This window comes from Oncorhynchus clarkii, chromosome 15 (assembly GCF_045791955.1).
Source record: "Oncorhynchus clarkii lewisi isolate Uvic-CL-2024 chromosome 15, UVic_Ocla_1.0, whole genome shotgun sequence".
Taxonomy (NCBI): domain Eukaryota; kingdom Metazoa; phylum Chordata; class Actinopteri; order Salmoniformes; family Salmonidae; genus Oncorhynchus; species Oncorhynchus clarkii.
Window position 1 is genome coordinate 1,123,651 of NC_092161.1, and position 120,740 is coordinate 1,244,390.

The 120,740-nt window shown below is 44.3% G+C and overlaps 2 protein-coding genes across 3 annotated transcripts in view; both read right to left on the bottom strand.

Moving 5' to 3' along the window:
• The window catches only part of LOC139366860 (kelch-like family member 40b), a 16,889-nt gene extending 5,700 nt beyond the window's left edge, over positions 1 to 11,189 (bottom strand). The window contains exons 1-6 of the mRNA XM_071104552.1: positions 10,212 to 11,189; positions 8,925 to 9,377; positions 6,371 to 6,534; positions 4,671 to 4,778; positions 4,136 to 4,321; positions 3,643 to 3,792 (exon numbers count right to left, since the gene is read on the bottom strand). Of these exons, the coding sequence (XP_070960653.1) occupies positions 3,643 to 3,792; positions 4,136 to 4,321; positions 4,671 to 4,778; positions 6,371 to 6,534; positions 8,925 to 9,377; positions 10,212 to 10,916 (1,766 nt within the window). The 5' untranslated portion in view covers positions 10,917 to 11,189. The remainder of the gene's footprint in view (positions 1 to 3,642; positions 3,793 to 4,135; positions 4,322 to 4,670; positions 4,779 to 6,370; positions 6,535 to 8,924; positions 9,378 to 10,211) is intronic.
• Positions 11,190 to 51,461: 40,272 nt separating this feature from the next.
• On the bottom strand, positions 51,462 to 107,636 carry LOC139366861 (hedgehog acyltransferase like, b). 2 transcript variants are annotated; one of them, XM_071104555.1, is made up of 12 exons: positions 107,406 to 107,636; positions 97,059 to 97,202; positions 96,771 to 96,838; positions 96,538 to 96,651; positions 95,371 to 95,565; positions 87,852 to 88,061; positions 64,702 to 64,873; positions 57,182 to 57,326; positions 57,060 to 57,095; positions 55,885 to 56,086; positions 55,004 to 55,145; positions 51,462 to 52,084 (listed from the first exon to the last, which is right to left on the bottom strand). In XM_071104555.1, the coding sequence occupies exons 2-12, from the start codon at positions 97,162 to 97,164 to the stop codon at positions 51,879 to 51,881; spliced, it is 1,596 nt and encodes a 531-aa protein (XP_070960656.1). In that variant the 5' UTR covers positions 97,165 to 97,202; positions 107,406 to 107,636; the 3' UTR covers positions 51,462 to 51,878. The 2 variants fall into 2 exon arrangements, with proteins under 2 accessions (XP_070960656.1, XP_070960654.1); XM_071104553.1 differs by having other exon boundaries at positions 97,059 to 97,241; positions 107,406 to 107,603.
• Between the last annotated feature and the right edge of the window lie 13,104 nt (positions 107,637 to 120,740).

Below are 120,740 nucleotides of genomic sequence, written 5' to 3' on the forward strand. Positions count from 1 at the left end.
AAGAGGACAGAACAGGAGGGCAGGTAAGGGTAAAGAACAGTGTGTCAGGTAAGAGGACAGAACAGGGTGTCAGGTAAGAGGACAGAACAGGGTGTCAGGTAAGAGGACAGAACAGGAGGTTGGGTAAGAGGACAGAAGTGGGCCTCAGGTATCCAATCATAGCCCTGACTCTCCCTGCCTCCAACCATAGCCCTGACCTTCCCTGCCTCCAACCATAGCCCTCACTTTCCCTGACTTCAACTATAGCCGTGACTCTCCCTGCCTCCAACCATAGCCCTGACTTCCCCTGCCTCCTACAATAGCCCTGGCCTTCCCTGCCTCCAACCATAGCCCTCACTCTCCCTGCCTCCAACCATATTCCTGACATTCCCTGCCTCAAATCATAGCCCTGCCTCTCTCAGCCTCCAACCACAGCCCTGACTCTCCCTGCCTCCAAACATAGCCCTGACCTTCCCTGCCTCCAAACATAGCCCTGACACTCGCTGCCTCCAACCATAGCCCTGACTCTCCCTGCCTCCAACCACAGTCCTGACTCTCCCTGCCTCCAACCATAGCCCTGACCTTCCCTGCCTCCAACCACAGCCCTGACTCTCCCTGCCTCTAAACACAGCCCTGACTCTCCCTGCCTCCAACCACAGCCCTGACTCTCCCTGCCTCCAACCATAGCCCTGACTCTCTCTGCCTCCAACCATAGCCCTGACTCTCCCTGCCTCCAACCATAGCCCTGACTCTCTCTGCCTCCAACCATAGCCCTGACTCTCCCTGCCTCCAACCATAGCCCTGACTCTCCCTGCCTCCAACCACAGCCCTGACTCTCCCTGCCTCCAACCATAGCCCTGACTCTCTCTGCTCCTACCCTAGCCCTGACTCTTCCTGCCTCCAACCATAGCCCTGACTCTCTCTGCCTCCAACCTTAGCCCTGACTCTCCATGCCTCCAACCATAGCCCTGACTCTCCCTGCCTCCAACCATAGCCCTGACTCTCCCTGCCTCCAAACATAGCCCTGACTCTCTCTGCCTCCAACCATAGCCCTGACTCTCCCTGTCTCCCACCATAGCCCTGACCTTCCCTGCCTCCAACCATAGCCCTCACTATCCCTGCCTCCAAATATAGCCCTGACACTGCCTGCCTCCAACCATATTCCTGATCTTCCCTGCCTCCAACCATAGCCATCACTCTCCCTGCCTCCAACTATAGCCCTGACTCTCCCTGCCTCCAACCATAGCCCTGATCTTCCCTGACTCCAACCATAGCCCTGACCTTCCATGCCTCCAGCCACAGCACTGACTCTCCCTGCCTCCAACCATACCCCTGACCTTCTCTGCCTCCAACCATATATCTGACTCTCTCTGCATCCAACCATAGCCCCGACTTTCCCTGCCTCCAAAATAGCCCTGACTCTCCCTGCCTCCAACCATAGCCCTGACTCTCCCTGCCTCCAACCAAAGCCCTGACTCTCCCTGCCTCCAACCATAGCCCTGACTCTCCCTGCCTCCAACCATAGCCCTGACTCTCCCTGCCTCCAACGATAGCCCTGACTCTCCCTGCCTCCAACCATAGCCCTGACTCTCTCTGCTCAAACCCTAGTCCTGACTCTTCCTGCCTCCAACCATAGCCCTGACTCTCTCTGCCTCCACCCTTAGCCCTGACCTTCCCTGCCTCCAACCACAGCCCTGACTCTCCCTGCCTTCAACCATAGCCCTGACTCTCCCTGCCTCCAACCACAGCCCTGACTCTCCCTGCCTCCAACCATAGCCCTGACTCTCCCTGCCTCCAACCATGGCCCTGACTCTCTCTGCTCCAACCCTAGCCCTGACTCTCCCTGCCTCCAACCATAGCCCTGACTCTCCCAGCCTCCAACCATAGCCCTGACTCCCCCTGCCTCCAACCATAGCCCTGACTCTCCCTGCCTCCAACCATAGCCCTGACTCTCGCTGCCTCCAACCACAGCCCTGACTCTCCCTGCCTCCAACCATAGCCCTGACTCTCCCTGCCTCCAACCATAGCCCTGACTCTCTCTGCCTCCAACCACAGCCCTGACTCTCCCTGTCTCCAAGTATAGCCCTGACTCTCCCTGCCTCCAATCATAGCCCTGACCTTCCCTGCCTCCAATCATAGCCCTGACCTTCCCTGCCTCCAACCATAGCCCTGCCTCTCCCTGCCTCCAACCATAGCCCTGACCTTCTCTGTCTCCAACCATATCACTGACTCTCTCTGCCTCCAACCATAGCCCTGACCTTCCCTGCCTCCAATCATAGCCCTGACCTTCCCTGCCTCCAACGATAGCCCTGACTCTCCCTCTCCCCAAACATAGCCCTGCCTCTCCCTGCCTCCAACCATAGCCCTGACCTTCTCTGTCTCCAACCATATCACTGACTCTCCCTGCCTCCAACCATAGCCATCACTCTCCCTGCCTCCAACTATAGCCCTGACTCTCCCTGCCTCCAACTATAGCCCTGATCTTCCCTAACTCCATCCATAGCCCTGATCTTCCCTGCCTCCAACCATAGCCCTGACCTTCCCTGCCTCCAATCATAGCCCTGACCTTCCATGCCTCCAGCCACAGCACTGACTCTCCCTGCCTCCAACCATACCCCTGATCTTCTCTGCCTCCAACCATATCACTGACTCTCTCTGCATCCAACCATAGCCCCGACTTTCCCTGCCTCCAAAATAGCCCTGACTCTCCCTGCCTCCAACCATAGCCCTGACTCTCCCTGCCTCCAACCATAGCCCTGACTCTCCCTGCCTCCAACCAAAGCCCTGACTCTCCCTGCCTCCAACCATAGCCCTGACTCTCCCTGCCTCCAACCACAGCCCTGACTCTCCCTGCCTCCAACCATAGCCCTGACTCTCTCTGCTCCAACCCTAGTCCTGACTCTTCCTGCCTCCAACCATAGCCCTGACTCTCTCTGCCTCCACCCTTAGCCCTGACCTTCCCTGCCTCCAACCATAGCCCTCACTCTCCCTGCCTCCAACCATAGCCCTGACTCTCCCTGCCTCCAACCATAGCCCTGACTCTCTCTGCTCCAACCCTAGCCCTGACTCTTCCTGCCTCAACCATAGCCCTGACTCTCTCTGCCTCCAACCTTAGCCCTGACTCTCCCTGCCTCCAACCACAGCCCTGACTCTCCCTGCCTCCAACCATAGCCCTGACCTTCCCTGCCTCCAACCACAGCCCTGACTCTCCCTGCCTCCAACCATAGCCTTGACTCTCCCTGCCTCCAACCATAGCCCTGACTCTCCCTGCCTCCAACCATGGCCCTGACTCTCTCTGCTCCAACCCTAGCCCTGACTCTCCCTGCCTCCAACCATAGCCCTGACTCTCCCAGCCTCCAACAATAGCCCTGACTCCCCCTGCCTCCAACCATAGCCCTGACTCTCCCTGCCTCCAACCATAGCCCTGACTCTCCCTGCCTCCAACCATAGCCCTGACTCTCTCTGCCTCCAATCCCAGCCCTGACTCTCCCTGCCTCCAACCATAGCCCTGACTCTCCCTGCCTCCAACCATAGCCCTGACTCTCTCTGCCTCCAATCACATCCCTGACTCCTCCTGCCTCCAACCACAGCCCTGACTCTCCCTGCCTCCAACCATAGCCCTGACTCTCCCTGCCTCCAACCCAACGTCAGTTTGTTCCTCACCTCCAGATGTCATTCATCTCCTTGGGGAGGAGTTCCTCCTTGTCCTCGCTGGGCATCATGGCGAAGCCTCCAACAGCGTAGAGACCCCCGGCCACCGACGCCAGACTGAGTGAGCTACGACCCTGAGGGAACTCCACAAAGTCTGACCACCTGGAGACATGGAATATGGGTTTAACAGCCATATGAGTAAAGGTAAATCAGGCACTGCTCATTGTTGTCTTGAATCATCATCAACTCCCAGAGAGAATATGTTGGCAGCACAGTGAACTCAGACTTCCGAACACTTTCAGTAATGTGAAACCTAACTTGTTGGTGTTACTATCGTAGACCTCCATGAAGTCTGTCACACACACACACACACACACACACACACACACACACACACACACACACACACACACACACACACACACACACACACACACACACACACACACACACACACACACACACACACACACACACACTTTGAGGCTGCAGGCCTGCTACTGACTTGTTGGTGTTGATGTCGTAGACCTCCATGGTGTCTGTCAGGCCGGTGTCTGTGACGCCTGCTGCTACGTAGATCTTGTCTTTATGGATGGTGGCTCCAAACAGAGAGCGGGCCAGCTGCATCGGAGCCAGCTCCTTCCACTCAAACCGCTGTGCATAGTACACACACATCCTCTTCGTCACCTTCCTACAGGACAGACACACATCCTCGTAGTAGCAGCAGCAGTAGTAATAGTTGTTGTTGTTAGTGATCATACTGTCCTAACTGAGCTCTACACCGTGACTGAGCTGTACACTGTGACTGAGCTCTACACCGTGACTGAGCTGTACACCGTGACTGAGCTCTACACCGTGACTGAGCTGTACGCGGTGACTGAGCTGTACACGGTGACTGAGCTGTACACTGTGACTGAGCTGTACACGGTGACTGAGCTCTACACCGTGACTGAGCTCTACACCGTGACTGAGCTCCACACCGTGACTGAGCTGTACACCAACAGTGTGGAAGAGAATGCAGTATCACGTTAATAACTCACTTGCTATCCAATTTTCCTCCGATCACATAGATAAGTCCGTCGTGAGACACAGTAGCGTGGCCGTAGACGGGGTACGGTATGGGGTCAGACTCACCCCATTTAAAAGACCTGAGGAGGACAAACACAGAGAGGTACACATCAGATTGCTAGCTCAGACTACATTCTAACAATTTGACAACATCCTGATTACATCACTCCTCTGAGGCAGCAGGTTAAATGACTCTTCCATTGTGTTGTGATTCATATCTCTATTGTTTATTTATTTAATTTTTTTCACCTTTATTTAACCAGGTAGGCCAGTTGAGAACAAGTTCTCATTTACAACTGCGACCTGGCCAAGATAAAGCAAAGCAGTTTGACACAAACAACAACACAGAGTTACACATGGAGTAAACAAACGTACAGTCAATAACACAATAGAGAAATCTATATATAGTGTGTGCAAGTGGAGTAAGATTATGGAGGTAAGGCAATAAATAGGCCGTAGTGGCGAAATAATTACAATTTGATGATGTGCAAGTAGAGATACTGGGGTGCAAAAGAGCAAAAATAAATAACAATATGGGGATGAGGTTATTTACAGATGGGCTATTTACAGATGGGCTATTTACAGATGGGCTATTTACAGATGGGCTATTTACAGATGGGCTATTTACAGATGGGCTATTTACAGATGGGCTATTTACAGATGGGCTATTTACAGATGGGCTATTTACAGATGGGCTATGTACAGGTGGGCTATTTACAGATGGGCTATTTACAGATGGGCTATTTACAGATGGGCTATTTACAGATGGGCTATGTACAGGTGCAGTGATCGGTAAGTGTCACGACTTCCGCCGAAGTCGGCTCCTCTCCTTGTTCGTGCGGCGTCGTTTGACGTCACCGGCTTTCTAGCCATCGCATCTCCATTTCTCATTTATCCATTTGTTTTGTCTTGTTCCCTGCTTGTTTTCATTCCCCAATCACACTGCATTCCTCTGTTCCCCCTCATGTCTTTGTGTGAGTTTGTTTTGTGTTACGTGTCTATGTTGACGCTCTTTACTGGTATGCGTTTATTCCGTGTTTTATTTCACGAGGTATGTTATAGATGTTTATATAGTATTATTGTGACTGTTTTCACGTTTGCACTTTTGCCTGTGGGCTGGAGGTTATGACGCAGTGGCGTCAGTCTGTTGGTTTCTCCTGCCTAAATAAAGTGTGAGCCTGTTCACAACTCTCTGCTCTCCTGCACCTGACTCTGCTCCCAGTACGCACACACCTGACAGTAAGCTGCTCTGACAACTGATGCTTAAAGTTAGTGAGGGAGATATGAGTCTCCAACTTTCAGTGATTTTTGCAGTTCGTTCCAGTCATTGGCAGCAGAGAACTGGAAGGACAGGCGGCCAAAGGAGGAATTGGCTTTGGGGGTGACTAGTGAGATATACCTGCTGGAGCACGTGCTACGGGTGGGTGTTGGCTTTGGGAATGACCAGTGAGATATACCTGCTAGAGCGCGTGCTACGGGTGGGTGTTGCTGTGGTGACCAGTGAGCAGAGATAAGGCAGGGCTTTACCTAGCAAAGACTTATAGATGACCCGGAACCAGTGGGTTTGGCGACGAATATGAAACGAGGGCCAGCCAACAAGAGCATTCAGGTCACATAGACAGGACAGTTACTGGGTGCTTTTACTGGTGCTGTCACATAGACTATAACTTACTGTCTGTCATAGACCAGCACTGAGTCCAGTGTACTGGACTCCTGCTCCTTCAGCTCCTTCCCTCCCACCATGAAGATGCTGTTCTCCGCCTCAGCCAGGCCGAACAGGAAACGGGGCGAGGGGATGGGGGGCATGCCCAGCCAATCAGCACTCACTGGGTCGTACTGGGAGGTCACAGATGTCAGAGGTCAGAGACAGGGCAGCTGTCTACATGCTGAGATATTGACAGGACAGACAGATCTATGGACAGCCAGACAGCCAGCCAGCCAGCCAGCCAGCCAGCCAGCCAGCATCTCTGTAATGGAAACAGCCACATTATAACGTCTATAATGTGGAGGAGGGAGGTCTCCCCTGCTCTATGGCATCTTCAATAGGATCCCAGAGAGCGAGAGAGAATGGTGTAACTAGGCCTACTGGTGTGTTGACTTGGTGACCATGCAGAAGATACCTCTACTCAATGACTTGGTGACCATGCAGAAGATACATCTACTCAATGACTTGGTGACCATGCAGAAGATACCTGTACTCAATGACTTGGTGACCATGCAGAAGATACCTGTACTCAATGACTTGGTGACCATGCAGAAGATACATCTACTCAATGACTTGGTGACCATGCAGAAGATACATCTACTCAATGACTTAGTGACCATGCAGAAGATACCTAGATCTCAATGCAGTTCCAATGGAATTATGGAGAAAATTTGATAATAACATGATAATAACATCATACCTGTATTAATAACATGTGTATAATAATTATAACATCCTACCTGTATTAATAACAGGTGTATAATAATTATAACACCCTACCTGTATTAATAACAGGCGTATAATAATTATAACACCCTACCTGTATTAATAACAGGTGTATAATAATTATAACATCCTACCTGTATTAATAACAGGTGTATAATAATTATAACATCCTACCTGTATTAATAACAGGTGTATAATAATTATAACATCCTACCTGTATTAATAACAGGTGTATAATAATTATAACATCATACCTGTATTAATAACAGGTGTATAATAATTATAACATCCTACCTGTATTAATAACAGGTGTATAATAATTATAACATCCTACCTGTATTAATAACAGGTGTATAATAATTATAACATCCTACCTGTATTAATAACAGGTGTATAATAATTATAACATCATACCTGTATTAATAACAGGTGTATAATAATTATAACACCCTACCTGTATTAATAACAGGTGTATAATAATTATAACATCATACCTGTATTAATAATTAATAACAGGTGCATAATAATTATAACATCATACCTGTATTAATAACAGGTGTATAATAATTATAACAGCATACCTGTATTAATAACAGGTGTATAATAATTATAACACCCTACCTGTATTAATAACAGGTGTATAATAATTATAACATCCTACCTGTATTAATAACAGGTGTATAATAATTATAACATCATACCTGTATTAATAACAGGTGTATAATAATTATAACATCCTACCTGTATTAATAACAGGTGTATAATAATTATAACATCCTACCTGTATTAATAACAGGTGTATAATAATTATAACATCCTACCTGTATTAATAACAGGTGTATAATAATTATAACATCATACCTGTATTAATAACAGGTGTATAATAATTATAACACCCTACCTGTATTAATAACAGGTGTATAATAATTATAACATCATACCTGTATTAATAATTAATAACAGGTGCATAATAATTATAACATCATACCTGTATTAATAACAGGTGTATAATAATTATAACAGCATACCTGTATTAATAACAGGTGTATAATAATTATAACACCCTACCTGTATTAATAACAGGTGTATAATAATTATAACATCCTACCTGTATTAATAACAGGTGTATAATAATTATAACATCCTACCTGTATTAATAACAGGTGTATAATAATTATAACATCCTACCTGTATTAATAACAGGTGTATAATAATTATAACATCATACCTGTATTAATAACAGGTGTATAATAATTATAACATCCTACCTGTATTAATAACAGGTGTATAATAATTATAACATCCTACCTGTATTAATAACAGGTGTATAATAATTATAACATCCTACCTGTATTAATAACAGGTGTATAATAATTATAACATCCTACCTGTATTAATAACAGGTGTATAATAATTATAACATCATACCTGTATTAATAATTAATAACAGGTGCATAATAATTATAACATCCTACCTGTATTAATAACAGGTGTATAATAATTATAACATCATACCTGTATTAATAACAGGTGTATAATAATTATAACATCCTACCTGTATTAATAACAGGTGTATAATAATTATAACATCATACCTGTATTAATAACAGGTGTATAATAATTATAACATCCTACCTGTATTAGTAACAGGTGTATAATAACTATAACATCCTACCTGTATTAATAACAGGTTTATAATAATTGTAACGTCCTACCTGTATTAGTAACAGGTTTATAATAATTATAACAGCCTACCTGTATTAATAACAGGTGTATAATAATTACAACATCCTACCTGTAAGAAGTAGGAGCTGAGAGGATCCTCCTTGTTCAGCTCATTGTAGAACAGCCCCCCAGCAACAAAGATCTGGTTCTCTTTGGTGACAAGGGAGGCATGGTTCTTGGGGATCTGAGTGGAGAGCGAGGCGACGTAACAGTCGTTCCCTGTGGGGTCGTACGCCACCGCCCCCGTGTCACTCACCATGAACACCAGGTCTCTCAGGAACATCCCAAAACGCAGTTGATCATTCAAGATCCCCGGGAGTAGAGCCTCCTCCTCCTCCTCCTCCTCCTCTTCCTCTCCCTCCTTCTCCTCTCCTCCTTTCTGCTCTGTCTTATCTTCTTCCGTCTTCTTCTTTGTTTTCTTCTGAGGCGGGAGGTCAGGCAGTTTTCCATCACGAGCGTCTCTGACCATTTGAAGCCTCTTCTCCATTTCAGGGTTGGAGCAGATCCACTCATGCTTCTCCACCTGGTGGGACAGGGAGATTTATCAGAATCACCTTCTTCTCCACCTGGTGGGACAGGGAGATTTATCAGAATCACCTGCTTCTCCACCCGGTGGGACAGGGTAATGTATCAGAATCACCTGCTCCTCCACCTGGTGGGACAGGGAGATGTATCAGAATCACCTACTTCTCCACCTGGTGGGACAGGGAGAATTATCAGAATCACCTGCTTCTCCACCCGGTGGGACAGGGTAATGTATCAGAATCACCTGCTCCTCCACCTGGTGGGACAGGGAGATGTATCAGAATCACCTACTTCTCCACCTGGTGGGACAGGGAGATTTATCAGAATCACCTGCTTCTCCACCTGGTGGGACAGGGAGATTTATCAGAATCACCTGCTTCTCCACCTGGTGGGACAGGGAGATGTATCAGTATCACCTGCTTCTCCACCTGGTGGGACAGGGAGATTTATCAGAATCGCCTGCTTCTCCACCTGGTGGGACAGGGAGATTTATCAGAATAGCCTGCTTTTCCACCTGGTGGGACAGGGAGATTTAATACAACAATCACATGCTTCTCCACCTGGTGGGACAGGGGGATTTAATACAAGAATCACATGCTTCTCCACCTGGTGGGACAGGGAGATTTAATACAACAATCACATGCTTCTCCACCTGGTGGGACAGGGAGATTTAATACAACAATCACTTGTTTCTTCACCTGGCGGGACAGGGATATTTAATACAACAATCACCGGTTTCTCCACCTGGTGGGACAGGGAGATTTAATACAACAATCACCTGCTTCTCCACCTGGTGGGACAGGGCGATTTAACACTAGACCATACTGCTCACCATCTCAGTAAAGTAGTCCTTGTGGACCAGTCTGAGTCTGACACAGTCCATCAGTCCGGGTAGTTCCTTCATCCTGTTCTCCAAATCTTGACCGACCCACTTCTCCACGGCCTCAAACACCTCTTCCTCCGTTTCTACATTCAGTGTGTCCGCTGTCAAGATAGCTGCCAGCTCGCTGGGCCCCAGCGTCAGGAACTCATCGTCACGGGAGATGAGCTGGAAGCGTTCGCAGGCGTAGTTGCGAGCGGAGACAGCGAGGCGAGGACAGTCCAGCATCAGGCCCAGTCGGAATATAGCCAGACAGTTACTGAGACTGAGTTTCTTCTGGAGGAAGGAGACACACACTGTGAAGATTGAGGGGATCTGGAACATGTTGGCTACAGAGAAGATGTCCTGGACATTCTGCTCTGTCACGTTAATGGTGGAGGTATAGAGGTACTTCAGAATCAGACCCATGACCCCCGGCTCTACATCCTCCAACACCACCTCTCTCTTCTTCTCCTCTTCCAGATCTGACAGGAACAGGGCCCTAAAGAAAGACGAGCAGGCACACAGCACCAGACGGTGGCAGGGGAACTCCTTGCCCTTGATCTTCAGGACACAGTCCACCAGCTTGTCATTCTCCAGTAGATCATAGAGTCCGTCCTGCAACAGGGTCTGCTGGTACATCCTGGGCTCCTCCGTTGGGTCGATGGACAGAGCCATGGTACCTCGGTCCAGGGGGACAACTCCCAGTCGATAAGCAGGGAACAAGAGACCTAGGGCGTCTTGGTCCTTGGTGTCTGTCCTGTCTGTCTCCTGTCCACACGGCAGAGCTCCGAGCTTAGGCTCTCTTCACTGCCCAGCCTGGAAAGAGGAGTTAAGGGTTCGGCCTTTGTGGTATAAGGAGGCTCGGTCTTTGTGATTTGAACCATAAGTAGTGTACTCTGGGGCGGCTGGTCTCTCTCCCTCAGCTGTCCCGACCCTTTAACTCCTGCTGCAACTGGTAGGTTATATATAGCCTTGTTCTCAGTGTGGGGCACTCTGTGGAATCCATTCTGGAACATGTGAAATGTAATAGACCCCGCATCACCACCCGCCGTCCCCCTTCCCGCTCGGACAGCTGACACTGCCTCATGCGAGATCAGTTCTTCCTGAGTCATGTGGGGTTAATTTAAAGTGGCTTCCTCCTCTCTGCTCCTTCCCTTCCCCCTTCCTCCTCTCTACTCCTTTTCCTCCTCCTTCCTTCTCTCCACTCCTTCCCTTTCACCTTCCTCCTCTCCACTCCTTCCCTTCCTCCTCTTTACCTTCCCATTCTCCTCTCCATTCCATCCAACTTCCTCCTCTCCACTCTTTCACTTTCACCTTCCTCTTCTCCACTCCTTCCCTTCCTCCTTCCTCCTCTCCACTCCTTCCCTTTCTCCATTCTCCTCTCCACTCCTTCCCTTCCCCCTTCCTCCTCTTCACTCCATCCCTTTCCCCTTCCTCCTCTCTACTCCTTTTCCTCCTCCTTCCTTCTCTCCACTCCTTCCCTTTCACCTTCCTCCTCTCCACTCCTTCCCTTCCTCCTCTTTACCTTCCCATTCTCCTCTCCATTCCATCCAACTTCCTCCTCTCCACTCCTTCCCTTCCTCCATTCTCCTCTCCACTCCTTCCCTTCCTCCTTCCTCCTCTCCACTCCTTCCCTTTCTCCATTCTCCTCTCCACTCCTTCCCTTCCTCCTTACTCCTCTCCACTCCTTCCCTTCCCCCTTCCTCCTCTTCACTCCATCCCTTTCACCTTCCTCATCTCCACTCCTTCCTTTTCCCCTCTCCACTCCTTCCCTTCCACTTTCCTCCTCTCCACTCCTTCACTTCCTCCTTCCTCCTTTCCACTCCTTCCCTTCCTCCATTCTCCTCTCCACTCCTTCCCTTCCACCTTCCTCCTCTCCAATCCTTCCACCTTCCTTGTGTCACGCCCTGACCATAGAGAGCCTTTTTATGTCTCTATGTCACGTTCTGACCTTTATTTCCTTTGTTGTGTATTTATTTAGTATGGTCAGGGCGTGAGTTGGGTGGGCAGTCTATGTTTGTTTTTCTATGATTTGGGAATTTCTATGTTTCGGCCTAGTATGGTTCTCAATCAGAAGCAGGTGTCATTAGTTGTCTCTGATTGAGAATCATACTTAGGTAGCCTGGGTTGTTTGTTTGTGGGTGATTGTCTATGTTAGTGGCTTATGTCAGCACAGTCCTTATGATAGCTTCACGGTCTTTATTTGTTTATTGTTTTGTATCCAGTGTTCAGTTCTTTCTTTAATTAAACATTCAACATGAACACATACCACGCCGCATTTTGGTCCTCTGATCCTTCTCGCCTCTCCTCTTCAGATGAAGAGGAGGAAGACCGTGACAGAATCACCCACCAACCAAGGACCAAGCGGCGTGGTAAACAGCGACGACAGCAGCAGCAGCAACAACAGCGGCCGGTATCACAGGACTCCTGGACATGGGAGGAGATACTGAACGGAGAGGGACCCTGGGCACAGGCTGGGGAATATCGCCGCCCCAAAGCAGAGCTGGAGGCAGCGAAAGCTGAGCGGCGGTGATATGAGGAGGCAGCACGGCAGTGCAACAGGTACGAGAGACAGCCCACAATTTTTTTTTGGGGGGGGGCACACGAGGGGTGGAGCTAAGCCAGGTAGCAGACCTGCGCTCACTCCTCGTGCTTATTATAAGCAGCGCGTTACTGGTCAGGCACCGTGTTATGCGGTTAAGCGCACGGTGTCGCCAGTACGTGTCCATAGCCCGGTGCGCTATAGGACAGCCCCCCGAGAGTGTAATGCGAGTGCGGGCATCGAGCCAGGGCGTATGGTGCCTGCTCAGCGGGTCTGGTCGCCGGTACGCAGTTTTGGTCCAGGGTATCCTGCGCCGGCTCTGCGTGCTGTGTCTCCGGGGCGCTGGGAGGGTGCAGTGCATCCTCTGCCTGCGCTCCGCTCGTGCCGGGCGAATGTGGGAATGGAGCCTAAGGGAGAGGTGCGTGTAGTAAGCACTAGATCTCCCGTACTTACCCACAGCCCGGTTCAACCTGTGCCTGCACTCTGGAGGGTCCGGGCTAGAGTGGTTGTCCAGCCTGGGGAAGTGGTGCCAAGGTTGTGCACCAGAGCTCCAGTGCTCCCCCACAGCCCGGTCCTTCAGGTGCCTCCTAACACCAAGCCTCCTGAAGGTCTCCCCAGCCTGGTGGTTCCTGTGGCAGCCCCACGCACCAGGCTGTCTCTGTGTCTCCTCCCTGCAGGTGGTCCCGCCTGTCCGGCGCCGCTGCCGGAGCCTCCCGCCTGTCCGGCGCCGCTGCCGGAGCCTCCCGCCTGTCCGGCGCCGCTGCCGGAGCCTCCCGCCTGTCCGGCGCCTCTGCCGGAGCCTCCCGCCTGTCCGGCGCCGCTGCCGGAGCCTCCCGCCTGTCCGGCGCCTCTGCCGGAGCCTCCCGCCTGTCAGGCGCCGCTGCCGGAGCCCCTCTGCCCAGAGCTGCCCCTCTGTCCCGAGCAGCTGCCCCACCGTCCCGAGCAGCTGCCCCACCGTCCCGAGCAGCTGCCCCACCGTCCCGAGCAGCTGCCCCTCTGTCCCGAGCAGCTGCCCCTCTGTCCCGAGCAGCTGCCCCACCTCTGTCCCGAGCTGCCCCTCTGTCCCGAGCAGCCCCTCTGTCCAGTGGGGTCATTGAGAGGGGTGGCCAGGGTGAGAAAGCCACGGAGGCGGACAATAAGGCGGACTAAGACAATGGTGAAGTGGGGTCCGCGTCCCGCGCCAGAGCCGCCACCGCGGACAGACGCCCACCCAGACCCTCCCCTATAGGTCAAGGTTTTGCGGCCGGAGTCCGCACCTTTGGGGGGGGGGGGGTACTGTCACGTTCTGACCTTTATTTCCTTTGTTGTGTATTTATTTATTATGGTCAGGGCGTGAGTTGGGTGGGCAGTCAATGTTTGTTTTTCTATGATTTGGGTAATTCTATGTTTCGGCCTAGTATGGTTCTCAATCAGGGACAGCTGTCTATCGTTGTCTCTGATTGGGAACCATACTTAGGTAGCCCTTTCCCTCCTTTCGTTGTGGGAAGTTGACTTTGTTTAGGGCACATAGCAAGCTTCACGGTTTGTTTTTGTAGTGTTATTTGTTTGTTCGGCGTCACTTTGATTAATAAAAGAAAATGTACGCTCACCACACTGAACCTTGGTTCTCCTCCTTCAATAGCTGTGACAAGTTGTTTCTGAGCTGATCATACTTTTAGGTTTAACTTAGTGGGTAATGTCAGAGTCAGAGACCATAATAATGTAGCTTAGATAGGCTTTTCTTGCCATATAATGAAGCAACTGAGTGTCCAGCTTGAAACTCGGTAATACTGCTTGCAGATTTAATCTTGTTTTATACATTTTGGTTTTGAAATAGGTGTACTACCGGTCAAATTTTTTAGAACACCTACTCATTCAAGGGTTTTTCTTTATTTTTACTATTTTCTACATTGTGGAATAATAGCGAAGACATCAAATAGCCACCCTTTGCCTTGATGGCAGTTTTGCCAACTCTTGGCACTCTCTCAACCAGTTTCATGAGGTAGTCACCTGGAATGCATTTCAATTAACAGGGGAGCCTTCTTAAAAGTTAATTTGTGGAATTTCTTTCCTTCTTAATGCATTTGAGCCAATCAGTTGTGTTGTGACAAGGTAACGTGGTATACAGAAGATAGCCCTGTTTGGGAAAGACTAAGTCCATTTTATGGCAAGAACAAGCAAAGAGAAGAAGGAAGACGTTTTTATGTGTCCCCAACTGATTGTGTTTTTTTGTTTGTTTATTTGTGTTTCTTGGCACAAAGACAGCATTCAATGAGCTGTATTCTGCCATAAGCAAACAAGAAAACACTCACCCAGAGGCGAGTGCTCCTAGTAGCCGGGGACTTTAATGCAGGGAAACTTCAATCCATTTCACCAAATTTCTATCAGCATGTTAAATGTGCAACCAGAGGGAAAATAACTCTGGGCCACCTGTACTCCACACACAGAGACACATACAAAGCTCTCCCTCGCCCTCCATTTGGCAAATCTGACCTTAATTCTATCCTCCTGATTCCTGCAAAAATTTAATTATTCCACGATGTAGAAAATAGTACAAATAAAGAAAAACCCTTGAATGAGTAAGTGGTCTAAAACTTTTGACCGGTAGTGTAGACTAAGTCAGGGTTACATCGAATTTTGTTGCATTTTGTTTTCCTGTTTTTACGGACTCCTGACCCATGAGGAGGACTTCAATGGATTGTGAGCTGGCAGTGATTAATTAATCGCTCAGTCTGAGGATTCCTATGAAGTTTTGTGCTCATCATTGAGTGGGACCTTAACAACGAACTTAATCTCGTACAAGACTTAGTCAACGGCTACGGAGAACTTGCTGTCAGACGGGGGTATTGGGGCTCGTGGGTCCCCCGCCTTGCGGAGTCTGTGGGGGGTGTGGGCCACGCCAGTGAGAGTATTGAGATTGAGGTCATTCTCCATATTAGAGGGTGTAAGCGTGGACTCTGTGTCAGACGCAGGATCTACTACAGTGACTCAGTCATATTTATAGTGCTTATTAAGCCTCTTTCTCTCTGTCTCTCTGTTTCTCACGGTCTCTCTCACTGTCTCTCTGACTCTCTCACGGTCTCTCTCACTGTCTCTCTGACTCTCTGTCTCTCTGTCTCTCTGTTTCTCATGGTCTCTCTCATTGTCTCTCTTTCTCCCTCACATTCTCTCTCTGTCTCTCTGTTTCTCATGGTCTCTCTCATTGTCTCTCTTTCTCCCTCACACTCTCTCTCTCTGTCTCTCTGTTTCTCATGGTCTCTCTCATTGTCCCTCAAACTGTCTCTCTGTTTCTCACCGTCTCTCTCATTGTCTCTCTTTCTCCCTCACACTGTCTCTCTGTTTCTCACGGTCTCTCTCATTGTCTCTCTTTCTCCCTCACACTGTCTCTCTGACTCTCACGGTCTCTCTCATTGTCTCTCTTTCTCCCTCATACTGTCTCTCTGTTTCTCACGGTCTCTCTCATTGTCTCTCTTTCTCCCTCACACTGTCTCTCTGACTCTCACGGTCTCTCTCATTGTTTCTCTTTCTCCCTCACACTGTCTCTCTGACTCTCACGGTCTCTCTCATTGTCTCTCTTTCTCCCTCACACTGTCTCTCTGACTCTCACGGTCTCTCTCATTGTCTCTCTTTCTCCCTCACACTGTCTCTCTGACTCTCACGGTCTCTCTCATTGTCTCTCTTTCTCCCTCACACTGTCTCTCTGACTCTCACGGTCTCTCTCATTGTCTCTCATTGTCTCCCTCACACTGTCTCTCTGACTCTCATTGTCTCTCTTTCTCCTTCACACTGTCTCTCTGACTCTCACGGTCTCTCTCATTGTCTCTCTTTCTCCCTCACACTGTCTCTCTGACTCTCACGGTCTCTCTCATTGTCTCTCTTTCTCCCTCACACTGTCTCTCTGTTTCTCACGGTCTCTCTCATTGTCTCTCTTTCTCCCTCACACTGTCTCTCTGACTCTCACGGTCTCTCTCATTGTCTCTCTTTCTCCCTCACACTGTCTCTCTGACTCTCACGGTCTCTCTCATTGTCTCTCTTTCTCCCTCACACTGTCTCTCTGACTCTCACGGTCTCTCTCATTGTCTCTCTTTCTCCCTCACACTGTCTCTCTGACTCTCACGGTCTCTCTCATTGTCTCTCTTTCTCCCTCACACTGTCTCTCTGACTCTCACGGTCTCTCTCATTGTCTCTCTTTCTCCCTCACACTGTCTCTCTGACTCTCACGGTCTCTCTCATTGTCTCTCTTTCTCCCTCACACTGTCTCTCTGACTCTCACGGTCTCTCTCATTGTCTCTCTTTCTCCCTCACACTGTCTCTCTGACTCTCACGGTCTCTCTCATTGTCTCTCTTTCTCCCTCACACTGTCCCTCTTACTCTCACGGTCTCTCTCATTGTCTCTATTTCTCCCTCACACTGTCTCTCTGACTCTCACGGTCTCTCTCATTGTCTCTCTTTCTCCCTCACACTGTCTCTCTGTTTCTCATGGTCTCTCTCATTGTCTCTCTTTCTCCCTCACACTGTATCTCTGTTTCTCACGGTCTCTCTCATTGTCTCTCTTTCTCCCTCACACTGTCTCTCTGACTCTCACGGTCTCTCTCATTGTCTCTCTTTCTCCCTCACACTGTCTCTCTGACTCTCACGGTCTCTCTCATTGTCTCTCTTTCTCCCTCACACTGTCTCTCTGACTCTCACGGTCTCTCTCATTGTCTCTCTTTCTCCCTCACACTCTCTCTCTGACTCTCATGGTCTCTCTCTTTCTCCCTCACACTGTCTCTCTGACTCTCAAGGTCTCTCTCATTGTCTCTCTTTCTCCCTCACACTGTCTCTCTGACTCTCACGGTCTCTCTCATTGTCTTTCTTTCTCCCTCACACTGTCTCTCTGACTCTCAAGGTCTCTCTCATTGTCTCTCTTTCTCCCTCACACTGTCTCTCTGTTTCTCATGGTCTCTCTCATTGTCTCTCTTTCTCCCTCACAATGTCTCTCTGTTTCTCACGGTTTCTCTCATTGTCTCTCTTTCTCCCTCACACTGTCTCTCTGACTCTCACGGTCTCTCTCATTGTCTCTCTTTCTCCCTCACACTGTCTCTCTGACTCTCACGGTCTCTCTCATTGTCTCTCTTTCTCCCTCACACTGTCTCTCTGACTCTCACGGTCTCTCTCATTGTCTCTCTTTCTCCCTCACACTGTCTCTCTGACTCTCACGGTCTCTCTCATTGTCTCTCTTTCTCCCTCACACTGTCTCTCTGACTCTCACGGTCTCTCTCATTGTCTCTCTTTCTCCCTCACACTGTCTCTCTGACTCTCACGGTCTCTCTCATTGTCTCTCTTTCTCCCTCACACTGTCTCTCTGTTTCTCACGGTCTCTCTCATTGTCTCTCTTTCTCCCTCACACAGTCTCTCTGTTTATCATGGTCTCTCTCATTGTCTCTCTCATTGTCTCCCTCACACTGTCTCTCTGTTTCTCACGGTCTCTCTCATTGTCTCACTTTCTCCCTCACACTGTCTCTCTGACTCTCACGGTCTCTCTCATTATCTCTCTTTCTCCCTCACACTGTCTCTCTGACTCTCACGGTCTCTCGCATTGTCTCTCTTTCTCCCTCACACTGTCTCTCTAACTCTCACGGTCTCTCTCATTGTCTCTCTTTCTCCCTCACACTGTCTCTCTGACTCTCACGGTCTCTCTCATTGTCTCTCTTTCTCCCTCACACTGTCTCTCTGACTCTCACGGTCTCTCTCATTGTCTCTCTTCTCCCTCACACTGTCTCTCTAACTCTCACGGTCTCTCTCATTGTCTCTCTTTCTCCCTCACACTGTCTCTCTGTTTCTCATGGTCTCTCTCATTGTCTCTCTTTCTCCCTCACACTGTCTCTCTGTTTCTCATGGTCACTCTCATTGTATCTCTCATTGTCTCCCTCACACTGTCTCTCTGTTTCTCACGGTCTCTCTCATTGTCTCTCTTTCTCCCTCACACTGTCTCTCTGACTCTCACGGTCTCTCTCATTGTCTCTCTTTCTCCCTCACACTGTCTCTCTGACTCTCACGGTCTCTCTCATTGTCTCTCTTTCTCCCTCACACTGTCTCTCTGACTCTCACGGTCTCTCTCATTGTCTCTCTTTCTCCCTCACACTGTCTCTCTGACTCTCACGGTCTCTCTCATTGTCTCTCTTTCTCCCTCACACTGTCTCTCTGACTCTCACGGTCTCTCTCATTGTCTCTCTTTCTCCCTCACACTGTCTCTCTGACTCTCACGGTCTCTCTCATTGTCTCTCTTTCTCCCTCACACTGTCTCTCTGACTCTCACGGTCTCTCTCATTGTCTCTCTTTCTCCCTCACACTGTCTCTCTGACTCTCACGGTCTCTCTCATTGTCTCTCTTTCTCCCTCACACTGTCTCTCTGACTCTCACGGTCTCTCTCATTGTCTCTCTTTCTCCCTCACACTGTCCCTCTTACTCTCACGGTCTCTCTCATTGTCTCTCTTTCTCCCTCACACTGTCTCTCTTTCTCCCTCACACTGTCTCTCTGACTCTCACGGTCTCTCTCATTGTCTCTCTTTCTCCCTCACACTGTCTCTCTGACTCTCACGGTCTCTCTCATTGTCTCTCTTTCTCCCTCACACTCTCTCTCTGACTCTCATGGTCTCTCTCTTTCTCCCTCACACTGTCTCTCTGACTCTCAAGGTCTCTCTCATTGTCTCTCTTTCTCCCTCACACTGTCTCTCTGACTCTCACGGTCTCTCTCATTGTCTTTCTTTCTCCCTCACACTGTCTCTCTGACTCTCAAGGTCTCTCTCATTGTCTCTCTTTCTCCCTCACACTGTCTCTCTGTTTCTCATGGTCTCTCTCATTGTCTCTCTTTCTCCCTCACACTGTCTCTCTGTTTCTCACGGTTTCTCTCATTGTCTCTCTTTCTCCCTCACACTGTCTCTCTGACTCTCACGGTCTCTCTCATTGTCTCTCTTTCTCTCTCACACTGTCTCTCTGACTCTCACGGTCTCTCTCATTGTCTCTCTTTCTCCCTCACACTGTCTCTCTGACTCTCACGGTCTCTCTCATTGTCTCTCTTTCTCCCTCACACTGTCTCTCTGACTCTCACGGTCTCTCTCATTGTCTCTCTTTCTCCCTCACACTGTCTCTCTGACTCTCACGGTCTCTCTCATTGTCTCTCTTTCTCCCTCACACTGTATCTCTGACTCTCACGGTCTCTCTCATTGTCTCTCTTTCTCCCTCACACTGTCTCTCTGTTTCTCATGGTCTCTCTCATTGTCTCTCTTTCTCCCTCACACAGTCTCTCTGTTTATCATGGTCTCTCTCATTGTCTCTCTCATTGTCTCCCTCACACTGTCTCTCTGTTTCTCACGGTCTCTCTCATTGTCTCTCTTTCTCCCTCACACTGTCTCTCTGACTCTCACGGTCTCTCTCATTATCTCTCTTTCTCCCTCACACTGTCTCTCTGACTCTCACGGTCTCTCGCATTGTCTCTCTTTCTCCCTCACACTGTCTCTCTAACTCTCACGGTCTCTCTCATTGTCTCTCTTTCTCCCTCACACTGTCTCTCTGACTCTCACGGTCTCTCTCATTGTCTCTCTTTCTCCCTCACACTGTCTCTCTGACTCTCACGGTCTCTCTCATTGTCTCTCTTCTCCCTCACACTGTCTCTCTAACTCTCACGGTCTCTCTCATTGTCTCTCTTTCTCCCTCACACTGTCTCTCTGTTTCTCATGGTCTCTCTCATTGTCTCTCTTTCTCCCTCACACTGTCTCTCTGTTTCTCATGGTCACTCTCATTGTCTCTCTCATTGTCTCCCTCACACTGTCTCTCTGTTTCTCACGGTCTCTCTCATTGTCTCTCTTTCTCCCTCACACTGTCTCTCTGACTCTCACGGTCTCTCTCATTGTCTCTCTTTCTCCCTCACACTGTCTCTCTGACTCTCACGGTCTCTCTCATTGTCTCTCTTTCTCCCTCACACTGTCTCTCTAACTCTCACGGTCTCTCTCATTGTCTCTCTTTCTCCCTCACACTGTCTCTCTGACTCTCACGGTCTCTCTCATTGTCTCTCTTTCTCCCTCACACTGTCTCTCTGACTCTCACGGTCTCTCTCATTGTCTCTCTTTCTCCCTCACACTGTCTCTCTGACTCTCACGGTCTCTCTCATTGTCTCTCTTTCTCCCTCACACTGTCCCTCTTACTCTCACGGTCTCTCTCATTGTCTCTCTTTCTCCCTCACACTGTCTCTCTGACTCTCACGGTCTCTCTCATTGTCTCTCTTTCTCCCTCACACTGTCTCTCTGTTTCTCATGGTCTCTCTCATTGTCTCTCTTTTTCCCTCACACTGTCTCTCTGACTCTCACGGTCTCTCTCATTGTCTCTCTTTCTCCCTCACACTGTCTCTCTGACTCTCACGGTCTCTCGCATTGTCTCTCTTTCTCCCTCACACTGTCTCTCTAACTCTCACGGTCTCTCTCATTGTCTCTCTTTCTCCCTCACACTGTCTCTCTGACTCTCACGGTCTCTCTCATTGTCTCTCTTTCTCCCTCACACTGTCTCTCTGACTCTCACGGTCTCTCTCATTGTCTCTCTTCTCCCTCACACTGTCTCTCTAACTCTCACGGTCTCTCTCATTGTCTCTCTTTCTCCCTCACACTGTCTCTCTGTTTCTCATGGTCTCTCTCATTGTCTCTCTTTCTCCCTCACACTGTCTCTCTGTTTCTCATGGTCACTCTCATTGTCTCTCTCATTGTCTCCCTCACACTGTCTCTCTGTTTCTCACGGTCTCTCTCATTGTCTCTCTTTCTCCCTCACACTGTCTCTCTGACTCTCACGGTCTCTCTCATTGTCTCTCTTTCTCCCTCACACTGTCTCTCTGACTCTCACGGTCTCTCTCATTGTCTCTCTTTCTCCCTCACACTGTCTCTCTAACTCTCACGGTCTCTCTCATTGTCTCTCTTTCTCCCTCACACTGTCTCTCTGACTCTCACGGTCTCTCTCATTGTCTCTCTTTCTCCCTCACACTGTCTCTCTGACTCTCACGGTCTCTCTCATTGTCTCTCTTTCTCCCTCACACTGTCTCTCTGACTCTCACGGTCTCTCTCATTGTCTCTCTTTCTCCCTCACACTGTCCCTCTTACTCTCACGGTCTCTCTCATTGTCTCTCTTTCTCCCTCACACTGTCTCTCTGACTCTCACGGTCTCTCTCATTGTCTCTCTTTCTCCCTCACACTGTCTCTCTGTTTCTCATGGTCTCTCTCATTGTCTCTCTTTCTCCCTCACACTGTCTCTCTGACTCTCACGGTCTCTCTCATTGTCTCTCTTTCTCCCTCACACTGTCTCTCTGACTCTCACGGTCTCTCTCATTGTCTCTCTTTCTCCCTCACACTGTCTCTCTAACTCTCACGGTCTCTCTCATTGTCTCTCTTTCTCCCTCACACTGTCTCTCTGACTCTCACGGTCTCTCTCATTGTCTCTCTTTCTCCCTCACACTGTCTCTCTGACTCTCACGGTCTCTCTCATTGTCTCTCTTTCTCCCTCACACTGTCTCTCTGACTCTCACGGTCTCTCTCATTGTCTCTCTTGCTCCCTCACACTGTCCCTCTTACTCTCACGGTCTCTCTCATTGTCTCTCTTTCTCCCTCACACTGTCTCTCTGACTCTCACGGTCTCTCTCATTGTCTCTCTTTCTCCCTCACACTGTCTCTCTGTTTCTCATGGTCTCTCTCATTGTCTCTCTTTCTCCCTCACACTGTCTCTCTGTTTCTCACGGTCTCTCTCATTGTCTCTCTTTCTCCCTCACACTGTCTCTCTGACTCTCACGGTCTCTCTCATTGTCTCTCTTTCTCCCTCACACTGTCTCTCTGACTCTCACGGTCTCTCTCATTGTCTCTCTTTCTCCCTCACACTGTCTCTCTGACTCTCACGGTCTCTCTCATTGTCTCTCTTTCTCCCTCACACTCTCTCTCTGACTCTCATGGTCTCTCTCTTTCTCCCTCACACTGTCTCTCTGACTCTCAAGGTCTCTCTCATTGTCTCTCTTTCTCCCTCACACTGTCTCTCTGACTCTCACGGTCTCTCTCATTGTCTTTCTTTCTCCCTCACACTGTCTCTCTGACTCTCATTGTCTCTCTCATTGTCTCTCTTTCTCCCTCACACTGTCTCTCTGTTTCTCATGGTCTCTCTCATTGTCTCTCTTTCTCCCTCACAATGTCTCTCTGTTTCTCACGGTTTCTCTCATTGTCTCTCTTTCTCCCTCACACTGTCTCTCTGACTCTCACGGTCTCTCTCATTGTCTCTCTTTCTCCCTCACACTGTCTCTCTGACTCTCACGGTCTCTCTCATTGTCTCTCTTTCTCCCTCACACTGTCTCTCTGACTCTCACGGTCTCTCTCATTGTCTCTCTTTCTCCCTCACACTGTCTCTCTGACTCTCACGGTCTCTCTCATTGTCTCTCTTTCTCCCTCACACTGTCTCTCTGACTCTCACGGTCTCTCTCATTGTCTCTCTTTCTCCCTCACACTGTCTCTCTGACTCTCACGGTCTCTCTCATTGTCTCTCTTTCTCCCTCACACGGTCTCTCTGTTTCTCATGGTCTCTCTCATTGTCTCTCTTTCTCCCTCACACAGTCTCTCTGTTTATCATGGTCTCTCTCATTGTCTCTCTCATTGTCTCCCTCACACTGTCTCTCTGTTTCTCACGGTCTCTCTCATTGTCTCTCTTTCTCCCTCACACTGTCTCTCTGACTCTCACGGTCTCTCTCATTATCTCTCTTTCTCCCTCACACTGTCTCTCTGACTCTCACGGTCTCTCTCATTGTCTCTCTTTCTCCCTCACACTGTCTCTCTAACTCTCACGGTCTCTCTCATTGTCTCTCTTTCTCCCTCACACTGTCTCTCTGTTTCTCATGGTCTCTCTCATTGTCTCTCTTTCTCCCTCACACTGTCTCTCTGTTTCTCATGGTCTCTCTCATTGTCTCTCTCATTGTCTCCCTCACACTGTCTCTCTGTTTCTCACGGTCTCTCTCATTGTCTCTCTTTCTCCCTCACACTGTCTCTCTGACTCTCACAGTCTCTCTCATTGTCTCTCTTTCTCCCTCACACTGTCTCTCTGACTCTCACGGTCTCTCTCATTGTCTCTCATTCTCCCTCACACTGTCTCTCTAACTCTCACGGTCTCTCTCATTGTCTCTCTTTCTCCCTCACACTGTCTCTCTGACTCTCACGGTCTCTCTCATTGTCTCTCTTTCTCCCTCACACTGTCTCTCTGACTCTCACGGTCTCTCTCATTGTCTCTCTTTCTCCCTCACACTGTCTCTCTGACTCTCACGGTCTCTCTCATTGTCTCTCTTTCTCCCTCACACTGTCTCTCTGTTTCTCACGGTCTCTCTCATTGTCTCTCTTTCTCCCTCACACTGTCTCTCTGTTTCTCACGGCCTCTCTCATTTTCTCTCTTTCTCCCTCACACTATCTCTCTGACTCTCACGGTCTCTCTCATTGTCTCTCTTTCTCCCTCACACTGTCTCTCTGACTCTCACGGTCTCTCTCATTGTCTCTCTTTCTCCCTCACACTGTCTCTCTGACTCTCACGGTCTCTCTCATTGTGTCTCTCATTGTCTCCCTCACACTGTCTCTCTGACTCTCACGGTCTCTCTCATTGTCTCTCTTTCTCCCTCACACTCTCTCTCTGACTCTCATGGTCTCTCTCTTTCTCCCTCACACTGTCTCTCTGACTCTCACGGTCTCTCTCATTGTCTCTCTTTCTCCCTCACACTGTCTCTCTGACTCTCACGGTCTCTCTCATTGTCTCTCTTTCTCCCTCATACTGTCTCTCTGTTTCTCACGGTCTCTCTCAATGTCTCTCTTTCTCCCTCACACTGTCTCTCTGACACTCACGGTCTCTCTCATTGTCTCTCTTTCTCCCTCACACTGTCTCTCTGACTCTCACGGTCTCTCTCATTGTCTCTCTTTCTCCCTCACACTGTCTCTCTGACTCTCACGGTCTCTCTCATTGTCTCTCTTTCTCCCTCACACTGTCTCTCTGACTCTCACGGTCTCTCTCATTGTCTCTCTTTCTCCCTCACACTGTCTCTCTGACTCTCACGGTCTCTCTCATTGTCTCTCTTTCTCCCTCACACTGTCTCTCTGACTCTCACGGTCTCTCTCATTGTCTCTCTTTCTCCCTCACACTGTCTCTCTGACTCTCACGGTCTCTCTCATTGTCTCTCTTTCTCCCTCACACGGTCTCTCTGTTTCTCATGGTCTCTCTCATTGTCTCTCTTTCTCCCTCACACAGTCTCTCTGTTTATCATGGTCTCTCTCATTGTCTCTCTCATTGTCTCCCTCACACTGTCTCTCTGTTTCTCACGGTCTCTCTCATTGTCTCTCTTTCTCCCTCACACTGTCTCTCTGACTCTCACGGTCTCTCTCATTATCTCTCTTTCTCCCTCACACTGTCTCTCTGACTCTCACGGTCTCTCTCATTGTCTCTCTTTCTCCCTCACACTGTCTCTCTAACTCTCACGGTCTCTCTCATTGTCTCTCTTTCTCCCTCACACTGTCTCTCTGTTTCTCATGGTCTCTCTCATTGTCTCTCTTTCTCCCTCACACTGTCTCTCTGTTTCTCATGGTCTCTCTCATTGTCTCTCTCATTGTCTCCCTCACACTGTCTCTCTGTTTCTCACGGTCTCTCTCATTGTCTCTCTTTCTCCCTCACACTGTCTCTCTGACTCTCACGGTCTCTCTCATTGTCTCTCTTTCTCCCTCACACTGTCTCTCTGACTCTCACGGTCTCTCTCATTGTCTCTCTTTCTCCCTCACACTGTCTCTCTAACTCTCACGGTCTCTCTCATTGTCTCTCTTTCTCCCTCACACTGTCTCTCTGACTCTCACGGTCTCTCTCATTGTCTCTCTTTCTCCCTCACATTGTCTCTCTGACTCTCACGGTCTCTCTCATTGTCTCTCTTTCTCCCTCACACTGTCTCTCTGACTCTCACGGTCTCTCTCATTGTCTCTCTTTCTCCCTCACACTGTCTCTCTGTTTCTCATGGTCTCTCTCATTGTCTCTCTTTCTCCCTCACACTGTCTCTCTGTTTCTCACGGCCTCTCTCATTTTCTCTCTTTCTCCCTCACACTATCTCTCTGACTCTCACGGTCTCTCTCATTGTCTCTCTTTCTCCCTCACACTGTCTCTCTGACTCTCACGGTCTCTCTCATTGTCTCTCTTTCTCCCTCACACTGTCTCTCTGACTCTCACGGTCTCTCTCATTGTGTCTCTCATTGTCTCCCTCACACTGTCTCTCTGACTCTCACGGTCTCTCTCATTGTCTCTCTTTCTCCCTCACACTCTCTCTCTGACTCTCATGGTCTCTCTCTTTCTCCCTCACACTGTCTCTCTGACTCTCACGGTCTCTCTCATTGTCTCTCTTTCTCCCTCACACTGTCTCTCTGACTCTCACGGTCTCTCTCATTGTCTCTCTTTCTCCCTCATACTGTCTCTCTGTTTCTCACGGTCTCTCTCAATGTCTCTCTTTCTCCCTCACACTGTCTCTCTGACTCTCACGGTCTCTCTCATTGTCTCTCTCATTGTCTCCCTCACACTGTCTCTCTGACTCTCACGGTCTCTCTCATTGTCTCTCTTTCTCCCTCACACTCTCTCTCTGACTCTCATGGTCTCTCTCTTTCTCCCTCACACTGTCTCTCTGACTCTCACGGTCTCTCTCATTGTCTCTCTTTCTCCCTCACACTGTCTCTCTAACTCTCACGGTCTCTCTCATTGTCTCTCTTTCTCCCTCACACTGTCTCTCTGTTTCTTATGGTCTCTCTCATTGTCTCTCTTTCTCCCTCACACTTTTCTCTCTGACTCTCACGGTCTCTCTCATTGTCTCTCTTTCTCCCTCACACTGTCTCTCTGTTTCTCATGTTCTCTCTCATTGTCTCTCTTTCTCCCTCACACTGTCTCTCTGTTTCTCATGGTCTCTCTCATTGTCTCTCTCATTGTCTCCCTTACACTGTCTCTCTGTTTCTCACTGTCTCTCTCATTGTCTCTCTTTCTCCCTCACACTGTCTCTCTGACTCTCACGGTCTCTCTCATTGTCTCTCTTTCTCCCTCACACTGTCTCTCTGACTCTCACGGTCTCTCTCATTGTCTCTCTTTCTCCCTCACACTGTCTCTCTAACTCTCACGGTCTCTCTCATTGTCTCTCTTTCTCCCTCACACTGTCTCTCTGACTCTCACGGTCTCTCTCATTGTCTCTCTTTCTCCCTCACACTGTCTCTCTGACTCTCACGGTCTCTCTCATTGTCTCTCTTTCTCCCTCACACTGTCTCTCTGACTCTCACGGTCTCTCTCATTGTCTCTCTTTCTCCCTCACACTGTCTCTCTGACTCTCACGGTCTCTCTCATTGTCTCTCTTTCTCCCTCACACTGTCTCTCTGACTCTCACGGTCTCTCTCATTGTCTCTCTTTCTCCCTCACACTGTCTCTCTGACTCTCACGGTCTCTCTCATTGTCTCTCTTTCTCCCTCACACTGTCCCTCTTACTCTCACGGTCTCTCTCATTGTCTCTCTTTCTCCCTCACACTGTCTCTCTGACTCTCACGGTCTCTCTCATTGTCTCTCTTTCTCCCTCACACTGTCTCTCTGACTCTCACGGTCTCTCTCATTGTCTCTCTTTCTCCCTCACACTGTCTCTCTGACTCTCACGGTCTCTCTCATTGTCTCTCTTTCTCCCTCACACTGTCTCTCTGACTCTCACGGTCTCTCTCATTGTCTCTCTTTCTCCCTCACACTGTCTCTCTGTTTCTCACGGTCTCTCTCATTGTCTCTCTTTCTCCCTCACACTGTCTCTCTGACTCTCACGGTCTCTCTCATTGTCTCTCTTTCTCCCTCACACTGTCTCTCTGACTCTCACGGTCTCTCTCATTGTCTCTCTTTCTCCCTCACACTGTCTCTCTGACTCTCACGGTCTCTCTCATTGTCTCTCTTTATCCCTCACACTGTCTCTCTGACTCTCACGGTCTCTCTCATTGTCTCTCTTTCTCCCTCACACTGTCTCTCTGACTCTCACGGTCTCTCTCATTGTCTCTCTTTCTCCCTCACACTGTCCCTCTTACTCTCACGGTCTCTCTCATTGTCTCTCTTTCTCCCTCACACTGTCTCTCTGACTCTCACGGTCTCTCTCATTGTGTCTCTTTCTCCCTCACACTGTCTCTCTGTTTCTCATGGTCTCTCTCATTGTCTCTCTTTCTCCCTCACACTGTATCTCTGTTTCTCACGGTCTCTCTCATTGTCTCTCTTTCTCCCTCACACTGTCTCTCTGACTCTCACGGTCTCTCTCATTGTCTCTCTTTCTCCCTCACACTGTCTCTCTGACTCTCACGGTCTCTCTCATTGTCTCTCTTTCTCCCTCACACTGTCTCTCTGACTCTCACGGTCTCTCTCATTGTCTCTCTTTCTCCCTCACACTCTCTCTCTGACTCTCATGGTCTCTCTCTTTCTCCCTCACACTGTCTCTCTGACTCTCAAGGTCTCTCTCATTGTCTCTCTTTCTCCCTCACACTGTCTCTCTGACTCTCACGGTCTCTCTCATTGTCTTTCTTTCTCCCACACACTGTCTCTCTGACTCTCAAGGTCTCTCTCATTGTCTCTCTTTCTCCCTCACACTGTCTCTCTGTTTCTCATGGTCTCTCTCATTGTCTCTCTTTCTCCCTCACACTGTCTCTCTGTTTCTCACGGTTTCTCTCATTGTCTCTCTTTCTCCCTCACACTGTCTCTCTGACTCTTACGGTCTCTCTCATTGTCTCTCTTTCTCCCTCACACTGTCTCTCTGACTCTCACGGTCTCTCTCATTGTCTCTCTTTCTCCCTCACACTGTCTCTCTGACTCTCACGGTCTCTCTCATTGTCTCTCTTTCTCCCTCACACTGTCTCTCTGACTCTCACGGTCTCTCTCATTGTCTCTCTTTCTCCCTCACACTGTCTCTCTGTTTCTCATGGTCTCTCTCATTGTCTCTCTTTCTCCCTCACACAGTCTCTCTGTTTATCATGGTCTCTCTCATTGTCTCTCTCATTGTCTCCCTCACACTGTCTCTCTGTTTCTCACGGTCTCTCTCATTGTCTCTCTTTCTCCCTCACACTGTCTCTCTAACTCTCACGGTCTCTCTCATTGTCTCTCTTTCTCCCTCACACTGTCTCTCTGACTCTCACGGTCTCTCTCATTGTCTCTCTTTCTCCCTCACACTCTCTCTCTGACTCTCATGGTCTCTCTCTTTCTCCCTCACACTGTCTCTCTGACTCTCAAGGTCTCTCTCATTGTCTCTCTTTCTCCCTCACACTGTCTCTCTGACTCTCACGGTCTCTCTCATTGTCTTTCTTTCTCCCACACACTGTCTCTCTGACTCTCAAGGTCTCTCTCATTGTCTCTCTTTCTCCCTCACACTGTCTCTCTGTTTCTCATGGTCTCTCTCATTGTCTCTCTTTCTCCCTCACACTGTCTCTCTGTTTCTCACGGTTTCTCTCATTGTCTCTCTTTCTCCCTCACACTGTCTCTCTGACTCTTACGGTCTCTCTCATTGTCTCTCTTTCTCCCTCACACTGTCTCTCTGACTCTCACGGTCTCTCTCATTGTCTCTCTTTCTCCCTCACACTGTCTCTCTGACTCTCACGGTCTCTCTCATTGTCTCTCTTTCTCCCTCACACTGTCTCTCTGACTCTCACGGTCTCTCTCATTGTCTCTCTTTCTCCCTCACACTGTCTCTCTGTTTCTCATGGTCTCTCTCATTGTCTCTCTTTCTCCCTCACACAGTCTCTCTGTTTATCATGGTCTCTCTCATTGTCTCTCTCATTGTCTCCCTCACACTGTCTCTCTGTTTCTCACGGTCTCTCTCATTGTCTCTCTTTCTCCCTCACACTGTCTCTCTGACTCTCACGGTCTCTCTCATTATCTCTCTTTCTCCCTCACACTGTCTCTCTGACTCTCACGGTCTCTCGCATTGTCTCTCTTTCTCCCTCACACTGTCTCTCTAACTCTCACGGTCTCTCTCATTGTCTCTCTTTCTCCCTCACACTGTCTCTCTGACTCTCACGGTCTCTCTCATTGTCTCTCTTTCTCCCTCACACTGTCTCTCTGACTCTCACGGTCTCTCTCATTTTCTCTCTTCTCCCTCACACTGTCTCTCTAACTCTCACGGTCTCTCTCATTGTCTCTCTTTCTCCCTCACACTGTCTCTCTGTTTCTCATGGTCTCTCTCATTGTCTCTCTTTCTCCCTCACACTGTCTCTCTGTTTCTCATGGTCTCTCTCATTGTCTCTCTCATTGTCTCCCTCACACTGTCTCTCTGTTTCTCACGGTCTCTCTCATTGTCTCTCTTTCTCCCTCACACTGTCTATCTGACTCTCACGGTCTCTCTCATTGTCTCTCTTTCTCCCTCACACTGTCTCTCTGACTCTCACGGTCTCTCTCATTGTCTCTCTTTCTCCCTCACACTGTCTCTCTGACTCTCACGGTCTCTCTCATTGTCTCTCTTTCTCCCTCACACTGTCTCTCTGACTCTCACGGTCTCTCTCATTGTCTCTCTTTCTCCCTCACACTGTCTCTCTGACTCTCACGGTCTCTCTCATTGTCTCTCTTTCTCCCTCACACTGTCTCTCTGACTCTCACGGTCTCTCTCATTGTCTCTCTTTCTCCCTCACACTGTCTCTCTGACTCTCACGGTCTCTCTCATTGTCTCTCTTTCTCCCTCACACTGTCTCTCTGACTCTCACGGTCTCTCTCATTGTCTCTCTTTCTCCCTCACACTGTCTCTCTGACTCTCACGGTCTCTCTCATTGTCTCTCTTTCTCCCTCACACTGTCCCTCTTACTCTCACGGTCTCTCTCATTGTCTCTCTTTCTCCCTCACACTGTCTCTCTGACTCTCACGGTCTCTCTCATTGTCTCTCTCCCTCACACTGTCTCTCTGACTCTCACGGTCTCTCTCATTGTCTCTCTTTCTCCCTCACACTGTCTCTCTGTATCTCATGGTCTCTCTCATTGTCTCTCTTTCTCCCTCACACAGTCTCTCTGTTTCTCACGGTCTCTCTCATTGTCTCTCTTTCTCCCTCACACTGTCTCTCTGACTCTCACGGTCTCTCTCATTGTCTCTCTTTCTCCCTCACACTGTCTCTCTGACTCTCACGGTCTCTCTCATTGTCTCTCTTTCTCCCTCACACTGTCTCTCTGACTCTCACGGTCTCTCTCATTGTCTCTCTTTCTCCCTCACACTCTCTCTCTGACTCTCATGGTCTCTCATTGTCTCCCTCACACTGTCTCTCTGACTCTCAAGGTCTCTCTCATTGTCTCTCTTTCTCCCTCACACTGTCTCTCTGACTCTCACGGTCTCTCTCATTGTCTTTCTTTCTCCCTCACACTGTCTCTCTGACTCTCAAGGTCTCTCTCATTGTCTCTCTTTCTCCCTCACACTGTCTCTCTGTTTCTCATGGTCTCTCTCATTGTCTCTCTTTCTCCCTCACACTGTCTCTCTGTTTCTCACGGTTTCTCTCATTGTCTCTCTTTCTCCCTCACACTGTCTCTCTGACTCTCACGGTCTCTCTCATTGTCTCTCTTTCTCCCTCACACTGTCTCTCTGACTCTCACGGTCTCTCTCATTGTCTCTCTTTCTCCCTCACACTGTCTCTCTGACTCTCACGGTCTCTCTCATTGTCTCTCTTTCTCCCTCACACTGTCTCTCTGACTCTCACGGTCTCTCTCATTGTCTCTCTTTCTCCCTCACACTGTCTCTCTGACTCTCACGGTCTCTCTCATTGTCTCTCTTTCTCCCTCACACTGTCTCTCTGACTCTCACGGTCTCTCTCATTGTCTCTCTTTCTCCCTCACACTGTCTCTCTGTTTCTCATGGTCTCTCTCATTGTCTCTCTTTCTCCCTCACACAGTCTCTCTGTTTATCATGGTCTCTCTCATTGTCTCTCTCATTGTCTCCCTCACACTGTCTCTCTGTTTCTCACGGTCTCTCTCATTGTCTCTCTTTCTCCCTCACACTGTCTCTCTGACTCTCACGGTCTCTCTCATTATCTCTCTTTCTCCCTCACACTGTCTCTCTGACTCTCACGGTCTCTCTCATTGTTTCTCTTTCTCCCTCACACTGTCTCTCTAACTCTCACGGTCTCTCTCATTGTCTCTCTTTCTCCCTCACACTGTCTCTCTGTTTCTTATGGTCTCTCTCATTGTCTCTCTTTCTCCCTCACACTGTCTCTCTGACTCTCACGGTCTCTCTCATTGTCTCTCTTTCTCCCTCACACTGTCTCTCTAACTCTCACGGTCTCTCTCATTGTCTCTCTTTCTCCCTCACACTGTCTCTCTGTTTCTCATGGTCTCTCTCATTGTCTCTCTTTCTCCCTCACACTGTCTCTCTGTTTCTCATGGTCTCTCTCATTGTCTCTCTCATTGTCTCCCTCACACTGTCTCTCTGTTTCTCACGGTCTCTCTCATTGTCTCTCTTTCTCCCTCACACTGTCTCTCTGACTCTCACGGTCTCTCTCATTGTCTCTCTTTCTCCCTCACACTGTCTCTCTGACTCTCACGGTCTCTCTCATTGTCTCTCTTTCTCCCTCACACTGTCTCTCTAACTCTCACGGTCTCTCTCATTGTCTCTCTTTCTCCCTCACACTGTCTCTCTGACTCTCACGGTCTCTCTCATTGTCTCTCTTTCTCCCTCACACTGTCTCTCTGACTCTCACGGTCTCTCTCATTGTCTCTCTTTCTCCCTCACACTGTCTCTCTGACTCTCACGGTCTCTCTCATTGTCTCTCTTTCTCCCTCACACTGTCTCTCTGTTTCTCATGGTCTCTCTCATTGTCTCTCTTTCTCCCTCACACTGTCTCTCTGTTTCTCACGGCCTCTCTCATTTTCTCTCTTTCTCCCTCACATTATCTCTCTGACTCTCACGGTCTCTCTCATTTTCTCTCTTTCTCCCTCACATTATCTCTCTGACTCTCACGGTCTCTCTCATTGTCTCTCTTTCTCCCTCACACTGTCTCTCTGACTCTCACGGTCTCTCTCATTGTCTCTCTTTCTCCCTCACACTGTCTCTCTGACTCTCACGGTCTCTCTCATTGTGTCTCTCATTGTCTCCCTCACACTGTCTCTCTGACTCTCACGGTCTCTCTCATTGTCTCTCTTTCTCCCTCACACTCTCTCTCTGACTCTCATGGTCTCTCTCTTTCTCCCTCACACTGTCTCTCTGACTCTCACAGTCTCTCTCATTGTCTCTCTTTCTCCCTCACACTGTCTCTCTGACTCTCACGGTCTCTCTCATTGTCTCTCTTTCTCCCTCATACTGTCTCTCTGTTTCTCACGGTCTCTCTCAATGTCTCTCTTTCTCCCTCACACTGTCTCTCTGACACTCACGGTCTCTCTCATTGTCTCTCTTTCTCCCTCACACTGTCTCTCTGACTCTCACGGTCTCTCTCATTGTCTCTCTCATTGTCTCCCTCACACTGTCTCTCTGACTCTCACGGTCTCTCTCATTGTCTCTCTTTCTCCCTCACACTCTCTCTCTGACTCTCATGGTCTCTCTCTTTCTCCCTCACACTGTCTCTCTGACTCTCACGGTCTCTCTCATTGTCTCTCTTTCTCCCTCACACTGTCTCTCTAACTCTCACGGTCTCTCTCATTGTCTCTCTTTCTCCCTCACACTGTCTCTCTGTTTCTTATGGTCTCTCTCATTGTCTCTCTTTCTCCCTCACACTTTTCTCTCTGACTCTCACGGTCTCTCTCATTGTCTCTCTTTCTCCCTCACACTGTCTCTCTGTTTCTCATGGTCTCTCTCATTGTCTCTCTTTCTCCCTCACACTGTCTCTCTGTTTCTCATGGTCTCTCTCATTGTCTCTCTCATTGTCTCCCTTACACTGTCTCTCTGTTTCTCACGGTCTCTCTCATTGTCTCTCTTTCTCCCTCACACTGTCTCTCTGACTCTCACGGTCTCTCTCATTGTCTCTCTTTCTCCCTCACACTGTCTCTCTGACTCTCACGGTCTCTCTCATTGTCTCTCTTTCTCCCTCACACTGTCTCTCTAACTCTCACGGTCTCTCTCATTGTCTCTCTTTCTCCCTCACACTGTCTCTCTGACTCTCACGGTCTCTCTCATTGTCTCTCTTTCTCCCTCACACTGTCTCTCTGACTCTCACGGTCTCTCTCATTGTCTCTCTTTCTCCCTCACACTGTCTCTCTGACTCTCACGGTCTCTCTCATTGTCTCTCTTTCTCCCTCACACTGTCTCTCTGACTCTCACGGTCTCTCTCATTGTCTCTCTTTCTCCCTCACACTGTCTCTCTGACTCTCACGGTCTCTCTCATTGTCTCTCTTTCTCCCTCACACTGTCTCTCTGACTCTCACGGTCTCTCTCATTGTCTCTCTTTCTCCCTCACACTGTCCCTCTTACTCTCACGGTCTCTCTCATTGTCTCTCTTTCTCCCTCACACTGTCTCTCTGACTCTCACGGTCTCTCTCATTGTCTCTCTTTCTCCCTCACACTGTCTCTCTGACTCTCACGGTCTCTCTCATTGTCTCTCTTTCTCCCTCACACTGTCTCTCTGACTCTCACGGTCTCTCTCATTGTCTCTCTTTCTCCCTCACACTGTCTCTCTGACTCTCACGGTCTCTCTCATTGTCTCTCTTTCTCCCTCACACTGTCTCTCTGACTCTCACGGTCTCTCTCATTGTCTCTCTTTCTCCCTCACACTGTCTCTCTGACTCTCACGGTCTCTCTCATTGTCTCTCTTTCTCCCTCACACTGTCTCTCTGACTCTCACGGTCTCTCTCATTGTCTCTCTTTCTCCCTCACACTGTCCCTCTTACTCTCACGGTCTCTCTCATTGTCTCTCTTTCTCCCTCACACTGTCTCTCTGACTCTCACGGTCTCTCTCATTGTCTCTCTTTCTCCATCACACTGTCTCTCTGACTCTCACGGTCTCTCTCATTGTCTCTCTTTCTCCCTCACACTGTCTCTCTGACTCTCACGGTCTCTCTCATTGTCTCTCTTTCTCCCTCACACTGTCTCTCTGACTCTCACGGTCTCTCTCATTGTCTCTCTTTCTCCCTCACACTCTCTCTCTGACTCTCATGGTCTCTCTCTTTCTCCCTCACACTGTCTCTCTGACTCTCAAGGTCTCTCTCATTGTCTCTCTTTCTCCCTCACACTGTCTCTCTGACTCTCACGGTCTCTCTCATTGTCTTTCTTTCTCCCTCACACTGTCTCTCTGACTCTCAAGGTCTCTCTCATTGTCTCTCTTTCTCCCTCACACTGTCTCTCTGTTTCTCATGGTCTCTCTCATTGTCTCTCTTTCTCCCTCACACTGTCTCTCTGTTTCTCACGGTTTCTCTCATTGTCTCTCTTTCTCCCTCACACTGTCTCTCTGACTCTCACGGTCTCTCTCATTGTCTCTCTTTCTCCCTCACACTGTCTCTCTGACTCTCACGGTCTCTCTCATTGTCTCTCTTTCTCCCTCACACTGTCTCTCTGTTTCTCATGGTCTCTCTCATTGTCTCTCTTTCTCCCTCACACAGTCTCTCTGTTTATCATGGTCTCTCTCATTGTCTCTCTCATTGTCTCCCTCACACTGTCTCTCTGTTTCTCACGGTCTCTCTCATTGTCTCTCTTTCTCCCTCACACTGTCTCTCTGACTCTCACGGTCTCTCTCATTATCTCTCTTTCTCCCTCACACTGTCTCTCTGACTCTCACGGTCTCTCTCATTGTCTCTCTTTCTCCCTCACACTGTCTCTCTAACTCTCACGGTCTCTCTCATTGTCTCTCTTTCTCCCTCACACTGTCTCTCTGTTTCTCATGGTCTCGCTCATTGTCTCTCTTTCTCCCTCACACTGTCTCTCTGTTTCTCATGGTCTCTCTCATTGTCTCTCTCATTGTCTCCCTCACACTGTCTCTCTGTTTCTCACGGTCTCTCTCATTGTCTCTCTTTCTCCCTCACACTGTCTCTCTGACTCTCACGGTCTCTCTCATTGTCTCTCTTTCTCCCTCACACTGTCTCTCTGACTCTCACGGTCTCTCTCATTGTCTCTCTTTCTCCCTCACACTGTCTCTCTAACTCTCACGGTCTCTCTCATTGTCTCTCTTTCTCCCTCACACTGTCTCTCTGACTCTCACGGTCTCTCTCATTGTCTCTCTTTCTCCCTCACACTGTCTCTCTGACTCTCACGGTCTCTCTCATTGTCTCTCTTTCTCCCTCACACTGTCTCTCTGACTCTCACGGTCTCTCTCATTGTCTCTCTCATTGTCTCCCTCACACTGTCTCTCTGACTCTCACGGTCTCTCTCATTGTCTCTCTTTCTCCCTCACACTCTCTCTCTGACTCTCATGGTCTCTCTCTTTCTCCCTCACACTGTCTCTCTGACTCTCACGGTCTCTCTCATTGTCTCTCTTTCTCCCTCACACTGTCTCTCTGACTCTCACGGTCTCTCTCATTGTCTCTATTTCTCCCTCATACTGTCTCTCTGTTTCTCACGGTCTCTCTCAATGTCTCTCTTTCTCCCTCACACTGTCTCTCTGACACTCACGGTCTCTCTCATTGTCTCTCTTTCTCCCTCACACTGTCTCTCTGACTCTCACGGTCTCTCTCATTGTCTCTCTTTCTCCCTCACACTGTCTCTCTGACTCTCACGGTCTCTCTCATTGTCTCTCTCATTGTCTCCCTCACACTGTCTCTCTGACTCTCACGGTCTCTCTCATTGTCTCTCTTTCTCCCTCACACTCTCTCTCTGACTCTCATGGTCTCTCTCTTTCTCCCTCACACTGTCTCTCTGACTCTCACGGTCTCTCTCATTGTCTCTCTTTCTCCCTCACACTGTCTCTCTGACTCTCACGGTCTCTCTCATTGTCTCTCTTTCTCCCTCATACTGTCTCTCTGTTTCTCACGGTCTCTCTCAATGTCTCTCTTTCTCCCTCACACTGTCTCTCTGACACTCACGGTCTCTCTCATTGTCTCTCTTTCTCCCTCACACTGTCTCTCTGACTCTCACGGTCTCTCTCATTGTCTCTCTTTCTCCCTCACACTGTCTCTCTGACTCTCACGGTCTCTCTCATTGTCTCTCTTTCTCCCTCACACTGTCTCTCTGACTCTCATGGTCTCTCTCTTTCTCCCTCACACTGTCTCTCTGACTCTCACAGTCTCTCTCATTGTCTCTCTTTCTCCCTCACACTGTCTCTCTGACTCTCACGGTCTCTTTCATTGTCTCTCTTTCTCCCTCACACTCTCTCTCTGACTCTTTCATTGTCTCTCTCATTGTCTCTCTTTCTCCCTCACACTCTCTCTCTCTGACTCTCTCACAGTCTCTCTCATTGTCTCTCTTTCTCCCTCACACTCTCTCTCGCTGACTCTCTCACGGTCTCTCTCATTGTCTCTCTTTCTCCCACACACTCTCTCTCTGACTCTCTCAAAGTCTCTGTCATTGTCTCTTTCTCCCTCACACTCCCTCTCTGTCTCTTTCTTTCTCTCTCTTCTCTCTCGTCTTTCTCAAAGAGTTTTCTGAGTTACAGCATCAGAGAGGTCAATGGTCACATTCTTTAAATGAGAATGAAGTAAAAGAGACAAAAAGTTGGAGTCACGTATCAGTAAATCAATATATTATATTTGGATGTACAGTACATTTGACAGGAAAGGAGTGTCTGAGCTCCACAGAGTTTAAGCCATTTCTATTATATCCTCTGTTAAAACCACATCTCCCAGAGGTGTGTATCTTAGTTAAAACCATAAGACTCCCAGAGGTGTGGATCTTAGTTAAAACCAGAGGTGTGGATATTAGTTAAAACCAGAGGTGTGTATCTTAGTTAAAACCAGAGGTGTGTATCTTAGTTAAAACCAGAGGTGTGTATCTTAGTTAAAACCATAAGACTCCCAGAGGTGTGTATCTTAGTTAAAACCAGAGGTGTGGATCTTAGTTAAAACCAGAGGTGTGTATCTTAGTTAAAACCAGAGGTGTGTATCTTAGTTAAAACCAGAGGTGTGTATCTTAGTTAAAACCAGAGGTGTGTATCTAAGTTAAAACCAGAGGTGTGTATCTTAGTTAAAACCAGAGGTGTGTATCTTAGTTAAAACCAGAGGTGTGGATCTTAGTTAAAACCAGAGGTGTGTATCTTAGTTAAAACCAGAGGTGTGTATCTTAGTTAAAACCAGAGGTGTGGATCTTAGTTAAAACCAGAGGTGTGGATATTAGTTAAAACCAGAGGTGTGGATCTTAGTTAAAACCAGAGGTGTGTATCTTAGTTAAAACCAGAGGTGTGTATCTTAGTTAAAACCAGAGGTGTGGATCTTAGTTAAAACCAGAGGTGTGTATCTTAGTTAAAACCAGAGGTGTGTATCTTAGTTAAAACCAGAGGTGTGTATCTTAGTTAAAACCATAAGACTCCCAGAGGTGTGGATCTTAGTTAAAACCAGAGGTGTGGATCTTAGTTAAAACCAGAGGTGTGGATCTTAGTTAAAACCAGAGGTGTGTATCTTAGTTACAACCAGAGGTGTGTATCTTAGTTAAAACCAGAGGTGTGTATCTTAGTTAAAACCAGAGGTGTGTATCTTAGTTAAAACCAGAGGTGTGTATCTTAGTTAAAACCAGAGGTGTGTATCTTAGTTAAAACCAGAGGTGTGTATCTTAGTTAAAACCAGAGGTGTGTATCTTAGTTAAAACCAGAGGTGTGTATCTTAGTTAAAACCAGAGGTGTGTATCTTAGTTAAAACCAGAGGTGTGGATCTTAGTTAAAACCAGAGGTGTGTATCTTAGTTAAAACCAGAGGTGTGGATCTTAGTTAAAACCAGAGGTGTGGATCTTAGTTAAAACCAGAGGTGTGTATCTTAGTTAAAACCAGAGGTGTGTATCTTAGTTAAAACCAGAGATGTGTATCTTAGTTAAAACCAGAGGTGTGGATCTTGGTTAAAACCAGAGGTGTGGATCTTAGTTAAAACCAGAGGTGTGGATCTTAGTTAAAACCAGAGGTGTGTATCTTAGTTAAAACCAGAGGTGTGTATCTTAGTTAAAACCAGAGGTGTGTATCTTAGTTAAAACCAGAGGTGTGGATCTTAGTTAAAACCAGAGGTGTGGATCTTAGTTAAAACCAGAGGTGTGTATCTTAGTTAAAACCATAAGACTCCCAGAGGTGTGGATCTTAGTTAAAACCAGAGGTGTGTATCTTAGTTAAAACCAGAGGTGTGGATCTTAGTTAAAACCAGAGGTGTGGATCTTAGTTAAAACCAGAGGTGTGTATCTTAGTTAAAACCAGAGGTGTGTATCTTAGTTAAAACCAGAGGTGTGTATCTTAGTTAAAACCAGAGGTGTGTATCTTAGTTAAAACCATAAGACTCCCAGAGGTGTGTATCTTAGTTAAAACCAGAGGTGTGTATCTTAGTTAAAACCAGAGGTGTGTATCTTAGTTAAAACCATAAGACTCCCAGAGGTGTGGATCTTAGTTAAAACCAGAGGTGTGTATCTTAGTTAAAACCAGAGGTGTGTATCTTAGTTAAAACCAGAGGTGTGGATCTTAGTTAAAACCAGAGGTGTGTATCTTAGTTAAAACCATAAGACTCCCAGAGGTGTGTATCTTAGTTAAAACCAGAGGTGTGGATCTTAGTTAAAACCAGAGGTGTGTATCTTAGTTAAAACCAGAGGTGTGTATCTTAGTTAAAACCAGAGGTGTGGATCTTAGTTAAAACCAGAGGTGTGGATATTAGTTAAAACCAGAGGTGTGTATCTTAGTTAAAACCAGAGGTGTGTATCTTAGTTAAAACCAGAGGTGTGTATCTTAGTTAAAACCAGAGGTGTGTATCTTAGTTAAAACCAGAGGTGTGGATCTTAGTTAAAACCAGAGGTGTGGATATTAGTTAAAACCAGAGGTGTGTATCTTAGTTAAAACCAGAGGTGTGGATCTTAGTTAAAACCAGAGGTGTGTATCTTAGTTAAAACCAGAGGTGTGGATCTTAGTTAAAACCAGAGGTGTATATCTTAGTTAAAACCAGAGGTGTGGATCTTAGTTAAAACCAGAGGTGTGTATCTTAGTTAAAACCAGAGGTGTGTATCTTAGTTAAAACCAGAGGTGTGTATCTTAGTTAAAACCATAAGACTCCCAGAGGTGTGTATCTTAGTTAAAGCCAGAGGTGTGGATCTTAGTTTAAACCAGAGGTGTGGATCTTAGTTTAAACCAGAGGTGTGTATCTTAGTTAAAACCAGAGGTGTGGATCTTAGTTTAAACCAGAGGTGTGGATCTTAGTTTAAACCAGAGGTGTGTATCTTAGTTAAAACCAGAGGTGTGTATCTTAGTTAAAACCAGAGGTGTGTATCTTGGTTAAAACCAGAGGTGTGTATCTTAGTTAAAACCAGAGGTGTGTATCTTAGTTAAAACCAGAGGTGTGTATCTTAGTTAAAACCAGAGGTGTGTATCTTAGTTAAAACCAGAGGTGTGTATCTTAGTTAAAACCAGAGGTGTGGATCTTAGTTAAAACCAGAGGTGTGGATCTTAGTTAAAACCAGAGGTGTGTATCTTAGTTAAAACCAGAGGTGTGTATCTTAGTTAAAACCAGAGGTGTGGATCTTAGTTAAAACCATAAGACTCCCAGAGGTGTGTATCTTAGTTAAAACCAGAGGTGTGTATCTTAGTTAAAACCATAAGACTCCCAGAGTTGTGTATCTTAGTTAAAACCAGAGGTGTGGATCTTAGTTAAAACCAGAGGTGTGGATCTTAGTTAAAACCAGAGGTGTGTATCTTAGTTAAAACCAGAGGTGTGTATCTTAGTTAAAACCAGAGGTGTGTATCTTAGTTAAAACCAGAGGTGTGTATCTTAGTTAAAACCAGAGGTGTGGATCTTAGTTAAAACCAGAGGTGTGTATCTTAGTTAAAACCAGAGGTGTGGATCTTAGTTAAAACCAGAGGTGTGTATGTTAGTTAAAACCAGAGGTGTGGATCTTAGTTAAAACCAGAGGTGTGTATCTTAGTTAAAACCAGAGGTGTGTATCTTAGTTAAAACCAGAGGTGTGTATCTTAGTTAAAACCATAAGACTCCCAGAGGTGTGGATATTAGTTAAAACCAGAGGTGTGTATCTTAGTTAAAACCAGAGGTGTGTATCTTAGTTAAAACCAGAGGTGTGTATCTTAGTTAAAACCAGAGGTGTGGATCTTAGTTAAAACCAGAGGTGTGGATATTAGTTAAAACCAGAGGTGTGGATCTTAGTTAAAACCAGAGGTGTGGATATTAGTTAAAACCAGAGGTGTGTATCTTAGTTAAAACCATAAGACTCCCAGAGGTGTGTATCTTAGTTAAAACCAGAGGTGTGTATCTTAGTTAAAACCAGAGGTGTGTATCTTAGTTAAAACCAGAGGTGTGTATCTTAGTTAAAACCAGAGGTGTGTATCTTAGTTAAAACCAGAGGTGTGTATCTTAGTTAAAACCAGAGGTGTGTATCTTAGTTAAAACCAGAGGTGTGTATCTTAGTTAAAACCAGAGGTGTGTATCTTAGTTAAAACCAGAGGTGTGGATCTTAGTTAAAACCAGAGGTGTGTATCTTAGTTAAAACCAGAGGTGTGTATCTTAGTTAAAACCAGAGGTGTGTATCTTAGTTAAAACCATAAGACTCCCAGAGGTGTGGATCTTAGTTAAAACCAGAGGTGTGTATCTTAGTTAAAACCAGAGGTGTGTATCTTAGTTAAAACCAGAGGTGTGGATCTTAGTTAAAACCAGAGGTGTGTATCTTAGTTAAAACCATAAGACTCCCAGAGGTGTGTATCTTAGTTAAAACCAGAGGTGTGGATCTTAGTTAAAACCAGAGGTGTGTATCTTAGTTAAAACCAGAGGTGTGTATCTTAGTTAAAACCAGAGGTGTGGATCTTAGTTAAAACCAGAGGTGTGGATATTAGTTAAAACCAGAGGTGTGTATCTTAGTTAAAACCAGAGGTGTGTATCTTAGTTAAAACCAGAGGTGTGTATCTTAGTTAAAACCAGAGGTGTGTATCTTAGTTAAAACCAGAGGTGTGGATCTTAGTTAAAACCAGAGGTGTGGATATTAGTTAAAACCAGAGGTGTGTATCTTAGTTAAAACCAGAGGTGTGGATCTTAGTTAAAACCAGAGGTGTGTATCTTAGTTAAAACCAGAGGTGTGGATCTTAGTTAAAACCAGAGGTGTATATCTTAGTTAAAACCAGAGGTGTGGATCTTAGTTAAAACCAGAGGTGTGTATCTTAGTTAAAACCAGAGGTGTGTATCTTAGTTAAAACCAGAGGTGTGTATCTTAGTTAAAACCATAAGACTCCCAGAGGTGTGTATCTTAGTTAAAGCCAGAGGTGTGGATCTTAGTTTAAACCAGAGGTGTGGATCTTAGTTTAAACCAGAGGTGTGTATCTTAGTTAAAACCAGAGGTGTGGATCTTAGTTTAAACCAGAGGTGTGGATCTTAGTTTAAACCAGAGGTGTGTATCTTAGTTAAAACCAGAGGTGTGTATCTTAGTTAAAACCAGAGGTGTGTATCTTGGTTAAAACCAGAGGTGTGTATCTTAGTTAAAACCAGAGGTGTGTATCTTAGTTAAAACCAGAGGTGTGTATCTTAGTTAAAACCAGAGGTGTGTATCTTAGTTAAAACCAGAGGTGTGTATCTTAGTTAAAACCAGAGGTGTGGATCTTAGTTAAAACCAGAGGTGTGGATCTTAGTTAAAACCAGAGGTGTGTATCTTAGTTAAAACCAGAGGTGTGTATCTTAGTTAAAACCAGAGGTGTGGATCTTAGTTAAAACCATAAGACTCCCAGAGGTGTGTATCTTAGTTAAAACCAGAGGTGTGTATCTTAGTTAAAACCATAAGACTCCCAGAGTTGTGTATCTTAGTTAAAACCAGAGGTGTGGATCTTAGTTAAAACCAGAGGTGTGGATCTTAGTTAAAACCAGAGGTGTGTATCTTAGTTAAAACCAGAGGTGTGTATCTTAGTTAAAACCAGAGGTGTGTATCTTAGTTAAAACCAGAGGTGTGTATCTTAGTTAAAACCAGAGGTGTGGATCTTAGTTAAAACCAGAGGTGTGTATCTTAGTTAAAACCAGAGGTGTGGATCTTAGTTAAAACCAGAGGTGTGTATGTTAGTTAAAACCAGAGGTGTGGATCTTAGTTAAAACCAGAGGTGTGTATCTTAGTTAAAACCAGAGGTGTGTATCTTAGTTAAAACCAGAGGTGTGTATCTTAGTTAAAACCATAAGACTCCCAGAGGTGTGGATATTAGTTAAAACCAGAGGTGTGTATCTTAGTTAAAACCAGAGGTGTGTATCTTAGTTAAAACCAGAGGTGTGTATCTTAGTTAAAACCAGAGGTGTGGATCTTAGTTAAAACCAGAGGTGTGGATATTAGTTAAAACCAGAGGTGTGGATCTTAGTTAAAACCAGAGGTGTGGATATTAGTTAAAACCAGAGGTGTGTATCTTAGTTAAAACCATATTAGTTAAAACCAGAGGTGTGTATCTTAGTTAAAACCAGAGGTGTGTATCTTAGTTAAAACCAGAGGTGTGTATCTTAGTTAAAACCAGAGGTGTGTATCTTAGTTAAAACCAGAGGTGTGTATCTTAGTTAAAACCAGAGGTGTGTATCTTAGTTAAAACCAGAGGTGTGTATCTTAGTTAAAACCAGAGGTGTGTATCTTAGTTAAAACCAGAGGTGTGTATCTTAGTTAAAACCAGAGGTGTGTATCTTAGTTAAAACCAGAGGTGTGGATCTTAGTTAAAACCAGAGGTGTGTATCTTAGTTAAAACCAGAGGTGTGTATCTTAGTTAAAACCAGAGGTGTGGATCTTAGTTAAAACCAGAGGTGTGTATCTTAGTTAAAACCAGAGGTGTGTATCTTAGTTAAAACCAGAGGTGTGTATCTTAGTTAAAACCATAAGACTCCCAGAGGTGTGGATCTTAGTTAAAACCAGAGGTGTGTATCTTAGTTAAAACCAGAGGTGTGTATCTTAGTTAAAACCATAAGACTCCCAGAGGTGTGGATATTAGTTAAAACCAGAGGTGTGTATCTTAGTTAAAACCAGAGGTGTGTATCTTAGTTAAAACCAGAGGTGTGGATCTTAGTTAAAACCAGAGGTGTGTATCTTAGTTAAAACCAGAGGTGTGGATCTTAGTTAAAACCAGAGGTGTGTATCTTAGTTAAAACCAGAGGTGTGGATCTTAGTTAAAACCAGAGGTGTGGATATTAGTTAAAACCAGAGGTGTGTATCTTAGTTAAAACCAGAGGTGTGGATCTTAGTTAAAACCAGAGGTGTGGATCTTAGTTAAAACCAGAGGTGTGGATATTAGTTAAAACCAGAGGTGTGGATCTTAGTTAAAACCAGAGGTGTGGATCTTAGTTAAAACCAGAGGTGTGTATCTTAGTTAAAACCAGAGGTGTGTATCTTAGTTAAAACCAGAGGTGTGGATATTAGTTAAAACCAGAGGTGTGGATATTAGTTAAAACCAGAGGTGTGGATCTTAGTTAAAACCAGAGGTGTGTATCTTAGTTAAAACCAGAGGTGTGGATATTAGTTAAAACCATAAGACTCCCAGAGGTGTGTATCTTAGTTAAAACCAGAGGTGTGTATCTTAGTTAAAACCAGAGGTCTGTATCTTAGTTAAAACCATAAGACTCCCAGAGGTGTGGATCTTAGTTAAAACCAGAGGTGTGTATCTTAGTTAAAACCAGAGGTGTGGATCTTAGTTAAAACCAGAGGTGTATATCTTAGTTAAAACCAGAGGTGTGGATCTTAGTTAAAACCAGAGGTGTGTATCTTAGTTAAAACCAGAGGTGTGTATCTTAGTTAAAACCAGAGGTGTGTATCTTAGTTAAAACCAGAGGTGTGTATCTTAGTTAAAGCCAGAGGTGTGGATCTTAGTTTAAACCAGAGGTGTGGATCTTAGTTTAAACCAGAGGTGTGTATCTTAGTTAAAACCAGAGGTGTGTATCTTAGTTAAAACCAGAGGTGTGTATCTTAGTTAAAACCAGAGGTGTGGATCTTAGTTAAAACCAGAGGTGTGGATCTTAGTTAAAACCAGAGGTGTGTATCTTAGTTAAAACCAGAGGTGTGTATCTTAGTTAAAACCAGAGGTGTGGATCTTAGTTAAAACCATAAGACTCCCAGAGGTGTGTATCTTAGTTAAAACCAGAGGTGTGTATCTTAGTTAAAACCATAAGACTCCCAGAGTTGTGTATCTTAGTTAAAACCAGAGGTGTGGATCTTAGTTAAAACCAGAGGTGTGGATCTTAGTTAAAACCAGAGGTGTGTATCTTAGTTAAAACCAGAGGTGTGTATCTTAGTTAAAACCAGAGGTGTGTATCTTAGTTAAAACCAGAGGTGTGTATCTTAGTTAAAACCAGAGGTGTGGATCTTAGTTAAAACCAGAGGTGTGTATCTTAGTTAAAACCAGAGGTGTGGATCTTAGTTAAAACCAGAGGTGTGTATCTTAGTTAAAACCAGAGGTGTGGATCTTAGTTAAAACCAGAGGTGTGTATCTTAGTTAAAACCAGAGGTGTGTATCTTAGTTAAAACCAGAGGTGTGTATCTTAGTTAAAACCAGAGGTGTGTATCTTAGTTAAAACCATAAGACTCCCAGAGGTGTGGATATTAGTTAAAACCAGAGGTGTGTATCTTAGTTAAAACCAGAGGTGTGTATCTTAGTTAAAACCAGAGGTGTGTATCTTAGTTAAAACCAGAGGTGTGGATCTTAGTTAAAACCAGAGGTGTGGATATTAGTTAAAACCAGAGGTGTGTATCTTAGTTAAAACCAGAGGTGTGTATCTTAGTTAAAACCAGAGGTGTGTATCTTAGTTAAAACCAGAGGTGTGGATCTTAGTTAAAACCAGAGGTGTGTATCTTAGTTAAAACCAGAGGTGTGTATCTTAGTTAAAACCAGAGGTGTGGATCTTAGTTAAAACCAGAGGTGTGTATCTTAGTTAAAACCAGAGGTGTGTATCTTAGTTAAAACCAGAGGTGTGTATCTTAGTTAAAACCATAAGACTCCCAGAGGTGTGGATCTTAGTTAAAACCAGAGGTGTGTATCTTAGTTAAAACCAGAGGTGTGTATCTTAGTTAAAACCATAAGACTCCCAGAGGTGTGGATATTAGTTAAAACCAGAGGTGTGTATCTTAGTTAAAACCAGAGGTGTGTATCTTAGTTAAAACCAGAGGTGTGGATCTTAGTTAAAACCAGAGGTGTGTATCTTAGTTAAAACCAGAGGTGTGGATCTTAGTTAAAACCAGAGGTGTGTATCTTAGTTAAAACCAGAGGTGTGGATCTTAGTTAAAACCAGAGGTGTGGATATTAGTTAAAACCAGAGGTGTGTATCTTAGTTAAAACCAGAGGTGTGGATCTTAGTTAAAACCAGAGGTGTGGATCTTAGTTAAAACCAGAGGTGTGGATATTAGTTAAAACCAGAGGTGTGTATCTTAGTTAAAACCAGAGGTGTGGATCTTAGTTAAAACCAGAGGTGTGTATCTTAGTTAAAACCAGAGGTGTGTATCTTAGTTAAAACCAGAGGTGTGGATATTAGTTAAAACCAGAGGTGTGGATATTAGTTAAAACCAGAGGTGTGGATCTTAGTTAAAACCAGAGGTGTGTATCTTAGTTAAAACCAGAGGTGTGGATATTAGTTAAAACCATAAGACTCCCAGAGGTGTGTATCTTAGTTAAAACCAGAGGTGTGTATCTTAGTTAAAACCAGAGGTGTGTATCTTAGTTAAAACCAGAGGTGTGGATCTTAGTTAAAACCAGAGGTGTGGATCTTAGTTAAAACCAGAGGTGTGTATCTTAGTTAAAACCAGAGGTGTGTATCTTAGTTAAAACCAGAGGTGTGTATCTTAGTTAAAACCAGAGGTGTGTATCTTAGTTAAAACCAAAGGTGTGTATCTTAGTTAAAACCAGAGGTGTGTATCTTAGTTAAAACCAGAGGTGTGGATCTTAGTTAAAACCAGAGGTGTGGATCTTAGTTAAAACCAGAGGTGTGTATCTTAGTTAAAACCAGAGGTGTGGATCTTAGTTAAAACCAGAGGTGTGGATCTTAGTTAAAACCAGAGGTGTGTATCTTAGTTAAAACCATAAGACTCCCAGAGGTGTGTATCTTAGTTAAAACCAGAGGTGTGTATCTTAGTTAAAACCAGAGGTGTGTATCTTAGTTAAAACCATAAGACTCCCAGAGGTGTGTATCTTAGTTAAAACCATAAGACTCCCAGAGGTGTGGATCTTAGTTAAAACCAGAGGTGTGGATCTTAGTTAAAACCAGAGGTGTGTATCTTAGTTAAAACCATAAGACTCCCAGAGGTGTGTATCTTAGTTAAAACCAGAGGTGTGTATCTTAGTTAAAACCAGAGGTGTGTATCTTAGTTAAAACCAGAGGTGTGTATCTTAGTTAAAACCAGAGGTGTGTATCTTAGTTAAAACCAGAGGTGTGTATCTTAGTTAAAACCAGAGGTGTGGATCTTAGTTAAAACCAGAGGTGTGGATATTAGTTAAAACCAGAGGTGTGGATCTTAGTTAAAACCAGAGGTGTGGATCTTAGTTAAAACCAGAGGTGTGGATCTTAGTTAAAACCAGAGGTGTGTATCTTAGTTAAAACCATAAGACTCCCAGAGGTGTGTATCTTAGTTAAAACCAGAGGTGTGGATATTAGTTAAAACCAGAGGTTTGGATCTTAGTTAAAACCAGAGGTGTGGATATTAGTTAAAACCAGAGGTGTGTATCTTAGTTAAAACCAGAGGTGTGTATCTTAGTTAAAACCAGAGGTGTGGATCTTGGTTAAAACCAGAGGTGTGTATCTTAGTTAAAACCAGAGGTGTGTATCTTAGTTAAAACCAGAGGTGTGTATCTTAGTTAAAACCAGAGGTGTGGATCTTAGTTAAAACCAGAGGTGTGGATCTTAGTTAAAACCAGAGGTGTGTATCTTAGTTAAAACCAGAGGTGTGGATCTTAGTTAAAACCAGAGGTGTGTATCTTAGTTAAAACCATAAGACTCCCAGAGGTGTGGATCTTAGTTAAAACCAGAGGTGTGTATCTTAGTTAAAACCAGAGGTGTGGATCTTAGTTAAAACCAGAGGTGTGTATCTTAGTTAAAACCGGAGGTGTGGATCTTAGTTAAAACCAGAGGTGTGTATCTTAGTTAAAACCAGAGGTGTGTATCTTAGTTAAAACCAGAGGTGTGTATCTTAGTTAAAACCAGAGGTGTGTATCTTAGTTAAAACCAGAGGTGTGTATCTTAGTTAAAACCAGAGGTGTGTATCTTAGTTAAAACCAGAGGTGTGTATCTTAGTTAAAACCAGAGGTGTGGATCTTAGTTAAAACCAGAGGTGTGTATCTTAGTTAAAACCAGAGGTGTGTATCTTAGTTAAAACCAGAGGTGTGTATCTTAGTTAAAACCATAAGACTCCCAGAGGTGTGGATCTTAGTTAAAACCAGAGGTGTGTATCTTAGTTAAAACCAGAGGTGTGTATCTTAGTTAAAACCATAAGACTCCCAGAGGTGTGGATATTAGTTAAAACCAGAGGTGTGTATCTTAGTTAAAACCAGAGGTGTGTATCTTAGTTAAAACCAGAGGTGTGGATCTTAGTTAAAACCAGAGGTGTGTATCTTAGTTAAAACCAGAGGTGTGGATCTTAGTTAAAACCAGAGGTGTGTATCTTAGTTAAAACCAGAGGTGTGGATCTTAGTTAAAACCAGAGGTGTGGATATTAGTTAAAACCAGAGGTGTGTATCTTAGTTAAAACCAGAGGTGTGGATCTTAGTTAAAACCAGAGGTGTGGATCTTAGTTAAAACCAGAGGTGTGGATATTAGTTAAAACCAGAGGTGTGTATCTTAGTTAAAACCAGAGGTGTGGATCTTAGTTAAAACCAGAGGTGTGGATCTTAGTTAAAACCAGAGGTGTGTATCTTAGTTAAAACCAGAGGTGTGTATCTTAGTTAAAACCAGAGGTGTGGATATTAGTTAAAACCAGAGGTGTGGATATTAGTTAAAACCAGAGGTGTGGATCTTAGTTAAAACCAGAGGTGTGTATCTTAGTTAAAACCAGAGGTGTGGATATTAGTTAAAACCATAAGACTCCCAGAGGTGTGTATCTTAGTTAAAACCAGAGGTGTGTATCTTAGTTAAAACCAGAGGTGTGTATCTTAGTTAAAACCAGAGGTGTGGATCTTAGTTAAAACCAGAGGTGTGGATATTAGTTAAAACCAGAGGTGTGGATATTAGTTAAAACCAGAGGTGTGGATCTTAGTTAAAACCAGAGGTGTGGATCTTAGTTAAAACCAGAGGTGTGTATCTTAGTTAAAACCAGAGGTGTGTATCTTAGTTAAAACCAGAGGTGTGTATCTTAGTTAAAACCAGAGGTGTGGATCTTAGTTAAAACCAGAGGTGTGTATCTTAGTTAAAACCAGAGGTGTGTATCTTAGTTAAAACCAGAGGTGTGTATCTTAGTTAAAACCAGAGGTGTGTATCTTAGTTAAAACCAGAGGTGTGTATCTTAGTTAAAACCAGAGGTGTGGATCTTAGTTAAAACCAGAGGTGTGGATCTTAGTTAAAACCAGAGGTGTGGATCTTAGTTAAAACCAGAGGTGTGTATCTTAGTTAAAACCAGAGGTGTGTATCTTAGTTAAAACCAGAGGTGTGTATCTTAGTTAAAACCAGAGGTGTGGATCTTAGTTAAAACCAGAGGTGTGTATCTTAGTTAAAACCATAAGACTCCCAGAGGTGTGTATCTTAGTTAAAACCAGAGGTGTGTATCTTAGTTAAAACCAGAGGTGTGTATCTTAGTTAAAACCAGAGGTGTGTATCTTAGTTAAAACCAGAGGTGTGGATCTTAGTTAAAACCAGAGGTGTGTATCTTAGTTAAAACCATAAGACTCCCAGAGGTGTGTATCTTAGTTAAAACCAGAGGTGTGGATATTAGTTAAAACCAGAGGTGTGGATCTTAGTTAAAACCAGAGGTGTGGATATTAGTTAAAACCAGAGGTGTGTATCTTAGTTAAAACCAGAGGTGTGTATCTTAGTTAAAACCAGAGGTGTGGATCTTGGTTAAAACCAGAGGTGTGTATCTTAGTTAAAACCAGAGGTGTGTATCTTAGTTAAAACCAGAGGTGTGGATCTTAGTTAAAACCAGAGGTGTGTATCTTAGTTAAAACCAGAGGTGTGGATCTTAGTTAAAACCAGAGGTGTGGATCTTAGTTAAAACCAGAGGTGTGGATCTTAGTTAAAACCAGAGGTGTGTATCTTAGTTAAAACCAGAGGTGTGTATCTTAGTTAAAACCAGAGGTGTGTATCTTAGTTAAAACCAGAGGTGTGGATCTTAGTTAAAACCAGAGGTGTGTATCTTAGTTAAAACCAGAGGTGTGGATCTTAGTTAAAACCAGAGGTGTGTATCTTAGTTAAAACCAGAGGTGTGTATCTTAGTTAAAACCAGAGGTGTGGATCTTAGTTAAAACCAGAGGTGTGTATCTTAGTTAAAACCAGAGGTGTGTATCTTAGTTAAAACCATAAGACTCCCAGAGGTGTGTATCTTAGTTAAAACCAGAGGTGTGGATCTTAGTTAAAACCATAAGACTCCCAGAGGTGTGTATCTTAGTTAAAACCAGAGGTGTGGATCTTAGTTAAAACCAGAGGTGTGTATCTTAGTTAAAACCAGAGGTGTGTATCTTAGTTAAAACCAGAGGTGTGTATCTTAGTTAAAACCAGAGGTGTGTATCTTAGTTAAAACCAGAGGTGTGTATCTTAGTTAAAACCAGAGGTGTGTATCTTAGTTAAAACCATAAGACTCCCAGAGGTGTGGATCTTAGTTAAAACCAGAGGTGTGTATCTTAGTTAAAACCAGAGGTGTGGATCTTAGTTAAAACCAGAGGTGTGTATCTTAGTTAAAACCAGAGGTGTGGATCTTAGTTAAAACCAGAGGTGTGTATCTTAGTTAAAACCAGAGGTGTGGATCTTAGTTAAAACCAGAGGTGTGTATCTTAGTTAAAACCAGAGGTGTGGATCTTAGTTAAAACCAGAGGTGTGTATCTTAGTTAAAACCAGAGGTGTGTATCTTAGTTAAAACCATAAGACTCCCAGAGGTGTGTATCTTAGTTAAAACCAGAGGTGTGGATATTAGTTAAAACCAGAGGTGTGTATCTTAGTTAAAACCAGAGGTGTGTATCTTAGTTAAAACCAGAGGTGTGTATCTTAGTTAAAACCAGAGGTGTGGATCTTAGTTAAAACCAGAGGTGTGGATCTTAGTTAAAACCAGAGGTGTGGATCTTAGTTAAAACCAGAGGTGCGGATCTTAGTTAAAACCAGAGGTGTGTATCTTAGTTAAAACCAGAGGTGTGGATCTTAGTTAAAACCAGAGGTGTGGATCTTAGTTAAAACCAGAGGTGTGTATCTTAGTTAAAACCAGAGGTGTGGATCTTAGTTAAAACCAGAGGTGTGTATCTTAGTTAAAACCAGAGGTGTGTATCTTAGTTAAAACCAGAGGTGTGTATCTTAGTTAAAACCAGAGGTGTGGATCTTAGTTTAAACCAGAGGTGTGGATCTTAGTTAAAACCAGAGGTGTGTATCTTAGTTAAAACCAGAGGTGTGTATCTTAGTTAAAACCAGAGGTGTGGATCTTAGTTAAAACCAGAGGTGTGTATCTTAGTTAAAACCAGAGGTGTGTATCTTAGTTAAAACCAGAGGTGTGTATCTTAGTTAAAACCAGAGGTGTGTATCTTAGTTAAAACCAGAGGTGTGGATCTTAGTTAAAACCAGAGGTGTGGATCTTAGTTAAAACCAGAGGTGTGTATCTTAGTTAAAATCACATATTTTAGCATCACTTAGAGGATTTAATTACAATAAAGGCAGTTTTACATGATTAGCAATGAAACAACTTCTGATTAAAACATTGTAGAAAATCTATATTGATGACAGCACTCTCAGGGTGTTTTAGGCAGTAGACTGAGTAGAAAACGTAGATATTGCTCTTTGTCGATATTACAGTAGATAGATATTGCTGCTCAATAGATTTTATTGCTATGAAGAACTTCTAAATATACCTGGTCGATTAACTGTAGCCTCGCCATCTCCATGATGACACAGAGGAAACCATGACTCATAAAGACATTTGGGACTTTGACAGACACTGTCACCCTCCAATCACTACTCTGCTTTCTCCTTGCTGGGGTCCACCACCGGCTGAATGGGGGCTGTGGACGTGACTGTTGTGGGGGCGGGGGGAGGGACGGGGGCGGGGGGAGGGATGGGGTCGGGGTCATCGATCAGAGCCTGTCTTCTCTCTCTCTCCTTGATGAGCTGGACAAGACAATAGGTCACTATGAAGACAGTGATGGTGGTGATGGGGAAGCCTGTAGGGGGAGGAACAAGTCAACATTGGACACTGATAACTATATCATAATAACTATATATCAAGTAACATACTAGTTATCAACACAGTGATGGTGGTGATGGGAAGCCTGGAGGGGGAGGAAGAAGTCAACCAGGGACACTAATAACACTAATAACTATATCATAATAACAAAATATCAAGTAACATACTAGTTATCAACACAGTGATGGTGGTGATGGGAAGCCTGGAGGGGGAGGAAGAAGTCAACCAGGGACACTAATAACACTAATAACTATATCATAATAACAAAATATCAAGTAACATACTAGTTATCAACACAGTGATGGTGGTGATGGGAAGCCTGGAGGGGGAGGAACAAGTCAATATGGGGCACTAATAACTATATCATAATAACAAAATATCAAGTAACATAATAGTTATCAACACAGTGATGGTGGTGATGGGAAGCCTGGAGGGGGAGGAACAAGTCAACATGGGGCACTAATAACTATATTTATACAACGGGTGGGTCTAATCCTTAATGCTGATTGGTTAACACCTTATTCCAGCTGGTGTTTATTCCACAAGTTACCACAGTCTAAATTTATGATGTTAAAATGCCTATTTGCTCTGTTCCATCTGACTGCGCAATGTCTCATCAGCCCAGCCAGGCAATTTATAAACTTGATCTCCACTATAAAAAGCATCTAGCATCTCACATTTCTTTTAGACTAACATTTAGTTTCCAATAGCTGAGATTTGTATAAACATTGCTGTCTGTCTCTCCGACATTTGCAACATTGTTTCAATATTCAACTTCGATCTCCACTGTAATGAACGTGTCAGGAGTCGAGAAGAGACGGACAGACAGGAGGTGTTTCTCAGCCAGTCGAAATCATGAATCAGCTGGCATAATTTTTATGGATTTATACAAGGAAATGTAAATTGATAAAAAGGTGAAATGAAACAAAGTGCAGCTAGTTTTCAGTCTTTCCAGCTTCAGTTTGAAGTGATTGTGTTAGCTGTGTTGTTGGCTGTGTTGTTGTCTGTGTTGTTGCTGTGTTGTTGGCTGTGTTGTTGCTGTGTTGTTGGCTGTGTTGTATTACTGTAGCTGTGTTGTTAGCTGTGTTGTTACTGTGTTGTTGGCTATCTCCTCTGAACAACAGTGTCCTAACGAGAGAACACATTTTCTATACCAGGTGAAATCGTACCCCATTAGTTCATTGTTATGGATGTTTCCAAATAAATGTCACTAGAAAACTGCTTAAACAAATAAAAATGCAGCTACTTTGCTGTTATTCTGGCTGCACTTTTTGACGTGACTGTAAGTTAGCCGTAGTTGGCTAGTTAGCAAGCAAGGAATAAGAACTTTGCCAGCCAGTATGGCAATCGAACATGTAGAATGAACATCTGGGTCGCATCCATAGATACAGAACAAAAAGTCTGAAAGGCTGGGTCGCGTCTCTGGCAACCGAACATATAGAACGAACGACCAACCGGCTTGGGTAGCAACCCTAGATTTGTGTCGGGACTATATCTTGTGGAATAATGAAATCGTATGAATAAATTCTTTAAAAAAAATGTTTTTAATGAAAATATGTCAAGTCATTATTTGAATGTGTTGTTCGCCCGTTGTATAAAAATGAAAATGCCCTTTAAGCCGACGTTTGGAGGATATATTGGCAGCTTCTCGGGAATTATCACTTAAGTGTAATAGCTATATATAAAGTAACATACTAGTTGTCATCACAGTGATGGTGGTGATGGGGAAGCCTGGAGGGGGAGGAACAAGTCAACATAGTCTAATAACTGTATATACATTAACATACTAGTTATCATCACAGTGATGGTGGTGATGGGGAAGCCTGGAGGGGGAGGAACAAGTCAACATAGTCTAATAACTGTATATACATTAACATACTAGTTATCATCACAGTGATGGTGGTGATGGGGAAGCCTGGAGGCGGAGGAGTCAGTCATAGTGTGTCTACTGTTACTCAAGGAAATACTAGGTCTAGTTACTATATAACATAGAAACATATAGTGTGATCATTGTATGCCAGTACCAAAACCAAAACAGTTGTTCAATATCATGTTCAGTATGAGCATTGACGTTCTTCAACATCGAGATCAAGAGACAGGTCAGAAGGAAATCCAACTGTTACCTTTAAGCAGCAGTCTCCTGGCGACCAGCTTAGTGAACTCCAGGCTGTTGAGGGGAAATCTAACTGTTACCTTTAAGCAGCAGTCTCCTGGCGACCAGCTTAGTGAACTCCAGGCTGTTGAGGGGAAATCTAACTGTTACCTTTAAGCAGCAGTCTCCTGGCGACCAGCTTAGTGAACTCCAGGCTGTTGAGGGGAAATCTAACTGTTACCTTTAAGCAGCAGTCTCCTGGCAACCAGCTTAGTGAACTCCAGGCTGTTGAGGGGAAATCTAACTGTTACCTTTAAGCAGCAGTCTCCTGGCAACCAGCTTAGTGAACTCCAGGCTGTTGAGGGGAAATCTAACTGTTACCTTTAAGCAGCAGTCTCCTGGCAACCAGCTTAGTGAACTCCAGGCTGTTGAGGGGAAATCTAACTATCTGTTACCTTTTAGAGCAGTCTCCTGGCGACCAGCTTAGTGAACTCCAGGCTGTTGAGGGGAAATCTAACTGTTACCTTTAAGCAGCAGTCTCCTGGCAACCAGCTTAGTGAACTCCAGGCTGTTGAGGGAAAATCTAACTGTTACCTTTAAGCAGCAGTCTCCTGGCAACCAGCTTAGTGAACTCCAGGCTGTTGAGGGGAAATCTAACTGTTACCTTTAAGCAGCAGTCTCCTGGCGACCAGCTTAGTGAACTCCAGGCTGTTGAGGGGAAATCTAACTGTTACCTTTAAGCAGCAGTCTCCTGGCGACCAGCTTAGTGAACTCCAGGCTGTTGAGGGGAAATCTAACTGTTACCTTTAAGCAGCAGTCTCCTGGCGACCAGCTTAGTGAACTCCAGGCTGTTGAGAGCGATGACGTTGTAGAGGACGATGGTCCAGAAGTTAAAGGTGTTGAACACAGCTCTGATCCTACGAGACATGGCAGGAGACATCGCCATCTAGAGGAGGGGAGAGGGAGATGTTAAACAGAGCTCTGATCCTACGAGACATGGCAGGAGACATCGCCATCTATAGGAGGGGAGAGGGAGATGTTAAACAGAGCTCTGATCCTATGAGACATGGCAGGAGACATCGCCATCTAGAGGAGAGGACAGGATGAGGGAGAGGAAGAGAGAGAGATGTTAAACAGAGCTCTGATTATACGAAACAGCAGGAGACATCACCATCGAGAAGAGAGGAGAGGAGAGGAGAGGAGATGTTAAACAGAGCTCTGATCATACGAGACACAGCAGGAGACATCACCATCTAGAGGAGAGGAGAAGAGAAGAGAAGAGAAGAGAAGAGAAGAGAAGAGAAGAGAAGAGAAGAGAAGAGAAGAGGAGAGGAGAGGAGAGGAGAGGAGAGGAGAGGAGAGGAGAGGAGAGGAGAGGAGAGGAGAGGAGAGGAGAGGAGAGGAGAGGAGAGAGAGAGAGAGATGTTAAACAGAGCTCTGATCATACGAGACACAGCAGGAGACATCGCCATCTAGAGAGAGAGCGAGTTAAAGGTGTTGAAGTGATTTTGTCAGAGGCCCTTTACCTACTTCCCTAGAGTCAGATGAACTCGTGGTGGATATCATTTTAATGTCTCTTGTGTCCAGTACGGAGGAAGTTTATGGTTGTTTGCGAGCCAATGTTAACTAGCAATAGCGCAATGATTGGAAGTTTGTAGGTATCGACTAGCATTGCTCTCTCTTACCTCTAGAGAAGCAAAGGGTTCCATGCAGACGAACTTGGCAGTCCAGAGCTCGAAGTTGAGTCCGAAGCAGTTGAAGAAGGCCCAGATGAACACCACCTGACAGGGTCCCAGCCACAGCACAGTGATGCCAAAAGTACACAGCGTAGCAATGGCCTCATCCCACACAGTGTCATGCTTCCCTCCCAGGTAGTTATACACATACCTGGAGACACAGACACAGGTAATCATACACATACCTGGATACACAGACATGGGTAATAATACACATACCTGGAGACACAGACACATACCTGGAGACACAGACACAGGTAATCATACACATACCTGGATACACAGACATGGGTAATAATACACATACCTGGAGACACAGACACATACCTGGAGACACAGACACACGTAATCATACACATACCTGGATACACAGACACATACCTGGAGACACAGACACATAACTGGAGACACAGACACATACCTGGAGACACAGACACACGTAATCATACACATACCTGGATACACAGACACATACCTGGAGACACAGACACATAACTGGAGACACAGACACATACCTGGAGACACAGACACACGTAATCATACACATACCTGGAGACACAGACACATACCTGGAGACACAGACACATACCTGGAGACACAGACACATACCTGGAGACACAGACACAGGTAATCATACACATACCTGGATACACAGACATGGATAATTATACACATACCTGAAGACACAGACACATACCTGGAGACACAGACACAGGTAATCATACACATACCTGGATACACAGACACAGGTAATCATACACATAACTGGAGACACAGACACATACCTGGAGACAGACACACGTAATCATACACATACCTGGAGACACAGACACATACCTGGAGACACAGACACATACCTGGAGACACAGACACATACCTGGAGACACAGACACAGGTAATCATACACATACCTGGATACACAGACATGGGTAATCATACACATACCTGGAGACACAGACACATACCTGGAGACACAGACACATACCTGGAGACACAGACACATACCTGGAGACACAGACACATACCTGGAGACACAGACACATAACTGGAGACACAGACAGACATAGCTCTGAGATTACAGCTCTGATGTTTGCTATGAATGAAGTAACATGCCATTGACTTACTTGCACAGCCAGTCATTTATTCCTCTGTCAAAGTGTCTATGAGGGAGAGAAATAACAAATGATTTGGTTGAAAACAGAAAGATGTGGAGAGGTGAGAAGGTGTGATAGGTCTGTTGACGTACGTCTCAGAGAAGACGTAGAGCATTGTGATACATTTTGGAGGTTGAGGAGGGTCCAGATGATCCAGTCTAGACACAGTGTTGATCACCCCAAACATCACCGCTGCCTTCACCCAGTCATACACCAGGTTACAGTAGGCCAGACCAACTACAGGGGACAGAGAGACCAGACATACACCAGGTTACAGTCGGCCAGACCAACTACAGGAGACAGAGAGACCAGTCAGACACCAGGTTACAGTAGGCCAGACCAACTACAGGAGACAGAGAGACCAGACATACACCAGGTTACAGTCGGCCAGACCAACTACAGGAGACAGAGAGACCAGACATACACCAGGTTACAGTCGGCCAGACCAACTACAGGAGACAGAGAGACCAGACATACACCAGGTTACAGTAGGCCAGACCAACTACAGGAGACAGAGAGACCAGACATACACCAGGTTACAGTAGGCCAGACCAACTACAGGAGACAGAGAGACCAGACATACACCAGGTTACAGTAGGCCAGACCAACTACAGGAGACAGAGAGACCAGACATACACCAGGTTACAGTCGGCCAGACCAACTACAGGAGACAGAGAGACCAGACATACACCAGGTTGCAGTAGGCCAGACCAACTACAGGAGACAGAGAGACCAGACATACATCAGGTTACAGTAGGCCTGTAACGGCGTTCTTCGTTTGTTGACAGAGAGGACCGAAATGCAGCGTGGTGGTTACTCATGTTCTTTAATGAAATAAATGACGATACATGAAATAACTAAATGAATACGAAAACAACAAACGGAACGTGAAACCTAATACAGCCTAATCTGGTGAACACTACACAAAGACAGGAACAATCACCCACAAACAAACAGTGAAACCCAGGCTACCTAAGTATGATTCTCAATCAGAGACAACTAATGACACCTGCCTCTGATTGAGAACCATACTAGGCCGAAAACATAGAACTGCCCCAAAACATAGAAAAACAAACATAGACTGCCCACCCAACTCACGCCCTGACCATACTAAATAAATGCAAAACAAAGGAAATAGAGGTCAGAACGTGACAGTACCCCCCCCCCAAAGGTGCGGACTCCGGCCGCAAAACCTTGACCTATAGGGGAGGGTCTGGGTGGGCGTCTGTCCGCGGTGGCGGCTCTGGCGCGGGACGCGGACCCCACTTCGCCATTGTCTTAGTCCGCCTTATTGTCCGCCTCCGTGGCTTACTCACCATGCCCACCCCTCTCAATGACCCCACTGGACAGAGGGGCTGCTTGGGACAGAGGGGCAGCTCGGGACAGAGGTGAAGCAGCTGCTCGGGACAGAGGGGCGGCAGCTGCTCGGGACAGAGGGGCGGCAGCAGCTCGGGACAGAGGGGCGGCAGCTGCTCGGGACCGAGGGGCGGCAGCAGCTTGGGACAGAGGGGCAGCTGCTCGGGACAGAGGGGCAGCTGCTCCGGGCGGAGGGGCTCTAGCGGCCCCTGGCTGACTGGCGGCACTGGCGGCCCCTGGCTGACTGGCGGCCCCTGGCTGACTGGCGGCACTGGCGGCCCCTGGTTGACTGGCGGCACTGGCGGCCCCTGGCTGACTGGCGGCACTGGCGGCCCCTGGCTGACGGGCGGCACTGGCGGCCCCTGGTTGACTGGCGGCACTGGCGGCCCCTGGCTGACTGGCGGCACTGGCGGCCCCTGGCTGACGGGCGGCACTGGCGGCCCCTGGCTGACGGGCGGCACTGGCGGCTCCTGGCTGACGGGCGGCATTGGCGGCTCCTGGCAGACGGGCGGCACTGGCGGCGCTGGGCAGACGGGCGGCACTGGCGGCGCTGGGCAGACGGGCGGCACTGGCGGCGCTGGGCAGACGGGCGGCGCTGGCGGCGTTGGGCAGACGGGCGGCACTGGCGGCGCTGGGCAGACGGGCGGCACTGGCGGCGCTGGGCAGACGGGCGGCACTGGCGGCGCTGGGCAGACGGGCGGCGCTGGCGGCGTTGGGCAGACGGGAAGCTCCGGCAACGCTGGGCTGAGTAGCTCTCCTAGCGCCGAACAGGCGGGAGACTCCAGCAGCGCTGGAGAGGAGGAAGGCTCTGGTAGCGCCGGAGAGGCGGGAGGCTCCGGCAGAGGCGCCGGACAGGCGGGAGGCTCCGGACAGGCGGGAGGCTCCGGCAGAGGCGCCAGACAGGCGGGAGGCTCCGGCAGTGCTGGACAGGCGAGGCGCACTGTAGGCCTGATGCGTGGTGCTGGCACTGGTGGTACTGGGCCGAGGACACGCACAGGAAGCCTTGTGCGGGGAGCTGCTACCGGAGGGCTGGGGTGTGGAGGTGGTACTGGAAAGACCGGACCGTGCAGGCGCACTGGAGCTCTTGAGCACCGAGCCTGCCCAACCTTACCTGGTTGAATGCTCACGGTCGCCCTGCCAGTGCGGCGTGGTGGAATAGCCCGCACTGGGCTATGCAGGCGAACCGGAGACACCGAGCGCAAGGCTGGTGCCATGTAAGCCGGCCCAAGGAGACGCACTGGGGACCAGCTGCGTAGAGCCGGCTTCATGGCATCAGGCTCGACGCTCAATCTAGCCCGGCCGACACGCGGAGCTGGAATATACCGCACCGGGCTATGCACCCGCACTGGAGACACCGTGCGCACCACTGCATAACACGGTGCCTGTCCGGTCTCTCTAGCCCCCCGGTAAGCACAGGGAGTCTGCCCAGGTCTCCTACCTGGCGTAGCCATACTCCCTGTTAGCCCCCCCCCAAGAAATTTTTGGGGCTGCCTCTCGGGCTTCCTTCCGCGCCGCCGTGCCTGATTCGCCAACTCCATTCTCTGATAACCTTCCGCGCACTGCTCCATCGAATCCCAGGCGGGCTCCGGCACTCTCCCTGGGTCGGCCGCCCACCTGTCGATCTCCTCCCAAGTAGTATACTCCATGCCATTGCTGTCCATAACGTCCTCCTTTCGCTGCTGCCTGTTAACACGCTGCTCGGTCCGAGTGTGGTGGGTGATTCTGTAACGGCGTTCTTCGTTTGTTGACAGAGAGGACCGAAATGCAGCGTGGTGGTTACTCATGTTCTTTAATGAAATAAATGACGATACATGAAATAACTAAATGAATACGAAAACAACAAACGGAACGTGAAACCTAATACAGCCTAATCTGGTGAACACTACACAAAGACAGGAACAATCACCCACAAACAAACAGTGAAACCCAGGCTACCTAAGTATGATTCTCAATCAGAGACAACTAATGACACCTGCCTCTGATTGAGAACCATACTAGGCCGAAAACATAGAACTGCCCCAAAACATAGAAAAACAAACATAGACTGCCCACCCAACTCACGCCCTGACCATACTAAATAAATGCAAAACAAAGGAAATAGAGGTCAGAACGTGACAAGGCCAGACCAACTACAGGAGACAGAGAGGGGCGGGGGCGTATGCCTCATGGCCAACGTGACATGGTGTGATGAAAGAAACATACAGGAACTCAAAGCCTTCTGTTCACCTGATTTAGAATTCCTCACAATCAAATGTAGACCGCATTATCTACCAAGAGAATTCTCTTCGATTATAATCACAGCCGTATATATCCCCCCCCAAGCAGACACATCGATGGCTCTGAACAAACTTTATTTAACTCTCTGCAAACTGGAAACGATTTATCCGGAGGCTGCATTCATTGTAGCTGGGGATTTTAACAAGGCTAATCTGAAAACAAGACTCCCTAAATTTTATCAGCATATCGATTGCGCAACCAGGGGAGGAAAGACCTTGGATCATTGTTACTCTAACTTCCGCGACGCATATAAGGCCCTGCCCCGCCCCCCTTTCGGAAAAGCTGACCACGACTCCATTTTGTTGATCCCTGCCTACAGACAGAAACTAAAACAAGAGGCTCCCACGCTGAGGTCTGTCCAACGCTGGTCCGACCAAGCTGACTCCACACTCCAAGACTGCTTCCATCACGTGGACTGGGAGATGTTTCGTATTGCGTCAGATAACAACATTGACAAATACGCTGATTCGGTGTGCGAGTTCATTAGAACGTGCGTTGAAGATGTCGTTCCCATAGCAACGATTAAAACATTTCCTAACCAGAAACCGTGGATTGATGGCAGCATTCGTGTGAAACTGAAAGCGCGAACCACTGCTTTTAATCAGGGCAAGGTGTCTGGTAACATGACCGAATACAAACAGTGCAGCTATTCCCTCCGCAAGGCTATCAAACAAGCTAAGCGCCAGTACAGAGACAAAGTAGAATCTCAATTCAACGGCTCAGACACAAGAGGCATGTGGCAGGGTCTACAGTCAATCACGGACTACAGGAAGAAATCCAGCCCAGTCACGGACCAGGATGTCTTGCTCCCAGGCAGACTAAATAACTTTTTTGCCCGCTTTGAGGACAATACAGTGCCACTGACACGGCCTGCAACGAAAACATGCGGTCTCTCCTTCACTGCAGCCGAGGTGAGTAAGACATTTAAACGTGTTAACCCTCGCAAGGCTGCAGGCCCAGACGGCATCCCCAGCCGCGCCCTCAGAGCATGCGCAGACCAGCTGGCCGGTGTGTTTACGGACATATTCAATCAATCCCTATACCAGTCTGCTGTTCCCACATGCTTCAAGAGGGCCACCATTGTTCCTGTTCCCAAGAAAGCTAAGGTAACTGAGCTAAACGACTACCGCCCCGTAGCACTCACATCCGTCATCATGAAGTGCTTTGAGAGACTAGTCAAGGACCATATCACCTCCACCCTACCTGACACCCTAGACCCACTCCAATTTGCTTACCGCCCAAATAGGTCCACAGACGATGCAATCTCAACCACACTGCACACTGCGCTAACCCATCTGGACAAGAGGAATACCTATGTGAGAATGCTGTTCATCGACTACAGCTCGGCATTCAACACCATAGTACCCTCCAAGCTCGTCATCAAGCTCGAGACCCTGGGTCTCGACCCCGCCCTGTGCAACTGGGTACTGGACTTCCTGACGGGCCGCCCTCAGGTGGTGAGGGTAGGCAACAACATCTCCTCCCCGCTGATCCTCAACACTGGGGCCCCACAAGGGTGCGTTCTGAGCCCTCTCCTGTACTCCCTGTTCACCCACGACTGCGTGGCCACGCACGCCTCCAACTCAATCATCAAGTTTGCGGACGACACAACAGTGGTAGGCTTGATTACCAACAACGACGAGACGGCCTACAGGGAGGAGGTGAGGGCCCTCGGAGTGTGGTGTCAGGAACCTCACACTCAACGTCAACAAAACTAAGGAGATGATTGTGGACTTCAGGAAACAGCAGAGGGAACACCTCCCTATCCACATCGATGGAACAGTAGTGGAGAGGGTAGCAAGTTTTAAGTTCCTCGGCATACACATCACAGACAAACTGAATTGGTCCACTCACACAGACATCATCGTGAAGAAGGCGCAGCAGCGCCTCTTCAACCTCAGGAGGCTGAAGAAATTCGGCTTGTCACCAAAAGCACTCACAAACTTCTACAGATGCACAATCGAGAGCATCCTGGCGGGCTGTATCACCGCCTGGTATGGCAACTGCACCGCCCTCAACCGTAAGGCTCTCCAGAGGGTAGTGAGGTCTGCACAACGCATCACCGGGGGCAAACTACCTGCCCTCCAGGACACCTACACCACCCGATGTCACAGGAAGGCCATAAAGATCATCAAGGACATCAACCACCCGAGCCACTGCCTGTTCACCCCGCTATCATCCAGAAGGCGAGGTCAGTACAGGTGCATCAAAGCTGGGACCGAGAGACTGAAAAACAGCTTCTATCTCAAGGCCATCAGACTGTTAAACAGCCACCACTAACACCGAGTGGCTGCTGCCAACACACTGACACTGACTCAACTCCAGGCACTTTAATAATGGGAATTGATGGGAAATGATGTAAATATATCACTAGCCACTTTAAACAATGCTACCTTATATAAATGTTACTTACTCTACATTATTCATCTCATATGCATACGTATATACTGTACTCTATATCATCAACGGTATCCTTATGTAATACATGTATCACTAGCCACTTTATACTATGCCACTTTGCTTACATACTCATCTCATTTGTACATACTGTACTCGATACCATCTACTGTATCTTGCCTATGCTGCTCTGTACCATCACTCATTCATATATCCTTATGTACATATTCTTTATCCCCTTACACTGTGTACAAGACAGTAGTTTTGGAATTGTTAGTTAGATTACTTGTTATTACTGCATTGTCGGAACTAGAAGCACAAGCATTTCGCTACACTCGCATTAACATCTGCTAACCATGTGTATGTGACAAATAAAATTTGATTTGATTTGATTTGATTTGAGAGACCAGACATACACCAGGTTACAGTAGGCCAGACCAACTACAGGAGACAGAGAGACCAGACAAACACCAGGTTACAGTAGGACAGACCAACTACAGGAGATAGAGAGACCAGTCAGACACAAGTTTACAGTAGGCCAGACCAACTACAGGAGACAGAGAGACCAGACATACACCAGGTTACAGTAGGCCAGACCAACTACAGAAGATAGAGAGACCAGTCAGACACCAGGTTACAGTAGGCCAGACCAACTACAGGATACAGAGAGACCAGACAGACATGTTACTGTTACAGACCTACAGCCCAGTCAGACATGTTAATGTTACAGACCTACAGCCCAGTCAGACATGTTACTGTTACAGACCTACAGCCCAGTCAGACATGTTAATGTTACAGACCTACAGCCCAGTCAGTCATGTTACTGTTTTAGACCTACAGCCCAGTCAGACATGTTACTGTTACAGACCTACAGCCCAGTCAGACATGTTACTGTTACAGACCTACAGCCCAGTCAGACATGTTACTGTTACAGACCTACAGCCCAGTCAGTCATGTTACTGTTACAGACCTACAGCCCAGTCAGACATGTTACTGTTACAGACCTACAGCCCAGTCAGACATGTTAATGTTACAGACCTACAGCCCAGTCAGTCATGTTACTGTTACAGACCTACAGCCCAGTCAGTCATGTTACTGTTACAGACCTACAGCTCAGTCGGACATGTTAATGTTACAGACCTACAGCCCAGTCAGACATGTTACTGTTACAGACCTACAGCCCAGTCAGACATGTTACTGTTACAGACCTACAGCCCAGCCAGACATGTTACTGTTACAGACCTACAGCCCAGTCAGACATGTTAATGTTACAGACCTACAGCCGAGTCAGACATGTTACTGTTACAGACCTACAGCCCAGTCAGACATGTTAATGTTACAGACCTACAGCCCAGTCAGTCATGTTACTGTTACAGACCTACAGCCCAGTCAGACATGTTACTTTTACAGACCTACAGCCGAGTCAGTCATGTTACTGTTACAGACCTACAGCCCAGTCAGACATGTTACTGTTACAGACCTACAGCCGAGTCAGTCATGTTACTGTTACAGAACTACAGCCCAGTCAGACATGTTACTGTTACAGACCTACAGCCCAGTCAGACATGTTAATGTTACAGACCTACAGCCCAGTCAGACATGTGTTTGAGCAGCTTCATGTCCGTGGGGATGCTCAGGATGTACAGGAAGTGGAAGAGGATGTCCACTGTTAATATGGCCCCCAGGTGAATGAGTCCCTGCAGAGATATGTTCCATATCGCCCCCTCCTGACGGGTCAGGTCAGCCTTGTTGGCCTGGAGGAGAGACACAGACACACACACGCACGCACGCACGCACACACACACACACACACACACACACACACACACACACACACACACACACACACACACACACACACACACAGGTAAGATGAGCCTATAGATGACAGGAGACATCAAAAATGACAGTCACCAATGCTCTCTGCATTTTGCATATGATATTCTGTGTGCATATACGTAATGTTTACCTGAACATAGCACTGAATCCGTAGGTTACATGATGTTTACCTGAACATAGCACTTAATCCATAGGTTACATAATGTTTACCTGAACATAGCACTGAATCTGTAGGTTACATGATGTTTACCTGAACATAGCACTGAAATCGTAGATTACGTAATGTTTACCTGAACATAGCACTGAAATCGTAGGTTACATGATGTTTATCTGAATATAGCACTGAATCCGTAGGTTACATGATGTTTACCTGAACATAGCACTGAATCCGTAGGTTACGTGATGTTTACCTGAACATAGCACTGAATCCGTAGGTTACATGATGTTTACCTGAACATAGCACTGAATCCGTAGGTTACGTGATGTTTACCTGAACATAGCACTGAATCCGTAGGTTGCTTGATGTTTACCTGAACATAGCACTGAATCCGTAGGTTACGTGATGTTTACCTGAACATAGCACTGAATCCGTAGGTTAGATAATGTTTACCTGAACATAGCACTGAATCCGTAGTTTACATGATGTTTACCTGAACATAGCACTGAATCCATAAGTTACATGATGTTTACCTGAACATAGCACTGAAATCGTAGGTTACATGATGTTTACCTGAACATAGCACTGAATCCGTAGGTTACATGATGTTTACCTGAACATAGCACTGAATCCGTAGGTTACGTGATGTTTACCTGAACACAGCCCTGAATCCGTAGGTTACGTAATGTTTACCTGAACATGGCACTGAATCCGTAGGTTGCGTGATGTTTACCTGAACATAGCACTGAATCCGTAGGTTACGTGATGTTTACCTGAACATAGCACTGAATACGTAGGTTACATAATGTTTACCTGAACATAGCACTGAATCCGTAGATTACATGATGTTTACCTGAACATAGCACTGAATCCATAAGTTACATGATGTTTACCTGAACATAGCACTGAAATCGTAGGTTACATGATGTTTACCTGAACATAGCACTGAATCCGTAGTTTACATGATGTTTACCTGAACATAGCACTGAATCCGTAGTTTACATGATGTTTACCTGAACATAGCACTGAATCCATAAGTTACATGATGTTTACCTGAACATAGCACTGAAATCGTAGGTTACATGATGTTTACCTGATTATAGCACTGAATCTGTAGGTTACATGATGTTTACCTGAACATAGCACTGAATCCATAAGTTACATGATGTTTACCTCAACATAGCACTGAAATCGTAGGTTACATGATGTTTACCTGAACATAGCACTGAATCCGTAGGTTACATAATGTTTACCTGAACATAGCACTGAATCCGTAGGTTACATGATATGTACCTGAACATAGCACTGAATTCGTAGGTTACATGGTGTTTACCTGAACATAGCACTGAAATCATAGGTTACATAATGTTTACCTGAATATAGCACTGAATCCATAGGTAACATAATGTTTACCTGAACATAGTCCTGAATCCATAGGTTGCGTGATGTTTACCTGAACATAGCACTGAATCCGTAGGTTACGTGATGTTTACCTGAACATAGCACTGAATACGTAGGTTACATGATGTTTACCTGAATATAGCACTGAATCCGTAGGTTACATGATGTTTACCTGAACATAGCACTGAATCCGTAGGTTACATGATGTTTACCTGAACATAGAACTGAAATCGTAGGTTACATGTTGTTTACCTGAACATACCACTGAATCCGTAGGTTACATAATGTTTACCTGAACATAGCACTGAATCCGTAGGTTACATGATATGTACCTGAACATAGCACTGAATCCGTAGGTTACACAATGTTTACCTGAACATAGCACTGAATCCGTAGGTTACATAATGTTTACCTGAACATAGCACTGAATCCGTGGGTTACGTGACGTTTACCTGAACATAGCACTGAATCCGTAGGTTACATGGAGTTTACCTGAACATAGCACTGAATCCGTAGGTTACATGGTGTTTACCTGAACATAGCACTGAAATCATAGGTTACATAATGTTTACCTGAATATAGCACTGAATCCATAGGTAACATGATGTTTACCTGAACATAGCACTGAATCCGTAGGTTACGTGATGTTTACCTGAACATAGCACTGAATACGTAGGTTACATGATGTTTACCTGAACATAGCACTGAATCCGTAGGTTACATAATGTTTACCTGAACATAGCACTGAATCCGTAGGTTACATGATGTTTACCTGAACATAGCACTGAAATCGTAGGTTACATAATGTTTGCCTGAAAATAGCACTGAATCCATAGGTAACATGATGTTTACCTGAACATAGCACTGAAATCATAGGTTACATAATGTTTACCTGAATATAGCACTGAATCCATAGGTAACATGATGTTTACCTGAACATAGCACTCTATCCGTAGGTTACATAATGTTTACCTGAACATAGCCTGAATCCATAGGTTGCATGGTGTTTACCTGAACATAGCACTGAATCCATAAGTTACATGATGTTTACCTGAACATAGCACTGAAATAGTAGGTTACATAATGTTTACCTGAACATAGCACTGAAATCGTAGGTTACATAATGTTTACCTGAACATAGCACTGAATCCGTAGGTTACATGGTGTTTACCTGAACATAGCACTGAATCCGTAGGTTACATGGTGTTTACCTGAACATAGCACTGAATCCATAAGTTACATGATGTTTACCTGAACATAGCACTGAAATCGTAGGTTACATAATGTTTGCCTGAACATAGCACTGAAATCGTAGGTTACATAATGTTTGCCTGAATATAGCAGTGAATCCATAGGTAACATGATGTTTACCTGAATATAGCACTGAAATCATAAGTTACATAATGTTTACCTGAATATAGCACTGAATCCATAGGTAACATGATGTTTACCAGAACATAGCACTGAATCCATAAGTTACATGATGTTTACCTGAACATAGCACTGAAATCGTAGGTTACATAATGTTTACCTGAACATAGCACTGAATCCGTAGGTTACATAATGTTTACCTGAACATAGCACTGAATCCGTAGGTTACGTGACGTTTACCTGAACATAGCACTGAAATCATAGGTTACATAATGTTTACCTGAATATAGCACTGAATCCATAGGTAACATGATGTTTACCTGAACATAGCACTGAATCCGTAGGTTACACAATGTTTACCTGAACATAGCACTGAATCCGTAGGTTACATAATGTTTACCTGAACATAGCACTGAATCCGTGGGTTACGTGACGTTTACCTGAACATAGCACTGAATCCGTAGGTTACATGGAGTTTACCTGAACATAGCACTGAATCCGTAGGTTACATGGTGTTTACCTGAACATAGCACTGAAATCATAGGTTACATAATGTTTACCTGAATATAGCACTGAATCCATAGGTAACATGATGTTTACCTGAACATAGCACTGAATCCGTAGGTTACGTGATGTTTACCTGAACATAGCACTGAATACGTAGGTTACATGATGTTTACCTGAACATAGCACTGAATCCGTAGGTTACATAATGTTTACCTGAACATAGCACTGAATCCGTAGGTTACATGATGTTTACCTGAACATAGCACTGAAATCGTAGGTTACATAATGTTTGCCTGAAAATAGCACTGAATCCATAGGTAACATGATGTTTACCTGAACATAGCACTGAAATCATAGGTTACATAATGTTTACCTGAATATAGCACTGAATCCATAGGTAACATGATGTTTACCTGAACATAGCACTCTATCCGTAGGTTACATAATGTTTACCTGAACATAGCCTGAATCCATAGGTTGCATGGTGTTTACCTGAACATAGCACTGAATCCATAAGTTACATGATGTTTACCTGAACATAGCACTGAAATAGTAGGTTACATAATGTTTACCTGAACATAGCACTGAAATCGTAGGTTACATAATGTTTACCTGAACATAGCACTGAATCCGTAGGTTACATGGTGTTTACCTGAACATAGCACTGAATCCGTAGGTTACATGGTGTTTACCTGAACATAGCACTGAATCCATAAGTTACATGATGTTTACCTGAACATAGCACTGAAATCGTAGGTTACATAATGTTTGCCTGAACATAGCACTGAAATCGTAGGTTACATAATGTTTGCCTGAATATAGCAGTGAATCCATAGGTAACATGATGTTTACCTGAATATAGCACTGAAATCATAAGTTACATAATGTTTACCTGAATATAGCACTGAATCCATAGGTAACATGATGTTTACCAGAACATAGCACTGAATCCATAAGTTACATGATGTTTACCTGAACATAGCACTGAAATCGTAGGTTACATAATGTTTACCTGAACATAGCACTGAATCCGTAGGTTACATAATGTTTACCTGAACATAGCACTGAATCCGTAGGTTACGTGACGTTTACCTGAACATAGCACTGAAATCATAGGTTACATAATGTTTACCTGAATATAGCACTGAATCCATAGGTAACATGATGTTTACCTGAACATAGCACTGAATCCGTAGGTTACATAATGTTTACCTGAACATAGTCCTGAATCCATAGGTTACATGGTGTTTACCTGAACATAGCACTGAATCCATAAGTTACATGATGTTTACCTGAACATAGCACTGAAATCGTAGGTTACATAATGTTTACCTGAACATAGCACTGACTCCGTAGGTTACATAATGTTTACCTGAACATAGTCCTGAATCCATAGGTGACATGGTGTTTACCTGAACATAGCACTGAATCCGTAGGTTACATAATGTTTACCTGAAAATATCACTGAATCCGTAGGTTACGTGACGTTTACCTGAACATAGCACTGAAATCATAGGTTACATAATGTTTACCTGAATATAGCACTGAATCCATAGGTAACATGATGTTTACCTGAACATAGCACTGAATCCGTAGGTTACATAATGTTTACTTGAACATAGTCCTGAATCCATAGGTTACATGGTGTTTACCTGAACAAAGCACTGAATCCATAAGTTACATGATGTTTACCTGAACATAGCACTGAAATCGTAGGTTACATAATGTTTACCTGAACATATCACTGAATCCGTAGGTTACGTGACGTTTAACTGAATATAGCACTGAATCCATAGATAACATGATGTTTACCTGAACATAGCACTGAATCCGTAGGTTACATAATGTTTACCTGAACATAGCACTGAATCCGTAGGTTACATGATGTTTACCTGAACATAGCACTGAATCCATAAGTGACATGATGTTTACCTGAACATAGCACTGAAATCGTAGGTTACATGATGTTTACCTGAACATAGCACTGAATCCGTAGGTTACATAATGTTTACCTGAACATAGCACTGAATCCGTAGTTTACATGATGTTTACCTGAACATAGCACTGAATCCATAAGTTACATGATGTTTACCTGAACATAGCACTGAAATCGTAGGTTACATGATGTTTACCTGAACATAGCACTGAAATCGTAGGTTACATGATGTTTACCTGAACATAGCACTGAATCCGTAGGTTGCGTGATGTTTACCTGAACATAGCACTGAATCCGTAGGTTACGTGATGTTTACCTGAACATAGCACTGAATACGTAGGTTACATGATGTTTACCTGAACATAGCACTGAATCCGTAGGTTACATAATGTTTACCTGAACACAGCACTGAATCCGTAGGTTACATGATGTTTACCTGAACATAGCACTGAATCCATAAGTTACATGATGTTTACCTGAACATAGCACTGAAATTGTAGGTTACATGATGTTTACCTGAACATAGCACTGAATCCGTAGGTTACATAATGTTTACCTGAACATAGCACTGAATCCGTAGGTTACATGATGTTTACCTGAACATAGCAACGAATCCGTAGGTTACATGATGTTTACCTGAACATAGCACTGAATCCGTAGGTTACGTGATGTTTACCTGAACATAGCACTGAATCCGTAGGTTACATAATGTTTACCTGAATATAGCACTGAATCCATAGGTAACATGATGTTTACCTGAACATAGCACTGAATCCGTAGGTTACATAATGTTTACCTGAACATAGCCCTGAATCCATAGGTTACATGGTGTTTACCTGAACATAGCACTGAATCCATAAGTTACATGATGTTTACCTGAACATAGCACTGAAATCGTAGGTTACATAATGTTTACCTGAACATAGCACTGAACTCGTAGGTTACATAATGTTTACCTGAACATAGCACTGAATTCGTAGGTTACATGGTGTTTACCTGAATATAGCACTGAATTCGTAGGTTACATGGTGTTTACCTGAACATACCACTGAATCCGTAGGTTACATAATGTTTACCTGAACATAGCACTGAATCCGTAGGTTACATGATATGTACCTGAACATAGCACTGAATCCGTAGGTTACACGATGTTTACCTAAACATAGCACTGAATCCGTAGGTTACATAATGTTTACCTGAACATAGCACTGAATCCGTGGGTTACTTGACGTTTACCTGAACATAGCACTGAATCCGTAGGTTACATGGAGTTTACCTGAACATAGCACTGAATCTGTAGGTTACATGGTGTTTACCTGAACATAGCACTGAAATCATAGGTTACATAATGTTTACCTAAATATAGCACTGAATCCATAGGTAACATGATGTTTACCTGAACATAGCACTGAATCCGTAGGTTACATAATGTTTACCTGAACATAGTCCTGAATCCATAGGTTGCGTGATGTTTACCTGAACATAGCACTGAATCCGTAGGTTACGTGATGTTTACCTGAACATAGCACTGAATACGTAGGTTACATGATGTTTACCTGAACATAGCACTGAATCCGTAGGTTACATAATGTTTACCTGAACATAGCACTGAATCCGTAGGTTACGTGATGTTTACCTGAACATAGCACTGAATCCGTAGGTTACACGATGTTTACCTGAACATAGCACTGAATCCGTAGGTTACATAATGTTTACCTGAACATAGCACTGAATCCGTGGGTTACTTGACGTTTACCTGAACATAGCACTGAATCCGTAGGTTACATGGAGTTTACCTGAACATAGCACTGAATCCGTAGGTTACATGGTGTTTACCTGAACATAGCACTGAAATCATAGGTTACATAATGTTTACCTGAATATAGCACTGAATCCATAGGTAACATGATGTTTACCTGAACATAGCACTGAATCCGTAGGTTACATAATGTTTACCTGAACATAGTCCTGAATCCATAGGTTACATGGTGTTTACCTGAACATAGCACTGAATCCATAAGTTACATGATGTTTACCTGAACATAGCACTGAAATCGTAGGTTACATAATGTTTACCTGAACATAGCACTGACTCCGTAGGTTACATAATGTTTACCTGAACATAGTCCTGAATCCATAGGTGACATGGTGTTTACCTGAACATAGCACTGAATCCGTAGGTTACATAATGTTTACCTGAAAATAGCACTGAATCCGTAGGTTACGTGACGTTTACCTTAACATAGCACTGAAATCATAGGTTACATAATGTTTACCTGAATATAGCACTGAATCCATAGGTAACATGATGTTTACCTGAACATAGCACTGAATCCGTAGGTTACATAATGTTTACTTGAACATAGTCCTGAATCCATAGGTTACATGGTGTTTACCTGAACAAAGCACTGAATCCATAAGTTACATGATGTTTACCTGAACATAGCACTGAAATCGTAGGTTACATAATGTTTACCTGAACATAGCACTGAATCCGTAGGTTACATAATGTTTACCTGAACATAGCACTGAATCCGTAGGTTACGTGACGTTTACCTGAATATAGCACTGAATCCATAGATAACATGATGTTTACCTGAACATAGCACTGAATCCGTAGGTTACATAATGTTTACCTGAACATAGCACTGAATCCGTAGGTTACATGATGTTTACCTGAACATAGCACTGAATCCATAAGTGACATGATGTTTACCTGAACATAGCACTGAAATCGTAGGTTACATGATGTTTACCTGAACATAGCACTGAATCCGTAGGTTACATAATGTTTACCTGAACATAGCACTGAATCCGTAGTTTACATGATGTTTACCTGAACATAGCACTGAATCCATAAGTTACATGATGTTTACCTGAACATAGCACTGAAATCGTAGGTTACATGATGTTTACCTGAACATAGCACTGAATCCGTAGGTTACATAATGTTTACCTGAACATAGCACTGAATCCGTAGGTTACATGATGTTTACCTGAACATAGCAACGAATCCGTAGGTTACATGATGTTTACCTGAACATAGCACTGAATCCGTAGGTTACGTGATGTTTACCTGAACATAGCACTGAATCCGTAGGTTACATGATGCTTACCTGAAAATAGCCCTGAATCCGTAGGTTACATGATGTTTACCTGAACATAGCACTGAATCCGTAGGTTACATAATGTTTACCTGAATATAGCACTGAATCCATAGGTAACATGATGTTTACCTGAACATAGCACTGAATCCGTAGGTTACATAATGTTTACCTGAACATAGCCCTGAATCCATAGGTTACATGGTGTTTACCTGAACATAGCACTGAATCCATAAGTTACATGATGTTTACCTGAACATAGCACTGAAATCGTAGGTTACATAATGTTTACCTGAACATAGCACTGAAATCGTAGGTTACATAATGTTTACCTGAACATAGCACTGAATTCGTAGGTTACATGGTGTTTACCTGAATATAGCACTGAATTCGTAGGTTACATGGTGTTTACCTGAACATACCACTGAATCCGTAGGTTACATAATGTTTACCTGAACATAGCACTGAATCCGTAGGTTACATGATATGTACCTGAACATAGCACTGAATCCGTAGGTTACACGATGTTTACCTGAACATAGCACTGAATCCGTAGGTTACATAATGTTTACCTGAACATAGCACTGAATCCGTGGGTTACTTGACGTTTACCTGAACATAGCACTGAATCCGTAGGTTACATGGAGTTTACCTGAACATAGCACTGAATCCGTAGGTTACATGGTGTTTACCTGAACATAGCACTGAAATCATAGGTTACATAATGTTTACCTAAATATAGCACTGAATCCATAGGTAACATGATGTTTACCTGAACATAGCACTGAATCCGTAGGTTACATAATGTTTACCTAAACATAGTCCTGAATCCATAGGTTGCGTGATGTTTACCTGAACATAGCACTGAATCCATAAGTTACATGATGTTTACCTGAACATAGCACTGAAATCGTAGGTTACATAATGTTTACCTGAACATAGCACTGAAATCGTAGGTTACATAATGTTTACCTGAACATAGCACTGAATTCGTAGGTTACATGGTGTTTACCTGAATATAGCACTGAATTCGTAGGTTACATGGTGTTTACCTGAACATACCACTGAATCCGTAGGTTACATAATGTTTACCTGAACATAGCACTGAATCCGTAGGTTACATGATATGTACCTGAACATAGCACTGAATCCGTAGGTTACATAATGTTTACCTGAACATAGCACTGAATCCGTGGGTTACTTGACGTTTACCTGAACATAGCACTGAATCCGTAGGTTACATGGAGTTTACCTGAACATAGCACTGAATCCGTAGGTTACATGGTGTTTACCTGAACATAGCACTGAAATCATAGGTTACATAATGTTTACCTAAATATAGCACTGAATCCATAGGTAACATGATGTTTACCTGAACATAGCACTGAATCCGTAGGTTACATAATGTTTACCTGAACATAGTCCTGAATCCATAGGTTGCGTGATGTTTACCTGAACATAGCACTGAATCCGTAGGTTACGTGAAGTTTACCTGAACATAGCACTGAATACGTAGGTTACATGATGTTTACCTGAACATAGCACTGAATCCGTAGGTTACAAAATGTTTACCTGAACATAGCACTGAATCCGTAGGTTACGTGATGTTTACCTGAACATAGCACTGAATCCGTAGGTTACACAATGTTTACCTGAACATAGCACTGAATCCGTAGTTTACATAATGTTTACCTGAACATAGCACTGAATCCGTGGGTTACTTGACGTTTACCTGAACATAGCACTGAATCCGTAGGTTACATGGAGTTTACCTGAACATAGCACTGAATCCGTAGGTTAAATGGTGTTTACCTGAACATAGCACTGAAATCATAGGTTACATAATGTTTACCTGAATATAGCACTGAATACGTAGGTTACACAATGTTTACCTGAACATAGCACTGAATCCGTAGGTTACATAATGTTTACCTGAACATAGCACTGAATCCGTGGGTTACTTGACGTTTACCTGAACATAGCACTGAATCCGTAGGTTACATGGAGTTTACCTGAACATAGTCCTGAATCCATAGGTTGCGTGATGTTTACCTGAACATAGCACTGAATCTGTAGGTTACGTGATGTTTACCTGAACATAGCACTGAATCCGTAGGTTACATAATGTTTACCTGAACATAGCACTGAATCCGTAGGTTACGTGATGTTTACCTGAACATAGCACTGAATAAGTAGGTTACATGATGTTTACCTGAACATAGCACTGAATCCGTAGGTTACATAATGTTTACCTGAACATAGCACTGAATCCGTAGGTTACATGATATGTACCTGAACATAGCACTGAATCCGTAGGTTACATAATGTTTACCTGAACATAGCACTGAATCCGTAGGTTACATGATGTTTACCTGAACATAGCAACGAATCCGTAGGTTACATGATGTTTACCTGAACATAGCACTGAATCCGTAGGTTACGTGATGTTTACCTGAACATAGCACTGAATCCGTAGGTTACATGATGCTTACCTGAAAATAGCCCTGAATCCGTAGGTTACATGATGTTTACCTGAACATAGCACTGAATCCGTAGGTTACATAATGTTTACCTGAATATAGCACTGAATCCATAGGTAACATGATGTTTACCTGAACATAGCACTGAATCCGTAGGTTACATAATGTTTACCTGAACATAGCCCTGAATCCATAGGTTACATGGTGTTTACCTGAACATAGCACTGAATCCATAAGTTACATGATGTTTACCTGAACATAGCACTGAAATCGTAGGTTACATAATGTTTACCTGAACATAGCACTGAAATCGTAGGTTACATAATGTTTACCTGAACATAGCACTGAATCCGTAGGTTACATAATGTTTACCTGAACATAGCACTGAATCCGTGGGTTACTTGACGTTTACCTGAACATAGCACTGAATCCGTAGGTTACATGGAGTTTACCTGAACATAGCACTGAATCCGTAGGTTACATGGTGTTTACCTGAACATAGCACTGAAATCATAGGTTACATAATGTTTACCTGAATATAGCACTGAATCCATAGGTAACATGATGTTTACCTGAACATAGCACTGAATCCGTAGGTTACATAATGTTTACCTGAACATAGTCCTGAATCCATAGGTTACATGGTGTTTACCTGAACATAGCACTGAATCCATAAGTTACATGATGTTTACCTGAACATAGCACTGAAATTGTAGGTTACATAATGTTTACCTGAACATAGCACTGAATCCGTAGGTTACATAATGTTTACCTGAAAATAGCACTGAATCCGTAGGTTACGTGACGTTTACCTGAACATAGCACTGAAATCATAGGTTACATAATGTTTACCTGAATATAGCACTGAATCCATAGGTAACATGATGTTTACCTGAACATAGCACTGAATCCGTAGGTTACATAATGTTTACTTGAACATAGTCCTGAATCCATAGGTTACATGGTGTTTACCTGAACAAAGCACTGAATCCATAAGTTACATGATGTTTACCTGAACATAGCACTGAAATCGTAGGTTACATAATGTTTACCTGAACATAGCACTGAATCCGTAGGTTACATAATGTTTACCTGAACATAGCACTGAATCCGTAGGTTACGTGACGTTTACCTGAATATAGCACTGAATCCATAGATAACATGATGTTTACCTGAACATAGCACTGAATCCGTAGGTTACATAATGTTTACCTGAACATAGCACTGAATCCGTAGGTTACATGATGTTTACCTGAACATAGCACTGAATCCATAAGTGACATGATGTTTACCTGAACATAGCACTGAAATCGTAGGTTACATGATGTTTACCTGAACATAGCACTGAATCCGTAGGTTACATAATGTTTACCTGAACATAGCACTGAATCCGTAGTTTACATGATGTTTACCTGAACATAGCACTGAAATCGTAGGTTACATGATGTTTACCTGAACATAGCACTGAATCCATAAGTTACATGATGTTTACCTGAACATAGCACTGAAATCGTAGGTTACATGATGTTTACCTGAACATAGCACTGAATCCGTAGGTTGCGTGATGTTTACCTGAACATAGCACTGAATCCGTAGGTTACGTGATGTTTACCTGAACATAGCACTGAATACGTAGGTTACATGATGTTTACCTGAACATAGCACTGAATCCGTAGGTTACATAATGTTTACCTGAACATAGCACTGAATCCGTAGGTTACATGATGTTTACCTGAACATAGCAACGAATCCGTAGGTTACATGATGTTTACCTGAACATAGCACTGAATCCGTAGGTTACGTGATGTTTACCTGAACATAGCACTGAATCCGTAGGTTACATGATGCTTACCTGAAAATAGCCCTGAATCCGTAGGTTACATGATGTTTACCTGAACATAGCACTGAATCCGTAGGTTACATAATGTTTACCTGAATATAGCACTGAATCCATAGGTAACATGATGTTTACCTGAACATAGCACTGAATCCGTAGGTTACATAATGTTTACCTGAACATAGCCCTGAATCCATAGGTTACATGGTGTTTACCTGAACATAGCACTGAATCCATAAGTTACATGATGTTTACCTGAACATAGCACTGAAATCGTAGGTTACATAATGTTTACCTGAACATAGCACTGAATTCGTAGGTTACATGGTGTTTACCTGAATATAGCACTGAATTCGTAGGTTACATGGTGTTTACCTGAACATACCACTGAATCCGTAGGTTACATAATGTTTACCTGAACATAGCACTGAATCCGTAGGTTACATGATATGTACCTGAACATAGCACTGAATCCGTAGGTTACACGATGTTTACCTGAACATAGCACTGAATCCGTAGGTTACATAATGTTTACCTGAACATAGCACTGAATCCGTGGGTTACTTGACGTTTACCTGAACATAGCACTGAATCCGTAGGTTACATGGAGTTTACCTGAACATAGCACTGAATCCGTAGGTTACATGGTGTTTACCTGAACATAGCACTGAAATCATAGGTTACATAATGTTTACCTAAATATAGCACTGAATCCATAGGTAACATGATGTTTACCTGAACATAGCACTGAATCCGTAGGTTACATAATGTTTACCTGAACATAGTCCTGAATCCATAGGTTGCGTGATGTTTACCTGAACATAGCACTGAATCCGTAGGTTACGTGATGTTTACCTGAACATAGCACTGAATACGTAGGTTACATGATGTTTACCTGAACATAGCACTGAATCCGTAGGTTACATAATGTTTACCTGAACATAGCACTGAATCCGTAGGTTACGTGATGTTTACCTGAACATAGCACTGAATCCGTAGGTTACACAATGTTTACCTGAACATAGCACTGAATCCGTAGGTTACATAATGTTTACCTGAACATAGCACTGAATCCGTGGGTTACTTGACGTTTACCTGAACATAGCACTGAATCCGTAGGTTACATGGAGTTTACCTGAACATAGCACTGAATCCGTAGGTTACATGGTGTTTACCTGAACATAGCACTGAAATCATAGGTTACATAATGTTTACCTGAATATAGCACTGAATCCATAGGTAACATGATGTTTACCTGAACATAGCACTGAATCCGTAGGTTACATAATGTTTACCTGAACATAGTCCTGAATCCATAGGTTGCGTGTTTACCTGAACATAGCACTGAATCTGTAGGTTACGTGATGTTTACCTGAACATAGCACTGAATACGTAGGTTACATGATGTTTACCTGAACATAGCACTGAATCCGTAGGTTACATAATGTTTACCTGAACATAGCACTGAATCCGTAGGTTACGTGATGTTTACCTGAACATAGCACTGAATAAGTAGGTTACATGATGTTTACCTGAACATAGCACTGAATCCGTAGGTTACATAATGTTTACCTGAACATAGCACTGAATCCGTAGGTTACATGATATGTACCTGAACATAGCACTGAATCCGTAGGTTACATAATGTTTACCTGAACATAGCACTGAATCCGTAGGTTACATGATGTTTACCTGAACATAGCAACGAATCCGTAGGTTACATGATGTTTACCTGAACATAGCACTGAATCCGTAGGTTACGTGATGTTTACCTGAACATAGCACTGAATCCGTAGGTTACATGATGCTTACCTGAAAATAGCCCTGAATCCGTAGGTTACATGATGTTTACCTGAACATAGCACTGAATCCGTAGGTTACATAATGTTTACCTGAACATAGCCCTGAATCCATAGGTTACATGGTGTTTACCTGAACATAGCACTGAATCCATAAGTTACATGATGTTTACCTGAACATAGCACTGAAATCGTAGGTTACATAATGTTTACCTGAACATAGCACTGAAATCGTAGGTTACATAATGTTTACCTGAACATAGCACTGAATTCGTAGGTTACATGGTGTTTACCTGAATATAGCACTGAATTCGTAGGTTACATGGTGTTTACCTGAACATACCACTGAATCCGTAGGTTACATAATGTTTACCTGAACATAGCACTGAATCCGTAGGTTACATGATATGTACCTGAACATAGCACTGAATCCGTAGGTTACACAATGTTTACCTGAACATAGCACTGAATCCGTAGGTTACATAATGTTTACCTGAACATAGCACTGAATCCGTGGGTTACTTGACGTTTACCTGAACATAGCACTGAATCCGTAGGTTACATGGAGTTTACCTGAACATAGCACTGAATCCGTAGGTTACATGGTGTTTACCTGAACATAGCACTGAAATCATAGGTTACATAATGTTTACCTGAACATAGTCCTGAATCCATAGGTTGCGTGATGTTTACCTGAACATAGCACTGAATCCGTAGGTTACGTGATGTTTACCTGAACATAGCACTGAATACGTAGGTTACATGATGTTTACCTGAACATAGCACTGAATCCGTAGGTTACATAATGTTTACCTGAACATAGCACTGAATACGTAGGTTACATGATGTTTACCTGAACATAGCACTGAAATCGTAGGTTACATAATGTTTACCTGAACATAGCACTGAATCCGTAGGTTACATAATGTTTACCTGAACATAGCACTGAATCCGTAGGTTACGTGACGTTTACCTGAATATAGCACTGAATCCATAGATAACATGATGTTTACCTGAACATAGCACTGAATCCGTAGGTTACATAATGTTTACCTGAACATAGCACTGAATCCGTAGGTTACATGATGTTTACCTGAACATAGCACTGAATCCATAAGTGACATGATGTTTACCTGAACATAGCACTGAAATCGTAGGTTACATGATGTTTACCTGAACATAGCACTGAATCCGTAGGTTACATAATGTTTACCTGAACATAGCACTGAATCCGTAGTTTACATGATGTTTACCTGAACATAGCACTGAATCCATAAGTTACATGATGTTTACATGAACATAGCACTGAAATCGTAGGTTACATGATGTTTACCTGAACATAGCACTGAATCCATAAGTTACATGATGTTTACCTGAACATAGCACTGAAATCGTAGGTTACATGATGTTTACCTGAACATAGCACTGAATCCGTAGGTTGTGTGATGTTTACCTGAACATAGCACTGAATCCGTAGGTTACGTGATGTTTACCTGAACATAGCACTGAATACGTAGGTTACATGATGTTTACCTGAACATAGCACTGAATCCGTAGGTTACATAATGTTTACCTGAACATAGCACTGAATCCGTAGGTTACATGATGTTTACCTGAACATAGCAACGAATCCGTAGGTTACATGATGTTTACCTGAACATAGCACTGAATCCGTAGGTTACGTGATGTTTACCTGAACATAGCACTGAATCCGTAGGTTACATGATGCTTACCTGAAAATAGCCCTGAATCCGTAGGTTACATGATGTTTACCTGAACATAGCACTGAATCCGTAGGTTACATAATGTTTACCTGAATATAGCACTGAATCCATAGGTAACATGATGTTTACCTGAACATAGCACTGAATCCGTAGGTTACATAATGTTTACCTGAACATAGCCCTGAATCCATAGGTTACATGGTGTTTACCTGAACATAGCACTGAATCCATAAGTTACATGATGTTTACCTGAACATAGCACTGAAATCGTAGGTTACATAATGTTTACCTGAACATAGCACTGAATTCGTAGGTTACATGGTGTTTACCTGAATATAGCACTGAATTCGTAGGTTACATGGTGTTTACCTGAACATACCACTGAATCCGTAGGTTACATAATGTTTACCTGAACATAGCACTGAATCCGTAGGTTACATGATATGTACCTGAACATAGCACTGAATCCGTAGGTTACACGATGTTTACCTGAACATAGCACTGAATCCGTATGTTACATAATGTTTACCTGAACATAGCACTGAATCCGTGGGTTACTTGACGTTTACCTGAACATAGCACTGAATCCGTAGGTTACATGGAGTTTACCTGAACATAGCACTGAATCCGTAGGTTACATGGTGTTTACCTGAACATAGCACTGAAATCATAGGTTACATAATGTTTACCTAAATATAGCACTGAATCCATAGGTAACATGATGTTTACCTGAACATAGCACTGAATCCGTAGGTTACATAATGTTTACCTGAACATAGTCCTGAATCCATAGGTTGCGTGATGTTTACCTGAACATAGCACTGAATCCGTAGGTTACGTGATGTTTACCTGAACATAGCACTGAATACGTAGGTTACATGATGTTTACCTGAACATAGCACTGAATCCGTAGGTTACATAATGTTTACCTGAACATAGCACTGAATCCGTAGGTTACGTGATGTTTACCTGAACATAGCACTGAATCCGTAGGTTACACAATGTTTACCTGAACATAGCACTGAATCCGTAGGTTACATAATGTTTACCTGAACATAGCACTGAATCCGTGGGTTACTTGACGTTTACCTGAACATAGCACTGAATCCGTAGGTTACATGGAGTTTACCTGAACATAGCACTGAATCCGTAGGTTACATGGTGTTTACCTGAACATAGCACTGAAATCATAGGTTACATAATGTTTACCTGAATATAGCACTGAATCCATAGGTTGCGTGTTTACCTGAACATAGCACTGAATCTGTAGGTTACGTGATGTTTACCTGAACATAGCACTGAATACGTAGGTTACATGATGTTTACCTGAACATAGCACTGAATCCGTAGGTTACATAATGTTTACCTGAACATAGTCCTGAATCCATAGGTTGCGTGTTTACCTGAACATAGCACTGAATCTGTAGGTTACGTGATGTTTACCTGAACATAGCACTGAATACGTAGGTTACATGATGTTTACCTGAACATAGCACTGAATCCGTAGGTTACATAATGTTTACCTGAACATAGCACTGAATCCGTAGGTTACGTGATGTTTACCTGAACATAGCACTGAATAAGTAGGTTACATGATGTTTACCTGAACATAGCACTGAATCCGTAGGTTACATAATGTTTACCTGAACATAGCACTGAATCCGTAGGTTACATGATATGTACCTGAACATAGCACTGAATCCGTAGGTTACATAATGTTTACCTGAACATAGCACTGAATCCGTAGGTTACATGATGTTTACCTGAACATAGCAACGAATCCGTAGGTTACATGATGTTTACCTGAACATAGCACTGAATCCGTAGGTTACGTGATGTTTACCTGAACATAGCACTGAATCCGTAGGTTACATGATGCTTACCTGAAAATAGCCCTGAATCCGTAGGTTACATGATGTTTACCTGAACATAGCACTGAATCCGTAGGTTACATAATGTTTACCTGAACATAGCCCTGAATCCATAGGTTACATGGTGTTTACCTGAACATAGCACTGAATCCATAAGTTACATGATGTTTACCTGAACATAGCACTGAAATCGTAGGTTACATAATGTTTACCTGAACATAGCACTGAAATCGTAGGTTACATAATGTTTACCTGAACATAGCACTGAATTCGTAGGTTACATGGTGTTTACCTGAATATAGCACTGAATTCGTAGGTTACATGGTGTTTACCTGAACATACCACTGAATCCGTAGGTTACATAATGTTTACCTGAACATAGCACTGAATCCGTAGGTTACATGATATGTACCTGAACATAGCACTGAATCCGTAGGTTACACGATGTTTACCTGAACATAGCACTGAATCCGTAGGTTACATAATGTTTACCTGAACATAGCACTGAATCCGTGGGTTACTTGACGTTTACCTGAACATAGCACTGAATCCGTAGGTTACATGGAGTTTACCTGAACATAGCACTGAATCCGTAGGTTACATGGTGTTTACCTGAACATAGCACTGAAATCATAGGTTACATAATGTTTACCTGAACATAGTCCTGAATCCATAGGTTGCGTGATGTTTACCTGAACATAGCACTGAATCCGTAGGTTACGTGATGTTTACCTGAACATAGCACTGAATACGTAGGTTACATGATGTTTACCTGAACATAGCACTGAATCCGTAGGTTACATAATGTTTACCTGAACATAGCACTGAATCCGTAGGTTACGTGATGTTTACCTGAACATAGCACTGAATCCGTAGGTTACACAATGTTTACCTGAACATAGCACTGAATCCGTAGGTTACATAATGTTTACCTGAACATAGCACTGAATCCGTGGGTTACTTGACGTTTACCTGAACATAGCACTGAAATCATAGGTTACATAATGTTTACCTGAATATAGCACTGAATCCATAGGTAACATGATGTTTACCTGAACATAGCACTGAATCCGTAGGTTACATAATGTTTACCTGAACATAGTCCTGAATCCATAGGTTGCGTGATGTTTACCTGAACATAGCACTGAATCCGTAGGTTACATGATGTTTACCTGAACATAGCACTGAATACGTAGGTTACATGATGTTTACCTGAACATAGCACTGAATCCGTAGGTTACATAATGTTTACCTGAACATAGCACTGAATCCGTAGGTTACGTGATGTTTACCTGAACATAGCACTGAATAAGTAGGTTACATGATGTTTACCTGAACATAGCACTGAATCCGTAGGTTACATAATGTTTACCTGAACATAGCACTGAATCTGTAGGTTACATGATATGTACCTGAACATAGCACTGAATCCGTAGGTTACACAATGTTTACCTGAACATAGCACTGAATCCGTCGGTTACATAATGTTTACCTGAACATAGCACTGAATCCGTGGGTTACGTGAAGTTTACCTGGACATAGCACTGAATCCGTAGGTTACATGGAGTTTACCTGAACATAGCACTGAATCCATAGGTTACATGGTGTTTACCTGAACATAGCACTGAAATCATAGGTTACATAATGTTTACCTGAATATAGCACTGAATCCATAGGTAACATGATGTTTACCTGAACATAGCACTGAATCCATAGGTTACATAATGTTTACCTGAACATAGTCCTGAATCCATAGGTTGCGTGATGTTTACCTGAACATAGCACTGAATCCGTAGGTTACGTGATGTTTACCTGAACATAGCACTGAATACGTAGGTTACATGATGTTTACCTGAACATAGCACTGAATCCGTAGGTTACATAATGTTTACCTGAACATAGCACTGAATCCGTAGGTTACATGATGTTTACCTGAACATAGCACTGAAATCGTAGGTTACATAATGTTTGCCTGAAAATAGCACTGAATCCATAGGTAACATGATGTTTACCTGAACATAGCACTGAAATCATAGGTTACATAATGTTTACCTGAATATAGCACTGAATCCATAGGTAACATGATGTTTACCTGAACATAGCACTCTATCCGTAGGTTACATAATGTTTACCTGAACATAGCCCTGAATCCATAGGTTGCATGGTGTTTACCTGAACATAGCACTGAATCCATAAGTTACATGATGTTTACCTGAACATAGCACTGAAATAGTAGGTTACATAATGTTTACCTGAACATAGCACTGAAATCGTAGGTTACGTAATGTTTACCTGAACATAGCACTGAATCCGTAGGTTACATGGTGTTTACCTGACCATAGCACTGAATCCGTAGGTTACATGGTGTTTACCTGAACATAGCACTGAATCCATAAGTTACATGATGTTTACCTGAACATAGCACTGAAATCGTAGGTTACATAATGTTTGCCTGAACATAGCACTGAAATCGTAGGTTACATAATGTTTGCCTGAATATGATGTTTACCTGAATATAGCACTGAAATCATAGGTTACATAATGTTTACCTGAACATAGCACTGAATCCGTAGGTTACATAATGTTTACCTGAACATAGCACTGAATCCGTAGGTTACGTGACGTTTACCTGAACATAGCACTGAAATCATAGGTTACATAATGTTTACCTGAATATAGCACTGAATCCATAGGTAACATGATGTTTACCTGAACATAGCACTGAATCCGTAGGTTACATAATGTTTACCTGAACATAGTCCTGAATCCATAGGTTACATGGTGTTTACCTGAAAATAGCACTGAATCCATAAGTTACATGATGTTTACCTGAACATAGCACTGAAATCGTAGGTTACATAATGTTTAGCTGAACATAGCACTGAATACGTAGGTTACATGTTTACCTGAACATAGCACTGAATCCGTAGGTTACATAATGTTTACCTGAACATAGCCCTGAATCCATAGGTTACATGGTGTTTACCTGAAAATAGCACTGAATCCGTAGGTTACATAATGTTTACCTGAACATAGCACTGAATCCGTAGGTTACATGATGTGTACCTGAACATAGCACTGAATCCGTAGGTTACATAATGTTTACCTGAACATAGCACTGAATCCGTAGGTTACATGATATGTACCTGAACATAGCACTGAATCCGTAGGTTACATGATGTTTACTTGAACATAGCACTGAATCCATAAGTTACATGATGTTTACCTGAACATAGCACTGAAATCGTAGGTTACATAATGTTTACCTGAACATAGCACTGAATCCGTAGGTTACATGATATGTACCTGAACATAGCACTGAATCCGTAGGTTACATGATGTTTACTTGAACATAGCACTGAATCCATAAGTTACATGGTGTTTACCTGAACATAGCACTGAATCCGTAGGTTACATGGTGTTTACCTGAACATAGCACTGAATCCATAAGTTACATGATGTTTACCTGAACATAGCACTGAATCCGTAGGTTACATGGTGTTTATCTGAACATAGCACTGAAATCATAGGTTACATGATGATTACCTGAACATAGCACTGAATCAGTAGGTTACATGATGTTTACCTGAACATAGCACTGAATCCGTAGGTTACATAATGTTTACCTGAACATAGCCCTGAATCCGTAGGTTATGTGACGTTTACCTGAACATAGCACTGAATCGGTAGGTTACATGATGTTTACCTGAACATAGCACTGAATCCGTAGGTTACATGATATGTACCTGAACATAGCACTGAATCCGTAGGTTACATGATGTGTACCTGAACATAGCACTGAATCCGTAGGTTACATGATGTTTACCTGAACATAGCACTGAATCCGTAGGTTACATAATGTTTACCTGAACATAGCCCTGAATCCGTAGGTTATGTGACGTTTACCTGAACATAGCACTGAATCGGTAGGTTACATGATGTTTACCTGAACATAGCACTGAATCCGTAGGTTACATGATATGTACCTGAACATAGCACTGAATCCGTAGGTTACATGATGTGTACCTGAACATAGCACTGAATCCGTAGGTTACATGATGTTTACCTGAACATAGCACTGAATCCGTAGGTTACGTGACGTTTACCTGAACATAGCACTGAATCCGTAGGTTACGTGATGTTTACCTGAACATAGCACTGAATCCGTAGGTTACATAATGTTTACCTGAACATAGCACTGAATACGTAGGTTACATGATGTTTACCTGAACATAGCACTGAATCCATAAGTTACATGATGTTTACCTGCACATAGCACTGAATCCGTAGGTTACATGGTGTTTACCTGAACATAGCACTGAAATCATAGGTTACATAATGTTTACCTGAACCTAGCACTGAATCCGTAGGTTACATAATGTTTACCTGAACATAGCACTGAATCCGTAGGTTACATGATGTTTACCTGAACATAGCACTGAATCCGTAGGTTACATGATGATTACCTGAACATAGCACTGAAATCGTAGGTTACATGATGTTTACCTGAATATAGCACTGAATCCATAGCTAACATGATGTTTACCTGAACATAGCACTGAGTCCGTAGGTTACATGATGTTTACCTGAACATAGCACTGAATCCGTAGGTTACATAATGTTTACCTGAACATAGCACTGAATCCATAGGTTACATGATATGTACCTGAATATAGCACTTAATCCGTAGGTTACATGATGTTTACCTGAGCGTAAAACTTGTCGAAGGTCATAATTGGTCCGAAGTAGAAGAAGGGCAGGTAGAAGTTGTACTTGAGGAGTTCCAGGATGCTGTAGTTTCCTTCTTTCTTCTCACAGTTCTCCAGAGCAAAACTCATACAGCGCATGATGGTGAACCCACAACCGCCGTAGAACAGGACGGAACGGAGCTCAAAATCCCCCGTCACAAAACCAGCCTGGTGGAGAGGGAGAGGAAGAGGAGGGTTAGAGTGGAGGAGGGAGAGGAAAGAGAGGAAGAGGAGGGTTAGAGGAGGGTTAGAGGGGAGGAGGGAGAGGAGATAGAGGAAGAGGAGGGTTAGAGGGGAGGAAGGAGAGGAAGAGAAGTGTTAGAGGGGAGGAGGAAGAGGAAGAGGAAGAGAGGAAGAGGAGGGTTAGAGGAGGGTTAGAGGGGAGCAGGGAGAGGACGGAGAGGGAGACAAAAGAGAGGAAGAGGAGGGTTGTTGGAGAGGACAGAAGGAGGGGAAAGAGAGGAAGAGGAGGGTTGTAGGAGAGGACGAAGAGGGAGACAAAAGAGAGGAAGAGGAGGGTTGTAGGAGAGGACAGAGAGGGAGGGGAAAGAGAGGAAGAGGAGGGTTGTAGGAGAGGACGGAGAGGGAGAGGAAAGAGAGGAAGAGGATGGTTAGAGTGATAGTACAACATTACAGTTTTAGTAAAGTAATAGCATAGTGGTATTATAGTAGTAGTATAGTAGGAGTGTAGTACAGCGGTAGTATATTAATATTATAGTGTAAGTATAGTAATCGTTTAGCTGTAGTATGTTAGTAGTATGGTAATAGTACAGTGGTAGCAGTGGAGTAATATTACAGTAATAGTATAGTGGTAGCAGTATAGTAATATTACAGTAATAGTATAGTGGTAGCTTAGTAATAGTTTAGTAGCTGCATAGTAATGGCAGTAGTAGTATAATGGTACAGTAATATTATAGCAGTCGTAGTATAGCGGTAGCATATACATAGTACAGGCATAGTATGGTAATAGTATAGTAGTACAGTAGCAGTATAGTAATACCATAGTACTACCATGGTAATAGCATAGTAATAGTATAGTATAAGTAGTACATTAATAGTATAGTAATAGTATAGTGGTAGCATAGTAATAGTCTAGTTACAGTAATAATATAGTAATATAAATACAGTAAATGGATAGTAATAGTATTGTTTTAGCAATGTAATGTAATAGTAATATTATAGTAATAGTGCAGTAGCAGTAGTATAGTAACAGTATAGGTGTAGCACAGTAATTGTATAGTAGCAGTGCAGTAATAGTATAGAAACAGAATAGTAATAGTATAGTGAAGTATTAAAAGTAGTACAGTAATAGTAGAGTAGTAGCAGTGCAGTAATAGTATAGTAGTAGCAGTGTAGTACTGTTATAGTAATAGTATAGTAGCAGTATAGTAATAGTATAGTAAAGTATTAAAAGTAGTACATTAATAGTATAGAAACAGTATAGTAAAGAAGTACAGTAATAGTAGAGTAGTAGCAGTGCAGTAATAGTATAGAAACAGAATAGTAATAGTATAGTGAAGTATTAAAAGTAGTACAGTAATAGTAGAGTAGTAGCAGTGCAGTAATAGTATAGTAGTAGCAGTGTAGTACTGTTATAGTAATATTATAGTAGTGGTATAGTAATAGTATAGTCATATTAGTACACCAATAGTATAATGGTAACATATTAAAAGTATGGTTGCAGTATAGCAATAGTATGGTGATAGTATAGCAATATCATAATGGTAGCATAGTAATAGTATAGCAGCAGTACACTAAGAGTATGGCAATAGTGTAGTACTAGTATAGCAGCAGTACACTAAGAGTATGGCAATAGTGTAGTACTAGTATAGCAGCAGTACACTAAGAGTATGGCAATAGTGTAGTACTAGTATAGCAGCAGTACAGTAAGAGTATGGCAATAGTGTAGTACTAGTATAGCAGCAGTACACTAAGAGTATGGCAATAGTGTAGTAATAGTATAGCAGCAGTACACTAAGAGTATGGCAATAGTGTAGTAATAGTATAGCAGCAGTACACTAAGAGTATGGCAATAGTGTAGTACTAGTATAGCAGCAGTACACTAAGAGTATGGCAATAGTGTAGTAATAGTATAGCAGAAGTACACTAAGAGTATGGCAATAGTGTAGTACTAGTATAGCAGCAGTACACTAAGAGTATGGCAATAGTGTAGTACTAGTATAGCAGCAGTACACTAAGAGTATGGCAATAGTGTAGTACTAGTATAGGAGCAGCATAGTCAGTTTATTAATAGTATATTAGCAGTATAGTAATTGTATGTTAGCAGTATAGTAATAGTATAGTGGCAGCATATTAATAGTATCGTGGCAGCATAGTAATACGGTATTACTAGTAAATCAGCAGTATAGTATTAGTATAGTGGTAGATTTTAATAGTATAGTGATATCATAGTGATAGTATAGTTGCAGCAGTAGTAATAGTGGTAGTATAGTGGAAGCATATTATTTGTATAGTAGCAGCATGGTAATAGTATAGTAGCAGTATAGTAGTAGTACAGTGGTAGCATAGCAATAGTATAGTAACGGTATAGTGATAAAATAGTGGTAGCATAGTAGTATAGTAGTAGTGCAGAAATAGTATAGTGGTAGTATAGTAGCAGTAGTGGTAATGGAATATTGGCCGTATAGTATAGTGATAGATAGTGCTAGATAGTAATGGTAAAGTAATAGTAAGTAACACATTGTAATAGTATGGTAACATTATATTATATATAGTTGTGGAATAGTAATAGTATTATATCAGTAAAAATAGTACAGCGATTGTATAGTAGTAGTAGTAGTATAGTAATATCATAGTGGTAGCATAGTAATAGTATAGTAGCAGTATAGTACTTGTATAGTAGCAGTATAGTAGTGGTTTGGTAATAGTATAATACTAGTATATCAGCAGTATAGTAACAGTACAGTAGCAGTAGGGTAATAGTATAGTAATATCATAGTACCAGTATAGTACATCGGTAGCATAGCAATATAATAGTAGCAGTATATCAATAGTATAGTGGTAGTACCGTAACAATATAGTAATAGTTTAGTGGTGGCGATATAGTAGTAGTGTAGTAGCAGTTCAGTAATATTATTATAGTAGTGTATTAATAGTACGGTTGTATGTAGTAATGCTATAGTGATAGTATAGTACCAGTGTAGTTGTACGATGGTGTTAGTATAGTAGAAATAGTATAGTAGCAGTATGGTAGTATTATAGTAATAATACAGCAACAGCATAGTAATATTGTTGTAGTATAGCGGCAGTGTTGTAATAGTGTAGTAATAGTATTGCCATAGTATAGTATTAGTTTACTAGTATATAGCTTTAGTGTAGTGGTAGTGTAGTAATAGTATTGCCATAGTATAGTATTAGTTTACTAGCATATAGCTTTAGTGTAGTGGTAGTGTAGTAATAGTATTGCCATAGTATAGTATTAGTTTACTAGTATATAGCTTTAGTGTAGTGGTAGTGTAGTAATAGTATTGCCATAGTATAGTATTAGTTTACTAGTATATAGCTTTAGTGTAGTGGTAGTGTAGTAATAGTATTGCCATAGTATAGTATTAGTTTACTAGCATATAGCTTTAGTGTAGTGGTAGTGTAGTAATAGTATTGCCATAGTATAGTATTAGTTTACTAGTATATAGCTTTAGTGTAGTGGTAGTGTAGTAATAGTATTGCCATAGTATAGTATTTGTTTACTAGTATATAGCTTTGGTGTAGTGGTAGTGTAGTAATAGTATTGCCATAGTATAGTATTAGTTTACTAGCATATAGCTTTAGTGTAGTGGTAGTGTAGTAATAGTGTAGTAATAGTATTGTCATAGTATAGTATTAGTTTACTAGTATATATATTTTGTGTAGTGGTAGTGTAGTAATAGTATTGCCATAGTATAGTATTAGTTTACTAGTATATAGCTTTAGTGTAGTGGTAGTGTAGTAATAGTATTGCCATAGTATAGTATTCGTTTACTAGTATATAGCTTTAGTGTAGTGGTAGTGTAGTAATAGTATTGCCATAGTATAGTATTAGTTTACTAGCATATAGCTTTAGTGTAGTGGTAGTGTAGTAATAGTATTGCCATAGTATAGTATTAGTTTACTAGTATATAGCTTTAGTGTAGTGGTAGTGTAGTAATAGTATTGCCATAGTATAGTATTTGTTTACTAGTATATAGCTTTAGTGTAGTGGTAGTGTAGTAATAGTATTGCCATAGTATAGTATTAGTTTACTAGCATATATCTTTAGTGTAGTGGTAGTGTAGTAATAGTATTGCCATAGTATAGTATTAGTTTACTAGTATATATATTTTGTGTAGTGGTAGTGTAGTAATAGTATTGCCATAGTATAGTATTAGTTTACTAGTATATAGCTTAGTACAGTGGTAGTGTAGTAATAGTGCAGTAGTAGTTTAGTAACAGTATAGTGGTATTATAGTGATAGTACATTAATACTGCTGTAGTAGTATAGTCATGGTATATTAGTAATAGTATAGTAGCAGTATGTTACTCGTATACTGTTAGGTTCTAATATAACCTAGTAAAACTCACTGACGATTAGTAAAGTTTTAACCAAGTTTATTCACCCATTGGGTCGATACAGCTGCATAAGACAAAGACATATTTCCACCAGTGGTGAAAAAACCCGACTTGGGTCTCCTCCTTCCTTCTAAACAGCTTTATTACTAGGCAGGAAGTTAAGTAATATGGCCCTCAAACTGTTCATTCTCCCTTAAGGTGACCTGACATGACCTAAACCCCCTTCCTCACTACTCCACAGCTCTCCTGCCATTATCATCAGTGACTGCAATCATGCGATTGCCTCTCCTCTACTCAGCATCTCCCAAAGCCCCCTGGCTCCTATCCAACTTGACCCTCCTACAGATACCCATTCACTTCTGGTGTAGAAACCAGACTATGGCACTCCTCATGTCTCTAGTTTAACTGATGATTAACAATATTTAAAGTTTGAAATACGAACCCATCAATAGTAATAGTATAGTAAAAGTATAGTACTAAACAGTAATAATATAGTAGAAGTATAATAATAGGATAGTAGTAGTATAGTAGTAATATTACATTAATACTATAGTAGTAGCAGTATAGTAATATGATAGTAGTAGTAGTATAGTAGCAATAGTACAGTAATCGTAGTAGCAGTATAGTAGCATTATAGTAGCAGTATAGCAATATGATAGTAGTAGTATAGTAGTAATATTACATTAATACTATAGTAGTAGCAATAAACCTAACCCTAACCCTAACCCTAACCCTAACCCTAACCCTACACTTGACGCCCTAACCCTAACCCTAACTCTAACTCTAACCTCTAATCCTAACCCAACACTGGACGCACTAACCCTGACCCTAACCCAACACTGGACGCACTAACCCTAACCCTAACCCTGACCCTAACCCTAACTCCAACCTCTAACCCTAACCCTAACCTCTAACCCTAACCCAACACTGGACGCACTAACCCTAACCCTAACCCTGACCCTAACCCTAACTCCAACCTCTAACCCTAACCCTAACCCTAACCCTAACTCCAACCTCTAACTCTAACCCTAACCCAACACTGGACGCACTAACCCTGACCCTAACCCAACACTGGACGCACTAACCCTAACCCTAACCCTGACCCTAACCCTAACTCCAACCTCTAACCCTAACCCTAACCTCTAACCCTAACCCAACACTGGACGCACTAACCCTAACCCTAACCCTGACCCTAACCCTAACTCCAACCTCTAACCCTAACCCTAACCCTAACCCTAACTCCAACCTCTAACTCTAACCCTAACCAAACACTGGACGCACTAACCCTAACCCTAACCCTGACCCTAACCCTAACTCCAACCTCTAACCCTAACCCTAACCCTAACCCTAACTCCAACCTCTAACCCTAACCCTAACCAAACACTGGACGCACTAACCCTAACCAAACACTGGACGCACTAACCCTAACTCCAACCTCTAACCTCTAACACTAACCCTAATTCTAACCTTTAACCCTAACCCTGACCCTAACTCTAACCTCTAACCTCTAACCCTAACCCTAATTCTAACCTTTAACCCTAACCCTAAACCTAACACAACACTGGACGCCCTAACCCTAACCCAACACTGGACGCCCTAACCCTAACTCTAACCTCTAACCTCTAACCCTAACCCTAATTCTAACCTTTAACCCTAACCCTAAACCTAACACAACACTGGACGCCCTAACCCTAACCCAACACTGGACGCCCTAACCCTAACTCTAACCTCTAACCTCTAACCCTAACCCTAACCTCTAACCCTAACCCTAACCTCTAACCTCTAACCCTAACTATAACCTCTAACCTCTAACCCTAACCCAACACTGGACGCCCTAACCTCTAACCCTAACCCTAACCTCTAACCCTAACCCTAACCTCTAACCTCTAACCCTAACTATAACCTCTAACCTCTAACCCTAACCCAACACTGGACGCCCTAACCCTAACCCTAACCTCTAACCCTAACCCTAACCTCTAACCTCTAACCCTAACTATAACCTCTAACCTCTAACCCTAACCCAACACTGGACGCCCTAACCTCTAACCCTAACCCAACTCTGGATGCCTTAACCCTAACCTCTAACCTCTAACCCTAACCCAACACTGGACGCCCTAACCTCTAACCCTAACCCAACTCTGGATGCCTTAACCCTAACCTCTAACCTCTAACCCTAACCCAACACTGGACGCCCTAACCTCTAACCCTAACCTCTAACCCTAACCCAACACTGGATGCCTTAACCCTAACCTCTAACCTCTAACCCTAACCCAACACTGGACGCCCTAACCTCTAACCCTAACCCAACTCTGGATGCCTTAACCCTAACCCCTAACCTCTAACCCTAACCCAACACTGGATGCCTTAACCCTAACTCTAACCCTAACCCTAACCCTAACCCAACACTGGATGCCTTAACCCTAACTCTAACCCTAACCCTAACCCTAACCCAACACTGGATGCCTTAACCCTAACCCTAACCCTAACCCTAACCTCTAACCCTAACCCAACACTGGATGCCTTAACCCTAACTCTAACCTCTAACCCAACCCAACACTGGACGCCCTAACCCTAACCCTAACCTCTAACCTCTAACCTCTAACCCTAACCCTAACCCTAACCTCTAACCCTAACCCTAACCTCTAACCCTAACCCAAACCCTAACCTCTAACCCAACACTGGACGCCCTAACCCTAACCTCTAACCTCTAACCTCTAACCCTAACCTCTAACCCTAACCCTGTTGAGGGGGGGTTAAGTGTTTTACTCAAGGGTACAAAGGCAGGCAAAGGCATCTAGGATTTGATACCAGCAGCCTTCCGGTTGCCAGCTCACTTCCCGTCAGATTTCTCCCCTCCAGTTGCTGGCTCACCTCTCTAACCACGAGGCTACCTGCCACCCAGTAGTAATGTATTGTAGTGTATTCTTCTTACCTGCCAGGATATGAATGGTTCCATCTTGAATGTGGACAGGGTGGTGAGTCCAGCTAGGAAGCAGAGCCAGCGCAGTTTAACCAGAGAGATACTGTAGAGCAGCACACAGTGGGACAGGATCAGAGTGGTGTAGGTCCAACCCATAGTGACCAGAACCGCCAGGGTACCGTAACACAGGTACATCAGGCTCCTATGCTGTGGACAGACAGACAGACAGGGGTACCATAACACAGGTACATCAGGCTCCTATGCTGTGGATAGACAGACAGACAGACAGGGGTACCATAACACAGGTACATCAGGCTCCTATGCTGTGGACAGACAGACAGACAGACAGACAGACAGACAGACAGACAGACAGACAGACAGACAGACAGACAGACAGACAGACAGAATCAACATGTACAACCGGGACCTATGATGTGGACAGACAGACAGGCTGTCCTTGATTCAGTCCTCTGTGTACATCATGATATTGGGTGTAGGTACCTTGATTCCGTCCTTGATGTGATGCACCAATTAGAAACTGTTTTCTCTTTTCTCCAAGGTCGTAAGTATACACAGAGACAAATCTATGGATAGATCTTTATGTACTGTAAACGTATGGATATATGTATATTTCTGAAGAGCCTTGTCCTCTATAGAATGAGTTTGCTGACAGGGCAGTCACACAGACACAACCAAGTTATCTCTCTCTCTCTCTCTCTCTCTCTCTCTCTCTCTCTCTCTCTCTCTCTCTCTCTCCCTCCCTCCCTCCCTCCCTCCCTCCCTCCCTCCCTTCCTTCCTTCCTTCCTTCCTTCCTTCCTTCCTTCCTTCCTTCCTTCCTCCCTCCCTCCCTCCCTTCCTTCCTCCCTCCCTCCCTCCCTCCCTCCCTCCCTCCCTCTCTCTCTCCCTCCCTCCCTCCCTCCCTCCCTCCCTCCCTCCCTCCCTCCCTCCCTCCCTCCCTCCCTCCACCTGTCCCCTCCCATCACTAAGTATCTAAAGATATTAAAAGCTACTGTACAATGTAGCATGGCTTTGGAGGGTGACAAAACTGGTTCCAAAGGATGATGAAGCTGATATTCTTAACTGGTAAGATGATGCTAGTGTCCTAAATGGTACTCTATTCCCTACATAGGGCACTACATTTGACCATGTTGGATACAGAGTTGCAGATGTAAATCCACCTGTGGAGCCAGCATGGAGCAGATCTTAGCGAAGATCACATGACCAGACAGGGCGAAGAGGATGTGGTCCCGGAACGTAGAGAACCACATCACCCACTCAAAGTCAGCCGTATCCTGCAGCCAGATAAAATAGAGTAGGGATCTCAGTCATATCAGAGGATGATTTGGATCTTAGTTGTTACTAACATATAAAAGGTCCACAAGTCAGCCTGAATCTAAAGCGTTCCTCTCACCATCCTCCTGCCGAAGTAGTACCATCCTGGTGTCACGCTGGACTTGAACGTCTTTCTGTTTGCATTCGCTGGAAAAATAATACTTTGATTAGCTTAGATTTTCAGTTAGAAAAATGTGACAAAAAAATCCATTCCGTAATGCTTAGGACCGTGTATGAGTGTGTGTGTGTGTGTGTGTGTGTGTGTGTGTGTGTGTGTGTGTGTGTGTGTGTGTGTGTGTGTGTGTGTGTGTGTGTGTGTGTGTGTGTTTGTGCGCGCGTGCGCGTGTGTGTGTGTGTGTATACTTACAGCTGGACACATCAAAGATCCAGCTGGCAGCCCACAACAAGCCCAGATAGACCACTGTGTTATAGAAGTACAGCTCATATCTGGGCAGGGCTGCCTTGATCCCCATGGTGACCGATCAGCTGGTGGAACCCACACACTCAGAACCTGGAGGGTAGGGACAGACACCCTCCACTCAGAAGGGACCTGCAGAGGTGGAACAATCACTAACATCAGTAAACATCAGTTAACATCACTAATATCAGTTAACATCAGTTAACATCACTATCATCAGTTAACATCACTAACATCAGTTAACATCACTAACATCAGTTAACATCAGTTAACATCACTAACATCACTAACATCAGTTAACATCAGTTAACATCACTAACATCAGTTAACATCAGTTAACATCACTAATATCAGTTAACATCAGTTAACATCACTATCATCAGTTAACATCATTAACATCAGTTAGCATCAGTTAATATCAGGTAACATCACTATCACCAGTTAACATCAGTTAACAGCACTAATATCAGTTAACATCACTAATATTCAGTTAACATCACTAACATCAGTTAACATCTGTTAACGACACTAATATCAGTTAACATCACTATCACCAGTTAACATCAGTTAACAGCACTAATATCAGTTAACAACACTAATATCAGTTAACATCACTAATATCAGTTAACATCACTATCACCAGTTAACATCAGTTAGCATCACTATCATCAGTTAACATCAGTTAGCATCACTATCATCAGTTAACATCACTAATATCAATTAACATCACTGTCATCAGTTAACATCAGTTAACAGCACTAATATCAGTTAACATCACTAATATCAGTTAACATCACTATCATCAGTTAACATCACTTTCATCAGTTAACATCAGTTAACATCACTAATAACAGTTAACATCACTGTCATCAGTTAACATCAGTTAACACCAGTTAACATCAGTTAACATCACTATTACCAGTTAACATCAGTTAACATCACTAATATCAGTTAACATCACTAACATCAGTCAACATCACTAATATCAGTTAACATCACTATCATCAGTTAACATCAGACAGCATCACTATCATCAGTTAACATCAGTTAGCATCACTATCATCAGTTAACATCATTTAACATAGTTAGCATTACTAACATCAGTTAGAATTACTAACATCAGTTAGCATCAGTTAACATCACTATCATCAGTTAGCATCACTATCATCAGTTAACATCAGTTCATCAGGAAGTGTATAGAGGATGTTGTACCCACTGTGACTATAGCACCTATCCAAACCAAAAAACATGGATAGAAGGGCAGCATTCGCACAAAACTGAAAGAGCGAACAAGGGGACTGAGAACATGGTTGGGTACAAACAGTCCAGTTATGCCCTTTGAAAGGCAAATAAAGAGGCAAAACATCAGTACAGAGACAAAGTGGAGATGCAATTCAATGGCTCGGACACTAGACGTATGTGGCAAAGACTCTAGACCATCACAGATTATAAAGGGAAAACCAGCCACCGATGTCTTGCTCCCGGACAAGCTAAACACCTTCTTCGTCCACTTTGAGGAAAACATAATGCTGCCATCAAGGGCCATCACCTCTCTCGAGGACTGTGAGCTCTCGTTCTCCGTGGCCGACGTGAGTAAGACATTTAAGATTGTTACCCCTCGCAAGGCTGCTGGCCCAGATGGCATCCCTAGCCGCGTCCTCAGAGTATGGCAGACCAGCTGACTGGAGTATTTACAAACATATTCGATCTCTCCCTATCCAGGTCTGCACATCCCCACTTGCTTCAAGACGTCCACCATTGTTTCCGGTACCCAAGCAAGCGAATTACAGGCTCAAAATGGCCAGAAACAAAGACCTTTCTTCTGAAACTCGTCAGTCTATTCCTGTTCTGAGAAATGAAAACTATCCCATGTGAGAAATTGCCAAGAAACTGAAGATCTCGTATAATGCTGTGTACTACTCCCTTCACAGAACAGCACAAACTGACCCTAACCAGAATAGAAAGAGGAGTGGGAGGTCCTGGTGCACAACTTAGCAAGCGGACAAGTACATTAGCGCGTCTAGTTCGAGAAACAGTCGCCTCAAGTCCTCAACTGGTAACGTTATTAAATAGTACACGCAAAACACCAGTCTCAACATCAACATGGAAGAGGTGACTCCGGGATGCTGGCCTTCTAGGCAGAGTTTCTCTGTCCAGTGTCTGTGTTCTTTTGCCCATCTTAATCTTTTATTTTTATTGGCCAGTCTGAGAAATGGCATCCCAGAGTCGCCTTTTCACTGTTGACGTTGAGACTGGTGTTTTGCACGTACTATTTAATGAAGCTGCCAGTTGAGGACTTGTGAGGCATCTGTTTCTCAAACTAGACACTCTAATGTACTTGTCTTCTTGCTCATTTGTGCACCGGGGCCTCCGACTCTGCTTTTTATTCTGGTTAGATCCAGTTTGCCGAGACCAAGAGGTTGATAAAAAGGCCATCAGACTGTTGAACAGCCATCACTGGCCAACCACCGCCCGGTACTCTGCCCAGCACCTTAGAGACATTGAACACTGGGCACTTTAACAATGTTTACATGCTGTTTTACCCACTTTATAAAAAGAAACATCCCTTTTTCAGGACCCTGTCTTTCAAAGATAATTCGTAGAAATCCAAATAACTTCACAAATCTTCATTGTAAAGGGTTTAAACACTGTTTCCCATGCTTGTTCAATGAACCATAAACAATTAATGAACATGCACCTGTGGAACGGTCATTAAGACCTTAACAGCGTACAGATGGTAGGCAATTAAGGTCACAGTTATGAAAACTTAGGACACTAAAGAGGCCTTTCTACTGACTCTGAAAAACACCAAAAGAAAGATGCCCAGGATCCCTGCTCATCTGCATGAACGTGCCTTAGGCATGCTGCAAGGAGGCATGAGGACTGCAGATGTGGCCAGGGCAATACATTTCAATGTCTGTACTGTGAGACACCTACGACGGAGATAGAGGGAGACAGGACGGAAAGCTGATCGTCCTCGCAGTTTCAGACCACATGTAACAACACCTGCACGGGATCGGTACATCCGAACATCACACCTGAGGGACAGGTACAGGATGGCAACAACAATTGCCAGAAACGCACAATCCCTCCATCAGTGCTCAGACTGTCCGCAATAGGCTGAGAGAGGCTGGACTGAGGGCTTGTAGTCCTGTTGTAAGGCAGATCCTCACCAGACATCACCGGTAACACCATCGCTAATGGTCACAAACCCACCGTCGCTGGACCAGACAGGACTGGCAAAAAGTGCTCTTCTCTGATGCATCACGGTTTTGTCTCACCAGGGGTTTTGGTCGGATTCGCGTTTATCGTCGAAGGAGCGTTACACCGAGGCCTGTACTCTGGAGCGGGATCGATTTGGAGGTGGAGGGTCCGTCATGATGTGTCACAGCATCATCGGACTGAGCTTGTTGTCATTGCAGGTAGTCTCAATGCTGTGCGTTACATGGAAGACCTCCTCCTCCCTCATGTGGTACCTTTCCTGCAGGCTCATCCTGTCATGACCCTCCAGTATGACAATGCCACCAGCCAAACTGCTCATTCTGTGTGTGATTTCCTGCAAGACAGGATTGTCAGTGTTCTGCCATGGCCAGTGAAGAGCCTGGATCTCAATCCCATTGAGCATGTCTGGGACTTGTTATATCGGAGGGTGAGGGCTAGGGCCATTCCCCCCAGAAATGTCTGGGAACATGCAGGTTCCTTGGTGGAAGAGTGGGGTAACATCTCACAACAAGAATTGGCAAATCTGGTCCAGTCCATGAGGAGGAGATGCACTGCAGTACTTAATGCAGCTGCTGGCCACACCAGATACTAACTGTTACTTTTGATTTTGACCCCCCCTTTGTTCAGGGACACATTAAACCATTTCTGTTAGTCACATGTCTGTGGAACATGTTCCGTTTATGTCTCAGTTGTTGAATCTTGTTATGTTCATACAAATATTTACACATGTTAAGTTTGCTGAAAATAAATGTTATGTACAGTATATATGTACAGGATGTACTGTATTCTAGTCAGAGACTTGATTGATCCAAGAAACACGCACAATGGACATTAGACTGGTGGAAATCTGTCCTTAGGTCTGATGAGTCCACATTAGATGGACATTAGACTGGTGGAAATCTCTCCTTAGGTCTGATGAGTCCACATTAGATGGACATTAGACCGGTGGAAATCTGTCCTTAGGTCTGATGAGTCCACATTAGAGATGTTTGTTTACAACCGCCATGTCTTTGTGAGAAGCAGAGTAGGTGAACGGATGATTACCACATGTGTGGTTCCAACTGTGAAGTATGAAGGAGGAGGTGTTATGGTGTGGGTGTGCTTTGCTGGTGACACTGTCTGTGATTTATTTACAATTCAAGGCACACTTAACCAGCATGCTGACACAGCATTCTGCAGCGATATGCCATCCTAACTGGTTTGCGCTTAGTGGGACTATCATTTGTTTTTCAACAGGACAATGACACAACACACCTCCAGGCTGTGTATGGGCTATTTGACCAAGAAGGAGAGTGATGGAGTGCTGCATCACCCAAACTCAACCCAATTGAGATGGTTTGGGATGAATTGGACCGCAGAGTGAAGAAAAAGCAGTCAACAAGTGCTCAGCATATGTGGGAACTACTTCAAGACTGTTGGAAAAGCATTCCATGTGAAGCTGCTTGAGAGAATGCCAAGAGTGTGAAAAGCTGTCATCAAGGCAAAGGGTGGCTACGTTGAAGAATCTAAAATCTAAAATATATTTATTTCAGAGTTTTAATGTCTTCACTATTATTCTACAATGTAGAAGATAAAAATAAAAAATAAAGACAAACCCTGGAATGAGTAGGTGTGTCTAAACTATTGACTGGTCCTGTATATCTATTCCAGACTCTGATATTTGTAACTTTGTGTATTCAGTGTGTATTGTTATTGTGTTGATATATATTATTGCTCTATTGGAGCTAGAAACATTAGCATTTCACAGCATCTGCGATAACAAGTTACTTTGATATGATTTGAACATCTGTAAATCTGTGTAGGCGACCAATAAACGTTGATTGAATTGGACTTCCTCTTTCCTAAACCTTTTCTGACCTTAGGGCTCTATTCAATCCGTATAAATTCAGCTTCATAGTGAAATTGACAATTATTGGCAATGTTCCCGTGGTTTCGGAGACTACTGTACATTCACGGTAAATGCTGCATATGTCAGCTCAATGGGAAATTACCTTCACATTTCTAGCAGGCAATCTGTAACGCTTCAGTGACCCCGATTGAATAGAGGCATGAGTCTCTCTCACTCTCTCAAAGTGAACAAATGTCACATTGTAGCTCAGCTATCTGTAAAGCTAGCAATTCTCTCTGGTAGCACCAGCCCCATGTCGTCAACAGGCTAGGTCTGTGTCCCAAATGGCAGCCTATTTCCTAAAGGTCTTGGTCAAAAGTAGTGCACTAAATATGGAATAGTGTCCCATTTGAGATGCAGTCAGGCCTGGTCTATAGTTACCACTGTTTCAATCAGAGTCAGATATCAATGTGATGGAGCGGCAGGCTATGACTTAAAAATAGTCCCTAGCCCTCCAGTTTACATTCAGGTCAGTGTCACGTTTGGACAAACTACTGTATTTGGCTGCAGTACTAGTAGACTAATGACTACTGTATTCACAGTAACTCTCCCTCTCTGAGTCATAAAAAGCGGTCATTTATATACACTAGTGTTATCAGAGATAGCAGAGAACCTAGAGACCTCCCTCTTTCTCTGGAATTATATACAGTAGTGCATTCACAGATGGTAGAGAACCTAGAGACCTCTCTCCTTCTCTGGAATTATATACAGTAGTGTTATTAGAGATGGTAGAGAACCTAGAGACCTCTCTCTTTCTCTGGAATTATATACAGTAGTGTTATTAGAGATGGCAGAGAACCTAGAGACCTCTCTCCTTCTCTGGAATTATATACAGTAGTGTTATTAGAGATGGCAGAGAACCTAGAGACCTCTCCCTCTTTCTCTGGAATTATATACAGTAGTGTTATTAGAGATGGCAGAGAACCTAGAGACCTCTCTCTCTTTCTCTGGAATTATATACAGTAGTGTTATTAGAGATAGCAGAGAACCTAGAGACCTCTCTCTTTCTCTGGAATTATATACAGTAGTGTTATTAGATACGTCCTTTCATGGGCAACGTTAGCTAGTTAACATTAGCTTTCTACATCTAGCTACATATTGAACTTCCATCCTCAGTCCAGGGGCACAATGTATTTTACGGGTGGATCAGAATCACTGATGGACATTTTAGCTAGCTAGCTTTTGATAGCTAATTTGTCCTGGGAGATGAACATCGGGTTGTTATTTTACCTTGACATGCATATGGTCCGATGTACAGCACTTCTTCCTCCATTTAGATGTTGTGTAGATACTAGATCATATTACCATATTATTACTCCAAGATACTGATCACTTGTCAATGTTTGTCCAGACACAGGACGGATAGGCTGTCATCAGCTTTATATCTGACTGGACCTTTAATATAATGTCTTTGAACATGGTTCATGTGTATCTAGAAGGAGAGGAACAACGGGACAGACAAGGACTCTGAGAGGTCATCTATTCCTATACAGCAGCTGTTGCCTATTTGGAGCTAACTGCTGAACATTTCTGACACTGATTTGTTATATATATATAGACTACCGTTCAAAAGTTTGGGGTCACTTAGAAATGTCCTTGTTTTTGAAAGAAAGGCATATTTTTTTTGTCCATTAAAATAACATCAAATTGATCAGAAAGACAGTGTGTACATTGTTAATGTTGTAAATGACTACTGTAGCTGGAAATGGCTGATTTTTAATGGAATTTCTATATAGGCGTACAGAGGCCCATTATCAGCAACCATCACTCCTGTGTTCCAATGGCACGTTGTGTTAGCTAATCCAAGTTTATAATTTTAAAAGGCTAATTGATCATTAGAAAACCCTTTTGTAATTATGTTAGCACAGCTGAAAACTGTTGTTCTGGTTAAATAAGCAATAAAACGGGCCTTCTTTAGACTAGTTGAGTATCTGGAGCATCAGAATTTGCGGTTTCGATTACAGACTCAAAATGGACAGAAACAAATACCTTTTTTCTGAAACTCGTCAGTCTATTCTTGTCCTGAGAAATGAAGGCTATTCCATGTGAGAAATTGCCAAGAAAATTAAGATCTCGTACAACGCTGTGTACTACTCCCTTCACAGAAAAGCGCAAACTGGCTCTAACCAGAAAAGAAAGAGGAGTGGGAGGCACCGGTGCACAACTGAGCAAGAGGACAAGTACATTAGAGCGTCTAGTTCGAGAAACAGACGCCTCACAAGTCCTCAACTGGCAGCTTCATTAAATAGTACCTGCAAAACACCAGTCTCAACGTCAACAGTGAAGAGGCGACTCCGGGATGCTGGCCTTCTAGGCAGAGTTGCAAAGTGAAAAGCTATATCTCAGACTGGCCAATAAAAATAAAATATTAAGATGGGCAAAATAACACAGACACTTGACAGAGGAAGATTGGGAAAAAGTGTTATGTACAGACGAATCTAAGTTTGAGGTTTTCGGATCACAAAGAAGAACATTCGTGAGACGTAGAAAAAATGAAAAGATGGGGGGAGTAGTGACGTCATCTGTCAAGCATGGTGGAGGCAATGTGATGGTCTGGGGGTGCTTTGGTGGTGGTAAAGTGGGAGATTTGTACAGGGTAAAAGGAGATGGTCTGGGGGTGCTTTGGTGGTGGTAAAGTGGGAGATGAGTAAAGGGTAAAAGGGATCTTGAAGAAGGAAGGCTATTGTTCCATTTTGCAACGCCATGCCATACCCTGTGGACGGTCCTTAATTGGAGACAATTTTCTCCTACAACAGGACAATGACCCAAAGCACAGCTCCAAACTATGCAAGAACTATTTAGGGAAGAAGCAGTCAGCTGGTATTCTGTCTATAATGGAGTGGTCAGCACAGTCACCGGATCTCAACCCTATTGAGCTGTTGTGGGAGCAGCTTGACCGTATGGTACGTAAGAAGTGCCCATCAAGCCAATCCAACTTGTGGGAGGTGCTTCAGGAAGCATGGGGTGAAATCTCTCCAGATTTCCTCAACAAATTGACAACTGTAATTGCTGCAAAAGTAGCATTCTTTGACGAAAGCAAAGTTTGAAGGACACAATTATTATTTCCATTAAAAATCATTATTTATAACCTTGTCAACGTCTTGACTATATTTCCTATTCATTTTGCAACTCATTTCATGTATGTTTTCATGGAAAACAAGGACATTTCTAAGTGACCCAAAACGTTTAAACGGTGGTGTATGTTCATTACATTGATTATTAGTGCTTTTTTGGTCTCAAATGACATTGTAACATATATGGAACTGCCTGAACTGCTAAACCAAGTGTTTACGATCTGAACATATAACTAAATGCTTTTATGAAACTCGATTTAAACGCGTCAAGGCATTTAGAATTTCAATGCAAACGCGTCAGTGTTTAGATTGTAAACAACAAAACATGTAGCAATTTTTAAACACATGAACACATTTATTCAGCACAAGGCATTTTAAACACTAAATACTGGGGGTGTTGTTTTAACACTGTAGGGTATAAAGCTGTATTTGCGTATTTCCAAGCTTTCCTTTCGAGTGAATGTGAGAGATACCCACCCATGACTGTGTTTGTTAGTGACAGAGTCATGGTTGTTGCATTTAGTAAGATCTACTCTAGAAGCCTTTTATCAGAAACTGTCTAAGTGAATGTCTTTCAAAAAAAAGTTAACCTTTTATGACCACATATTAGACAGGTCATAAGGCCTTTAGTTATGGACTAGTTAGTCTTTAGTTATGGTCTAGTTATCCTCAGTCTTTAGTTATAGACTAGTTAGTCTTTAGTTATGACCTAGTTATCCTCAGTCTTTAATTATGGACTAGTTATCCTCAGTCTTTAGTTATGGACTAGTTATCCTCAGTCTTTAGTTATGGACTAGTTATCCTCAGTCTTTAGTTATGGACTAGTTATCCTCAGTCTTTAGTTGTGGACTAGTTATCCTCAGTCTTTAGTTATGGACTAGTTATCCTCAGTCTTTAGTTATGGACTAGTTATCCTCAGTCTTTAGTTGTGACCTAGTTATCCTCAGTCTTTAGTTATGGACTTGTCATCCTCAGTCTTTAGTTATGACCTAGTTATCCTAAAAATCCAGGATAAAGGGCCACATCAGAACAAGTCAAAATACACTGGTTTGTGAAGTGATTAGAACTTCCTATCTGAATCCTGCCAAAGAGAGAGTATCCAACAACTGAAATATTTGTATCACCCACAATCTGCACTCATTATTACTGCTATGGCAATACTTATCAAACAGTACTAGCTCAACCATCTCAACTGGAACAACCATCTCAGTAATGGGTGCAATAAATCCAACCCCTTTCAGGTTGGATTAGTTTTCAAGTGCAATATGTCCAACCCCTTTACAGATTAGATTATTTTAGAAAAATGTAAGTTATTTATCTTTGTATAGTAAAAGATCAATAAATCAATCAACATACATGATAAAACCATAGATATTAAAACAAACTATTCTAAAAACTAACCTGCAACAAAGCATGCTGGGAAATATGATAATGTACCCCTTTCACGTCTTTTTCACTCTAGAAAGTTCATGGTAATTAACTCAATACAGTCAAGTGAAAACAACAACATGCGGTTAAACCTATTTATTGAATCAAATGTCCTGTTCAGTTGTCCTGAAATGTAGATAAGGTGACAGACATTCATAACACTGATCTGAAAAAAAAGCCATGGAAAGTCACATACATTTCTAATGACTAAATACACCAAACAGGACAATGTGAAAATAAACACTAATGTTTAAAATCTGAATACTTTGCAGATGTAGGTGTTATCCTGGTTGGAAACGGACTGAAAAAAGCTGACTATAGTGTTTAATCTAGCATGCTAAACACTTATTGGCTAATATAAATGCTTTATCTTTACGTTTTAAACACTGATATTTAGGTTATGACGTGTCACGTTTCATGGTTTTCCAGTGTAGCCTATTGTATTAGTCGAAGGGTCATTGACTATTGACCAATTTTAGTCTACTTAATATTTTTACTAGGCTACTTTATTCTGCTTGCTAGGAATTAAACATTAAACATGCACATTTGATCTCCATAATGAAAACTGTTGCTGCTATTAAAATCACTTCTCTGTGATGTTAGCTGGTTAAATGTCACATGGTCATGCATTGCAATTTGTAACCTTATTGCGCTTATAATAGCAACACCTGTTGCGGTACTGACCTTGAGGAGGCAAAGTAGCTGTAACCCCCAAACAAGTCAACAAAGTAAATGCAATCCCCCTTAAAACTAAATAAAAAGACCAAATGGAAAATGAAGGTGGGGAAAGAAAGCAGTCTCGTGCATCTGCAGTGTTGTTATCGGTCCAGTGGTGTGGTCGGCGCGCGGGACCACTGACTCCCGGGGAGGAAGCAGACAACAATTAAAGGTGCGTCTGGATTTATTTATTTTCTCAGAGGGGGCGGACCCGTTTTAGTGCCTGTCATAACAAAATATAGTGGTAACTTTAGCTCACCGTTATATCTGTTGCCCAGTAATATCTCTAAATTAACTTTTATTATCTGTCAATTCATCCCGTATCAAATAGATAAAGGTTCATTGGGTTTCCATGACAAGTCCAGGTTATACATAAGAGCTCTGTTGGTTGTGGAAGTCATGACCAGGATGAGCTGAAACAGGGGAGAGAAGGTCATGACCAGGATAAGCTGAAACAAGGAAGAGAGGGTCATAGCCAGGATGAGCTGAAACAAGGGAGGGTCATGACCAGGATGAGCTGAAACAAGGGAGAGAGGGTCATGACCAGGATGAGCTGAAACAGGGGAGAGAGGGTCATGACCAGGATGAGCTGAAACAAGGGAGAGAGGGTCATGACCAGGATGAGCTGAAACAAGGGAGAGAGGGTAATAGCCAGGATGAGCTGAAAGAAGGGAGAGAGGGTCATGACCAGGATGAGCTGAAACAAGGGAGAGAGGGTCATAGCCAGGATGAGCTGAAACAGGGGAGAGAGCGTCATGACGAGGATGAGCTGAAACAGGGGAGAGAGGGCCATGACCAGGATGAGCTGAAACAAGGGAGAGAGGGTCATGACCAGGATGAGCTGAAACAGGGGAGAGAGGGTCATGACCAGGATGAGCTGAAACAAGGGAGAGAGGGTCATGACCAGGATGAGCTGAAACAAGGGAGAGAGGGTCATAGCCAGGATGAGCTGAAAGAAGGGAGAGAGGGTCATGACCAGGATGAGCTGAAACAAGGGAGAGAGGGTCATAGCCAGGATGAGCTGAAACAGGGGCAAGAGGGTCATGACCAGGATGAGCTGAAACAAGGGAGAGAGGGTCATGACCAGGATGAGCTGAAACAAGGGAGAGAGTTTCATAGCCAGGATGTGCTGAAACAGTGGAAAGATGGTCATGACCAGGATGAGCTGAAACATGGGAGAGAGGGTCATGACCAGGATAAGCTGAAACAAGGAAGAGAGGGTCATAGCCAGGATGAGCTGAAACAAGGGAGGGTCATGACCAGGATGAGCTGAAACAAGGGAGAGAGGGTCATGACCAGGATGAGCTGAAACAGGGGAGAGAGGGTCATGACCAGGATGAGCTGAAACAAGGGAGAGAGGGTCATGACCAGGATGAGCTGAAACAAGGGAGAGAGGGTAATAGCCAGGATGAGCTGAAAGAAGGGAGAGAGGGTCATGACCAGGATGAGCTGAAACAAGGGAGAGAGGGTCATAGCCAGGATGAGATGAAACAGGGGAGAGAGCGTCATGACGAGGATGAGCTGAAACAGGGGAGAGAGGGCCATGACCAGGATGAGCTGAAACAAGGGAGAGAGGGTCATGACCAGGATGAGCTGAAACAGGGGAGAGAGGGTCATGACCAGGATGAGCTGAAACAAGGGAGAGAGGGTCATGACCAGGATGAGCTGAAACAAGGGAGAGAGGGTCATAGCCAGGATGAGCTGAAAGAAGGGAGAGAGGGTCATGACCAGGATGAGCTGAAACAAGGGAGAGAGGGTCATAGCCAGGATGAGCTGAAACAGGGGCAAGAGGGTCATGACCAGGATGAGCTGAAACAAGGGAGAGAGGGTCATGACCAGGATGAGCTGAAACAAGGGAGAGAGGGTCATGACCAGGATGAGCTGAAACAGTGGAGAGAGGGTCATGACCAGGATGAGTTGAAACATGGGAGAGAGGGTCACAGCCAGGATCAGCTAAAAAATGAGAGCGAGGGTAATGGCCAGGATGTGCTGAAACAGGGGAGAGAGGGTCATAGCAGGGATGAGCTGAAACAGGGGAGATAGGGTCATGACCAGGATGAGCTGAAACAGGGGAGAGAGGGTCATGGCCAGGATGAGCTGAAACAGGGGAGAGAGGGTCATGACCAGGATGAGCCGAAACAGGGGAGAGAGGGTCATGACCAGGATGAGCTGAAACAGGGGAGAGAGTGTCATGACCAGGATGAGCTGAAACAGGGGAGAGAGTGTCATGACCAGGATGAGCTGAAACATGGGAGAGAGTTTCATAGCCAGGATGTGCTGAAACAGGGGAGAGAGGGTCATGACCAGGATGAGCTGAAACAGGGGAGAGAGTTTCATAGCCAGGATGAGCTGAAACAAGGGAGATAGTTTCATAGCCAGGATGTGCTGAAACAGGGGAGATAGTTTCATAGCCAAGATGTGCTGAAGCAGGGGAGATAGTTTCATAGCCAGGATGTGCTGAAACATGGGAGATAGTTTCATAGCCAGGATGTGCTGAAACAGGGGAGATAGTTTCATAGCCAGGATGTGCTGAAACAAGGGAGAGAGGGTCATGACCAGGATGAGCTGAAACAGTGGAAAGATGGTCATGACCAGGATGAGCTGAAACATGGGAGAGAGGGTCAACGCCAGGATCAGCTAAAAATTGAGAGAGAGGGTCATGGCCAGGATGTACTGAAACAGGGGAGAGAGGGTAATGACCAGGATGAGCTGAAACAGTGGAGAGCGGGTCATGACCAGGATGAGCTGAAACAAGGGAGAGAGGGTCATGACCAGGATGAGCTGAAACAGTGGAGAGAGGGTCATGACCAGGATGAGCTGAAACATGGGAGAGAGGGTCACGGCCAGGATCAGCTAAAACATGAGAGAGAGGGTCATGGCCAGGATGTGCTGAAACAGGGGAGAGAGGGTCATAGCCAGGATGAGCTGAAACAGGGGATAGAGGGTCATGACCAGGATGAGCTGAAACAGGGGAGAAAGGGTCATGACCAGGATGAGCTGAAACAGGGGAGAGAGGGTCATGACCAGGATGAGCTGAAACAGGGGAGAGAGGGTCATGACCAGAATGAGCTGAAACAAGGGAGAGAGGGTCATGGCCAGGATGAGTTGAATCAGGGGAGAGAGGGTCATGACCAGGATGAACTGAAACATGGGAGAGAGCGTCATGACCAGATGAGCTGAAACAGGGGAGAGAAGGTCATGACCAGGATGTGCTGAAACAGGGGAGAGAGGGTCATGACCAGGATGAGCTGAAACAGTGGAAAGAGTTTAATAGCCAGGATGAGCTGAAACATGACCAGGATGAGCTGAAACATGGGAGAGAGGGTCACGGCCAGGTTCAGCTAAAACATGAGAGAGAGGGTCATGGCCAGGATGTGCTGAAACAGGGGAGATAGGGTCATAGCCAGGATTAGCTGAAACAGTGGAGAGCGGATCATGACCAGGATGAGCTGAAACAAGGGAGAGAGGGTCATGACCAGGATGAGCTGAACAGTGGAGAGAGGGTCATGACCAGGATGAGCTGAAACAGGGGAGAGAGGGTCATGACCAGGATGAGCTGACACATGGGAGAGAGGGTCATGACCAGGATGAGCTGAAACAGGGGAGAGAGGGTCATGACCAGAATGAGCTGAAACAAGGGAGAGAGGGTCATGGCCAGGATGAGTTGAAACAGGGGAGAGAGGGTCATGACCAGGATGAACTGAAACATGGGAGAGAGCGTCATGACCAGATGAGCTGAAACAGGGGAGAGAAGGTCATGACCAGGATGTGCTGAAACAGGGGAGAGAGGGTCATGAACAGGATGAGCTGAAACAGTGGAGAGAGTTTAATAGCCAGGATGAGCTGAAACAAGGAGAGAGTTTCATAGCCAGGATGTGCTGAAACAGGGGAGATAGTTTCATAGCCAAGATGTGCTGAAACAGGGGAGATAGTTTCATAGCCAGGATGTGCTGAAACAGGGGTGAGAGGGTCATGACCAGGATGAGCTGAAACAAGGTTAGAGAGGGTCATGACCAGGATGAGCTGAAACATGGGAGAGAGTTTCATAGCCAGGATGTGCTGAAACAGGGGAGAGAGTGTCATGACCAGGATGAGCTGAAAAAGGGGAGAGAGTTTAATAGCCAGGATGAGCTGAAATAAGGAGAGAGTTTCATAGCCAGGATGTGCTGAAACAGGGGAGATAGTTTCATAGCCAAGATGTGCTGAAACAGGGGTGAGAGGGTCATGACCAGGATGAGCTGAAACAAGGGAGAGAGGGTCATGACCAGGATGAGCTGAAAAAAGGGAGAGAGTTTCATAGCCAGGATGTGCTGAAACAGTGGAAAGATGGTCATGACCAGGATGAGCTGAAACATGGGAGAGAGGGTCACGGCCAGGATCAGCTAAAACATGAGAGAGATGTTCATGGCCAGGATGTGCTGAAACAGGGGAGATAGGGTCATAGCCAGGATTAGCTGAAACAGTGGAGAGCGGATCATGACCAGGATGAGCTGAAACAAGGGAGAGAGGGTCATGACCAGGATGAGCTGAAACAGTGGAGAGAGGGTCATGACCAGGATGAGCTGAAACAGGGGAGAGAGGGTCATGACCAGGATGAGCTGACACATGGGAGAGAGGGTCATGACCAGGATGAGCTGAAACAGGGGAGAGAGGATCATGACCAGAATGAGCTGAAACAAGGGAGAGAGGGTCATGGCCAGGATGAGTTGAAACAGGGGAGAGAGGGTCATGACCAGGATGAACTGAAACATGGGAGAGAGCGTCATGACCAGATGAGCTGAAACAGGGGAGAGAAGGTCATGACCAGGATGTGCTGAAACAGGGGAGAGAGGGTCATGACCAGGATGAGCTGAAACAGTGGAGAGAGTTTAATAGCCAGGATGAGCTGAAACAAGGAGAGAGTTTCATAGCCAGGATGTGCTGAAACAGGGGAGATAGTTTCATAGCCAAGATGTGCTGAAACAGGGGAGATAGTTTCATAGCCAGGATGTGCTGAAACAGGGGTGAGAGGGTCATGACCAGGATGAGCTGAAACAAGGTTAGAGAGGGTCATGACCAGGATGAGCTGAAACATGGGAGAGAGTTTCATAGCCAGGATGTGCTGAAACAGGGGAGAGAGGGTCATGACCAGGATGAGCTGAAAAAGGGGAGAGAGTTTAATAGCCAGGATGAGCTGAAACAAGGAGAGAGTTTCATAGCCAGGATGTGCTGAAACAGGGGAGATAGTTTCAGAGCCAAGATGTGCTGAAACAGGGGTGAGAGGGTCATGACCAGGATGAGCTGAAACATGGGAGAGAGGGTCACGACCAGGATCAGCTAAAACATGAGAGAGAGGGTCATGGCCAGGATGTGCTGAAACAGGGGAGAGAGGGTCATGGCCAGGATGAGCTGAAACAGGGGAGAGAGGGTCATGACCAGGATGAGCTGACACAGGGGAGAGAGGGTCATGACCAGGATAAGCTGAAACAGGGGAGAGAGGGTCATGACCAGAATGAGCTGAAACAAGGGAGAGAGGGTCATGGCCAGGATGAGCTGAAACATGGGAGAGAGTTTCATAGCCAGGATGTGCTGAAACAGGGGAGAGAGGGTCATGACCAGGATGAGCTGAAACAGGGGAGAGAGGGTCATGACCAGGATGATCTGACACAGGGGAGAGAGGGTCATGACCAGGATGAGCTGAAACAAGGGAGAGAGTTTCATAGCCAGGATGAGCTGAAACAGGGGAGATAGTTTCATAGCCAAGATGTGCTGAAACAGGGGAGATAGTTTCATAGCCAGGATGTGCTGAAACAGGGGTGAGAGGGTCATGACCAGGATGAGCTGAAACAGGGGTGAGAGGGTCATGACCAGGATGAGCTGAAACAGGGGAGAGAGGGTCATGACCAGGATGAGCTGAAACAGGGGAGAGAGTTTCATAGCCAGGATGAGCTGAAACATGGGAGAGAGTTTCCTAGCCAGGATGTGCTGAAACAGGGGAGATAGTTTCATAGCCAGGATGTGCTGAAACAAGGGAGAGAGTTTCCTAGCCAGGATGTGCTGAAACAGGGGAGATAGTTTCATAGCCAGGATGTGCTGAAACAAGGGAGATAGTTTAATCGCCAGGATGTGCTGAAACAGGGGAGATAGTTTCATAGCCAGGATGTGATGAAACAGGGGAGATAGTTTCATAGCCAGGATGTGCTGAAACAAGGGAGAGAGTTTCCTAGCCAGGATGTGCTGAAACAAGGGAGATAGTTTCATAGCCAGGATGTGCTGAAACAAGGGAGATAGTTTCATAGCCAGGATGTGCTGAAACAAGGGCGATAGTTTCATAGCCAGGATGTGCTGAATCAAGGGAGATAGTTTGATAGTCAGGATGTGCTGAAACAAGGGAGAGAGTTTCATAGCCAGGATGTGCCTAAACAGGGGAGCGAGGGTCATAGTGGTATCAATTTTAGGATTCAAATTTTAAGTCTTCCTTCCTCTTGTTATGTTATGTTTCTTTGCTTGTTGAGTTATCTCAAAATAATTTTCATTACAATAAATAATTGAATGGCAGATGGGGAAATAACTTGAAGCTAACTGTACACCAGCTGCCTAACAGTCCATTACTTTCTATTGATAATCTATTCAAAATATATTGTCTCAACAGAACAATGAAAACCAAAGGTACAGTGCCTTGCGAAAGTATTCGGCCCCCTTGAACTTTGCGACCTTTTGCCACATTTCAGGCTTCAAACATAAAGATATGAAACTGTATTTTTTTGTGAAGAATCAACAACAAGTGGGACACAATCATAAAGTGGAATGACATTTAAAAAACTTTTTTAACAAATCAAAAACTGAAAAAATGGGCGTGCAAAATTATTCAGCCCCCTTAAGTTAATACTTTGTAGCGCCACCTTTTGCTGCGATTACAGCTGTAAGTCGCTTGGGTTATGTCTCTATCAGTTTTGCACATCGAGAGACTGACATTTTTTCCCATTCCTCCTTGCAAAACAGCTCGAGCTCAGTGAGGTTGGATGGAGAGCATTTGTGAACAGCAGTTTTCAATTCTTTCCACAGATTCTCGATTGGATTCAGGTCTGGACTTTGACTTGGCCATTCTAACACCTGGATATGTTTATTTTTGAACCATTCCATTGTAGATTTTGCTTTATGTTTTGGATCATTGTCTTGTTGGAAGACAAATCTCCGTCCCAGTCTCAGGTCTTTTGCAGACTCCATCAGGTTTTCTTCCAGAATGGTCCTGTATTTGGCTCCATCCATCTTCCCATCAATTTTAACCATCTTCCCTGTCCCTGCTGAAGAAAAGCAGGCCCAAACCATGATGCTACCACCACCATGTTTGACAGTGGGGATGGTGTGTTCAGGGTGATGAGCTGTGTTGCTTTTACGCCAAACATAACGTTTTGCATTGTTGCCAAAAAGTTCAATTTTGGTTTCATCTGATCAGAGCACCTTCTTCCACATGTTTGGTGTGTCTCCCAGGTGGCTTGTGGCAAACTTTAAACGACACTTTTTATGGATAAAAAAGAAGAAATGGCTTTCTTCTTGCCACTCTTCCATAAAGGCCAGATTTGTCCAATATACGACTGATTGTTGTCCTATGGACAGAGTCTCCCACCTCAGCTGTAGATCTCTGCAGTTCATCCAGAGTGATCATGGGCCTCTTGGATGCATCTCTGATCAGTCTTCTCCTTGTATGAGCTGAAAGTTTAGAGGGACGGCCAGGTCTTGGTAGATTTGCAGTGGTCTGATACTCCTTCCATTTCAATATTATCGCTTGCACAGTGCTCCTTGGGATGTTTAAAGCTTGGGAAATCTTTTTGTATCCAAATCCGGCTTTAAACTTCTTCACAACAGTATCTCGGACCTGCCTGGTGTGTTCCTTGTTCTTCATGATGCTCTCTGCACTTTTAACGGACCTCTGAGACTATCACAGTGCAGGTGCATTTATACGGCGACTTGATTACACACAGGTGGATTGTATTTATCATCAATAGTCATTTAGGTCAACATTGGATCATTCAGAGATCCTCACTGAACTTCTGGAGAGAGTTTGCTGCACTGAAAGTAAATGGGCTGAATAATTTTGCACGGCCAATTTTTCAGCTTTTGATTTGTTAAAAAAGTTTGAAATATCTAATAAATGTCGTTCCACTTTATGATTGTGTCCCACTTGTTGTTGATTCTTCACAAAAAAATACAGTTTTATATCTTTATGTTTGAAGCCTGAAATGTGGCAAAAGGTCGCAAAGTTCAAGGGGGCCGAATACTTTCGCAAGGCACTGTATCTATGCAGCAGGACAGGAGCAGGTGCAAATACCGTTCTGATCTGTAGAAATCTATGTTGCCAGGTCTGTTTGGGGAGGGTCTGAACCTGTAGTTCTCTGTGTTATCAGGTCTGTTTGGGGAGGGTCTGAACCTGTAGTTCTCTATGTTGCCAGGTCTGTTTGGGGAGGGTCTGAACCTGTAGTTCTCTGTGTTGCCAGGTCTGTATGGGGAGGGTCTGAACCTGTAGTTCTCTATGTTGCCAGGTCTGTTTGGGGAGTGTCTGAACCTGTAGTTCTCTATGTTGCCAGGTCTGTTTGGGGAGTGTCTGAACCTGTAGTTCTCTGTGTTGCCAGGTCTGTTTGGGGAGGGTCTGAACCTGTGGTTCTCTGTGTTGCCAGATCTGTTTGGGGAGGGTCTGAACCTGTAGTTCTCTATGTTACCAGGGCTGTTTGGGGAGGGTCTGAACCTGTAGTTCTCTATGTTGCCAGGTCTGTTTGGGGAGGGTCTGAACCTGTAGTTCTCTGTGTTGCCAGGTCTGTATGGGGAGGGTCTGAACCTGTAGTTCTCTGTGTTGCCAGGTCTGTTTGGGGAGGGTCTGAACCTGTAGTTCTCTGTGTTGCCAGGTCTGTTTGGGGAGGGTCTGAACCTGTAGTTCTCTGTGTTGCCAAACGAGAAGTTCACGATTTCTCACATCATAGTTCCTTCCCGTGACGTTGAGGCGATTGTAAAAGAAGGTGCAGGGATGTAGCTTGAGGTCAAGGGCAGAATGCTGGGACAGGACAGCCCCCACTTCGACATCCGAAGCATTGGCCTCCACCACGAACTGACGAGATGGGTCAGGATGAACCAGGATGGGAGCTTTGGTGTAGCGATGTTTGAGGTCCCGGAACGCCGGGTCAGCAGCTGGAGACCATGTGAATGGAACCTTGGGCAAGGTGAGTGCTGACAGGGGTGAAGCCAGGGTGCTATATCCCTGGATAAAGCGGCGATAGAAGTTGACGAACCCAAGGAAACATTTCAGCTGCACCCTGGACGTAGGCTGAGGCCAATCCATCTCTGCTCTCACCTTCCTCGGATGCATCTGGACATTCCCAACAGAGATGATGTAACCCAGAAAGGGGATGGTGGAGCGATGGAACTCACACTTCTCTGCCTTCAGCTGATTCCAGAAGGCGTTGAAGGACCTGCCGATGTGGAGCATGTGTTCTTGAAAGGAGCGGGAGAATACGAGGATGTCATCAATGTAGACGAAGACGAACCGGTTCAACATGTCGCGGAGGACATCATTCACCAGAGCCTGGAACACCGCAGGGGTGTTGGTGAGGCCAAAGGGCATGACCAGATACTCGTAGAGGCCACTGGCTGAGTTGAAGGCGGTCTTCCACTCGTCCCCCTCTCGAATCTGCACCAGGTGGTAGGCGTTCCAACTTGGGAAACACAGTGGTGCCTGCAGCGGCACGAGGGCCGAGGAGAATAGTTGGTTAGGCTGGTGGTTAGGCTGGAGGCTGGGAAGTGTAGTCAACAGGCTGGTGGTTAGGCTGATGGCTGGGAAGTGTAGTCAACAGGCTGGTGGCTTTCCTGAATGCTGGGAAGTGTAGTCAACAGGCTGGTGGTTAGTCTGAAGGCAGGGAAGTGTACTCAACAGGCTGGTAGTAATCCTGAAGGCTGGGAAGTGTAGTCAACAGGCTGGTGGCTATCCTGAAGGCTGGGAGTGTAGTCAACAGGCTGATGGTTAGGCTGAAGGCTGGGAATTATAGTCAACAGGCTGGTGGTAATCCTGAAGGCTGGGAAGTGTAGTCAAAAGGCTAGTGGTTAGTCTGAAGGCTGGGAATTGTAGTCAACAGGCTGGTGGTTAGGCTGAAGGCTGGGAAGTGTAGTCAACAGGCTGGTGGCTTTCCTGAAAGCTGGGAAGTGTAGTCAACAAGGCTGGTGGTTAGTCTGAAGGCAGGGAAGTGTACTCAACAGGCTGGTGGTAATCCTGAAGGCTGGGAAGTGTAGTCAACAGACTGGTGGCTATCCTGAAGGCTGGGAAGTGTAGCTAACAGGCTCATGGTAATCCTGAAGGCTGGGAAGTGTAGTCAACAGGCTGGTGGTTAGGCTGAAGGCTGGGAAGTGGAGTCAACAGGCTGGTGGTAATCCTGAAGGCTGGGAAGTGTAGTCAACAGGCTGGTGGCTTTCCTGAAGGCTGAGAAGTATAGTCAACAGGCTGGTGGTAATCCTGAAGGCTGGGAAGTGTAGTCAACAGGCTGGTGGTTAGGCTGAAGGCTGGGAAGTGTAGTCAACAGGCTGGTGGCTTTCCTGAAGGCAGGGAAGTGTACTCAGCAGGCTGGTGGTAATCCTGAAGGCTGGGAAGTGTAGTCAACAGGCTGGTGGTAATCCTGAAGGCTGGGAAGTGTAGTCAACAGGCTGGTGGTTAGGCTGAAGGCTGGGAAGTATAGTCAACAGGCTGGTGGTAATCCTGAAGGCTGGGAAGTGTAGTCAACAGGCTAGTGGTTAGTCTGAAGGCTGGGAAGTGTAGTCAACAGGCTGGTGGCTTTCCTGAAGGCTGGGAAGTATAGTCAACAGGCTGGTGGTTAGTCTGAAGGCAGGGAAGTGTACTCAACAGGCTGGTGGTAATCCTGAAGGCTGGGAAGTGTAGTCAACAGGCTGGTGGTAATCCTGAAGGCTGGGAAGTGTAGTCAACAGGCTGGTGGTTAGGCTGAAGGCTGGGAAGTATAGTCAACAGGCTGGTGGTAATCCTGAAGGCTGGGAAGTGTAGTCAACAGGCTAGTGGTTAGTCTGAAGGCTGGGAAGTGCAGTCAACGGGCTGGTGGCTTTCCTGAAGGCTAGGAAGTCGGTGTCGGCTAGTCTGGTGTTTAGGCTGAAGGCTGGGCTGGTGGTGGCCTCAGCATGTATTCTAGTGGTATTGTTGGTGCAGGGCGTGACAGTGATGCAGGGAGAGGGAGAGGGAGAGGGAGAGAAAGAGACAGAGAGGTAGATAGAGAGAGAGAGAGAGACAGAGATTTGTAGGGAGAAAGAGAGGGAGAGGTAGGTAGGCAGGTAGGTAGATAGGTAGAGAGGTAGGTAGAGAGGTAGGTAGAGAGGTAGGTAGGTAGGAAGGTAGGTAGGTAGGTAGGTAGAGAGAGGTAGGTAGGTAGGTAGGTAGGTAGGTAGGTAGGTAGGTAGGTAGGTAGGTAGGTAGGTAGGTAGGTAGGTAAGTAGGTAGGTAGGTAGGTAGGTAGGTAGGTAGAGATGTCGAGTGGTAGAGAGGGAGGTAGAGGAGGTAGGTAGGTAGGTAGGTAGGTAGGTAGGTAGGTAGGTAGGTAGATAGGTAGGTAGGTAGGTAGGTAGGTAGGTAGAGAGGTAGGTAGGTAGGTAGGTAGGTAGGTAGGTAGGTAGGTAGGTAGGTAGGTAGAGATGTCGAGTGGTAGAGAGGGAGGTAGAGAGGTAGGTAGGTAGGTAGGTAGATAGGTAGGTAGGTAGGTAGGTAGGTAGGTAGGTAGGTAGGTAGGTAGGTAGGTAGATAGGTAGGTAGATAGGTAGGTAGGTAGGTAGGTACAGAGGTAGGTAGAGAGGTAGGTAGGTAGGAAGGTAGGTAGGTAGGTAGAGAGGTAGGTAGAGAGGTAGGTAGGTAGGTAGGTAGGTAGGTAGGTAGGTAGGTAGAGATGTCGAGTGGTAGAGAAGGAGGTAGAGAGGTAGGTAGGTAGGTAGGTAGGTAGGTAGGTAGGTAGGTAGGTAGGTAGGTAGGTAGGTAGGTACAGTTGAAGTCGGAAGTTTACATTCACTTTTGTTGGAGTCATGAAAACTAATTTTTCAACCACTCCACAAATGTCTTGTTAACAAACTATAGTTTTGTCAAGTCAGTTAGGACATCTACTTTGTGCATGACACATGTCATTTTTACAACAATTGTTTACAGACAGATTATTTCACTTATAATTCTCTGTATCACAACTCCAGTGGGTCAGAAGATTACGTACACTAAATTGACTGTGCCTTTAAACAGCTTGGAAAATTCCAGAAAAATTATGTCATGGCTTTAGAAGCTTCTGATAGACGAATTAACATCATTTGGAGGTGTACCTGTGGATGTATTTTAAGGCCTACCTTCAAACACAGTGCATCTTGGCTTGACACCATGGGAAAATCAAAAGAAATCAGCCAAGACATCAGAAAAAAACTGTAGACGTCCACAAGTCTGGTTCATCCTTGGGAGCAATTTCCAAATGCCTGAAGGTACCACGTTCATCTGTACAAACAGATGAGCAGTCATACCGCTCAGGAAGGAGACGCGTTCTGTCTCCTAGAGATACTTTAATTTGCACTTTTCGCACCAATCTCAGAAAAACAGCAAAGGACCTTGTGAAGATGCTGGAGGAAACAGGTACAAAAGTATCTATATCCACATTAAAACGAGTCCTATATCTACATAACCTGAAAGGCCATGAAAAGCCAGACTACAGTTTGCAATTGCACATGGGGACAAAGATCATACTTTTTGATGGGACAAAAATACAACTGTTTGGCATAATGACAATCGTTATGTTTGGAGGAAAAAGGGGGAGGCTTGCAAGCCGAAGAACACCATCCCAACCGTGAAACACAGGGGTGGCAGCATCATGTTGTGGGGGTGCTTTGCTGCAGGAGGGACGGGTGCACTTCACAAAATAGATGGAATCATGAGGAGGAAAATTAGGTGGATATATTGAAGCCACATCTCAAGACATCAGTTAAAGCTTGGTCGCAAATGGGTCTTCCAAATGGACAATGACCCCAAGCATACTTCCAAAGTTGTGGCAAAATGGCTTAAGGACAACAAAGTCAAGGTATTGGAGTGGCCATCACAAAGCCCTGACCTCAATCCCATAGAAAATGTGTGGGCAGAACTGAAAAAGCTTGTGTGAGCAAGGAGGCCTACAAACTTGACTCAGGCACACCAGCTATGTCAGAAGGAACTTATTGTGGGAAGCTTATGGAAGGCTACCCGAAACGTTTGACCCAAGTTAAACAATTTAAAGGCAATGCTACCAAATACTAATTGAGTGTATGTGAACTTCTGACCCACTG

Bases quoted from the DNA above. Each gene is read 5' to 3' on its own strand.
- LOC139366861 (XM_071104555.1), bottom strand. From the start codon at position 97,164: ATGGGGATCAAGGCAGCCCTGCCCAGATATGAGCTGTACTTCTATAAC. The intron at 95,566-96,537 runs GTGGATTTACAT...GTCTGTCCACAG, and splicing joins GCTCCATGCTGGCTCCACAG to CATAGGAGCCTGATGTACCT. The intron at 56,087-57,059 runs GTAAGTCAATGG...CTGTGTCTCCAG, and splicing joins ATAAATGACTGGCTGTGCAA to GTATGTGTATAACTACCTGG.